General features: G+C 43.1%; 6 protein-coding genes and 1 non-coding gene across 7 annotated transcripts; 3 read left to right on the top strand and 4 right to left on the bottom strand.

Moving 5' to 3' along the window:
* Nucleotides 1-22,178: 22,178 nt before the first annotated feature.
* LOC126522731 (pyruvate dehydrogenase E1 component subunit alpha, mitochondrial-like) lies at nt 22,179-40,106 on the bottom strand. Its single transcript, XM_050171517.3, has 9 exons — nt 39,919-40,106; nt 39,513-39,572; nt 38,653-38,826; nt 34,829-34,955; nt 30,261-30,352; nt 28,505-28,753; nt 27,772-27,911; nt 26,621-26,729; nt 22,179-22,688 (listed from the first exon to the last, which is right to left on the bottom strand). Exons 1-9 carry the CDS (start codon nt 39,967-39,969, stop codon nt 22,500-22,502), a joined length of 1,191 nt encoding a protein of 396 aa, XP_050027474.1. The 5' UTR covers nt 39,970-40,106; the 3' UTR covers nt 22,179-22,499.
* A 91-nt stretch (nt 40,107-40,197) lies between these two features.
* Nucleotides 40,198-41,678, top strand: LOC126522733 (mitochondrial pyruvate carrier 2-like). Its single transcript, XM_050171519.3, has 5 exons — nt 40,198-40,351; nt 40,665-40,705; nt 40,788-40,872; nt 40,948-41,059; nt 41,315-41,678. The coding sequence occupies exons 1-5, from the start codon at nt 40,267-40,269 to the stop codon at nt 41,349-41,351; spliced, it is 360 nt and encodes a 119-aa protein (XP_050027476.1). The 5' UTR covers nt 40,198-40,266; the 3' UTR covers nt 41,352-41,678.
* A 93-nt stretch (nt 41,679-41,771) lies between these two features.
* LOC126522732 (EEF1A lysine methyltransferase 1) lies at nt 41,772-48,330 on the bottom strand. Its single transcript, XM_050171518.3, has 5 exons — nt 48,159-48,330; nt 47,782-47,905; nt 47,367-47,449; nt 43,632-43,906; nt 41,772-42,102 (listed from the first exon to the last, which is right to left on the bottom strand). Exons 1-5 carry the CDS (start codon nt 48,161-48,163, stop codon nt 41,969-41,971), a joined length of 621 nt encoding a protein of 206 aa, XP_050027475.1. The 5' UTR covers nt 48,164-48,330; the 3' UTR covers nt 41,772-41,968.
* A 4,173-nt stretch (nt 48,331-52,503) lies between these two features.
* On the bottom strand, nt 52,504-56,524 carry RpL13A (ribosomal protein L13A). Its single transcript, XM_050171520.3, has 6 exons — nt 56,419-56,524; nt 55,825-55,897; nt 55,575-55,640; nt 54,372-54,619; nt 53,426-53,548; nt 52,504-52,627 (listed from the first exon to the last, which is right to left on the bottom strand). Exons 1-6 carry the CDS (start codon nt 56,437-56,439, stop codon nt 52,541-52,543), a joined length of 618 nt encoding a protein of 205 aa, XP_050027477.1. The 5' UTR covers nt 56,440-56,524; the 3' UTR covers nt 52,504-52,540.
* Nucleotides 52,696-52,765, bottom strand: LOC126523123 (small nucleolar RNA SNORD34). The gene has a single exon (XR_007597598.1). It is a non-coding gene; the product is annotated as a small nucleolar RNA SNORD34 (small nucleolar RNA).
* Nucleotides 56,525-56,869: 345 nt separating the features above from the next.
* LOC126523035 (protein regulator of cytokinesis 1-like) lies at nt 56,870-85,777 on the top strand. The gene is made up of 11 exons (XM_050171864.3): nt 56,870-57,174; nt 61,766-62,021; nt 63,353-63,586; nt 65,955-66,122; nt 68,412-68,552; nt 71,103-71,241; nt 72,731-72,960; nt 74,172-74,318; nt 75,770-76,030; nt 83,198-83,311; nt 84,288-85,777. Exons 1-11 carry the CDS (start codon nt 57,137-57,139, stop codon nt 84,417-84,419), a joined length of 1,860 nt encoding a protein of 619 aa, XP_050027821.1. The 5' UTR covers nt 56,870-57,136; the 3' UTR covers nt 84,420-85,777.
* Nucleotides 85,778-87,882: 2,105 nt separating this feature from the next.
* Nucleotides 87,883-123,135, top strand: Orc3 (origin recognition complex subunit 3). The gene is made up of 19 exons (XM_050171521.3): nt 87,883-88,058; nt 88,300-88,425; nt 89,878-90,001; nt 93,484-93,632; nt 94,532-94,618; nt 94,682-94,815; nt 97,656-97,815; nt 102,747-102,860; nt 105,387-105,520; nt 105,654-105,696; nt 107,106-107,219; nt 107,330-107,409; nt 109,635-109,783; nt 110,783-110,874; nt 113,579-113,667; nt 116,440-116,578; nt 120,059-120,178; nt 120,267-120,328; nt 122,985-123,135. Exons 1-19 carry the CDS (start codon nt 88,032-88,034, stop codon nt 123,088-123,090), a joined length of 2,049 nt encoding a protein of 682 aa, XP_050027478.1. The 5' UTR covers nt 87,883-88,031; the 3' UTR covers nt 123,091-123,135.
* The last annotated feature ends 2,793 nt before the right edge of the window (nt 123,136-125,928 follow it).

Genomic DNA, 125,928 nt, shown 5'->3' with positions numbered 1-125,928 from the left:
GAAGCTACAAATTACACTTGGAAAACGTCCACGGCCGTATTTGCTCACTTAAGTGGTATAAAATAATTATTTGTTAACTTACTTCGAGTTCGATGTCACAAGCATGCTTTCTTTATTGCGACAAACGCTTCGCGACCTGCGGTGGTTGCTTAGTGGCTAGGGTGTTGGGCTGCTAAGCACGAGGTCGCGGGATCAAATCCCGGCCACGACGGCCGTATTTCGGTGAGGGCGAAAACACCCGTGTACTTAGATTTAGGTTCACGTTAAAGAACCCCAGGTGGTCCAAATTATTCCGGAGTGATCGAACTACGGCGCACCTCATAAACAGATCATGGTTCTGGCACCTTAAACCCCATAATTTATTTTAAGCACCTCGCTGTGATCCCCGTGCTGTTTACTTCTTTGACACGATATACATGGTTGTAGTCATAAATCTGACGTCCTTTCTCCAGTGTCGGTGGTCCAAAATGGGCCTCGATTGCTTTAAAACCGCAATTTAGAACTACCGACACGTTTCAAACGAGCGCCGCAAAAGCATTCCTCCGCAGCAATGGCCGTTTCGATACTTCTTTGACACGATATACATGGTTGTAGTCATAAATTTGACGTCCTTTCTTCAGTCTCGGTGGTCCAAAATGGGCCTCGATTGCTTTAAAACCGCAATTTAGAACGACCGATACGTTTCAAACGAGCGCCGCAAAAGCATGCCTCCGCAGCAATGGCCGCTTCGATGTTTCGCGGAACTGACACGGTGGCGCTGACGGCTGAGCCGATCTAAGCCGATCGCGTTGGTCGCGTTGGTGCGTGCGTCTATTTGTCGTACAAAAATCCCTCACGTGACCTGATCCTAGGTGCCTAGGGACAGCATCATTTAGGGATTTTTTAGAAGGCGCGATGCTGGCGCCGAGCGACGCCGTGGCGTGTTCGTCCTCGGCGTGATCGTTCTCTGGACCGCGCGTTGTTCAACATTGCTCATGTGATTGTTACGTGCGTTGCTTGTGTGTTGGTTGTAGGTTCTGTGTTACTTGGCGGAAAGCCGTGAGTAGTGGCGGTGCGGCAGTGCGGCTTTGGCCTCGGTGAGCTCTGGCAGTACAGAATCTGCCTTGTGTGACCCGTGCTTTCTTGAGAACCCGGCGGTGGTGACAATTGAAATAATTAAGTGGCCTAGCGCCTTGGCAGCGAACCGCGATGTGGCGTCGCCGTGTCCGACTTTGCTTAGCGGACATCCAGGGATGTGCTACTCGCTGCAAGTCATATAAATGCAACTGCGTCGACCGCCCACTGTTCAGCGCTGAATGTGTGTTTGGTGTGCTGTGCTTGAAACGAGTGGTGCAGCCGTGCAGAGGGGGTGGCGGAGTAGCAGAGTGGCTTAGGGGCTCCGTTTGCGAATTCACAGACATGTGCTCCCGTCTTGGTCTCATTAGCTGCTGTCGCGGGATTGTGGTGTGCTAGCTCCTTGCCTAGTATGAAGTGATGTGATAGCACAATTTTTATTAAGGGGACAAGATGTTGCCGAGATGGTTGCAGCACAGCGTTTTTTTTTTTCTTCCAGGCACCTTTTCTACTTGAAGCTTCCGTTGCAGTGTTTCGAGCCTCTTTGAACCAGCACGTAGTGTGTATAAAAATTGGACACTGATTGGGAACATCACCTAAGTTCATGCCTATATATAGTAAAAAGATGTAGCACGACCAGACACAATAAAAGAAGGGGGTGGGCTGCAGCAATACTAAGTGTTAAATGGTGCTTTATCCTTTCCCTAAGTTTTCTGTTTTTGTGCTTTTTATGGATCCTCCGCAGTAACCACGCGAGTGCCGAACTTGAGCTTATTGGTTTCAAGTCTCATGGTTGTTACTAACAGAACAGTGTGATAAACAAACAAGGGCTTCGAGGCATCCGTTCACCTTGCTTGCCTCATGGTGCTGCTTCATAAGCACCGTGAGCATCCAGGCCAACTAGGAAAGGAGCTTTGTTGCAATCGCTTCTGAACTGTATTGTCACCAAACCAACAGTGCTCTCAATGACAGCTTTTGGACAGTAGAATGCTTGCACCCAGCAAAATAGTAAGAAGGAAGCATTCAGGATGTGCAAAGTGGGCTTTTGAAGCTGGCAGCATTACTGAGGGGGCTTTGCCCATCTGCCCTCTTTATGGATGCACAAAAATGATTTCCTCTTTAAGAGAGATTGTTTCAGAGGTCGTTACATGCAACAGTGTTGGGTGTTTAGTACCTTGTCTTTGCCCACTGTTAATAATCTGTTCCTTCTCCAGTGCCCCTGTGAAGTGCCTACTTTTTGGACACAATGTGCTCTCCATGCATGCATGCATGTTTAGCTTGTAAAGACGTCTATTACCCCTTGCCTCAAGCTGGTCCGTGCTGATGTCACCCAAGAAGCCATTGGGGAGTATGGCAATGTACACTTACAAAACACTGTTGATACCAGTGAAACCAAATTAATGGAGCTGCTGTTCTTTTTTTGTCCACTCCATCCTTGTTAGTTACAATGAGCAATGTCCGAACAGAAGGCATATGTAGTTGGTCATGCATAGCCTGCGCACTAAGACTTGTTGGCATGTTATGGCCTTAGCACAGTGTTTGGATGTAAAAACCTTCTGACGTGTTGATGACTTCCTTCTCTTTATCATACTTTACCTGATGGAGCCAGCAAGTGGGTCAACCTGATGTTCAACAGGCTTCCCACTAGTTTTCCCAGAGTCTCCTTTACCAGGGTGCTGCTCATAGATATGTTTTCTTGACCTTGCACTGCACTTCAACCATGGCCACACCTGCTAAACCTATAGCATGCAATCAAAAAAGTGCTATAAATCATGTTCCTCCAAACTCGTGACATGTGCTACAAGGCCTTGAGGAACACCCTCATCATACTGTACGAAGCTTCGCATGATAAGTGCGACAATTAACATCTGCTGGTTTTTCAGTGTTATTCCTGTCCAGCTTGCTGAAAGCTATCCTGAGTGTTTCAAAAGCAAACGACCGCTGCTGGACAAGAAGTGCTTAAAACAAGGGTCGCTATAACCACATATGTCACACGAAATGAAGAAGGCCACTGAGTATATAGGTGGTTTACTTCATATCCAACAAGCTTGGTTTTACCTTTGCTAGTGAGTAAACTCAACTTGCCCCGAATACATGGCCTGTGACAAACTATGTGCCAGATGCTGTGTCCCCTGCAAAGCTGAAGATGTGTATGAGATCCTGACACCCTGCAGCGGCTTCTACACTGGGCAACCAGGCTACTATAAAAACGACTGCCTTTACTAATATGCTAATAACATGAAAACGGGCAGAAATATTGATATTAATTGGACCCAACTGCAGGTGCAAGCCACTCTTCCACCAGATGTGCGTTGTTCACAGAAACTGGAGCTCTATAAATGCAGATAAAAACAATGATGTTTGAAAGTAGCAGAGTTGAACTATATTCTGCACAAGCAGTGCTACCTGCAGTGCTGGTACCTTATAGCCACAATTCATGGCTGCATCACCATGAAAAGGCACTATTCTTGAATTATTAACTTCTATTATATTTATGGTGGCCATATATAGCAATTACATATCATCCACATTGTGTGCAATATGGTTAAATGTCAATTATGATAGCCATTCCTAATCTGAAATGCAACAAAAGAGCAAATATAGGCAACAAATTGCAATTCAAAGAGAGAACCAGTGCACAGGATAAGTGACAGACTTCCTTTTATTGAAAAAGAAATGTCACATGAGTCATGCCACCAGCAGTGGGTAGCAATCTTTCAAGCTTGGGTGACAGAGGCAAAACTTAGCAAAATGCTACAATCACGCTGTAAAACGGCCTTGGACACAAAAAAAAACGACATCATATTGTACAGAATGAAAGGGCAAGACTCCAGCTAAGAACAGTCTATGGCACCACATACTTGACATGGTGTAAAAAATGTTGACATGCCCTACCCATAAAGAAAAAGCAACAAACACAGAAAACACGCCTTAAATGCAATGTGCAGAGTCTGAAACCAAGAATAAACAACCCGAAAAAGGCTTCGTTAAGGCTTTCAGCGATTAAAATTGTCAAACTGTCTCATCACTTCTTAATGAATCTGCACAGGTGAAAATGAAGGAAGGAAAGCCCAATAGCAGGGCTGCAGAAAATGTCACCGAATAAATATACTTTGCTTACCGATGATACCTGTGGTTTAGTTGGGGTCTGACTTTGCACAATAATTGTGTATAAACTTTTCTTGTTTAGAATGGTTTAGCGGATAGGGAAAAAATGATCATAAAAGCACCAGGTGTATGCATAGTCTACGCACGAAAAGCCACTGCTTTCTTACTTTTTTTTCTCTCTACTACTATTCATGAGTATTTAAGTGCCTTAATAGCACTGCTAACATCCTACTGCAAAACGCAAAATTGGGCAAGTTGTGGCATAAAGAAAATTGCAGTTTCACTCATAATGTGAAACAATGATGCAGTAGCTGGTGAAATATGCACAGGAAGCTTACTTCATGCAGTGTTTGTTGAAGTGAACACTTGCCAATGCAAGTCGGTAATCTCCTTAAAAAAGTAAAATAAGTAAGAGTCATGTTTATTTGTGGGAGTTGTGTTGAAGTGGAAAGACTCGGCTTTTCTTCCTCCTCTTTCATATCCGGACTTAGCCACTGATCTACACCAAAACAACCCTTTAGCTTCTTACTGCTGAATTCATTTTGGTGTTCTCAAATATATATTTGGGCTACCCATTGCTAGGTCTCGTGCTTAAAGAATGAATCAATGAAATGAATCATTTCTCAAAGAGCATGTGCAGTCCAGCCAAAAGCAGGGGCAAGAATCCGCATTGTGCTCCTGCATTGAAGGTGAATAACACGTACCATAATGGCGAATGTGCTTTAGTAAGCTTCCCTGCAATATTAACTTGTAATGTACAAAGAATTGTCAATGAAGCTTACCACGAGCATAGATGCACTTGCAAATTATGTCACAACTGAAAATAATGAGCACAGTGTAAACCTATGTGCCCCTTCCACTCTTAGTATGCTTTACTGCATGATGCTTATTTACACCCCTGTACTGCGGTGTAGCAAGCTACAAAGGAAACGTTGCATAATTAGGCTTTTTACGATTATCTTTCTCGCAATACACTAATATTTCGCGGTGAAGCCTAAGCAATGTACTGCGGTGAAACATACTAAAAGTGAAAAGGGGCCACTGTCACTGGACATAATAAGAGTTCTGTAATTATACACTCGCGCACCCGCAGCCTCTGAGGTCGCCTAAGTGGACATACTATGCTGGCTGATAGCGGCCCCCTCCCACTTTTAGTATGCTTCACCGCGTAACTAAAATGTACTCCGGCGAAGAAGCCGTACATCTTTATTGAGTGAATAAACAAGTGGTTTTTACAACAGTACAGCAATAAAATCGCACCATGCATCAGTCTACCACACGGAAGAGCGTCGCAACATACGGTAGCTGATTCACACAGACACGTGTTTATGTTTACGTTCGCACTCCTTGCGTAATAAGACTCCCAGAACTTCCACAATGGAAAGTAATTTACAACACACAAACGCGAAGAACACAGACATATGTCTCGTTTTCAACTCGGCCGTCATGCAAATGACATATAGCGCGGAAAAACGTGAACATGCTGTGTGTTAGCGTCGTAAACTTCATACTAGGCAAGGAGCTAGCACACCACAATCCCGCGACAGCCGCTGAGACGAAGACGGGAGCACATGTCTGTGAACACGCAAACGGAGCCCCTAAGCCACTCTGCTCCTTCGCCACCCCCTCTGCACGGCTGCACCACTCGTTTCAAGCACAGCACACCAAACACGCACTCAGCGCTGAACAGTGGGCGGTCGACGCAGTTGCATTTACATGACTTGCAGCGAGCAGCACATCCCTCAATGTCCGTTAAGCAAAGTCGGACACGGCGACGCCACATCGCGGTTCGCAGAACTTCGCTGCCGAAGCGCTAGGCCACTTCGATATTTCAATTGTTACCACCGCCGGGTTCTCTAGAAAGCACGGGTCACACAACGCAGATTCTGTACTACCAGAGCTCACCGAGGCCAAAGCCGCACTGCCGCACCGCCACTACTCACGGCTTTCCGCCAAGTAACACAGAACCTACAACCAACACACAAGCAACGCACGTAAAATCACATGAGCAATGTTGAACAACGCGCGGTCCAGAGAACGAACACGCCGCGGCGTCGCTCGGCGCCAGCATCGCGCCTTCTCAAAAATCCCTAAACGATGCTTTCCCTAGGCACCTATGATCAGGTCACGTGAGGGATTTTTGTACGACAAATAGACGCACGCCGCGTTGGTCGGGGCAGTTTGCGTTGGTCGCCGTGGTGGTTGGTCGTGGCTCACGAACGCTCCTGTGGACGAGGCTTCAGCGACTTCGTTCGTAGCTAAGTACTCTTTTATCTTTATTAGCTAGTGTATTGAAGTGTTTTCTTTTGCATGGAGTAGGGGCGCAAATTTTGAATTTTTGGTAGGAGTAGGAAACGTACCGGCTTTGTCTAGGTCTAGTCTAGTCTTTGTCTTTGTCTAGTCTAGGTCTGGCGGCTCCCCCGTTAGGCCTAGGAGGTATTTCTTTCAGCTAGCTCTTCGGATTCTTACATGGAGTAGGGAGTGATAATTCTTTGTTTTTGTTTGGGATAGCGGTCGAGGTCGGGTTTGCGTGAGTGATTTGGCGAACTTGCTCGTTGGGCCTAGGGACGTAGGCCTAGCGATGAAATCGAAAAACGTGAAGGCCGCGGGTGACGGGGAGCAAGTGCAGTGCGACGAGTGCCTGCGCTGGTGCTTCCTCGACGAGACTAAATTCCAGAATTTAGCAGACGCGGTGGGGTCTAGCTTCACGTGCAGGTCGTGCGAGGGCGTCAGGGAAGCCGTCCAAAAACTGGAAAGGAATTGGGCGGCTAAGTTTGAAGAGCTTAAGGCAAACCTGAGGGAGGAGCAGGAGAAGCGGGTAGCACTGCAGGTGAAGGTTGAAAATTTCGTCAAGGTGGAGGCGGCCCAGGCCGCGCAGTTGGTGAGGACTGTGGCCGAGTTTGGGGAGGCGAAAGAAAGGAGCGCCGAACGGCAAAGGCGGCTCGACGCTCTTGAGACTCGGGCAGCGGATAATGTCGGGTCAGGACACCAAAGCGAGGGCGAAGTGGGAGGCAGGGAGCCAAAGCAAGCGGTCGCCAGCTCGCCGCCGGTGAATCGGCGTAGCTATAGCGAAGCAGCGCAACACGCCCCGAGTGAGGCGACGCTGCAGCCACAGGAAGCCGGGAAGCAGGGAGAGGTAGGAGAGAGTGAAAGGGTGATTATCGCTGGCGACTCAAACATGGCTGGGTGCTCAAAAGCAATTGTGGAGAGGGTGAAAGGCGACAAAAGAGTGGCGGTAGGGACATTTCCAGGGCAGACACTGGGTTCTGTCATGGAGCGAGCAAAAGAAAAGCTCACGGAAAATGCCCACGTGCGCAACCTTGTCGTAGTAGCAGATGGGCTAAATGACGTCCTGAACAGGAAAGGGCCAGGACTAGACCAGCGCTTGGCGAAGGGGGTGGACGACTTGCGCGAGCTATCCCCTCAGGTGCAGATCGTGGTTTGCACGGTGCCGGAGGTGCCTGTGCGTGACAGTCACGTACAAAGAGCCGTAATGGCTGCCAATGAGGCAATATGGAAAATGAGCCGAGAGAAAGGCTTTGAGGTTGTCGAAGTAAACAGGGAAGTGAGAAGTTGTGGTGGTTTTAAACGAGATGGGATCCACTTCAATTACAGGCTAGCACGAGAAGTGGGCTGGCGGCTTGGGGGTCGCGCTGTTGCTTTTTTAGGGGGCCCGCGGGCGCTCAGGAGGTCAGAGTAGGTAGTAATAAAGAAGGTCCCCTAGGGGAACATCAGAAGAGCATCGCCGTCGATAACAGAAAAAGGAGGAAAGCAAGAACAAGAGCTCGCCATGCAATAGGCTACATAAACATGCAGGGCGGCAGAAGAAAGGAAAAGTGGGCAGAGATTAAGGAGCAGTTACATAGAGAACAAATAGGGGTGTATGCGGTTACAGAAACGCACCTTAGAGACTCAGAAGAGCCGCCAGTTATTGAGAATTACGTATGGGAAGGGTGCAACAGAACTAAGTCGGAAAGAAAGGGAGGGGGAGTCGGAATGCTCATCCATCAGGGAGCCAAATGGAAAAGAGTAAATTCACAATGTCAAGAGCATCTTTGGTTATCAGGTACAATGAGTGGAAAAGAAACTTGGCTTGGAGTTACGTATTTGTGGACCGGAATAAATTGCACAGAGAAGAATAAAGAGTTAGTGGAATGCATAAGCGCTGATATTAGGGGTTTCGGGAATGGTGCTGAGATAGTCCTATTAGGTGACATGATTGCCCACATACAGGATTTAGATGGCTATACCGACAATAACGGGAAGTCAATGCTAGACCTTTGCGAGCAACATAACCTCGTGATCGTGAATACAGGGCCTAAGTGTGAAGGACAGATCACGTGGGAAGTGGGAAACCGGCAATCGACCATTGATTACTGTCTGATGACAGAAGGAATTCATGATAAGTTGAGAGAAATGGTCATCGATGAGGAAGGGTTTAGCAGCATAGGGAGTGACCATAAACGCATCATTTTGAAAATGGGATATGTAGTTGGGAAAGAGAGCAGCGAAAGCAAAATGGCCAGTCCAAATTTGAACGCTGAACAAATAGCAAATATAGTCACTAGAGTGGAGGAAGAAATTGGCAAGTCGCCAAGTAAGGGGTGGGAATATGGTGAGCTTCTAAGTGTAGTAACGACAGAAATATGGAAAGAGAAACAACATGTTCATTGGAAAGGAAAAAAGAAACCGAAAAGCTGGTGGAACAAGGAGATACGAGAAGCCATCGACGAACGACAGAAAGCATCTCGAGAGCACAGGCAGGCAAAGAAGGCGCAGTTGCCACAGGATGAAGTAACCAGTAAATGGGAAATATACCGGGAGAAAAAGTCGATGGTTCAAATACTGGTGCAAGCAAAATTAAAAGGTGAAAGTGAACGTTGGTTGTCAGAAATACGTGAGAAAAAGAAGGCCGCACCTAGAACATTTTGGAATCACATAAAATTGTTAGGCAGGAAGGCAACAACAATACAACAACATATCCTAGACGAAGATGAAAACAGACTGGAAGGAGAAGCAGCAATAAATTACATCCAAAAAGTAACAGCCGAATCTTTCCAAGGCAAGGACAAGGTTGTAGTTGAAGAAAAAAAGAGCATGAAAGAGACCCAAGGGGGAAAGGAGCTAGTGCTCACAAATTTAAACTGGAAGAAAGCGGAAGAGAAAATTCCTAAGCGCACAGCCACAGGGCTAGACGAGGTTCCCGTTAGGCTGATAAATGAACTGGGACCAAAAAGTAAGGAAGCTCTCGTGAAAGCAGTTGAAAAAACTTTTAAATATAGACGAATACCAGACAGTTGGCGACAAAGTAGAATGAATTTAATTTATAAAGGTAAGGGGGAGAAAGACAGAATTCACTCGTATAGACCGTTGACCATTACATCGGTAATATACAGGCTAGCAATGCAGGCAATCAAATTAAAGCTTCAAGCATGGGCAGAAAATAATGGCATTTTGGGAGAGCTTCAGAATGGCTTTAGAATAGGTAGGCGTTTGGATGATAACTTGTTTGTTCTTACTCAGTGTATTGAAATATCAAAAGCAGAAAGCAGACCGTTGTATGTGGCCTTTTTGGACATTACAGGAGCATACGACAACGTAGACCGCGGCATTTTGTGGGATATTCTGGAAGGGGAAGGCTTAGGTAACGATTGTCTACAGCTTTTGAGAGAGATTTACCTAGAAAATACTGTTTGCGTTGAATGGGAAGGGATGAGGAGCGCGGAGAAAGTTCATATCAACAAGGGACTGAGGCAGGGGTGCCCTTTATCCCCGCTGCTGTTTATGATGTACATGGTGAGGATGGAGAGGGCGCTAGAAGGAAGTAATATCGGGTTTAATCTCTCATACAAACAGGCAGATACAGTAATAGAGCAGCAACTCCCAGGTTTATTTTATGCGGACGACATTGTGTTGCTAGCTAACAAGCAAAGTGATTTGCAACGTCTGGCTAATATCTGTGGACAGGAAGGCAACAATTTAGGTATGCAATTTAGTGTTAGAAAATCAGGTGTTATTGTATTCAATGAAAACAGTGAACAGACAGTAGAGATACAGGGCCAAGAAATACCTCGGGTAACAGAATATAAATACCTTGGTATATGGATAAACGAAGGCAACGGATATATGGAAACACAGGAAAAAACCATAACAGTCAAGGGGAAGAGAAATGCAGCCATAATGAAGCACAGAGCGCTATGGGGATACAATAGGTACGAGGTCCTCCGAGGTATGTGGAAAGGGGTAATGGTTCCAGGACTTACTTTTGGAAATGCGGTTGTTTGCTTTAAATCAGGGGTACAATCAGGACTCGACGGGAACCAAAGGTCAGTGGGTCGCCTCGCATTGGGCGCTCACGGGAAGACTACAAATGAAGCTGTGCAAGGGGATATGGGCTGGACTAGTTTTGAAGTGAGGGAAGCTCGCAGTAAAATTGAGTATGAAGAACGGCTGAGGAATATGGAGGAAAGTGAATGGGCTGGGAGAGTGTTCAGGTATCTGTACAGGCAAAACATTGATTCACAGTGGAGGAAAAGAACTAGGAAGCTTACCAGCAAGTATGCGGCCTGTGGGGTGGGCAACACAGCAACAAAGAAGGTCAAGCGGAAAGTCAGAGAGGCTGAATTAATCTCATGGGTGGCGGCAATGGAAAAGAAACCTGCCATGAGTAACTACTTAAGGGGAAAAAACGAAATTAGGAAAGAAACCATTTATGATAACTCAAAGGGAAGCTCATTACTTTTCGAAGCGAGATCGGGATGCCTTAGAACACGCACCTATAAAGCGAGATATAAGAAGGAAGAAGAAGCATGTGCTTGCTGCGGTAAAGCTAGGGAAACGACGGAGCATATTTTATTAGAATGTGAAGACGTCTATCCAGCGGTCGATTTAGGCACTGGCTTCCTTGAAGCCCTTGGGTTCAGCGGGAGCAGTGGTAAAGCAAACAGGTCCGCAATAGACATCAGTAAGAGGCGATTGGAGGATTGGTGGAAGAAAAGTAGGGAAACGACAAAAAACGGAGGCGTACAAAAGCACAGTTCGCAATAGGGTATCAGAAAATTTGGACGTGGTAGTTCATAGTGGGGTTTTTTTTGTTTTTTCATGGGTTAACCTAGGTAGGATATTAGGCAGCAGAGTAGCAAGAGCTTGGTGGCGCAGGCCACCGCCCCGTTCCAAAGGGGACGCTCATAACATCCATCCATCCATCGGTGTCGCGTTGGTGTCGCTTTCGGCGAATGAACGGGCTTTTCGGGGCTCCGTGGCGACGACGAAATCATAAGTTTTTGTGCATGCTTTGAGCTTGCTTCTGTTTTTTATTGGCTGTTTATTTTTTGCATTTAAATAGTAATTGGGGGGTTTTCTCTTTCTTTTTCTTTCCTTTTGTTTTGTCTCTCGCATTTCGGGTGCGCGGGTGTGCTTCGTGTACATTTGTTTTGCAGGATGATTAGAGCGTCCTTTCGTGCCGCGTGTTCCAACACGTGCAGCCGGGTGGGACGTTGAGCGTTTGTAGTCTTTAAATGGTAGCTTGGAAGTGGCAAGACAAATAGCTATTAGTGGTTTTAGTGTGCCTGTTTGGTAGAAAAGTGAGAGCGTGGCCGCGTGGTTGAGCGCGTGCGAGAGCGTATCATACCTTCGGTCTCCGCGGCATTGATTGTTGAAACAGTGGTGAGAGTTGCTTTGCGGCATTTGAGGATTTGGATCCTGTGCGTATCGGTTTTTGCTAAAAGGCACGTGCTCTGCATTGATATAGTATTGTAGTATTTGCAAAAAGCCGTGCAATACATGGCTAGAAAGCCTGTAAAGCAGGCAGTACGGGGGGGGGGGGGGGGTCCCTCAAGGCAGATGAGGAGACGGATGAGAATGGAGAGGACGTCGAATCAACCGGCACACAATGTGATGTTGATACTAGGCTGCAGAAGATGGATGCTTTCCAGGAAGAGCTTCTCAAACAGGTGCAAGAGCTCAAAAATGAGCTAAACAGGGAGCGTGAGGTACAGAAGGTAGTTGAAAAGAGACTTGAAGCAGCCGAGGAAAAGCTGAACAGGGCCGCCATTGTGACCGATAATGTGTGCGTGACAATGGAACGCAAAGCCCCGACGCGACAGGCGAGGGAAGATCAGCGAAATAAGTGGAACAGGGTGATGAAGGGTTAGCTGGAAAGAGCAGCACCTACCTTGAGGCCGCTACGCGGAAAAAGCAGGAGCCCAGGGGACAATGCCCCTTGTCGTGTCCGAATCACGCGGAAAAGGACAAAGGGAAGCAGGGAGACGTAGGAGAGAGTCAAAGGGTGATTATCGCTGGCAACTCAAACCTGGCTGGGTGCTCAAAAGCAATTGTGGAGAGGGTGAAAGGCGACAAAAGAGTGGCGGTAGGGACATTTCCAGGGCGCACACTGGGTTCTGTCATGGAGCGAGCAAAAGAAAAGCTCGCGGAAAATGCCCACGTGCGCGACCTCGTCATAGTTGCAGGTGGGCTAAATGACGTCCTAAACAGGAAAGGGCCAGGACTAGCCCAGCGCTTGGCGAAGGGGGTGGATGACTTGCGTGAGCTATCCTCTCAGGTGCAGATCGTGGTGTGCACGGTGCCGGAGGTGCCTATGCGTGACAGTCACGTACAAAGAGCCGTAGTGGCTGCTAATGAGGCGATATGGAAAATGAGCCGAGAGAAAGGCTTCGAGGTTGTCGAAGTAAACAGGGAAGTAAGAAGTTACGGTGGTTTTAAACGAGACGGGATCCACTTCAATTACAGGCTAGCACGAGAAGTGGGCTGGCGACTTGGTGGTCGCGCTGTTGCTTTTTTAGGGGGCCCGCGGGCGTTCAGGAGGTCAGAGTAGATAGTAATAAAGGTCCCCTAGGGGAACATCAGAAGAGCATCGCTGTCGATAACAGAAAAAGGAGGAAAGCAAGAAAAAGAGCTCGCCATGCAATAGGCTACATAAACATGCAGGGCGGCAGAAGAAAGGAAAAGTGGGCAGAGATTGAGGAGCAGTTACACAGAGAACAAATAGGGGTGTATGCGGTTACAGAAACACACCTTAGAGACTCAGAAGAGCCGCCAGTTATTGAGAATTATGTTTGGGAAGGGTGCAACAGAACTAAGTCGGAAAGAAAGGGTGGGGGAGTCGGAACGCTCATCCATCAGGGAGCCAAATGGAAAAGAGTAAATTCACAATGTCAAGAGCATCTTTGGTTATCAGGTACAATGAGTGGGAAAGAAACTTGGCTGGGCGTTACGTATTTGTGGACCGGAAAAAATTGCACAGAGAAGAATAAAGAGTTAGTGGAGTGCATAAGCGCTGACATTAAGGGTTTCGGGAATGGTGCTGAAATTGTCCTATTAGGTGACATGAATGCCCACATACAGGATTTAGATGGTTATACCGACAATAACGGGAAGTCAATGCTGGACCTTTGTGAGCAACATAACCTCGTGATCGTGAATACAGGGCCTTAGTGTGAAGGACAGATCACGCGGGAAGTGGGAAACGGGCAATCGACCATTGATAACTGTCTGATGACAGAAGGAATTCACGATAAGTTGAGAGAAATGGTCATCGATGAGGAAGGGTTTAGCAGCATATGGAGTGACCATAAACGCATCATTTTGAAAATGGGATATGTAGTTGGGAAAGAGAGCAAGGAGAGCAAAATGGCCAGTCCAAATTTGAACGCTGAACAAATAGCAAATATAGTCACTAGAGTTGAGGAAGAACGTGGCAAATGGCCAAGTAAGGAGTGGGAATATGGTGAGCTTCTAAGTGTAATAACGACAGAAATACGGAAAGAAAAACAACATGTTCGTTGGAAAGGAAAAAAAGAAACCGCAAAGCTGCTGGAACAAGGAGATACGAGAAGCGATCGCCGAACGACAGAAAGCATCTCCAGAGCACAGGCAGGCAAAGAAGGCGCAGTTGCCACAGGATGAAGTAGCCAGTAAATGGGAAATATACCGGGAGAAAAAAATATGTATGGTTCAAATTCTGGTGCAAGCAAAGATAAAAGGTGAAAGTGAACGTTGGTTGTCAGAAATACGTGAGAAAAAGAAGGCCGCACCTAGAATATTTTGGAATCACATAAAATTATTAGGCAGGAAGCCAACAACAATACAACAACATATCCTAGACGAAGATGAAAACAGACTGGAAGGAGAAGCGGCAATAAATTACATCCAATAAGTAACAGCCGAATCTTTCCAAGGCAATGACGAGGTTGTATTTGAAGAAAAAAAGAGCATGAAAGAGACCCAAGTGAAAAAGGAGATGGTGCTGACAAATTTAAACTGGAAGAAAGCGGAAGAGAAAATTCCTAAGCGCACAGCCACAGGGCTAGACGAGGTTCCCGTTAGGCTGATAAATGAACTAGGGCCAAGAAGTAAGGAAGCTCTGGTGAAAGCAGTGGAAAGAACTTTAAAGGATAGACGAATACCAGACAGTTGGCGACAAAGTAGAATGAATTTAATTTATAAAGGTAAGGGGGAGAAAGACAGAATTCACTCGTCTAGACCCTTGACAATTACATCGGTAATATAGAGGCTAGCAATGCAGGCAATCTAATTAAAGCTTCAAGCATGGGCAGAGAATAATGGCATTTTGGGAGAGCTTCAGAATGGCTTCAGAATAGGTAGGCATTTCGATGAAACTTGTTTGTTCTTACTCAGTGTATTGAAATATCAAAAGCAGAAAGCAGACCGTTGTGTGTGACCTTTTTAGACATTACAGGAGCCTACGACAACGTAGACCGCAACATATTGTGGGATATTCTGGAAGGGGAAGGCTTAGGTAACGATTGTCTACAGCTTTTGAGAGAGATTTACCTAGAAAATACCGTTCGCGTTGAATGGGAAGGGATGAGGAGCGAGGAGAAAGTTCATATCAACAAGGGACTGAGGCAGGGGTGCTCTTTATCCCCGCTGCTGTTTATGATGTACATGGTGAGGATGGAGAGCGCGCTAGAAGGAAGTAATATCGGGTTTAGTCTCTCATACAAACAGGCGGGTACAGTAATAGAGCAGCAACTCCCAGGTTTATTTTATGCAGACGACATTGTGTTGCTAGCTAACAAGCAAAGTGATTTGCAACGTCTGGCTAATATCTGTGGACAGGAAGGCAACAATTTAGGTTTGAAATTTAGTGTTAGAAAGTCAGGTGTTATGGTATTCAATGAAAACAGTGAACAGACAGTGGAGATACAGGGCCAAGAAATACCTCGGGTAACAGAATATAAATACCTTGGTATATGGATAAACGAAGGCAACGGATATATAGAAACACAGAAAAAAACCATAACAGTAAAGGGGAAGAGAAATGCAGCCATAATGAAGCACAGAGCGCTATGTGGATACAATAGGTACGAGGTCCTCCGAGGTATGTGGAAAGGTGTAATGGTTTCAGGAGTTACTTTTGGAAATGCGTTTGTTTGCTATAAATCTGGGGTACAATCAGGACTCGACGGGAACCAAAGGTCAGTGGGTCGTCTCGCATTGGGCGCTCACGGGAAGATTACAAATGAAGCTGTGCAGGGTGATATGGGCTGGACTAGTTTTGAATTGAGGGAAGCTCGCAGTAAAATTGAGTATAAAGAACGGCTGAGGAATATGGAAGAAAGTGAATGGGCTGGAAGAGTGTTCAGGTATCTGTACAGGAAAAAACATTGATTCACAGTGGAGGAAAAGAACTAGAAAGCTTATACCAGCAAGTATGCAGCCTGTAGGGTGGGCAACACAGCAACAAAGAAGGTCAAGCGGAAAGTCAGAGAGGCTGAATTAATCTCATGGGTGGCGGCAATGGAAAAGAAACCTGCCATGAGTAACTACTTAAGAGGAAAAAACGAAATCAGGAAAGAAACCATTATTAACTCAAAGGGAAGCTCATTACTTTTCGAAGGGAGATCGGCATGCCTTAGAACACACACCTATAAAGCGAGATATAAGAAGGAAGAAGAAGCATGTGCCATGCTGCGGTAAAGCTAGGGAAGCTACGGAGCATGTTTTATTAGAATGTGAAGACGTCTACCCGGCGGTCGATTTAGGCACCACTGGCCTCCTTGAAGCCCTTGAGTTCAGAGGGAGCAGTGGTAAAGCAAACATGTCTGTAATAGACATTAGTAAGAGGCGATTGGAGGATTGGTGGAAGTAGGGAAACGACAAAAGACGGAGACGTACAAAAGCTCAATTCGCAATAGAGGATCAGAAAATTTGGGCGTGGTAGTTCATAGTGTATTTTTTTTGTTCTTTTTTTATTGTTTAACCTAGGTAGGATATTGGGAAGTATAGTAGCAAGAGCTTGGTGGCGCAACCCACCGCCCCGTTCCAAAGGGGACGCTCATAACATCCATCCATCCATCGCTGCGCCATGCACCGCTTGACCTTAGAAGGGAGCCCATACTTTTGTGGAAGCTTCACCACGTAACATGACGTAACAACACTGTATTGAGACGAAGCTGATATCGGGAATCTGCACTATGCAACGCGCCGTTCTTTCCTCAGCTTCGAAGCTAATCGCGAGTACCACAAAGGCGGAGTCGGTACCATTGCTGACAGCGAATTCTTTCATTGAAAAACACGGCACATCATGGCAAGGTTCAGTGAACGTCTAAGCAGCTAGGCCTAGCGTTGCCGCGTGCGAGCGCGTGTTCGAGGCGGCAAACGAGATGGCGGTGGTGGTGGTGGCTTTAATGCCGTTTCGGACCTGCGGTCACTGTAAAAAGTCCGGAAAATCGGACGGCGAAGGGTTCTCGCGTCCGAAATTTCAGACGTCCTTATACATTGACTCTATAGGGTGCGTGGGGATGCCGCCAAGCCATCCGAATTATCCGGTGTCCGAAAGGTCGGTCGTTGACTGCACACTGGCAACTCCTCCAGCGGACGACGCGGCGTCAAAGAGGGCTCGTTACAATTCCCCTCTGTTACTCGAGCCAGCCATTCCGCGAATTTCGTTCCCTTTCAACAAAATTACTGCTCACTTTCCCTGATAGAAGCACAAATTCCCCAAGTTTTCCCTGAGCATTTCCATACTATTCGAAACCCCTGAGGATTCCCAGTTGGTAGACACCCTGATTGTGGTATGCGTCTTTTATTTTCAGTCAACATATTTCTTAACATATTTGTCACCATGCATACAGCTCCGCTGGTCATCCACCTTCACGGAGTGGAGTGGCTCTGAATTTTTTTTCTTTTTCGATGCATTAGCATCCTTAGGGTACTTCACACACTTTCCGGGGGCTATCGATCTATGTATCTTTGTATGCATGTTTGTATCTAACCTTTTTCCACCTACCTGGATTAGTGGCTAGTCCGTGGTCGATAGTTAGCACATCAGGCTGCTCTGCTGAAGTAACAGGGTTCGAAAGCAACCATCGGATCAACTTGGGTCACTGAGTATCTTCCAATGTGTACATACGTGCCTATCTTCAACGAAGCTCTTTCACACCAACATGTGTCACTAGATACGGCACTGAGTAGGGACCCCTGTTCACAGAAACTATTTGACGCCGACTTGGAGCACTAGGTATGTACCATTTGATCTGTGCTGGTCTTCAATGAATCCATCGATGCCAACATAGGTCACAGGCTATGCGCCAATAGGTGAATGCCACTTTTCAATGACGAAAAAAGATCCTGAAATTTCTATGATGCTGAGCAGAATTGAACCCACGTCACAAGGGTTCCTCAAGCACCACAACCCGAAGCATTTACAGGCTGTGCCACAAATTCACTGGGTATGTCGCACATTTCAACGGATGCCTTTCCTACCAATATTTTAGCGAGCTGCACCATGAATGCACTGGGTATGTGACACTCTTTAATGAACGTCTCGCCAACTTGGGTCACTGAGTATGTGCCACTGAGTAGGCAGCAAATGAGGGAACTCTGCTCAGCATTCGCATGCACCGGAGTGCCACGCTTCTCATTTTGGAGCTCACACGCAGACGTCTCGGCAGTGCCATTAGACAGTGCCACTCCCATTAGTGGGAGTGCTTGACACACGTGTGTGCGCACACACACACACACACACGCACAGGTCACCTGTCTGAGAATATGAGATTTCACAAGACCTCATATTAGGAGACAGTTCAGTTTCACAGCCCGAGCCCTCTCGCATCACCAAGAATCTGGCATCTTTTGGTGGTGTAATCTTCCTTCGTGTACTTGTCGCATACTTGTCTATCACTAATACTGCTTCGCCATTCCGGCGAAACTGCAGCCTCTCTCTCTCTTTTTCTGCGAGTCCCAGTATAAGCACTCCTGCGCACGGCTGCTGTTGATTCTGATTTCGAGTGAATCCGGCTTGGCCTCATTTTGGTTACCCAGTGAATTATACAGGGTGCTCCAACTATCATGCACAAAGACTTAAAGAAAGAGCAGTAGCATTACTCCAGCCGCCAGTAATTGGTTTGTTGCTGATATTGATTTCGGTAATTGCAATTAATTATCTGACTCGAGAAGTACCGTCCTAATTATCAGTGTCAATAAGACATCTGTAGCCCCCCCCCCCCCCCCCCCCCGCGCAAATGACATCTAACTGTGGTGTTTTCAGCGATGTACTACTAAATGCATACAATTTTTCCCAACTGGCAAATAAACATAACGAAATATGAAAAATACAATGTAACTGCGCACCCACCCGCATTATAAAGCAGCGGCCTGAAATAAGCTGATTGAAAGCGACTGCATTGCCTGTTGCAAACCCGAAAAGACAGCTAGCGCATCACCTTGATAATGGTACGGAAGAAACATCAACGGCATGCTTCAAGTTTCGCAACTATTCCTTTCTTCTATTTCTACGGCACACCTATTATCAGTCTCTCAAGGCCGACTGATCACATTGATAACAAAAGCCTCATGACAATGCGGCTGAAGCGCCGCTCTGACCAAGCGCGAAACAGAAACGCAAGCAGCAATGGAATAGGCATAGAATGCTTCAAAATCCTGGCTCCGCTCGTACCACATTGAAAGAGTATGCGCGCAGCTATATTTGACGCCAGAAACTTGCTTCGAACCAAAGCCAAATTAAAGTGACGGTTTTATTTTTCATGAAAGTGTATACGTGCTGCAAAAACTGGTTCGTGGCAAAAAATAAAAGCGAAACAAACAGACCGAGAAGCGACCCACGTGTAGTGAAAAGGCAGAACCAATTCATTCAAGAAAGAAAATATACCACTTCTAAATGAGCCGAATGGGCAATCAGGATGCCTGCACAAAAAATACAAAAGGAAGAACATCAGATTTCAGTATGCCCTTATCATCTATGAATTCATAAGCTCCATTGAACACCAGCTGCTGCCCAGAGGATGCCTTCAAATAGGTCTCCTTCTGCAGCTACGCAGTACTGATTATCACATCTTCAGTGGCTTTCTTGATGACCGACGCTGGAATTCTAAGGCAGGCATCCGTTATCCTTGCCTTGAGCTAATCTGACGTCTGTTTTGACCATGTAAGCATGATCTTTCACATAACCCCAAAGAAAGAAATCAAATGGAGAGAGGTCAGGTGACCTAGCTGGCCAATATACAGGCCCATGCCTTCAAACCTATTACGCATGAAAAGTCACATCCAGCCAGTTTTGTGCTCGGCTGCTGCTGTGTGCAGGTGCTCCATCTTGCTGATGCCACAGAAGTGGAAGACGTGACAGTGGGACTTCGCTGAGAAACTCATCCACCACTCCTTCAAGGATTTCGTCCACATAATGTTGTCCAGTCAGTGTGCGTAAATTCAGTCAGTCCAGCGTGTGTAAATTCTGCACCACACACTGAACGAACAGTGAATGAACACTGGTACTGGTGCAGATTGCGCTTTACCCAATGTAGTGTGCATTATGCAAATTTACCTAGGCGTTTCTGTGAAAATTGGCTTCTCTATGCACATGATGTCGCTCAAAAAGTCCGGTGATGCATCAGATTTTATGAGGACTCAATTAGAGAAATCTAGGTGATTCTACATGTCCCTATCTTCCAAGCATTGGTGCTGGTTAAGGTGGTACGGGTGAAAAACTGTCATTTAGAATCCTCTAAACTGATGACTTGGAAATTGGTACCACGGTGGCCATGTCCCGCACGCTAGCGTGAGGGCTTGAGACCATAAATGGTAGAACATCCGTGCGTAGGCTAGGACTCAAAGATATGTTCCTCCGCCGCTGTTTCTTGAAGCTGCCGGTTTGTATCAGGTGTTCATAATTTCTGATGATAGTCGATGCGCTTGGTCTACCGCTACACTTCCATGACTGATATATATTTGCGGCCTTCCTCTTGTTGGCATTTGCAGCTCGCAAGACAAGAATCATGTTTTCCTTCTGCTCATTAGAGAAAGACATGACGACTGGAATTAAACAAAACACACCTTTAAACATTCGCACTGACGTCAATTTTCTTTTGTCGTGCTGGGTAATGTGGCAAAAAAAAAAAAAAAACATCCGTGCACTTTAACTATGCTAAGACAATAGCTATCACAGCTTTTTTTCCAACTAACACCAAACGCGACATGTTAATTCGGCCGTGATGCGGCAGATAAGGCACTAGCTTGATCACGATGTTTTTCTTTAATTTATTTCGTCCTGGCTAACTCAGAGGGAGCATGTTTGCGGGCACTGCTTTATGATGTGGGTGGGAGTGCAGTCACGTGGTATTCTCCATATTTTGCAAGGTTTATTTATGAAGCATAAAACATTTGCACGCAATTAGTACGTGGCTGAGATACCACAGTTAGATGTCCCTTGGCTGTGCCTATAAATGCCTTATTGACACTTTGGTAACTAGGATAGTATGTCTCAAGTTAGATAATTAATTGCAATGATCTAATTAAACCTTAGTAACAATATTACTGGCAGCTGCTTCCTTGTACTGGAAACTATATGCACTAGAGTTTTTTCGAGTAACGCATTGCTCTTTTTTAAATCTTGGTGAACGATAGTTCATTGGGCCACCTTGTGTACATTTATGACCTCTGCATGCAAGTGACGATGTTTCTACCCCTAATAAATGTAATAAATTATTAGAAATGCTTTATTTTTCATGTGTTGTTAGCATTGTTTACTGGAAAGAGAAGCACACTGAGACACGTATCATTCACGTGCATTTCACATGCTGTTGATAGACTCTGCCGAAGGGGTCACTGAAGTCTACAGGTTTCTTTTTTTTTTTTTTTTTTCAGGGTCAGAAAAGCACGCAAAGCAACTTGAAGCGAGGTAACTATACAACAACATATCCATTCTCTAGGCATAGGCTATCCATACCTTTAGAAATATTTGTTAATTGGCTACCTCCTTCTCTTTCAAAAATATAGTGAAATTTGTCCTGTGTATATATTTAAATATATTGCATATGTGTACAGTGTTTACATTGTAAAACAATGTTGAAGAGAGAAAATACGGATGAGGTAGCCGCCACTAGTGCTTCTAATGCGCTTGTCCTCCTATTGTCAGGATTTGCAGAAATAAAGCGAAAGTATGAATTAAAAGCCATGCACGTCAGTTCCAACAATGATGTAGTAAGCAATCAGCCACAATAAAATTTTAAGTAAAAAGGTTGAGGCAAGTCAAAAGAAGCCTTAAATGATGTGGGTGAAAAAGCTCTAAGAATGACATTTCAGGTGTGTGTGGGGAGAGAGGGGAGGAGTGGGCATCGCTGCCGCCCCCACTATGGAAAACTTCGGAGGGGGCTCGGGCCCTGGAGCCCCCCCGTAGTTGGCGCCTATGGTGCCAGGTGAACCCTTAAAAAGAATGACTGGTCATTCAGAGGCAAGAGCAAAGCCAGTGAAAAAAGAAAAAAGGACTAATCTTGGCCACTCATGCATTACATTTATTTACATTTTCATTTATGTTATTGAAGAAAGATCATGTATGAGCAAAGGTCTATGTAAAAAATTTTCTGGTTTGCCTGATGAAAAGAAAGGCAAATCTGTCACATTCGAGAATCAAACTCATGACCTTGTACTTAGTGACATGACAGCATAGCCACTGAGCCATCAAGGTACTAACATGAGCGAGATAAGTGGGTAGATAAGGCGCAATGAAACCACAGCAGGGGTGTAAGGGGACAGCCCATTTATTTTTACACCAACATTCGCAATTATTTATTTTGCCTGCCAATATAACCAATTAAAATATGTTCTGAGCCGATGCATGCTTTAGTGACTGCATAGAAAGCACTTCCTTCAAATGACCAGAAATGAAGAGAAGCGGTAAAGCATGACGCTAATGTGCAAATGTGTAAAGACAATAAATTTTTTTTAAAAGAAATGGAAAAAAATACACTTTCAGAAAGCGGGAAGTGAACATGGCAAGGGTTAAAGAAAAAGTCCGGGACAATAAATAGAACCCTAGAGAATCGTTATTACTCGTAGCATTGTCACTTGTAGTTGAACGGCTGGGTCAGCCGAAGGTGCTTGTGCTCCGTGAAGGGGGTCGTTCCACGAATGTTTGTGCGCAGCGGATTGAAATAGATGTCTGCAAACAGTTCTTCAAGCGGAACTTCCTTGCTGGACTTTGACAGTTCTGTGGCTGCCTCCACTTCAGCCTTTACCTCGGACTCAACTTTCTGCAAGTGAAGTAAAAAAAAGAAAAGAGAGAGAAAGAGCGGCCATTCTCAAAGCAAACTATCAAGCAAATGACAATTATTAAAATGATGAACATAATTGAAGAAGCTGAAATTTTATTGTCACTTAAAGGAGCAATGATGTGACATGATCAACTTGCAAACTTATTTTTTTCTTTAAATGAGGGACCAAGCTTCTTACATCTTAGAAAAAAATACTCGCGAATGTCAGAGTGCCCTAAATAATTTAGTATAATAGTACTTGTTTCTATGAACCAAATTTGGCGATGTCATAACATAATGGTACAATCGCTCATTCTATTTCTTCGATCACCACGACCGCCACACAAGTGCAGTCAGATGAAACGTGTCCAAGTCACCTCCTTTTTTTCTTTTCTGACAAACAATGTCACTATATTTAGGCTTATCACGTACATGAAATCAACATATTCTCTCTGTCGTGACATCACAATACTGTGAATAATGCCAGATCTTGCATTTCAAGACCAATTTCAGTGTGAAATAAAGACACCTTATAAATGTCTTCGTAGCTTTCTATACTTGCCAAGTGTAGTCCTTTCGTGAGCAAGAAGCATGTGGTAGAAGTACTATAAATTAGAAAATATATGGCAGTACAAATTCTATAAGTGCTCCGGTGTCGAAAATGCTGCACAGAAAGCTATTGTGAGTCCATATATGTTCATGATACATGATAAACACAAAACATTTCACAAAATATTTCAAGGCACTTTCTTCTACCATCTGACACATATGATGATACAGACATCTGTGAGCATAAGAATAACAAGGTAACAGCATTCATTTCATCAACCAAAACATTAGCTGGCAATTATTCACTAGAAAGGCAGACAAACAAATCCTATAGTAATCATAAAGCAAGCATATTTAAACTTGTCCCAACAGGCTGTACGTAACTATGTACCACTGTTTACATGTAAGCAATCATTGCAGTACCAATTCCTTACCTCAACAATCAGTACATTAGGTGGCATGTTCTCCACCATGGAAATGAAAAAACCGGGTAATGTTATTTGATAATTTCAAAATGCTGCAGCCTCTCAGAATGCTGAATTGCCTATAAACTGGTGCAGAAATCTCAAGGCGGTGTCGTCAGCCATCGTTAATTTTTACAACCATCTGGTTGTACTGTACTCTGCTTCATACCTAGCAGACAATGCTGTGGAAGCTACACATGCAGTGTACAGTCAATGATCGCTTATTCGAACACCGATAATTCAGACATTGCTTGATTATTTTGACAGCTCTGCAGCTCCGCCGCTACTCTCATAAACTTATTGTACAAGTACGACCGAAATTTCGGAAGCCTTACAGTGCACTCTGTGATAATTAAGACTCCGACTGCATGGCCACATGCACATTAATATGGCCACAAAGTCAAGCACAATGGCGATATGTTCATGTTGAGACATTGCCGGCATGGTCATCAGCCATGTTGCCGACACTCAGGAAACCAAAACTAGCGAAGACCTATCGATCTAGTAGTTGCCAACAAGAATTCGGTGCTGCATTCATTGTACTTTCGTCTATCTGTAGCGAGCGCATGAAATTGGTCGAGATAAGTGCCTTGATTTTGTTAGCGATGCTTTCCATTCAATTCTATGCCGCTGTTCCCTGTCCATGGACAGCCAGTCCCATTGCTAACCATGTGGAGAATCATTATGACAACTCACGAAGCAGAAAAAAGAATAGCATAAAAGGCATTGCTATAAAATTGCTGCCACGGAATGCCTAGGCCAAGGGCAAGCGATCTGCACACAGCAGCAGGGATTGAAAAACTTGGACCACATTCTTTTATAATCACTTTCAAAAGATACTTTCATTTTTGCATGAGTAGCACCGAAAACCTCTATGGGTGGCAACGTTTCCGCACTGTGATAAGATAGCATGCTTGGCATAGTGCCAAGAATGCCGTCGCTCACAGGCACCAATGTGTCTTGCACTAGCCACACAAAAGACAGTGTGCTTGACACTGTGCCTAGATACCGGTATGTCTTGCGCTAGAGCCGTGCGAAATTGGAGGTATCTCTTAAACTGACAACCCGAGAGCATAGCATACCTTTTTTTGGCCACTTGTGGAATAAAGTCAATTATTTTTGGGCGAATCTGGTATTTCGAACTGCCAATAATTAAATATTTGGCCGTCCCCACTGAGTCCGAATTGTCGGTCAGCGACTGTAGTCATAAAGGTCCCACTCCATACCACTTTTGCCGTGCTTGTCTTGATCTGCGACGCTCTCTATGGTATAACTATACTTCATATATCACATCTAAACCTTTTAGATGCAAGGTTATGTCAAATCACGCATTATTTGTGCACCTTTGTGCTTCGAGTGTGTGATGTATATACAAAGTATTGTTTGCAATCACAAACGGTGCACTGTGGCCATTGGTTGCAGAAATGTGTCACTCTACTCGTTAGGTGGTAAATAGGTTCATATCTGCAATGCATTTCATGTAATAAATCTCATAATTTGCAACATAAAAGTCGGAGACTTACACTTGCACCAAAGTACATTATGCATACCGTATCTACAAGATTGTAAGTCGACCTATTTTTTTTTAATTTGAAAATATGATTTGGGGGGGTTGACTTATAATCGAAACCAAAACATGGCACCGAAAAAAAAAAGCAAGACCAAAGGGATATCAGGGGAGCTACAATGTAGTTCCAATTTTATGTTTGCTCTACGGCCCCACCCGTAGCTTTCCGCTATCCCGCGCATTTGTTTGCTTTTCGGAAGAGTTTTTCAACATTTTTTACAGTTTTACAGTGCACACAGCACTCATGTGGGGAGTATAGATAGTTCATGGAAGAGCAGACACCATGCACGGCTCGAGTGTTTAGTTTCATGCGTTCGATTTGATTGCCGGCCACGTGCTACTTCCGTGCTTCCTCAGTCGTCATAGGTGCTCCGAGTCCACTAAACATTCAGCACTCGTTCACAGTGTGCGTTGAAGAGGGCTGCCATCCTTTACACTGAAGAAACAAATAACTGCGCAGCGGGCCACAAGTTTGATGTTTCTTGATGGGTGGTGTGAGAGTGGCGATGGCAGCAAAGCAAAATTTTCACATGTGACGGCAAGCAAAGAGGTTTCCACGGGCCGAAGTCAGGACGCTTTCCGGAGCTGAAGGCCAAGCTTGCTGCGTACGTCGCCAAAATGCGTGATCGGTCCCTGCCAGTGACGTGCGACATGGTGATAAGACAAGCCTGGATCTTCGCTTTTTAAGGACCTGCTCCACCGTGAGTACAAGTGGCTGTCGGCAGAAGACCGCAAACTCACGCCAACCAGACATGTCAAAAGAGCCTCCCTGATGGCTCTGTGTGGTTGGGTGCTTTCGGCATGGACTTATGTATGTATGCAAATGCACTTATGTATGCAAATGCAGAATTTTGCTGGACGGTGACGTGCTGTGGGACCGTAGCAGCAATGACGATGGCAGCACAAGTGAGGAGGAGTAGTCCAGTGACCATGCCAGCTACTAATAAATTTTCGTTACAGTATGCGCCTGCGGGTATGCTTGTCTTTTTTTTTCCCTGTCACACGCGATATGGGGGGGGACTTACATTCGAGTCGACTTACAATCATGTAAATACGATACCTATCTATATCTTGATTTTAAATACATTAGGCACTGTTTTTTCATTACAAACGTGACCTGTACGAGGCCTCCCTAGCCTTCATACCACTGCCCGATATTTATGAAACAGAGTACATAGGCCTGAACTGTTGATAAGAGTGATGTACTTAGCAAATGACATACTTACAATTCTGAAAAGAATAGTGCACTCAACTTAGCTAAGCCTGGTAGTTCTCCGGGCACTATGCGAAAAGGGGGAAAAGTGTCCTTGCTTCCACAGACTCTCCAGCAACACAGCTGTTACAAAACATACCTTTAACTCATCGCTTGTAACCAACTGTGAGTTGATGAGCTTGTCCTTGAAATGTGTGATCGGGTCCCTTGTTTGCCTCACTTCCTGCACTTCTTCTCGAGTACGATAACTGCAAACAACAGACATCAGAACGAGAAAAACAGAACAAGAATGAGTGGTTGCGCCAATAGGCACGGCAGAATACATCTGGCTTGAAAGCCAGATTGCTATAGAAGTCTCTGCAGGGGTCACTTGGGAGCAATTTATTGATAAACCTATTTGGCCGATCCCATGAGAGTGCAATGGAGTAAACAACAAAACAGTGGCATTATTCCCATTTGAAATACTTTCCTTGATTTGGCAAAACTTTTTTAAAAAATAAAAATAAAATATGCTATCAGTTACCGAGGCTTTCCTACATATGCTATATTCAGTAAAAGTCAATTCCCCTACAGATACATACTATACGCTATAAAAATCCATTGTAAAAGGCCAGACGCCGCAGCAAAGGGTCTGGGTTCACTTTGGCTGCCTAAGGATGAAGCAGCTACGTCAAAGTGCACATGCGTTTTTGCATCATTCAGTCCCCTCAAAATGCGGCCACCATGGCCAAGAATTGAGCTTGTGACTTCAACCCGAGCAGCACAACACCATAGTTACAAAGGTCACCACAGCAGGTATTTTTTAATATAAATTAACTTCAGAAAGGCTGGTGCACAATGGCACGAGGACAGGAATCCATTGCAAGCAGTTCACTCCACCTCTTCCTCTCCTTCCCCACCATCATGATCATCCTCACGTCTTTATTTACGCATCAAATCTGATGTTGTGGGGCACAGTAAAAAAAGCCAATATGTGGCTTGATGGGGAATATCGAATATCAGTACAGCAATAGTTATTGAAACAGAACAGCGTGGTTTTCACGGGGACAAGCAGGGAGAAACAACACGGACGAGCGCTGACTTGCAACGCGCATCCGTGTCATTTCTTCCTGCTTGTCCCCGTGAAAACCGCGCTGTTCTGTTTCAACTATGTCTTACCAACTCGCCCAAACATCTGTTTTTTTAAGTAGTTATTGCGCACATCAGTATCAGTGCTGGGCTTCCACTGAGTGGTTACTACGTGAAGCCCTCTGGTGCACAACCAACTTTCAAGAAAGACTCTTCCCATACCTTGTGCCAGGATCACTCATGCTGTGGCCGTAGTACCGGTAAGTTTCCACCTCCATGACCACGGGTCCCTTGCCCTTGCGGCACATGTCTACAGCAAACCGGGTGGCCTCCCGCACAGCTAGCACATCCATGCCATCCACCTGGGCGGAGAGCAAAGCAATATATCAGGCTGCGAGCACACCTAGGCTTGAATCTCTGTCTCGTCTCCGCTGAACAGAGGGCAGTGCCATCCCTGAACGGAAGTAGAAAAGTGCTCTTCAATAATGCTCCTCAGTGATTTCCGCAATGACGAACCAACTGAGAGACATCCTTCCACTTCATGAGTAGATGCTCAAAATGCCTGGTTGCCCAATTTTCACTCAGCAATCACCAAGGATCATTACTGAAGTACACTGACCACTTCAGTTTATAGGCAACACTGCCTTCTGCTCACCACAGCTAACAAACAGCTCCAAGTCAAGGCACACCTGCGAAGGCAAGAGAGTCGAGGCACTCTTCTGTGATCCCTGTCCCAAAGTGCTTGAGGATCACCTACCTCACACTTCAGTGTCTTCTGATTGGCATCAAAAAGTTTCAGGAATCACCACAAAGCATTAAAAAAGCACAATGGACCACTCTTGCTAATAGGATGTGCTCCCTTCTGCTCGCCACAGCCGAGTAAGAGCTTTGAGCCAAGGTGAATTTGTAAACACAGTGGCAAGCCAACAAACTGAGGCTACAACTGCACACTCACCCAGAGGCCTGGGATGTAGTCACCACGAGTGTAGTAGTCAGTAGAGGCAGCACCTCTTTGGGCACTAGTTCCCATGGCAAAGCCATTGTTCTCACAGATGAAAATGCAAGGCAAGTCCCATAGCTTAGCCATGTTGTAGGCTTCGAAGACCTGGCCCTGGTTGGCTGCACCATCCCCATACAACGCCAAGCAGACTCGGTCTGTGCCAAGGTACTTGTGGGCCAGAGCAATCCCAGCTCCCAGTGGGACCTTCAATGGCAGGAACAAAGTAATGCCCGCGTTGAACTGTTCAAATGATACATCTAAGTACACAACTGATCCCCTCAGATCTGTTTAATCTACACACTTAAATGCATTCATGCAAGCACCTGTGCCCTTTTATTTTTTTATGTACAAATGTGTAGTTGTGCTGCTACAATTGCCTCCAATCATTAATTGTCGGGAATTCAAGACAAAATGATCATTCTTCATGGTCAAGAATCATATAAAGGGTGGACATCAGAGATCGTGCAGTAGGTTAAGTACATGAACTATCCATGCTAAGATAGTTTACAATCAATAGCTAATTCACTTATAAGCTATCAATAGGTTAACTAAATTTTACCAAATAAATTTCCATTTGATAACTTTAACCTATACTATGATATTCTAGATTAGTTTTTTTATTGGCCTGGGTTGCCACCCAGATATTTCTGTTTTGTCAAGGGCCCAGACACATGAAAGATATGCTGTGTTTGCCTGGTTTTTCTACGCGTGTGTGACTTGCGAGTGAAAAATATGGGGAATGCACCGAGGTACTACAGAAGAGGACCCATTTTGCTCCAGTTGTCCCTAATGAGCTGCACTACTTGACCACAGACAAATACTTCAAAATAAGCTCTCTCATCGTTCGTCTTTCGTGGCCTAGCAGCCACAGCACTGTGCTCGTGATTGGGAGGATCATAGTTCAAATCATCTGTTCAAAAAGATTTTTATTATTATTTTTTTCTATTTCCATTATTATATAATTTCCCCTTTGACTTTGGCAGTAGTTGATCCTTACCTATGCTTCTCCACCAGGCCTGACACGGAGGGTTACCGAAAAGGGGGGAGAAGCGACCTAACGTGATGCATGGTGGTAGTAGGTAGATGCCACTTTAGTTACCACAGATCAATGAATAATGACACACTGTTACGGTGAATATGCTGTACTGTATGCTTCCTCATTACGGACTATGTATCAGCTGCTGTGATCCCATTCAGACGGAAGTTAAGCAGCGGTTCTTGCATAGTGTGCATTGCTAATGTCTAGGGACGTATAAAGCCAAGTGTATTCTTCTCAATAGTACCTAGGTGCAGTCCCAAAATTTTCCTTTCACAACTCACACATGCACATAAGTGTCAGGCAATGGCAGCGCAGTTCTCACATGTTACATCCTTGAGAAAAAACTAAAAACACTCACATGGCATGAATTTGGAACAAAATTACTACATATTAACATGGAGGCTAATTACATGATGTGTCTGTATATAAGCACTTATTATTCTTAATCATGTAAACATATATAACCACCCCAAAGATAGAAACAGAAAAGAAAGGAGATAAAGAAAAGAGAGCAGAAGATGAAGTCGCACCACAATACATCATATGCAGAGTAGTACAACCATTACAGAAAAGAATCTAGTCCCACGGCAGACGAGAATCCCAGCACAGCTTTGTGAGACACATATTGAGTTGAAACACTTATGCAGCCATCTACAAAATGCTACTCTGTACCTGTGCGCCAACAATGCCGTTCCCTCCATAAAAGTCGGGACAGTAAACGTGCATCGAGCCTCCCTTGCCTCTTGAGCAGCCAGGTTCTCGTCCTGCAAGAAAGTAGAACAGATTAATTTACCGGTACGTACTGTCCAGCTCTCCTCTGTGCAGTCAACAACATACACAATGTGAATTTGGCAATTCACATGTCATTGTAACAGTCGAAGACATTCACAATGAATTCCGTACAAAGCAGCCCTTAAGTTTCTTCAATTATTACTGTCAATGTCCAAGCAAAATCTAAATCAAACATACGTCACATTCGCTGCCAAGAATACAAGGCGCACATTAGCAACTGCACAATTCAAGAATTACTAAGCATAAAGAATGGCAGACAAAGGCAATGAATTAATATGAGTAAGATGAAAAAGAAAAGAAAAAGCTATCAGTTCATCCAAGGGATTTCCATTAACACATTCCATGTGACCCAAAAACAGAAGAGCTAGGAAAAAATTCTGATAACTTATTGGTAAATATTGCTTATATTTACATATATATGATATATGTCATACGTACTTTCTGTAAGCAAGCACATATGACAATGACAACGATGTTTATTTTTCACATCAGTACAGTGTAATGATACGAATGGGCGTGTGGAAAAAGCTGTCATTTCAACAGCTTGACAAAGTCGCAGACCCCCGCAATGGCATTCACTGCACTGACATAAACGCAATCAGCCTATAACTTTTGAGAAATCATAAAAAAATTGCGTAAATAACAAAGGAAAGTTGTATACAAGAAATACAAGCATATATAATTTTACAGGAATACACAATATACAATCACATATTCCTACAAAATGCAATCTTGTATAGAGACGAAAAAACAAAAAGCACAAGGTGTACATTATTATACAAACATATTTGTTTGATGCACAGCAAGAATGAAAACAAAGCAAACATACTGCTACATACCAAAAACAATTTCCTGCTCAGAAACAAAGAAAAAAAATTTAGAGAACTTTGTTTAGTTTTAAGTTAAAATAACTATGAATAGTTTTAAAAATAGTGTTCTCCAATTGAATCACTTTGCTGTTTAATCTATTTAGTAATCTTGGTACATTATTTTGAAGCATCTCTTGTCCATACGTTGTTCTTACTATTGGTACTTTCCAGCATTCGTTTTTATGTGTTGCATATACACTTACATCTCGTTATAATGAAATGGGATATAATGAAATAATGGATATAATGACGTAAATGAAATTTCCCTTGAAATACCCGTAGAGATTCATGTATTTAAACCCTCCTTCTAATGAAGTGAAATTGTCCTGCCAACGGATATAAAAAAGCTAGATTTGTTTCCGAAACCAAAAGTACCCGGCTGTTGTGTACAGAGTACATCACTTTCCATGAGGTTCTGCAGTCGTTCACTGCAGCCGTTTAAAACTCCCGCCTCCTTGTGTCGAATACACCATTGAGCAACACTAGCCTTTTTCACTGCTGCGCATAGCTGCGCACAAGCAGCTCACTATAGCACTTCTCCACTGACTTCTCTCCTTTGCACATGTCTCGCTATGCAAGCCACCCCACATTATGCGGTTACATGTGGTGGTGCGAAAGATTAGTGCATTCACTTACACTACATGCCTGCACAGCGTGCCAGACATGCAGGTGCAGCTGGGTGTGGCCTCCGAGATATTCCTGGCGCAATCTCAGGGGTCACATCGTGCCATCCTGCATGGCTATGCGCCATGGCCCAAAAAAATTTGCGCATTCACTTCTCACTTTCTCTGTGGCATGGCACGCAGGCAGCCACAGCTGGGCCTGGCCTCCGAGATCTCCCCAGCACAATCTCAACAGTCACACCCAGGCCGTGCCTGCACGAGCTGGACTGTTCCTTGCGGTAGCACAAACAATTTGTGCAGTCACTTCTACGTCTCCCTGCGGCGCACCGCGTGGGCTGGCAGCTGGGCATGGCCTCCGATATCACATTAGAACAGGTGCAATATCAGAATCCATGAGCCAGCCGAGCCAAGCCAGCGTGGTTAAGTTTGCTTGCTTCCTCGATCACACAGCGAAGAGCTGTGTTGTATGCCACGTGCAGCTCGACCGTAACAAGCCATGTGGAAAGTGGAAGTGAAAGACCATCACAATGGAACAGAAGGCAGCTATCTAAAAGCTGTCATGTCAGGTGCTAAGAAGTCGCGTGTCACACACGCCAAACTTTCTTTTGTTGCTTCATTCAAATTTCATTGCATGCGTGGCCATGTAGTGGTCCTGCGGGCTGCAAACCCATATTCTTATTCCCATGTTTACAAATGTACACCCTATTGTGAATATATTGCAGTAAATGGCAATAATGGATGTAACGAAGTAACAGACATAGCGAAGCAACTTCAGCTCCTCCTCCAACTTTGTTATAACAAGGCTAGAGTGCACAGTGGTATTGTTTTGTAACTTGGCAAGTTGCTTATGAAAACCTGATCCAGTTTTTAACTCTTGTTTATATGCTCTACACAGTCTGTAATCGTACATTGTTGCAACTGGCATCACCCCCTACCTTTACAAAATGAATTCATGCACATGAAAGTAACTAGGGACATCTTCAATTACATGTAGGAACCTCTTTTGCAAGACATGAATGTTGTACAGATTTTCTTGAGTAGTGGTAGCCCAAACTAAATGACAGTAATTAAGCAGAGATTGAAACAAACTGTTAAAGATAAGCATCAGAACTTTATGTGGCAGTATATGGCAACTCCGATAAACAATACCAATTACCTTTGACAGTTTTACTGCTAAACAATCGATACGTGTATACAGGATAAGGTATCTTGAAAGACGACATGCAACATTTTAAAGATGGCTATGATAACGATAGGCAAAGAATTTAGTAGAATGGTTTTATGACCAACATCTTTAGTTTTACAGTGAAATATCATAGGTTTTGTTTTGTTTGTATTTAACCTAAAACTATTCTGGCATGCTCATTCGTTTAATTTCTGTAGTGTTGAATTGGCTTCATCAATTAATTAATCAACTGAATTTCCTATTATATGCTGGTATCATTATCGTAAATTATATATTTTGCCACTGAGTTTATATTGATGATGCCAGTAACGTAAAGATTGAACAGAAAGGGGCCCAGGATGCTACCTTGTAGCACACCACAAGATATGGCAAGCAGACTGGAGAGATCCACTGTCTGGACACAGTACTGTAAATAGGATTTAATCAAGTGTGCAGCTTTGCCATGGTAGCCACAGCATAAAAATTTCTCAATTAAAAGAGAATGGTTTACATGGTCAAAGGCTTTGGTAAAGCCCACATAAATTCCCAAAACCAATTTTCCTGGTCAAATGTTTCCACTAAAGCACTTTAAATAGCTGTAATCATTAGCTATGCATGATCACAGCAAGCACATTTCTGAGCAAGCTACCCAAGTCAACAGAAAAAAAAGGCTAAAAGTTTAGAAGTCAGCACTAGTACAACATACACAATAAATTTTGTATCACACACAGAGCTACGCACCAGTCAGCATATAGTATTTCTTCCCACAAATCAAAGCCCTTAATTGTTAAATGTTGACACCTCAGAATCATCTCATCTGTTATTCCTTTTTATTGTGATAGCAATTATATGGTCACTCCAGGCGCATTTTTGCCATCGCTGTGATGTTCCTCATAAAGTTCAAGGGCAATACAACATCCGCGCGCCACATACTGCATGCGCGAGTGGAAGCATGCGAGCATGAGCCGACAATCGCAGCTCAATCTCATGCACTCAAGGGAGGAAAGTGGGGAGGAAGCGCACTGTTTTCCGTCACAGAACCAGGGGGAGGGAAGGTATAGGAGGCATTGTACTTCAGCAGCAAAACGCGGTCGCATGGGGTTTATCTAGAGAGCGATCTGCTTTTGAGGCAGATCGCTCTCTAGATAAACCTCTCTATGTGGGCCAATGGCTCACAGCTTTGCATGTGCTGTGTTCTCGTAGCTCAGTTTGCGTTGAAGCGATTGACAGAACTAAGGTCCCTTCGCTCGCTGCTGCTGCCACACTCCCTCATGCCGGCGTTTTGACAGCGAACGTCCGCAATCATCAGTGATATGTGCATGTTTCCGTGTGCATACTGACACCATGCTTGTTAATTAACAAGCAAGTGTTTACAAGCTTATATGTTCGATAAAACTACCATCCTTACTTTATATGGCTGTCTGCTAATTTGCTATCATAATCGATGCTTCGCCTTTAGGGCAAAACTGCAACTTTTTTTACTTCTCACAACTCTGCAACACAACAATACCGTCAAACCCCCTGAAATATATATATACACATATATATATACACACTACGCCTTCCTACGTAATAATATACTTAATACCCATGGTCAGTATCAACAAAATTAAAATGACACTAGCCAGTCGGGTGTACACTCAAGCTTCCATGCCCCATCCTGTGTCTATTTCAAAATAGTTATAGCAACTGATCAACAACAAACATGCTTGATAAATAACTACTACATGAACGAAAATGATCGCCCAGTAAGGCAAAAAACTGTCATTAGCATAAAAACTTGAAGCTCACCAGTTAGCTCACAGAGGACGCCAGGCATGCTCACACCTCGCAGGTAAGCCCAGCCATGTGCGCGGTATGCTGTTATGACACTGTCCCCCTTCTCGAGGACTGCCTCCATACCTACTGCACAGGCTTCCTGCACAACGACGCAAACATAGTCACGGAAGCACTCCGCACCAATTTTTTTGCAATAACACATAAAGGGCAAAAGAATCAAGAGCTACACATGTGTCAGTCTTTACAGAATCCCCCACGAGGAATAGCTGTTTTACCCACTGATTCAGTGCAATTATGTGTAATATCCTATGTAAAACCTGCCCAAACCTGTTCAGGGAGCGGCAAATGTAGTGCTCCAGTATGCTCTAATTAAATCTTTGCTGCTGCTCTGTCTGTGGTGGCAACCTTTATTTTGGACAAGGTCACCAAGCCACTGCACAAAACACTCCATCTTCAGGGAAAATTAGCTAACTGATCATGATGATGCTAATTATAATGATACCGTGCTCGTAATTCTGCCTTCTTTCATGTTTTCATTCTTCCTTGATGTCTTCCATATTATCTTGAAACTGCAGCTTTACGTTACAAATGCTTGCTAAAATTATGAACTTTCTTGCCAAGTATGTACCCAACATTGCTCTGTCTTCCCACATGGTTTCATCATAAATTTGCCGAACAATTTGGTGGCAGCATGCATCTCTAATCAAATATAATTCCGATCGTGTTCTCTCCTGCTAGCAGTGCACTGGTTCGATTCCACAAGCAGCGGCAACACACACATAGATAAAAAGAAAGGGTAATGATTTTTTCGTTAGTATTCATCGCCATCACATGTAACTTTTAGCCCACTTATACATGTTGCTGCTATTAACTACCACAATCTACATAGCCTAATAGGTAGAAAAGTGTAATGCAGTACCACTCATTAATAAGTGTAGTTAGTTCAATTACAGGATATTAGTACAGATACGACATTAAGGTGGAGTAGTGCTTGAAAGCAGCTGCGTGTCTAAAAAAGAACAATACCAAAAAGTGGTGTCAAAATATGATCTCACAAAGAATGCAAGTCGTCAGCACAAGAGGGACAGGCATAGTGCAAGCAGAAGGCCCACAGTGATGTAACTGAGCTCCAAACAACCCTTTTGTCAAGAATATCAATGACCAGCACACATTGCAAAAACAAGGTTTTCTACTTCTCGTACAGTCAATGTACTTCATACTGAAGCATAGGGGAATTTAGGTTGATGGTCGTACATTCCTTATTGCCATTTTATAATGCACATTTAACGCCAACAAATCCTATGATAACGCAACAACAATTGACAAGTATGCCCATATACACAAAAAAAAAACACCACAGCTGAGAAGTAGGGTTGGTAATATTGATGACTGATTAATCAATTAAATGTATCCCGCAACACGATTAATCTTCATCAATGTTCACCTTTCATTTAATCGACTTAGTCGATCAGGCCTCTTCAACTTCAATTATTCGTTTTCAACAGTTTGACAGGAGTGGTGCGAAAATTTTGGAATCGTACTGGAATGGCAGCGTGCAAGCAGCGACTACGCAGCTGTTTTTCCTAGTGATGCTGGGCCAAGCTCTTCCTCCACATGCCACTATGCTGCCCAAAGCTTGAAACGTCCTCACAATTCAAGGCATACTATAGCAACCCAGTGGTTGATCGTCGTGCCACCCCCACTCTACTAAAGACGTGGCATGGCATGGGCGCCGGTTCGGAGCATGTATCTGACATAGTGATGGAGTTCATGTTGATTCAAGCAAATCCATATTGTCCGAGCATCTATTCTAGCATGCTGGTGGTGTGGCCATTCAAAGAAGGTGCCAGTTTCACCCAAACATCCCAGCCAATTGACATTCCTTCACTCTGTAGAAAAGAGCATGTGGTTTAAAATCCTAAGCCAGTAATTTTCTTTTCCCCTGTGCATATTACAATTTCTTGCATATATAAGTTGGACGTCAGTTTCACTTTTGCCATTCTTCTTATTTCTTAACTGTACTGTACAGGGATTCACCAGTGTCACCTATCTTGTTTAATTCTGCCCTAAGTGCCATTTTGTAACATATTGTTTCTCTTTTGAAAAGCCACTAGTTCCAACTATGTTTAGTTGTTATAACAGGTTAAAGATTATCATTTATAAAATATTTATACACTTGTGCTTCATACTTAGTTCTACCTCTCAAACATTAAAATAGGGTCCTACAAAAGCAGATAACTGTGTTTCAAGCTTCTTAAAAGTGCCCAGCCAAAATTTCTATTAATCAATTAATCGACAAAAAACTGTGCATTGAAAGCAAATAATTGATTAAAGGCTAAAATTACGAATGATTAAGCATTAATCGAATAAAAAATTAATCAACCATCTGTACTGAGAAGGGTAACTTTGATCGAACTACATATTAAAATCTTAATGTCAATTTTTTTCCAACGAAAAATACATGCAAGCTTACACCATCATAATTTGCTTTGTATTGTTTTTACCTCAGGGCAATATTTGTGGGCTCAATACAATAAGCTGAAAGGGACACCTAGTTTTCTCACTGCTCATTCTTTACCTTGGAAAGAAAACTGCCTTGCATTTTATGGCAGCCTGTCAAACAGCTGAAGCGTGTCTTAATGTGAAGTCTTAATGTGAAAAAAACATAGGTGACATAAGAATTCAGCTTTTGCTTGCTTAAGCATCCCATTATAATTTATGAGTTCTTAAGCAGCATGTCATGAAATCGCAACAATGAGCTAGAAGAGATTAAGGGTTCTTTAGTGACCCTCTTTAGGCTTTCAAGCTATTCAGAGTGTATGTCTTAGGAATATTGCAATTCAGAACTAACTTGCTGTACTTACCATCAAACTAAGCTGCTAAAAGAACATTTGGGCTACTTTAGAAGCCTAGATAACATTTAATTTTTTTCTTCTTGCAATCCATCAAGAAAAATTTTATGTGAAATCAATTGAAAAGTCTACACTCTGCTAAATTACTATTTTGGCTACTAAACAAGCCAAAACTTTGGCAGACCTAAAGTAAAATATGATTCAATGTAACTATTGGTGCTTTTAAGACATGATAGAAGTGTCTTTATGATTTTAATATATCAAGAGAAAAATTCGACAGATATTTCAGGGCTAGCTAGAAACAGGGGGCCACTCTAGCATGTTTTACATTACAGACGGTAACCAAGCTTATTTGAGGCCTACAAATAAGCAAGACCATCCACCATCCAAGACCATGATAGAAGTGTCTTTATGATTTTAATATATCAAGAGAAAAATTCGACAGATATTTCAGGGCTAGCTAGAAACAGGGGGCCACTCTAGCATGTTTTACATTACAGACGGTAACCAAGCTTATTTGAGGCCTACAAATAAGCAAGACCATCCACGACTGTTTCACTCTGTAATCTATTTGTGAACATGGGTCTACACAGATATTTCATCCAATCCTACAAAATGAGATTAGGCCTTCGCAAGTTCAGGGCCCTGAAGATAAGGTGTTATTCAGCTCCAACAGCTGCTGCAGTAATAAGCCCCCAACTTTACAGACAGTCACATATTAATATGTAATGAGAAAAATCAAATCAGAATGAAAAAAAAGAGCTGGAATATCAGTGCAAGAGATAAGCTCGATAGATGAGACTATAATTTAATCTTCACTATGCAATGCAATGGCATTTTTATTGGATAGCATCATTAAAATTCTTTTTACTTATCGAGTTCATGCTTGAAATGTGACATCCTTGTTTCATTTGCCCCCGAGTGTACATGCAAAGGTCATTCAGAATGCCTGTCATATAAAGCCACATTTGTAAATGCTTTTACCTGGCCAGAATAAAGGTGGCAAAACCCTCTGATGATTTTTGATTTATACAAGCTGTTGGCTGCCGCTTCCAAGCGACGAATTGCAAACATCTGCTTGTAAAACTTCAGTCCATCTTCCCTTGTGCAGGTTACATCTGTTGATGGTCCTTTGTCCAACTTGTGTAGCTTGTATGGCTGTGAGGGGGAAGCAGAGACAGCGTGTACGCAACGAGCAAAGGCAAAGAGGAGGACATAGCTAATAAACAGAGTTAAGACCTTAGCTTCACAAAGCTTGAATTAACTCAACCTCCTGGTCATGGCCTTGTTATTGGCCAGAGATGCTGGGGTTAAAAGGCTACAGATAAGCTTTTTTGGCTTCAAAAAGTGCAAGGCAATGCCTTTTGGGAGGTGGTTAGGATTTCAGTTCCATAAAAGTACAATAAAGATTTGAGCAGAAATTATGAGAACTTCTGGCTTATGGGCAAACAAGGAGGCTATTAAGTCGGCTAATAGGACAATTACATACAATATGCCAAAGTGCACAGATTCCGTGCCTCAAGCAGAGGTTCAAACTGTTTGAAGTGCACTCCTCATTACCGATGTCCTCATGAAGCAGCTTTTCTCAATGTTGTGATGAAGCAACCACTAAGAGCGTTTACCTATATAATCCCTTCAGTTCAGCTTCTGGGGCTTTGATGTATAACCTAATCGTACTTTGCTGGGTCAGATGTCCCTATAAACCTTCAATCGAAGACCACTTCAATATGTTGAAGCTATGGAGCAGGAACACAAGAAACTTTGAACATGACATAGGGAATATATATATATATATATATATATATATATATATATATATATACATATATATGTTATGCTATTACCTTTGTTTGAAACGTCGCTTCTGAGGCATTTCGCTTGCTAATAACTGCGAAGATGCATCTCTGCAAGAGAAGATCAAAACAGATAAGTCATAAGGTGGTAATGTCCCAAACGCGACACTAGCGCAATATCCCCTTCGGCAGAAGAATTTGACAAAAATGACATAACCGAAGTGACCGATCAGACGGGGTTAATGACGGCAGTGCTTACACACCCACAATACGACATACACATTCACGCAAGCATATATATATTCACTGGTGTACAGAAATCTGGAATGACGTTGGGGTAACAAATTAGAAGGTATCATAGTTCCTCTCAATAAATCAGGCGCCGTACAAATATACAACACGCACACATAAACTGTGTTTTCGTAAAAGCCGGCTGTCCGGCTTGCATCACGTTTACCTTGTGTCCATTGAAGACATCGGAGACGATCCTCCCCACGGAAGAGTGCATGGCTGCAGGAACGGATTGCAGATCAACATACACACATCACCTATCCACAGAATTCCCTGATCGCCGAAGCTGCAGCAGCGCACCGATAAAGACCCGAGGACTTCGGTCCAGTAGCAACAGCGCTTTCGGCTGCTTCTAGCTGCTGCCCGCTGCGACAACCGTAGAAGTCGCAAGGTCGGTCATACGACCCTTCGCCGCCTGGTGGTATTTCCCATAGCCTCCGCGTAGTTTTGGTTTTCCTCGTCCCAAAGTCAAGCCGCTGCCGCACTTCAGCCGCAGCCCGTGTGCGACGAGACGATGGCTGCTGTTTATCGTGCCCTTGTGTCTACAGCAGACAAATTTGTTCCCGGAAAACTCCGCCCGCTGTGGGAGCATCCGGCAGGTGAGAAGAAAATATAGTTTCGTCCGAAATCTTTCACATGGCATCCGTGGCCCTGCTTCTCCCGCCGAGTCCCATTCAAACTACGGCGGTTGTTGTTGTTGTCCTATGTGGCCGTGGCATGGCGGTTCCTTGGCTGTGGAAAACAGCACGTAACGCGAAAGTTGTAGTGGGGATGTACCGTTTTATTGCGCGCGTAAAATGGTGCCATGTTTTGGACTCGACGCGCGCGCGCTAAAGTACCAGTGCGCGGCGATCGCGAGGCGAAACCAAATGCCTACGCCCACAACTATCTCGTTCTTCAATTTTTCCGCAGGCCCCAAGACTATCTTCTTCTGGGCACCTTCGTTCAAATGGGTCAGTGAGTTTTATACCGCACTTTTCTTTTTTAAGTGGTGCACTAATGTCTATTCCCTGCATTTCATACAACATCGTACAGGCTCTAGTGATCGCCGGAATCGGCGACTTGGCAAGGCCAGCCGAGAAGTTGAGCGCTTCGCAATCAACAGCGCTGGCTGCTACTGGTATGCGTTCCTGTGAACACAGGGTATACAAGCGACTCTCGATACACGCAGCTAAATCGCTTTTTCATTTTGCAGGAATCATCTGGTCACGATACTCTATGGTCATCATCCCCAAAAACTACAACTTGTTTAGCGTGAACATCTTTGTAGCCTTGACTGGGCTTTATCAGTTGCTCAGAATCTACAGGTATTGTGCATTTCAGTTGTTGCGCTGTTTGTGCACAATAAATGCAATTGTAGAGAGAGGTACAAGTTTGGGCTGCACCCTACAGCATGCACAAGTGAGGCATATTGAATAGTGCTGTGTGCGAGTATGACTATAAAGCAGAAGCCTGAGAAGGTTAGACTGCCAGCACACGTTATGTATTGCAGGAGTGAATTCATTTTATACAGCAGCCTGCTCAGCGAGCAAAGAGCTAAAGCCGTGCCTTTTCTATTTCAGATACAACCAGTCATTGAAAGTGGAGAACAAGAGCTAGGGCCTGTAGTGTCCTAGATTTATAACAATATCACATGGCCACTTAGCTCGCGATCGAGCCCGATCTAGATCAGAATTCTCGACCGCCATTGGCTCCCTCCTGCAGGTTATGCAAAGGAGCCAATTGCAACCGTGAAATTTTGCTTCGATCGCAATCAATACTGCGCTGTGTGAATTACGAAGGTACTGGGGAGATTAGCTCACATATAATGTGTCAGTACCTGTCACTCCTTAAAGATGCGATATATATGTAGAATTAATCAATTTCAATGCAAAGCAAGTTCAATATATTGAATAGGTAATAGAAAATAAATTCGGTAATTCCAGGCATGTGTTTTTGTCACTAACCTTTTCTGGCTGAAGGACTGCTCGTTTTTACGGTTGCTCTGTTGCAGTCAATATAGTAAGTCAGTATCCACAGTTTTGTTGTATTTGTTTTATTGCATGCATGTATATAAGTTTCCTCTGATAAAGAATACTGGAATTGTAAGGACTATTAAAATACTTTGATTAGTCAAAAACTACCAGGGATGGTTAGGACTAGGAAAACACTTTGATTAGTTGTAAAAACTACCGGGGATTGTTAGGACTAGAAAAACACTTTCATTCGACAACAACTCAGCAACAAAATTCATCCAAGTTGTAGTTGGCAAAGCATTTAAACTCATTGCCAAGCTTCCGCGTGTGTGTTGGCTCAAAATTGCATGGTCGAAGGCCGAGGAGCTGTTCTGCATAAGGCTCCATCACTGCACCTGAAAGTAAAAGAGACAAATCACATCAAGCGAGAAATGGTAGTCCAAAGCAGCAGTCACTAGCTCTGAAACATGGTGGTAAATTCTTGAGCACAGTCTGTACTTTTTATGTTCAAAACTTTATTGCTGGGCGCTTTGAGATTCATTTTCAGGTAGCTATGTGCTTAGCATTACACCAGCATTTGAATAATCTGTACAATGGTAGCAGCAGGTCTGATGCGAACTCTGTGGTCTTAAAGGGCTAGCATGTCCTGCTGTGTATTTTCTTCTCTCAAAGCAAAGCTAAACACGTTGGTTTTCAACCCACATTTGTCGCACAAGCCAATTTTGTAATGCCATCTTGTCACTGCTCGGTTAGCTTAAACATTCATGAGCTATTCTACTCTGTAAAGGTGGATGACCAGTGAAGCTGTTTATCACACGGCACAGAGATGACATAGAATTTCGAACAAAGGTACGAACATATTTACTGTCCTGATCGGTGGTCATCTTGACAATAGGTACGCACACACATTCTCATATCACGTGTTATTAAATGCCTCTGTCATGTAAGACAATGAATGGCTCATGCCCTTAAGCAATGGTTCATACCACTGTAAATAAAAAAAAATTAATGCAGCCTCCCCATTACACCGACAGAAGAGAAATGAAACTCTGTGCTGGAGTGATGAGCAGCAAACGAGCCAGCAGTGGAAGAAGACGACGATGACGACGACAATAGTATTCTCTTGCCAATGAATGGCTCACACCCCCTTAAGCAATGAGCAGCAATGGAGCCAGCTGTAGAAGGAGATGAGAACAAAAGCGTAAGCAGTGGCACGAGCGCACTAGCGCAGTTGCACCGAGGGGCACCAACGAGCTAGTTTGCGGGTTGCTCGTGGACAACTGATGTTCGAGGATGACGGAAATGCCCTAGCCATATACAGCTTCGCTATAAAGAGTAAAGGAAAACAAACATCCAAGTTGAACACTACAAGATAGGATTTTTCTGTACTTAATTCAGTTAGCACACCACACCACTCTCTGTCCGGCATCAAATGTAGCTACCCTGTCTGATATGGCACTATGATACAGACTTTTGTCTAGACAGAGTTGTATGGACCAATTATGGCCAAGGCCAGTCCATGCACGGTACTCTAGAAAGGTGTGCAGAGTAAAAGCTGTCTGAGACTGAACAAGCTCAACCTATACACAAAGACATCCTCAAAACTAGCATGCAGCGACATTCTTCCTACATGCTACCATGCTGAATTGTCATTTCTGCTCGAGTTGCTCTTCCATTCATCTCAAAAGGCCATTTCAGGTAATGCGAGGAATTTGCAGGACTGAGAAAGCATATTCTCATTATCTGCATGTGTCTTGTCATCTAGTTCTGCCAAGGTGAAGAACCAAAACCTACAATGCAGGATTTTTTGTTCTTAAGAAAATAACAATGTTCAGGTTTTCTGGAACTTGACTTTTGCCTACAGCAATGAAAACTGTGGTACAACTAGGAGAACATGGAGATGGCCGCAACCATTATTGCTCACCTGTGCACAGGATTATAAACGTGGGCCGCAGGAATTGTACCGTTTCTGCAGTTTTTGACAAACACTCCTCCGAGAGGAAGGGGGGATCGAGCACCACCACTGTGAACTTTCCCTGCCAGTCCTGAGGTATGTCGAGCGGGACGTTGTAGTCGTAGTGCACAAAGTCTTCCCCATGACATTCAAACCTCCGGTCGAACTCTAGGAGCTTGAGTGTGTTCTTGCAGCCCAGCTCTCGAAGCTTAGCATACAGAGTTGGGCATGAGATACAAGCAATCCTGCAATGACAATGTCATTAAAATGTACGTTAAGTTGCTCCTTCAACTGTTCTCAAGGGCTAAAGTATGCTTAGTGACAGAGTGAATGAGATGAAACTACAAATGCTGTTAATAAAGAAAAAGCACAAAGATCCAGCACAATGTCGGAAGAATCTAAATGACGGTAGGCTGCTGCAGCAGCGATCACATGCACACGGTCTCATCGCTTGTAGGCTCTATCACAAGGACAAAGCCAAGGCAAGTGGTGTTTGTCAAAGGAAGGATGGTGATGGAATGTGCATGCACAAAGAAGTACAACACACCTAACTAAACTGAAGGCATTCAGCTTTGCAAGGAAAGACTTCCTTTGGAAGACCTTTCAGAACAAAATATTAGGTTTTTCAGCCGCTTGGAAGAGAGCAGTACTGCATGAACAAGACACAGAAGTTGGACACAAGATTAAAATAAGGTGAGACGTGGAAGTAGTAACATATAGTAAAAAATGACCTTAACGCCCAGCAGTTGAGGCAGGATTGGGCAGACCAAATGAGCCAAGCTGGTGACAATCATCAGAAATTGGGACTAAAACCATAGACTCGGATACAACCTTCTAAATGTTAAAGTGCCTCAAAGGCACTGCGTTGTCAAGCTTGGAAAAATTTGTACTGTATAGCACTAAGAAGACACTATGATTTGGCACACAAAATGCCACATGACTCAATAGAGAGTTTTAGAATAGGGGCCCCAAACGTTTTGAGGCCCAAAGAAATAGCGTCGAAGCCACTGCACATGCGCGAGAAGCAAACTGCGTTTGGGTTTTGCGTTGCGCACGCTATTTCACTAATTTAGTGGGAGCCCCAAAAGCTGCCCAAAAAGATTTGCGTAAATAAACATGGCAGCACCCATCGAAGTGACGGCTCTAACCTAGCACCAAACTGGGTTTGACTCGTGGTAACGCGTGAAGTTTGCAAGCTAGGAGAAGTGACTGCAGTTATTGCTTTCTCTCAACTAGCGTGTGTTATGAAAACTGATTCAGTAGACTCCGCTGATTCCGAATTCGATTGTGGATTTTATGGCTAGTAGGCCTAACACAGCTTAGCTTGGCTGGTGAAGGCACGTAGGGTTGGTTACTCAAAACTAAAGGCTACTAATTGTTGCTTACACAATAATCTCTAGATAACCTCTAAATTGTAATTAAATGCAAATACATGAAAGTCTAAATTACTATTATCATAAAATGGTATATTTTATTTAATTATTTCTAATTGCTTTTCTTTGATGTTGTAGTGGCACTGTCAGCGCAAGATGCTATCCGCAAATGCAAAGCCTTATTCTAAACCTCTTCACTCCTGCGTGCCCCAACACTAACACCCGCAAAGCTCTTTGCCCCAAAATTATCAGGGCCCCTATTCTAAAACTCTAATGAAACTAAGGCTTTGATGACTGCTTAGATGCCAAGCAAAGGTGGCTTTAGTATGCATGTTGTGTGGCTATCTTGTCTACCAAGTCCATTAACACTACTGCTAGTTATACCATGGCAAAATTTCTGTTTTCATTCTGCCAGACACTCCTGAAACCCAAAGAAGCATAATCAATTTGCAAGATGGTTCTTATAAGTGAATGGTATGTTAAAAAAGTGAAAAAGGAAACAGCTGAAATTCCCAGTTACATGCCAGAAGCAGGACCTCCATGTACGTGAACAAAGAGATCATCTCCTGATGTTTGATATGGTAAAAACTTTTGCATAAATAGAGATGCAACACTGTGTGGTGGGCTGCCATGTTTACACTGCAGCCTGGATTTTCATTTAATTTTATGGTATTTGAAACACACTTCGTTGTTGCATTTTGTCATCTGGGCTGACACAACGGCCCACATCAAATTAGTGCCAATATTCTCGAAAGCTGGCAGCAAGACTATAACTAAACCATTTCTGTACACTTCCATAGACTTCATATTCGTTATGAATATTTTACGTAATCTTGTTCAAATTTAAGCGAAAAGTGCAGTTTAATGTACGAGGTGCCTCAAGTGAGATATGGCGGGACTTGAAGAAGCCAGAAAAAAAGATGAGCGGCATCAGATGCTATTTCTATTTATAAGATTCAGGTGAACAAAAAAGTGCCTTGTCCGTTTAAAGCAGAGGCTTGCATAGCTATATATTCAAATTGTCTGCTTTGAATGGCCAAGGCACTGCAGAGGTCAAGGCCATAAACTGCAAACAGGAGGTCAAATCATATAACAATATCCCGGAGCACACTTCTTTTTTTAGTGTACATTTGACTGAGGGTTACCAGAGCTGATACACAATCCACAGTCACAACGTGCTTGAACGTTGATTTGTTACAGGCGGCTGAAATCCATGCCTATATTGAAAATGCAAATGGTCAAAACACCACTGGTGAACATCAGGCGGCTATCAGTTGCTGGGACCACTTTCAGATGTTGCGAGAGATCAGACTGTTGAGGCTTTAAACTTTTTTCAAAGGCAAGATGTAAACATTGGTAAGGTTTCAGATTTCTTCCACTGTTTTGGCAGAGCAACACTCATCTTAAACAATGCTTATGTGAAAGAGAAAGCATGCTTACAACACACACACAATGCACCATTCCTTCTTCCCACGTATATCCTGCTGAGAAGGAATGCTATTGCCCTGGTGAAGACTAGTTTATACAGTGGTAGAAAGGGGCTCCCATTCTGTAACTCTTATAAAAGACCACTGGTTATATGCCCTATTGTCTTGCTCAACTCCATTTCATCCTAATCTCAGCTAAAATATTCTACGCCCATTTGCTCTTTAATACACACCACCTCAAAATTTCTGCCACATATGTTAGTACCGGTAAAATGCAATGATAGTAGACTTAAAAATTGCAATGTGCTACCCATCATGTCTTGTTATGCCTGCTCTACACGCTCCAACCCATTTCTATTCTTTTGTAGATTTGGTTCTCGTGATCCAGTTTCCATGCGACTCACTGGCCTTGATAAACATACTTTTGCACAGATTTTAGAGGCGTACTGTCTGTCACAAATTCTTGTTCTCTTGCTAGGCTACTCAACATTGCCTTGGTCTTCGCATATTAATGTTCAGACTTTGGCGGCTAAGGTCCTCAATCATTTGTTGCAAAGCCAAGCAAACAAATGCAGCCAAAAACGACAGAGAACTAGGTGGTGTGATAAAATGAAGAAATGTGCAGGTGATTGAACATCTCAGGGAGAGGCTTTCATCCTGCAGTGGACATAAAACAGGCTGATGAAGTTGAAGAAGAAAGGGCTAGGTTGCAGTAGAAGATCCTTTTCTCTTCTCGCACAAGCCTTGTCATCGCCTCGTTAGAGGCAGGTCCACATGTTGGGATAATTGACAACAGATTGGGTTTCAGACTCGCCCACCCTATTTGCTGCAGATCACTATCTCCCGTTGCCCCCACCATGCAAGGTAAGGGCCCAAAAGAAATAGGTGACAGGAAGTTAACTCACGCTCCTTCAGGCCCTGCTGCACGCAATGCTTCCTTGGCCAAAGCTGCTGCTGTCTCGTCACTGTACCAGAACTGGCTTAATTGCTTGGGTGAACAGAAGCATGCAAAGAAATAAACACTGTCATTGTCGCGCTGGTATCACAAAAATTACGCGGGACAAAGAGATCCGCACAGAATATGACTAATTGTTCTTTGAATGTAGTAGCTGTCGATAATATAGGGCTGATGCGACAATTGTAATACTGTCCACGTAGTCCACTGTTTAGGGTAACGTCGCACCTTAATATTAGCTTTTTTTTCTTGATATTTTTCCCTTGTGTTGTTTAGATATCTGCTATCGATCAGGCTAGCGGCATCGGCTTATCAAATGGCTATCACCATAAACCAAGCGTTTATGTCCGCAGAGATGAACGTACCCAGTCCTCCTGTGGTGCAGTTCCCTTTTCTTGCTCTTCTCTCTCGCGCAAGAACTCTTCCAGCGCGGCTTTCGCGTAGTCGGACAGCTCCGGCGGACCTTCGTCATCAGCTGATTCGCTAGACCTGCATAACGAAACATGCACTTTCGCATATGTATCAGAATGTGGGAAGATGGGGCGGGAGGGAACCCGGGAAGGCGCGATCTGCAGAAAAAAAAAAAACTGGTTTCGACCTCTGCTCTAGTTTATTAAAACCGAGCGATAAGTTCTCAACTCGCGCAACCGGTTTTAGGCGCTCAGCCTGCCGCGCCCTTTGCGCTTGTAGAAACCGGTTTTTCGAAGAGAGATCTCGTTCCGGGATAAAATAGAACTTTCACCTCATGTTCTGCCGATGACGTAGGGCACGAAATAGTGTTCCGGCTGGGCCAACTCCAACGTATTTTACGACTATTTAGTCGTATGGTTTAATGGTCACTTTTGTATGAATCTAACTGCAATCCAAACAAACTGGGCGCGGCCATGTTGCTGATATCGATGTCGTTGCTGTAAACCGCTACAACGACACGAGCAACGTTTACAAAGTACCATTTTGGGGGGCTTTGTGGGGATCAGTGCACGAACGTTAAAGTGCGCGAAAACCAAACCGTGTTGTATCACGCGCTGGGCGGAACTGGTGTTCATAGAATGATGTTAAGCATTCATAGAATGATGTTGATGATGATGATGAATGAAGATATTGCACGTGGCTGCGACATCAAGCTTCCTTGTCGCACGCTGCTTCTGAGGCGACCAAAAGTTTCGAATCGACCTCCTGCCTCCGCTCACCCCCCCCCCCCCCCCCCCCTCACTTCTTCCCTTTTGATAGACATAGGAGATGTCCACACTTTAGAATTCGCCGCAAGATTACAGCGCATTTAGACTCGGAAAAATTTGCAAGCGTTACAACCATTGGCTCCTCCTCAACAGATGTGTTCACTGCGCTTCATGAGCAAATTTTAGTTTAACGTAAGCGTAATAGCGGGGTTAAGGGAAATAGTACTAGTGTTACCGTTCCACACACGAACTGCTGTTTGAGTGTTGGGCAGAATTTATGGGTCCAAGGGAATGGTAGGTGGAGGTAGTCTGAATACAAGGCATAGGATAATCTCCAGAACCTAGGGCGGGGAAAGGACAAACTATGGGTCTACTTAGGGAAGCCTTTGCCAATGCGTTGGCACACTTTACCCCCATATTTACCTATCATCCTCTATTCAAAGTTCTTCCTTATTCTAGAATGTGTCTCCTCTCAGCACTCCACCTCGACCCAATAAAGTTGATGGCAACGCTGCCCCTTGATAGAAGTGTCGTGGCGCTTTACAGCGCTGCACTCAATTTGGTGGAGTGCAGGAAGAACTTGGGAGTCAAGGATAGCTCGACGATACGGGGGTAAAATGTTCCTACTTATTTGCAAAGGCTTCCCCAAGTGGCCCCATAGTTTTTCCTTTGCCACCCTAGATTTCGGTGATTGTATTATGCGTCATGTTCAGATTACCACCACCTATGCCCCTGGAACTATAAATTCTGCCCGATACTAGAGTGGCACTACATTTCAATTTGCACAGGTTTGGTTTTGAGATATCTCCTTTGTTGTTAACCAGAAACACTTCACCACTTTCTGCTTGCTTTCTTGTGATGTTTGTTAATAAGGTTTCTCAAGGTCCCTGTAAACCAACTTTCCTCTGGAGCTTCCACGTTAGGGTGCAGCCACCGGAATGCCATGAACGACTGCATTCTTGACTCGCATCGGCCAACTTCCTAAACAAAAGTTTTCTGAACAATTTTCTGTCCACTCCAGTATGATGAAGAGTCACGTCGTTGAACAGCACTGTTTTTTGCCGCAGGAAAGTTGTACATTCTAAACTTCCTTTACCCATTTTGTGCAAACTGCTCGATTCCCCATGGTGGGTATGTGCCACTTTTGCAGACGAAACTATGTGCACTGAAACCACCGGAGTTCACGCTGATGATGCGTGGTGTTTTGTGGCGCAAGGGCCAGGTTTGGCCAAAGAGCGCCATGACACGTGGTAATGTTGACGATGTATTATGGAAGATGTGACTTGGCTGTAAAGTGGCCTAAAATTAGTCGCTGTAAAGTGCGTAAAATCTACGTGCTACAAAATTATGGCGATGACTAATGACGAATACTATGAACATTAAAATCCATCGTAGAAGAATGATGCGAAATATAAAATTTATAAGATGGTAAAATTACTTGGAGCACTGCTGCCTCGCCAGAGCCCTTGAAACGCTGAGAGACATGTGCAATTCCAAACGGCACATGTAACGTGTACTTGCCTTAATTTGGAGAGAAAAATAAACACAGAGTATGTATGCTTGCATGCTAAAAAAATGTTCCCCATGGCCACAGCAAAGCTCCACTGGCAAAACTACACTACAGAACATCACACTGGTGAATGGAGGAACTTTATTTTTGAAAGACCCTTTGTCCAAGTCCAGCTGGGCTACCGATCTTAGTGCCATATCCTCCTGTCAGGACACAATGATGCTTTATGTGGGCCAACAGTAGCGTAGTGCAAGGCACAAATCTTGCAGTGGTCTCTTTCATGTGTATGGTTAAACTAGGGGGCGATGTTTGAGCATGTAAAAAGTGTGTAGAAGGGAATGCTTCAGAGCAATCCCGGTAGGTGGGAATTGTGTTGATTGATGATGAATTAGGTCTGTTGTCAATGTGGTACTTGATAGCATCATGTGATAATTCAAGTGTATTAACCTGGCAAGTTCGTACAATGCCCTCTCCAGAATGTCAAGGAGCCTTGTTTTTGGATTCCTCAAGCCAACTGCTGCCTTTATTAAGTTCGGCAATGTTGTGAAACCAATAATTGTCAGAAGATGGCTCTTGGTGAGAACATGTTAATAAAGCAGTTAGAAGCACAGGGCATGCCCTTGGTTTCTTGCAACTAAGTTTAAAGCGTGCAAGCATCAACATAAAAGCAGCAGCATATAAAACACGTTTTGCCAATTTCGAAATATGCCTGCCTTGTACGGGTCTTTTGTGGTGCGAGTATTGATATCAGAAAAAAAATCCAGTCCGGAACAGGAAGGTTTGTCCTGGGCAGGAGGCTGGGTCTATCTGAATGACGGCACAGAGCAGTTTTCCATAATCGTTTGGGAATCCGCTCATCCAGATATCTGACGCCCCTGCATTGTTTTATTGTATAAAGGCTAGGCCGTACCTTTCCAGGATGACTGTTTAAATGTTGTTTCACGAACCATTGTCACTTAGAATTCACAACCCAAGGGCAATGGGGGGAAGACGCCAGGCAGAAAACGAAGTGAACCTCACTTCAAGCCACGGCCAGACTCTACTCTCTCCGAGCAAGGAGGAGCAAGCCCAGCCGTGCTATGGCTTGGTTTAGAATTTGTCACCGCCGCCATCGAAATGCAACCGTGACTGACCCATAGGTGTACATTTCACTTTGCTTTACATATGGCATCCCACATCAGACTGTCGTCTCAGATTGAGCTGTCAAAAGGAAGCTAATCGGGCACCAAACTTCTTCCTTGCCACCCGTCGTGCATTGTTGGCCAAAGATATTTAGGCGGGAACTTTATATTCAATAATGAAATTTGGCAATAAAAATTTTTCTGGCATATTGCCTGTAGGCAACACTGACCAATAAAAGGTTAATGGTACCGAGTGTCCTGTAGGGATAAAAAATATCTGCACAACTTAATGCTTCGTGTCATGGGATATCATGCTAAGGCACAAGCTTCTTTATTGCCCACTATCCCCTGGTGACATGGGACACACTCCAGGAAGCCCTGCAACGTATGGCATTTGTGCGAGAGAACATTGGTCTGCATAGTGATTGTATACACAGGCAGTGAACATTATGCCAGTGGAGAGGTTGATTACATGGCCATAGACACAAGAGGCGAGGGCATTGGTTGTCCCATAGAGGTTTGATCCAACTGAAGGGTTGAACATAAACTGTCAACCAATTGGTAGACTAAATGTCTCCGCTCGCCTGCCAGATGCACCAAAGAAGGCTCGCAAATTCTACCAGCTACCTAAACATGCAACATCACCCTGCTCTTGCAACAGTGCCTCCACTAAAAAAAATCCAGGGCTTTGCTTCGGCTCAGTATAATTCTCCCATCAAGTGCCAAAAACTGACAAAATTGCCAAGGGACCTACTAAACAAGTTGGTCTTGCACAATCTACAGGGACTAAAATTTTGCACAAAGCAAAAAAATTCTGAGTAGCTGCTTAGTCTTGAAGGTCTAGTCCTAGCATACAGAACTCTCGCTTCTTGTAAAGCAGCTGGAGGTCTTTATAGCAATTTTACATATGCAAGATTTTCAGTGCACCGCCAGCATGTTACCTAAAGTTTAGGTGCTTGGGCCCTCCATTCAGCAACCACATACCCCTAAGCAACTTATGCAGAACCTGCAACAGTATGGAACCCTAGGTGCAAGATTTCTGGGGCACATTGATGTGCAAGGCTTTAAGGCCTAGGCTTGGGATTTGTGTCATCCAATAACCACCGGGTGTGTGTGCTTAAGAAAACTGGACAATTACCACCTGTGCAAACGTTGCTTCCGTAATATAAACTAATAATTTGCAACCAAACTAGCCAAAATGAAATCTCGGAGTTAGTTTTTAATGGAATAACTTAAATTGCTACAGCATTCTCAGCAATGCTCACAACAGTCGCCTCGCACGGCCCACTCTGTTTTTATTCTTGAACAAGTATTATCACACAGCGTAGCCATAGCTTTTGATGACCTTTGCCATCGGTTCCACCTGCTTGGCAGAGAGCTCCTTGGCCTGTGCGAGCAGTTTCTGCAAGGAAAGATGCAAAACATTAGATTACCTGCTCACAACAATCAAGCCAGAGGTTTCTGCTGCTCAGGATTCTCAGTTAAAGTTTTGATATCACAGATCATCAAACAATGTAGGTATAAGGCATCATGGAATCCAACAGTTTTAAAGCACCCGCTGCAAAAGCAGACCACCTCCCATCACTTGGGATATCTGAACAGTTTAGAGGATAAGGAAGGTTATACAAGTCCACTTACTGTATAAGTTAAACTGTTTAGCTGACAGCAAACAGTACTGTCACAAAGCACATGAAAAGTAATCTAGACACAGAAAACAAGCCGTCAGTCTAGTAATAATAAATTCAGACCTGACATGCAAGTACCTTTGTTTAATACCATTTTCAGTAACGGTGCACAAATTTGTGTACACACTGGTTTTGCCAATTCTGCCCAATGGTGGGAAGGTAGAAACTACACAAATTAAGCTTCAGGTAAATTGAACCCTTTGCATACACGATGTGACACCATTTCACTTGCGTGTCAATTGTTGCTACACATGGCCACTTTGCTGAAGGCACGACCAAGTCTAATGTGGTGTGCTGCATAAGCAATGTTTTTCTTTTCTCTTTATTGTGCCAGCAGCCAATTCATTCAAGTAGCTTGCATTCAGGGCTCGCTAGAACATGCAAAAAGCATCATCTAACACCCTTTTAAACAAAGCTGTCACAGCAATAACGAAGGCTTGGATGGTGGTGCTGTCTTGGAGAGAATGCATAATCGCCCACAGCCACGCACAAAGCAAAGATGTCCCCACACTCACCCTGTCCGTCTTCTTGGCCTTGTGATAGAGGGCAGCCTTGGCTTTCCTCTTCAGCTCAAGAGACTCGATGACGCTCTGGTACTTCCAGCCAACTTCATGGCCAAGACGTCCAAGAGTGCAGTACTGCAGGTGAAAGCCACACTACCAGTTTACCTCATGCCACAAATCTGACTGGTCTCACTAGTTACCTACACAAAATCAGCTTTCAAGATTGATTGCACTGCCCTCTGGGGGAGGGCTCAATGTAGGTAAGGAATAGAAGCTCATCACAACTGAAAATGATCCTCATGAGAGCTGAAGCCTGAAGCAGGGGAGGAAACACTGGGCAACTGAACCAGCTTTTCGCAATGTTTGTCAAAAGACAGCTTAGACTCCCTTTACTGATTATCCAATGGAAAGCTACATGATCTATAACACCTTAAATTGGTGCAGGAAGCAAGCATGCAACTTTTGCTGCCTTTCTGGTTTCTGCAATGATCACTGCTGATTGCTGCACATAAATACGAAGACAAGACCTGCACACATTTGCAGCAAAAGCACAACACTTCCAAGCCACAAACAAATGGAAAGCTGAGAAAGAATCCTTAAGGCAGTCAACAAATGCTTTCAAGTCTGATTGTCTCCACACAATCACATAGTAATTTCTGTACCATGACTTGTTTATATATCAATTTGAAGTGGAACACAATTGTCAAACTTGTGTTTAAACATTTCAGTTAATTTATACAAATTATATGGAAGTATATCTTTGGTCACCAGTGCTTTAGAAACAAAATCTGGAAAAGAAACCGGTCTTTATTGGCCATAGCCCACAAACCCCTTAATGTTTCAACTGTTGAGCAGTTGCAGCCCTGCTTGTTAACAGGTAAACATGAAATTCGAAGGGGCGAGTCACGTTCAACCAGACAGTATTGCATTCATCAAGCAAAGCAGAGATGTACCATACCCTGCGCCTGGGGTTGAGCCGGAGCACACGCAACGCTGATGGCACCACCATGCGCTTCATGCGGTGGTACGGAGGCGGCACACCCTCGAAGACCTTCAGACGGTCCAGTGCGAGGGAGCCACGCTTGGTCTTGTGCGGCAGCATGCCGCGCACCGTGCGCCACAAGATTTTGCTGGGTGCCCTGAAGTGGTAGGGCCCCCGCGCTGGGTTCACATTGCACCGCTTGCGCAGGAAGTCCAGGTACTTCACTGCACACGGAATGGGCGAAGGAGAGTGCAAATAAGTCACCAGTGATAGGATGAGCAAGTGGGTACAAACTACAATGAAAGCCTTTAAAATTATTGCAAGTCTCTCAACCAAGACTCTTGCCTTGCTATTTCAGCACCTACCTCACCCGCGCTCAAGCAAAAGTGACTACACTGCCAGACCTGTCACCTTTAATCGAGCAGCAGCTTGCTTCATGGGACTATGCTACCAAATGCCTCATAGCTGCGAGCAAGCTCAAATATATGGCACAGAACTGGCACCTCATGTTTGGCACCCAGCCTGCAACTTAAGATACATGGTCTGTTATCTTCCGACACATTTTGCTGAGAATTGTTGCTCACTGTATGGCATGTCCACGAGATAAAGGTGACTAAAATGCCTGCTGAGAGCATGCACCACGTGAGCCTGCAAAATCTCAGACATGGACAGCAGCACTAACATTGGTGAACAGTGTTTTATCCAACCATGTGTGAAGAAGTGCAACATCGCTGTTTTGTTAAAATATTTTTCATAAAGCTTATGTGGCAATGATGTTGCTGTTGACACTGCACTAGCAGCGTTGGCTCCTCAGGTTGAAATCTGGGCCCTTAGGTGACGGACGAGCTAACAAAATTTTATAGGTAATCATGCAGCTCCATAAATTCTTTCCTACTAAAGCCTCACCTACCACACAGATCTTGTTAGAAATTTATAGCAGCTTCACCCGCACCTCACCAAGTGACCCGTGTACTTTTGAGCAGATGCTACATTTTAACGTCTTCCAAACGCCTTTTCGGCGTCTTTAAAAGATCACGTTGACTCCAGTCCCAACTTAACGATACATCTCGGTTCTTGAAACGCACAGCTAGTTTTCCACACTTAAAGCGGCACGTTGCCTGTGGAACCGAGCACGTGCACTACACGGGAAATTTGACAAGTGCTAGAAAACCGACTTACGCTTATTCCTGAAGAAGCTTCCAGATATGCAGATGCCTTCGCATCGAACGACGACCACCCGCTGGCCTGGGCAGAGGGCAAACAGCAAATGAATGCAAAAGAACATCCGACGTCTCGGCAAACTTCACAACCGAGAAGGGACTCAGATGGTGATGCATGGTAAAGGTATAATCACATCGATTATCATACGTGTGGATGTGAAATTATCATCATGTCAACGCAGTGTGGGCATATTATGAAGGATACTTACCATGAAGCAGTGTTTTCGCTACTAATGCAGAGAGACGGCCAAGTAAGTGGCCTTGGCCGTCGATGATAATGGGCTGCAAGATGAGAGAAAAACACGACTGAGTCAGCGATATAGCACTCCGAAAACTTGCCACGATCAAATTCAGACTTCCGACTCGTATGTCCATAACATCAACGATTTATCACAGCGCACACCAAAACAAAAGCGTACGCGAATACAAGCGAAGGTTCGAACGCTCACGCCGACATACCGGCGTGAATAGGCCTAACACAACATGTGGCGACACTTCACACTGCCAATCAGTACATAACGATGAATTAAATTAAGGTTCAAGCTGCACTGACTAAAAACTAGGTCGGCTTTCTTAGTGGCGAACACGAATTAAGATATTAGCGCACGCCTGAAACGAGGGCACCAGTCAGTCTCGCCACGTGAAAGGAATCCAACAATAAATGGAGGCGTTTTAACTAAAGTCAAGCAAAATTACGCGTACTTTTGAAAACTTAGACATTAATGAATTATTAAAACGAATAAACGCTGCCACTGACAAAGATTTAAGACGTCTCGGAGCGAAAAGTACGGACCGCCACGAACCTTCCGTGAAAACCCAGTCATCTTGACCGGAGAAAAGACATGGAAAAGAGACTTCGACGGGGTTCTCCCAAAAGCCAACACGGCGCATTCATGGTGGCCAGACTAAATGTAGATTCACGGATTTCACAAAGTTTGCTCAAAGGAGAAAAAAAAGAAAGCTTGCTGTAATAAAATTTAACTCACCAGCCTAAACCAGACGTCCTGAATAAAATTATTACTATTACATTTCATATAGGTGAATCTATAGCTAAATTTATTGCGCAACATTGTACATTTGACGACGATTTCGCCTTTGGAATGTAAATGAAGTGCAGAGACATTACGCTAATAGGCAAGTCAGTGGCAATAACCATTTTATAACAACCAGGTTTTATTTAGTATATTGTATAATTTATAAATGATTGGTGAAGTCAGTAAATATCAAATGAAATCCCGTAATTTCACACATTTTGTCATTTGGCACACAGAAGCGGCGCAGGCATCGAGGCATCATACGTCCATGGGTGCACCTATATTTTCTGGCGAGATACCTGATTGGTTCCCACCCAGATGCCGCCGAATTTGTGCTGTGCACGGATATCTTTATTCTATGGCCTGGTGCCTATCTAAGGCCCCTAGATAAAATAACTTTGTCCAAATAGTTTCTGGTCCAACCGACCAACCTGTCCAACCACCAACAGTGTGCAACCTCCGTGCCTCCGTTTCGACTTGAGCAATCATGGAAGAACCGGAGGACCGCGCAATCAAAGAGATGTGGTGAGTGCGATGTTTTGTTTGGTGCCAACTTCTGTACTTACAACGTTTGCAAAGCAGCGATTTTGATACGATGTGACCGAACTGTCTGCAATGTCATGCCAAAGTTCATTGTTTCTGAACAGCGGGATTTGATGGCTTGAATGCATGCAGGTTGACCATTAGCTTTCTAGTTCACTTGCAGAAGAGGGCGGGGCGCGCAAACACTCGTTAACCGTACGAGCTTCCAGTCCATGATCAAAGACCACTGGGGCCGTACTATATAAAAATTTCCTTTTTGTGATCCTTTCTCTTCATGTTTGCTCATTAGCTCCGACGCACTGAGCCAGCTCGTCAGTATATATATAATACAATAATTTGCTATATTCATGGAAAAGTAGGCGTTTTTCTTGACATGCAATGCACAGAATTTGATGTTTGTTGCATTTTTAAAAACTCCCGACAGTAGCACATAGGTCATCAATTTGGAGCTTCTCTTTTTTTCCCCCGGGAGTGTTGCTTTGGCAGCAGTATCTTACTACAGCTTGAATATATATATATATATATATATATATATATATGTGCCGGCCGATCTTTTCTCAAAATTAAAGAAAATCTGGCACCATGTTTTCAACTCTGTAACTCTGCAATGGTAAACAATATTGCACTTATGTAAACTGCATGACCTATTTGGACATCCGATGTACGAGGGTTATTGAATAAGTAAGGGCCATTTGTACTTAAGATATATATATATATATATTCGTTAGTAAAAGCTTTTATTGGTGGGTTTAGTTTAGTACAAACCTGCTTCACTTTTCTACATAATTGCCGTTAACTTCTAAGCACTTTTCGTACTGCTGCCCCAGTTTCTTTGGTCCCTCTGCATAGAAGTTCACCGCCTGTAAATTGAACCAGTCGACAATGGCGGTCTTGAGTTTCTTGTTGTCTTCAAACCGTTATTCCCTAAGCCACTGTTTCAATTGCAAGAAGAGGAAATAGTCACTTGGTGCAAGGTTGGGACTGTAAGGTGGCTGAGCAAGAAGTTCCCAACCAAAATCTTGAATCTTCTTGGTTTGTGCGTTGAACAGCTTCCCGCGCCGTTCATTTTTGATCGCACGTCTCAGTTTTGTGAACATTTTGCAGCATACGTCAGCTGTGACTGTTCCCACGTTCCATGAGATCAACCAAAAGAGTGCCTTTTTTGCCCCAGAAAATGCTAGCCATCATTTTCCTTCCCAAGTAAGGAGACAGCTTGTTTTTTTTCGGTTTTGGCGAAATGGAACGGTGCCACTGCATTGATTGCTGTTTTGTTTCTGCAGTAGCGTAGGATATCCAAGTCTCACCGCCTGTAGCAATGTGCGAAAAGAACTTGTCTCCATCTTGTAGCGGTCCAAAAATACTCGTACACTTGACATTCTTTGCTGTTTGAGTTATGTGAGTAAGCATTTTGGTGCCCACTTTGCACACACTCTGCGATATCCTAGCTTTCAGTTACAATCATGTAAATCGTAGTACTTCCAACAGGAAGAAACTTATCAGCCCACTAACTGTCAGTCATCAATTTAATCTCAATTCCTAGTCCACTTGTTGAACAGTTTCATTGGTCTGGATGCTGGGCATACCACTCCGCTCTTCATCGTGCACATCTCTGAAGCCATTTTTGAACTCTTCGCACTACTTTATGGCCTTTCCTTCACTCGTCACTGTAGGCCCATAAACTATAGCACAACTCCCCATGAATTTCAAAAGCTGATGGTCCTTTTGCATGCAAAAATCAAATTACATGCCACACTTCACAACAGGCGGGAGCAATGATTTTCGCGGACATTGTCTGCATTCCCCAACAAGCAAACAACTATACTGGGCCAAAACAATAACTTCATTACCTTCGCAAAGAATTTTCAGATCGAGCTGCACAAATAGAGCTTTGTTCTGACATGTAAATATTTCAATATAAGCAAACGGCCCTTGCTTTTTGAATAACCCTCGTATTATACAGCGCTCTGATACACCACTTATTTGTGATTCTTTTGCAAAGCCTTAATAAGCATTGTAACAATTTCATGGAAGCTGTAAGCACATTTAGCAGTAACTGTCTACAGAACTAGTTGCCTTATGTTTTTCATGAAGCGTTGGATGCGTAAGCTATGTGCCTCAGTTTATTTTATATTTTCAGATTGTAATCAATTTTTCTAAAGAGCATTGAGGTCTCGAATCAAAATTTTCCTTCCTGCTGAGTATACCGGGTGTGGCAGGTATTTGAGAACAAAGCTACGCCCACACGCAAACAGACACATATGCTAGATGCATATAATTTATGACTATTTAACATTGTGTACAAGTGGCAATGCATGCAATGAATGTCATCATTCAATGAAACCGCCGAGAGCAGCAATCACAGACTCCACACGCTGCTGAAACCGACCACAGGCTGTGATGAGGTGTCTTCGAAACATTCGTCATTGCATCAACATTGCAGCTCCACTGAGAGCCTCAAGGGTGTGTGTGGGTGCCTGTTGGACTTCCTATCAACTATGCCTCATACGTAGTAGTCCATTGGGTTGAGATCTGGGGAACTAGGAAGCCACATGTGTGGAGTAACGTGGTCGTGGACGTTTTTGGCCATCCATTCTTGCGTAGTATGGGCTGTGTGGGATGGTGCAGAGACTTGCTGGGAAACGTACGGCCTCTCACGTGCTACAGCAGCAATCCAGGGCTTCACAACCATGTTCAATACCTCAGTGTAAGCAACAGCGTTAATTCTGGCACCTTGGAGAAAAAAATGTGAAGGCATCACATCTTCTTCACTGCTCATGACACCCAGGACCATCACTGATGCTGGAAATATTGTGCGCATGCCAGTTGGAACATCCTCAAGGCCTTTGCACAGCCATCTATCATTTTTTCAGTTCAGCTTCTGGTCCTGGATGAAGTTTTTTTCATCGAAGAAAAACTACAACATTCCACATGTCTGACAGAGGCCTCGTCAACCTCCAGCTCCTTGGCGATGGCTCTTATAGACTTGCTAAGGTGTTCATCAATGATACCTTGGACGTGACTAATGAATTCTGGTGTCCTAAGAGTGTCGAAACGCTGACAATGTCGTTTCCTTTGTGAAACAGTGTCCACATCAACCTTGGCAGCCTCAAGTTCTTTCCAAACTTTGAACACGAATGATCAGGCAACCTTCAACAATGTTGCGATCTCTGAATCAGAGTGTCCTGCAGCCAAGGACACAATAACTGCATGCCTCTTCATTTGCTGAGTTAACTGAAGTTCTGCCATGGTTACCTGCAGCAAAAAAGTATTTGCAGCTATTATGCACCTAGAGAATGGGGGTCACGAAATGTTTGTTCACAAATACCTGCCGCACCCTGTACACATGAACGAAAATTTTAAGCTCTAGCTTTCCCATCTTAAATGCATCATATTTAGGGTCCTCTATTTGCTTCTTTCTTAGCACGCTGCGCCATCTAGTGGTGCTGCCAAGAAGCCTGCAAGTGGCCTCTAAGACGAGATGCGTGATGCACCAGTGTGTGTGGTGAATGCTAATTGTTCTCACTGGCGACGTACCCAGTGGCATGTGCTCTGTTCATTCAAGAAGTTCATTGAGAGAGCAAATGATAAAGGAAAGGTAGGGAGGTTAACCAGGACTGAGCCCGGTTGGCTACCCTACACTGGGGAAAGGGAAAAGGGGACAGAAAGATTAAAAGAAAAAGAGAAAGTCTACTGGGTATATTGTTCGGTCACTCAGTTCGGATCACAGACGCTGACTCAATCCAGTTGCCTTCAAATATCGCAGCAGAGCTTTTGTGGCCTTTTGTAAAAGTTCATTGAAGTGTGACAAATACTTATTGCACTCATGGCGCAGCTCACTAAAGCGTTGCCATGAAAGACATTCATCAAAGAGCGGCACGCACCTATAGCATCTACACAATGACCCAAGTTGGGTATCAAATAGCTTCTTTGAAGAACGGTACATACCCAGTGACGTATAAGTAGTTCTGCATACCCAGTGACATATGTCAGCGTGAAAGAGGCTCGTGGAAGAGTGCCACATAGGTACCCAGTGCCACATACCTCTTGTTCAAAGCTGGTCTGCAGGTTGGTTTGAAGCTTTTCCCTTGGCATAGCTCAATGTACTACCCATTCCACCATGGACTACCAAGTTACCCAGGTTGTCAGGAAAATGGTTGAAGACACAGACGGACGGACGGACGGTCAGTAAGCCCCCCAGAAAGTGCGTGAAGTACCTCAACAATTTATTACAACCCATGTGTGTTGTAGCACACACATCAGTGGTATAATGCTCTGGTTATGTTATTTTCCAATACTTTCACTAGGTTCGGGGATTTTCAGAGACTGATGCAACATAAGGAGCTCCATTGCCACGCTTGTGGGGATTTTGGAGATCCTGCGCTGTGTTTTATATTTACATGCTCAGTTTTGCAATCGTCATAGTGCAGTTAAACTGCTCATGACATTAATTTACTGTGAACTCGTTTGGCTAGTGTCTTTCATACAGTAACAAGCTTTGTATTTTGCTTTTGAAGCGGGGTAAGCATTGAAAGCAGAGCATACTGAAGCCTCTGCTTTTGTTTTCCAAATGCAGTACAGCCACGACGCGTGACATCTGTGACGTTGTTGGGGACAATGTACGTGCACTGGCAGAATTGTGGCATGACCTTGGAATTGACCAGGAGGCAATGCGAAGTCGCCTTGGAAGAACTAAGAGGCACGTTGTGAAACTTTTCATGGCTATGAGAGAAGATCAGCAGGAGATGAAGGAGAGAATACTAGCACGCATCAGCTCTTACACTAGTGAAGTGGAGCGTCTGGCCTCGGAGCTTGGCATGCCTGTCACCTTGGTGAGTCTCAAATGCGTTGTACATTTGGAATGATCAGCTTTAAAGCATCCCCCCTCACCTCTTCTACTGAATCTTGTATATATATTTTTTTTCTGTACATAATGGGATCACGGTAAAGCGACTTCAATTAATTGATTGATTTTTACGAGTTTCACCAAGTCTATTGTAACTATTGTTATTGAATACAAGGTCTGTGGTGTCAGAAATACAGATGTTTTCTTTGCTGTTTTTCTTGTTTTTTTCTGTAAGCAGTTTTAGGGGCCAACTGCAAACTAACTTCACTTTGCATCAAAGCATATGCTACTCATTTGTAACCAATTTATCCAATCTTGTCAAAACTACAGTGCTTTTTAAATGTCTGCTTTTCTGTGGCCCCAAAAGCCCTTTGTCTAGGAATATGCACTGATGAGCATTCAGATGCATCTGCTGAAGTCTGCATTCACTGTGCTGGTTAAGATAACTTTTCTTTTGCCCTTGATTTACTATGTATTTTTATTTGAACCGAATGTCCTAAGCCTAATTTCAGGCTTGCATTGCCACTGAGCATTCATCAATAATTGTGTAGCATGTTCTTAATGGTATGGTATGGTTCTTAATGGTAAGAAAGAGGGCCCTCTTTCTTTACGTCTGTCCTTGAGTGCGTGCTATTGCATTAAAAGAAAAAAAAGCCTTGGTTAAAGTCCATCAGAAAACAATGCTTACTATGGCATATTCCCACTCTCTTGTGCTATTTGTAATGTGCAAACTGCTAGTATTTTCATAATTAAAACACTATTTTTGTGCATGCCCCTCCTGCTATAACCCCTGCAGGTGTCAATTATGGTCGGCTGTCTGTAAATGAGCACAGTTTACCCGACTTTATTCTGAGACACTTGACCCTCCTCCCCCCATTATATATATAAAAGACTGTGGTAGCATGTTGCTTTGTGCATTTCCTGATGATTCATTGTAATTAGACAGTAATTAAATATTGCCTTATTGCGCTGTCAGCAATGCTTCACTTTGCATACAAGTTCAATCACAGGCTTGAAGCACATGCACTTCTTAATTGACTGCCTGCATTGCGAGAAAGCAGAAATTCTGAATAGAGCATGAAGGCAATAATTCTATACGGGATTGGCAGCGTGTGACATATGTTCGGAAGGACAAGTCATTGCCAATGACTAACGTAAAATGTTTGAAACCTCTACATGAGACAATAGTGCTCTTAAGCAGAAGTTGGCATAACCTGCTAGCAAGCTGTGCCCAAAGTGCATTTGCAGCTGGACCTCTGTCATTTTTCTGTGAACCAGCTGATCCTGATGTCTTCTTTGGTCCTCTTCCCAACACAGCCCGAAGGCCGTACAGTAGTGCAGCAAGAAGACGAGATGCGAGCACTTGCGCAGAAGCTGCGAGAAATAAGGTCTTCCCGCAAGCGAGAGCTTCGCATGTTGAGAAGCGAGGAGGCAGACCTCTGCCACAGGTTGCAAGAGCCTGCATTTGCTTTTGGCAATGGTGGTGCAATACCGTCGCAGGAGGAGCTGCATGAGCTGCGGGAACATCTCCACACTCTCGAACAGGAAAAGGTGTGCATCTAGTCCTTGTTTCTCCTTGTTCATGCATTTCCGTCCATTCAATTTATCAAATATTCCCCTTGGTCATGAATCATGTAGTGTTGATAAATGAATCAAAGGTTCCATAATTTGATTTTAAGGTGGTGGAGATTCCATTGAAAAAAAGTTAATGTGGTAGAGGAATACTTTTTTGCTAGTGAGTCTCCATAATTAGTCATTCTAGGTCGAGGTACTCTGCAGACATTCACGTCATGTCTTTTCATTAGAAGAATTGAATGGTGGACTTGAAGCACCTGAGTGAGTTATCGGCTGCAAGATATGAGAAGAGAGAAACAATTGTTTTGTCATTGGCAACAGACCGCGGCATAACGAACATTGTGTCATGTGCGGCAGTGCTTTTGTCAAAGTCTGTATCAATAGTCGGCACGTACTGGACTGAGTTTAGGACTGAGTGAAGCCGAGGGTTCATGTCACCTGCAGCTTCAAGTCCTAGGTGTCTGAAGGAATGAAATGCATAGCTGTAAATTGCAGGATGAAAAAAAAAAAAAAAGTATGTAGATATTGCATCTGGCTACAATTTTTTTTTTTCTATTAGCTACAAAGTGGCAGTTCATTTCCCTAATTTTAGTAAGGAAGTGTTTATGTTATTCTTGTGGTGAAATTCTGTGCATATTTCATTCGGCTGGTAGAATATATCCAAAATTTTAGCACCAAGAAATATTCTGTGATCTGGTGGGGTGCTCGCAGCACAGGTTTCATCATTACTTTGTGACGTTGCAAAAGGAGGTCCCAGAGCACACAGCTGCGTGGGGACCTCCTGTCAGGTAGTAGTATAAAAAGTTAAGTGAAATAAAACAGCAGCTCAGTGGCAAGAAAAACAATAAATTTCGAATTATCACGGGAAGTAACAGCAGAAACACACCAGAAAATAAAATATAAAGCAGATCATCAAATGCATGGTGAAGTGCAGATTATTAGATGTTGATAACAAAATATAGATTTTTTTTTTTTTTTCAGCTGGGTTAATGAACACATGCTTTATATGTGATTGTAGATTATTCCAAATTGACAGCAGTTATAATTAGTCTGTATACATACCAATCATAATAATTGGTGTATCTTTGGCAACCATAAATTTTTCTTACAAGAAAATCTAATTTGGTTTTTGTTTACCGTAGGAGTTTTCCCTTTGATGTCAGATGGAATTAGATCAGTTACAGTTCTGAAGAAAGAAAACCACAAGATTAAACTTTACCAATTTTTGTATTGATAGTAAGTTGTGGGTGCAAAGGTGTGACACATTGCCATGGTAAGCAGTGTAGGCAAGTATTAGAGTAGCTTGATTATGAATGTATTGTGGTGTCATTAGGTGGGTTGGATAAGTGTTTCCCCATGTTGAGATGCAATAAATGAAATGACTGTGAATGAAAGCAAAGCATAATTTCGTCAAAGTTGACTCGGTGAAATAATGCCGAGATTTGAGCAATATTCTTATGCCATAAATGGACTTCTGTCTTAGGAAAGCAGTGTGGGCTTCCTGCTTCAAGTTGGAATGTAATGTTACAATGAGAAATGAACATTGGGTTACTGCACGAATGGAATGATTGCTTAAGTTAAAGGGCTATTCATCAGGCCCTGTCAGGAATTTTGGTTCTACACTGCAAGTTAAGTGTACAAGTGATCTAGCTGCTAAAAGGTTTCAAATTAGCTCGTTATTGTGGGAGAAATTTGAATTTTGCATTGCATTGCTCCCAGGAGGGTGAGCTTCACTGCCAATGTTCTCTTCCTTTGCCCTAAATGGTGTCCTGACATTCCTTCCTTGCCTTCTCCCATCCCATGGCCAATAAAACAAAGCAGTATGTCACTTAAATTGAGGTGAATTCACAAGCAGCCTCAAAAGAAAGCATCCTTAATACTGCAAAATATTGTGCAATAAGTTATCTACTTGGTAGCCAAGGAACTTTGTGGAGCAATGCTTCCTGAAGCATAGCTTCTTGGGTATTGTGGCTGCAACAGTGGCTGAGCACTTAGAACTACCTTATGAATTTTTTTGTAGACTGTACAGCTCCTATAGATATTTAAAATTTCGCTATCAAATTATTGAATTGTATAGAAATTTCATAGGCTCTTCTATCCACATTCAATTATTGGGTACTTGCACACACCTAATTATTTGTTGGCATGGCGGCATTCGGCCTCGCATGAGCAACCTCCGTTTCCTGCAGCAGATTTCTCGTAATGCGTACACTTTTTCTCTTCCCAGATAATTGGCTAAGTTGCAGAAACGCTGCAGCAAGCATGCTGCAGTTTTTTTGTTGCCAGTCTGCTCTGGCAGACATCCAGCTCTTCCATCCCTGACCCGTGGCCCTGTTTGTTCCAGGTTCTGCGAACTTGCAAATTTGCGGCTCTTCAAAGGGAGGTAGTTGCGCAGCTACAAATGATTGGCGCTGAGCCGGAAACACAGTTCGAGAGACAAATTGTGGACAGCCCCGATGAAGTCATCTTGTCCTTGCAAAACCTTGAAAGTGCTGCCACCTATCTTCACAAGGCAAGTTATTTTTTACCAGCTTACATGCACAGATTTAGGGGCTCTCTCTCCCTTTGCTGTCCTTACTTTCTTACTGAAATTAAGGTTGAACTTTCATTTTCAATGATTTGTGTGCCATACCAAATGATGCTAGTGACAATGGTGGCATTTCAGCGTCTACGTCAATGACAAAGGTGGAAAAAATAACAAAAATAGCCCCTGGTGTTCGTTTCTTTTTGTAGAGCAGTGGATATATAAGAATGTTGATTACATCAAATAACTGCATACATGAAGCTGGGGACAAGTAGTAAAAGCTCTCAGAAATGGAAGCCTGACAAAGCCATGTGCCTCCATACATTGAATGCAATGCAACAGAAACATAACAGTGCATCTTCTTACAGTGAAATAAAAAAGTTATGACAGGAAGACACTAGCAGTGCAAAAAAAAAACTTCCCTCGTGTGACATGCGTGTTCATGCAATAAATAATTTAACAGTACAACCAAGCAGAGTAAACATTATGCTAACAAGATACCAAATTGTGGTATTTGTGATAATTGTGATACGATTGGGGCAAATCGAATTCAACATTAACAAATTTACACTTAGAGTATCCCGCACTAACGACAATCTGCCTGTGTATTACCTGAATAGTGTTGCTTTCGAAACAACTTCATATAAGCACTTAGACGTGCATATAACATCTAAATTAACATGGAATCCTCATGTTGAATATATAACTAACCGAGCCAACCACTTGCTGGCATACTTATGCCGTAACTATTCTTGTGTTCCACCTCCTTTAAAATTACTACTGTATAAAATCCTGTTACGGCCACAATTAGAATATGCTGCAGCTATAAGGGATCCCTTTCACGAAAACCTAATACATTTCCTTGAACTCATCCAAAACAATGCAACTCATTTGTGCAAGTCCAGAGGAAAGCTAGATAGAATGGTAGAGAGGAAGTAGAGAGAAGGCAGAGAATGGGGGGGAGGGTAGAACCGATGCAGTCGCGAAACAAGTGAATAATACTTTGCTCGCAGTTCTCATACAATGTGGAGGGGAGGGGGGAGGTGACGTGGGAAGGCAAGGAAACACTACTTCTGTGGACACGACAGCAGTTGCGCACAAATGGGATAAATTCAAGTTGAAGGTACGGTACGTTTCTGATATTTATGGAAAAATAAACACCACGCAGATTTGTCAAGCTGACAACTTACGCAGGGCCACATTAAAGGGTACTGTAGGGTCTAGACGACACTACGGAATCGGTCACATGTCAGATCAGCACTTATGTGCCTGCCACGGTAGCATTGCGACTATGGCATTGTTCGAAGTCGCGGGTTTAATCTCTGCCTCTGCAGCCGCATTTCGACGGGGTCGAAATAAAGAACGCTTGTGCGCTTAGATTTAGGGACACGTTAAAGAACGCCACGGTGTCAAAATTAATCCAGAGGCCGCCACTACGGCGTGACTCATAATCCGATTGCGATTTTGGCATGTACAGCTCCATAATTCAATTAAAGTTTAATGCTTGTGCCACGATGCAATGCGCTGTGTGAGACAATGAATATGCTTAACCCTCCCGGAGGTTGTGAAGTATGGTGCACAACAATACCTCTCGCTGTTTGTTATGTGTACTTCTCGGACAACCAGCAGTGGTGCCTGTAAGGTAACATTTAACATCAACTTGCCACTTGCATGTTGAACTAAACATTGAACAAATTAAACATTTGCTGTCAACATCACCCTAATTATCGTCAAACAAAGCAAACAGCACAGAAAGTTTCGCTTACATCGATTCCCACAGTGCGTGGGATCTGCATATTTCTTTCCTACGTGAAATGCAGAGAAATGCCATGCATTTAAGAGCATGCTGCATTTAGTAATAAGTGCAGAACTACAATCAAGGTACAGTGCCCAAACTGTTTCAGCCTTGGAAGTCCCTTCGGCAGTGTTTCTAAACTGCATTTGTTGTCTAACTTTTCATAGTTCTGTTCTACATGTCATATAATTTGTAATGTTTCTTTGTAAATTATCTAAGTGTTATAGGAAAGTAAATGTTTGTATTTTCTGTTGTAGATATTTTACAAGGAACATAATGAAGTGTGTTGTAGATAATACATTATATTTGATGAACAGGCTGCATTGTAAACATGCCATTTTGCTGTTTCTGAGCAGGCCTCATAAGGGATAATCTTGTTGCCTGTGGTCAGAGTTTACATTTGTTTCCAGTGCTTTCGAGTTGCAGTAACCAGTCCTCTTATATGGGCCCCACTGTTTCTGTCTTTGCACATGTGTCCACAGTTGAAGGAGCTCGAGAAAGCCCGCCGTGAAGAAATTTCTGCCCTTATAGAGCAGGTTAACCTCTACTGGGAGCGACTCAACGTGCCCGAAGAGCAACAGTTCAGGCATGCCACTGGCCTCATCCCAGAAGCAATTGCCAAAGTAAGTTCCACTCGCACACACTGCATGCCCTCGGCCTGCAACTCTTTTTGTCATTCGATGTTCAACCTGCTGTGAGCGTGTTTTCACTTAGTCCCACCGTGGTCACTCGATGGCTATGGTGCTGAGCATAAGACTGCAGGTTCCGTTCACGCCTGTGGCGACCACATTCCAGTAGGCCTGCAATGCGCATATGCTCGTGTGCCGTGCTTTGGGTCCACGTTGAACTAGAGGTGGTCACAATTAATCTGGAACCCTCCGCTAGGCCATCCTTCATAGCCCCCTGTGCAACTTCGGGATGTTGAAACTCTGCAATTTTTCATATGCACCAGCATGTATATACTAGTTGTTGCATGCCAGCTGTTCTGCAGTATGTCAGTATGTCTGAAACCAGGGCCCTTGTATTCAAATCTGTAATTTATGGAACCTTCATTTGTTGTGGCTTCTGACATATGCAACAGCATTTTACCACTTGTCCTTTACTGGCTCGCTGATGGTCCTGAGTCCTCGCCTAGTGCTCAGTTACTATGAAGCCTCTGCTGAGGCATCACATAGTGCTGTGGTTGTTGCCTTTCGAGCTTTCATGATTGCTGTCCTAAAATGTACTGAAGCCGGCCACAAATGGAGGTTGTAAGGTAAGTGGTGGCTGAACATAGCTGTACAAGCAATTCATAAGACACACATACTCTGTCATTGACTTATAAGTTGGTGTGCACAGCACATGGTATTCTTTTTATTGGGGCTTTGCTCCATTTGTGTGCATTGCAGAGTCTAGATGATTAGCTTAACTTTTCTCTCGGATACTCTACACATAAGCTCGCACGTAAGTCTTCACACATTTAAATCACTTTTATTAAATCTCAATTTCAGCTTCCAACTTCTTTTTTAGACAAAATGACAGAGGTGCACTCAACTGCCATTTATAATAGTACTGTGAACTTTTCAATAAGACAATGGCATGTTGATTGTACACACTTGCACTGTAAATGTGTTTGTATATCTTATCTTGGTATTTTATTGAGCCTTTTATATACTCAGTGGTATGGATTTCTGGAATCCATACATGCAACATTGCATCGTGGATGGACAGCACCCTTGAGGAAGTCTTGGCAGGCTTGCTGTTGTGCAGTGCGTGTAATAATTTGCTGGATAGTTGTGGGAAATTTTACACTTACTTTGATTCAATTGGCTAATGCTGTCCCATTTAGCTTTCAGTGATTTCTTTATACATACTGCAACCAAATGTTTAGGGCATTAGTAGGAATGAGAAACAGTAGATAAGTGACACCAGCAAAAGGAAAACCAGACAAGCACAAGCAAATACAAATATAATACACTTGAAGTGAATTATATGCAAAACTACTTGTATATGGCAACTAAAAAGGTCTAATGGCAACGAATGAACAGTGCCAGATATTGAATTCCAGTGTCCTATTATTTGTGGAAAAAATAATCTATTTGAATCAGAAAAAAGGAATTATGTTCAAAGTGTGAAATTGAGTACAGCCATCTTTAGAAAGGGCTATGACTGTATCCGCAAAAGATGTAGTTAATGATAACACACAGCCATATTTGGAGATTGTGTGATAATGCGACAGGAGTAGTTGGAAGTTCAGTGACTGTAATGGCTGTTGAGGGGGACAAGCTGCGACCATAATTTTCAAATTAAATAAATTTTTTTGGTGCATACTTCAGTGCACATATTCTGCACTGTTTGTACGAGTAGCGAACCAAAGGCATATTTGAGAAATAAGCTTTTATATAAAAGTAGCTTAGTATTGCATGGGATCTTGGATGCTAAGTGCTGTACAAGTGGCCTGCTCTGTTATTTACACAGTGTTGGGAAAGCACGAAGTGCTGTCTGACATAGTGTATTATAATTAACTACAAGGAAAAGCGGTGCTGGTGGGCAATAGGGATTGCCAGGAAGTGTTGACTTTATATTGGATGCTTCATTGGAGATCGAGCACACCTTGATAATGCATTCCGGTAAACAGTTTCATTAATCACTGTGGTCAAGTCTCTCTTATATTGTTCAAAATGCACATTTTTCTGTATTATGACATAATAAATTACGATTTTTCATAATCAAACTTTAACAGCAATGGCAATACACTGAAAGTTAAAACTGAGGCTGAGCGTCGCTTTTAACTATGTGTTTTTGTTTCCATCGCTTATTTTTCCAGTATATGTGACTGAACTTGATTCAAGGATCCAGTACGGGTAAACCAAAACTTTTTACAGGGATTCCATTGTAAGAAAGCTTCATTACTGCAGACGTTGCACCGTTTTGGGCCGAGCCACTTTTGCAACGAGCCTAGCACACCCATAACTTGCATTCCCATTGCCGTTGTGAATAGTGCTTGTTAAGGAAAAAATTGCATAGGCAGTGGTACCAGATTTCCGTCTGTTGCAAGCAGCTTTATGGTGTCTGGCATATCCTGAATGTAAGAGGTGTTGCTGCTGCTGCTGATGTTTCTGTTGCTGAGCTTGTGCCGTGATCAATTCTGTTAATTTGCTCCTCTTGCTGCTCTTTTGCCTCTGTCCTGGCAGCTGAAACAGGAGCTGGCGAGGTTGAAGGACCTGAAAAGGCAGAGGTTGCGGGAGTTTGTGGAACGCACAAATGACGAGTTGCTTGCATGGCGTCGGAAGTGCTGCGTGCCACAGACGCTTGAACAGGACGACCCTGAAGGTTTGTGGCATCTTGAACTTCTGCATTGTGCAGTGTTGCTTACTGTTAAAGGGTACATGCAGTTAGCATTCTCCCGTCAATTCTCGTTGAGATACGAGATAAAAGCTCAAATGTCATTTTAGTCTATTTTCTGAAGTGAGTGGTAGGGGCTAGGCTGTTGCTGGAGAGAGGCACCACTTGCTGAGTGAACACGATCAGTCACTAACTCCTGCTAATTTACAGTTGTTAAATGAGGTTGTGTAACCTTTATTCAGTCTAAAAGTTACGCTTCTAATTTAGATAAAGCAATTTATTGTTTTGGACAATTTCTCGGTGTTTCATCACTGTTGTGGTATGCTAGATACTCTTGTCTCCAGTTGTTTCTTTGTTTTAGTTGTCAATGGCATTACATACATTAACTAGCGTAGATAACACTTCTTTTTGTTCATCATCACATTCACTCCTTAAAATTTTTTTTTTATTAAAGAATGAGAAAATATTACTCGATGGATTCTATATCACAAGCATGTCTTTCTTTTTTTTTGAATACTTATTCGATTCATTAGGGAATCTTGCTATTTAAATACTTAGGTGCCCCCTTCAATAGCAAGACTGTACTGTTGTGTATGAGTACCTCTGTACAGATGTCTTTTGAATTTCAAAGCTCCCTTTTAAAGAAACAGTAAAGAGGTATGCTACATCTGTTCATATGAGTAAAGTGTAACTATTTGCATTTCTTAGACAAATTCTTTTTCTATCAGTGTGAGAACCGAAGCTTGTGCTTTGCACTTCATGTTTTGCACCCCTATGGCAGTTTGTGCTATGACCTATGACCCCTATGACGTTTGTGCTTGTCACTAATGTCCTCAAGCAGAAAAATTGTTTGGTAATTATAGGAGTGAGTCCTTGCATACTCTGAAATGCAAGATATATTTATTAGGACTCGCAGTGCCAGTGTGGCATTGGTCGGGGACCTCACAGACCTACTTCAATGGATCAAAAAGAACATATAACAGCAAAATAGTGCATTTCAAGGTTTTAAGGATCCTAACACTTTATGGCTTACTGTGCAATTCACTTAGGATAATTTATGACTTAGTACTTTTACACACAATCTAGAGGACAAAAACGTGAAGACATGGACAGAACTGCAAATTGAATTCGTCAGTGCGCTGAATTAAGTTTATATCTGGACATGACATGCTGTACATTCGAGTAAGCTTGCCTAATCGGATGTGCATCATCTTGTGTCTGTATGTAAACTCCACCCAGCCCACTATTAAAAGTTTGAAAGAGGAACTTTTTTCTTGCTTTATTCTGGACAACCTTGAGTGTAATTTTTCATCTGTTTTGTCGCATCATGCCTAAACAAGGAAAAAAAAAAGCTTGTTTTAACTCCAGGGTTACAGCAGACTACTCCAGATTGCAGCAGCAGCATGCCTGGTAGTGCATAAATGGTGCATAGATACAAAGCTTCGCTGTCTTACTGCTTTTGTTTCCGTCTTTCCAGATGTCTCGGAAGAGCATCTAGAGCAAATGGAGCAAGAACTGAAGATGTACAAAGATCTCTACGCTGAGAATAAAACCATCTTCGCCAAAGTTGAGCGCCGTGAAGCTCTCTGGGCCAAATTCCTGGAGATGGAAAAAAAATCAAATGACCCTTCTCGCTTGAACAACAGAGGCGGGCAGCTCCTGCTCGAAACAAAGGAACGCAGCAGACTACAAGCAGAACTGCCCAGAGTATGTCTGCACTATAGGGCTTGCTGAAAGCCTTGTGCTAACAGCCCAACCAGACCCTTGACTGGTTAACATCCCTGTCTTCCTATATTCCTCTCTCTCTCTCTCTTGTGCTAACAGAGCCAGAGTTCTGTCCGCAGCTCTTGAGCAATGTGCCGAGGGGTACAGAAAGCCTTCTGGCCTTCTGTGGATTCACACTTGCTTCAAACAAAATTCCAGATAATTCAAACAAATCTCTAAGCTTTGACAGGGTTTGCTACATTTTCAAACCAAGCCGCTTCAAAATGCATTGAAGTGAACTCCTAAACTGAATACTTCAAACATTCTCGCATCCCAGTGAGGCAGAGAGAGATGCAATCAAGAATGCTGCTCGATTGACGCTGACGTACGGTAGAAACAGTCTAGTAGACTTTTGTGAGATTGTAGGAATAACACCTACTAGCCAGGAAACATGTTACGTGAACAAGCTAACATTGCACTAACTAAGCTTCAGCAGCAGTTTTGTGAGCTCTACTCATTATTTTATCTTCGACTTGGGTAGTCGCTATTCATAAATGCTCATATTTTAAGTTTCACATTCTTCAAACTGGCAACTGTGCATTCTATACCGACGGCCAAGCTGACATAGAACAAGAGTAGTTGCATAGTGGAACATGCTATAGTATGTTGCTCAGGGAGCCAGACTTCGTTATCTAAATAGCTATAATTCGAGCTTGCCGATGAGTCCTTAGTAGGCAAATAAATTGCTTGTTTTCTTCTAATGCTCAGTTATTGCTTTTAATAAACGTTCGATAACGGGCAGTGTAATGACAAACTTGATAACTTTGTGAATATACGAGAACGTAAACGTTGGTGGTGAGAACAAAAGTTAATTATTCAAAAACTATTCGAAATTGGATTTGCTTCTCGTACAACTTGTGTTTGATTTGGTCTCAAAATTAACTTTTCGCACACCCCTGCCTCCAGGTTATCATAGGTCTACCGATTCTTTTCAATTCTTTAGATATAAAGCTTTGCAATCTGATTTATGCCTTGTTCCAGAAAAATTTCAGTGAAATCTGTTACTTTTGAGAGCGGTTTGCGCCTTTTCCACTTTCAAGTTTAGTTTAAGCTGCAACATTGCTCCAAGAACATTCCGATGCTGCAGTGCATGTGTTGCCTGTTTGTTGCGCATCATTCTTGTGTGTTGAGCTTGCGATATGTTTTCCCCTCAGCTGGAGCAGGAAATTCGCTCCTACATTAAAAACTACCGTGGCAGCAAGCAGGAGGTCTTCAACAAGTGGGGAGACAAGTTCTTGGGCCATATCGCTGCGCAGAATGAAGCCTACAGCTTGCAAAAGGAGCAAGAGCGACTGGAAAGGGTGAGATCAACCATGGCCTTTTGCTTTAACAATTTTTCTTCACAGCATCATCTGGCACAATGTTAGTTTCATTCCGATGGCTAGGGGGGATTTGCGACAATTTGGCAGCTTCTGTGTGTCTTGCTTTGAGTGGGTTAAGAACTCCGTGTTGTTGAAATTATACAAGAGCATCCATTTGTGAAGTCTCTTATAGCTGGCCAGTTGGTTGAGATTTGCATCTAATGTTGGCTGGCCAGATAGATAATGCAGATCTAGATACAATTTGGACTATGCTACTAGTCCACACTTCGCCCCTCTCTTATTTTGCCTCTCCCCCGCCCTTGTTCTGCTTACAATGGTAAAGGACATCATTATCTTGGCAGAAATACTTCATGTAAACTATGTCCGTCGCAACCTGTACAGGTGCCTCGGTCATTGTATGCTTTAAGCAGTAATGGTATGCTACTTTCCGCTTGTCACTTTCTTGCTTTAAATCAAATCCAAACCCTCTAAAACACTGGCAAAAAAGAATGGTAGCATTTCTTTCTAGGGTTTTTTTTTTCTAGAGTTAAAGCATTAGAGTGTCTTAAATGATTTGATTATTATGGTGTAATGTGACATGAAATGAAGTGACGGCCAGGGCAGAAAAGAACATCACTTGCACCTCTGCTGAAAAGACTGGCCTGCATTCTCACAAAGTTTCATGCAACCATGTTTAGAAAATTTCAGCCCCATATTTCTTTTTTTATGTTGCACTGTACTTAATGTCCAAACATTTGTGTACCAAATGTCTTAATTCCGGCCAAATTTTGAATTCTACACTTTCTACTCATCTATGTTCTCAGTTATCGTTTGATTTAAGATTTTCTGCTTTGGACAATCAAGCTAAGAGATGGTGATTTTTCAGCTTATGTACAATTAGTTGTCCATAAAAATGCAATATATGCTGTTCTGCAACACTTTCTTATGTCTGGTATGAAGCCAGAACCTGGAACAGGATGCCCTATTTTTCCCATTCCCATCAGATAGTGAGAAACAAATTATATTCGAAATAGAATACACTCTATATTGTAAACTCATCCATTTAGCTTTATCAATGAAGATGGATGTCAGAGGCACTTCTCAGCAAATCCACACAACGGAACTAATCCATGTTTTTCGTGCCGCAGGGCGTGTGATGTAGCTACATGTCACAGATCGCTTTCACCTGTGAGAAGCATGTGGTAGTTCCTAGAACTTCGAAAATATTGATCAGTACTAGAGCATACTAGGCTATGGTCTAATCGGTAGACTCCTTTAAGGGTTTTGCGCTACACACAGAGTAGTCTTCGTAACCCTGCTGTTGTAAGCATTGTTGAGGCGAAAGATGAAACCATGCAAAAGAGTCAAACCAACAAATGTCTGGAACATTGCCCAAATCGCAAAGCAGTTACAGCTCGTGCAACTACAAATTAGTTTTACTTTACATACAGGAAAGCCGTCGTAAGGCAGCTAGACCACCCTCTCGAGGCTGCCTAAAGGAAGGCTGTCCTGTTACGCCATCCCGCACCACATCTACCAAGATGTCCAGGCTGGTTGCGAGCAGCAGCAGTTGCAGCAGCTTGGTCACTCCTGGGCGAGCCACTCTGACCAAACAGTTTCCAACCAGACAAACACCGCGTCGCGCTGGTGGTGCCAGTACTTCTGCCCGGAACATTGCCATCCGGCGTCGATCCCTAAAGCGGTCGGCACAGGTACGTATTGCAGTTGTTGCCATTTGTGTAGTAGTGAAACTAAATTTCTGCCGCTACTGATGCAAAATAGAGCGTTTACACCTTGCTGAAATTAAAGTCCTTAATTCTGTCATTTATCGTTTCCATCCCATTCAGGGCAAAAACAATTTTGGAAAGACATAAATGTAGGCAAATCTTGATTTCACCAACTATGATGTGTAACAAACAATTCTCTTTTTTTAATTTCTTGATATTAGTTGCATTCAGAACTACAATTAGCTCTGCAGAAGTCCATGCACACAACATCATCATCATCAGCCTGGTTACGCCCACTGCAGGGCAAAGGCCTCTCCCATACTTCTCCAACAATCCCGGTCATGTACTAATTGCGGCCATGTCGTTCCTGCGAACTTCTTAATCTCATCCGCCCACCTAACTTTCTGCCGCCCCCTGCTACGCTTCCCTTCCCTTGGAATCCAGTCGGTAACCCTTATTGACCATCGGTTATCTTCCCTCCTCATTACATGTCCTGCCCATGCCCATTTCTTTTTCTTGATTTCAACTAAGATGTCATCAACTCGTGTTTGTTCCCTCACCCAATCTACCCTTTTCTTATCCCTTAACGTTACACCCATCATTCTTCTTTCCATAGCTCGTTGCGTCGTCCTTAATTTAAGTAGAACCCTTTTCGTAAGCCTCCAAGTTTCTGCCCCGTAGGTGAGTACTGGTAAGACACAGCTATTGTACACTTTTCTCTTGAGGGATAATGGCAACCTGCTGTTCATGATCTGAGAATGCCTGCCAAAAGCACCCCAGCCCATTCTTATTCTTCTGATTATTTCCGTCTCATGATCCGGATCCGCCGTCACTACCTGCCCTAAGTAGATGTATTCCCTTACCACTTCCAGTGCCCCGCTACCTATTGTAAGTTGCTGTTCTCTTCCGAGACTGTTAAACATTACTTTAGTTTTCTGCAGATTAATCTTTAGACCCACTCTTCTGCTTTGCCTCTCCAGGTCAGTGAGCATGCATTGCAATTGTTCCCCTGAGTTACTAAGCAAGGCAATATCATCAGCGAATCGCAAGTTACTAAGGTATTCTCCATTAACTTTTATCCCCAATTCTTCCCAATCCAGGTCTCTGAATACCTCCTGTAAACACGCTGTGAAGAGCATTGGAGAGATCGTATCTCCCTGCCTGACACCTTTCTTTATTGGGATTTTGTTGCTTTCTTTATGGAGGACTACGGTCGCTGTGAAGCCGCTATAGATATCTTTCATTTTTACATACGGCTCGTCTACACCCTGATTCCATAATGCCTCCATGACTGCTGAGGTTTCGACTAAATGAAACGCCTTCTCATAATCAATGAAAGCTATATATAAGGGTTGGTTATATTCCGCACATTTCTCTATCACCTGATTGATAGTGTGAATATGGTCTATTGTTGAGTAGCCTTTACGGAATCCTGCCTGGTCTTTTGCTTGACAGAAGTCTAAGGTGTTCCTGATTCTATTTGCGATTAACTTAGTAAATAGTTTGTAGGCAACTGACAGTAAGCTGATCGGTCTATAATTTTTCAAGTCTTTGGCGTCCCCTTTCTTATGGATTAGGATTATGTTAGCGTTCTTCCAAGATTCCGGTACGCTCGAGGTCATGAGGCATTGTGTATACAGGGTATACGCAATGCCTCATGATGAAAGAGGCCAGAAAGGCAACATGGCAGCATGAACACTACTTTAGTTGTCGCCCTCTCTTTCTACCCCAATCTACTAATGGACAGTCACATGTGTACTCGCAATCTTGGTGACCAGCTCAACACCCGCCGTGATTGCTTAGTGGCTGTGGTGTTCGGCTGCTATGCATGAGGTCGCGGGATTGAATGCCAGCCATGGTGGCCGCATTTTGATGGGGGCAAAACGCGAAAACACCTGTGTACGCAGATTCAGGTGCACATTAAAGAATCCCAGGTGGTCCAAATTATTCCGGAGTCCCCCACTACGGCATGCCTCATAATCGGATTGTAGTTTTACCACGTAAAACCCCATAATTAAATTTTTAACTAGCTCAACATTGAGCTAAATATTTGAGTTTTGAGCGCACAAATGCTACATCCGAAGGTAACAAATAAAATTTTCAGCCTTCTTTGGCATCTTCATATACTGTATGTATAATTATTTTCTTTCATATTTAAAGGACAACTCCGGTGATTTTTCGAGGTCAGCAGATCTGAAGGAAGCATGCAGCACGCAATCAGCAAATTTCAGTAATTTTCTTGAAAACATCAGTCTTGAGAGTTCTCTTTTCCCTCGAACCACTTGCCTTGCCTGCTCCTCAGCTACTGGCCACATTTGTTATGGTGTAAAAGGTGGTATATGCAGAGCATGCTGGGAATGAATGGCAAACAACACAGCCGAGTGAGCAAGTCATTGGTGTAGCCCGGGGGAGGTGGGGTGGGGCTATGGGGGGGTTGAACCTCCCCCCTCTCAGTTCTCTGACCAACACCTCCCCCCCCCTACCTTCCATCCTTTGCCACAGAACAAAGTTTCAGGAGGTGGGCTCCGAAAGAGCAACATGGATAAAAGGGAAAACATGAATGTGAAAGCAAGGTGAGGGATAGTGGCAGTCCGAAGGGTGGGGCGAGGTGTCTGGAGGTGATCCCCTCTCCCATGCACGGAATATTGCGGCCCCACTCATGGCGCCCCTCTACCTGATTCTGGATCGTGTTAACCATAACTGGTGAGGGGGCATCAGTGCTAAAAAGTCTAGATACAGATAAAGATGGGACGAGCGCTAGCATAAAACTTGGGGCATTGTTGCACCCCACCAGGCCTTCGTGTCGTCGAAGAGCTTCTCATTTCTGGTACCTGACTGAATCGTTGATCACTGTGCGCAGAAGAAAAGCATTCCGAAAATAATGCGACTTCCTCGTCTAGGATACGCAGCATAAGCACCCCGCCTGTAAAGAAATTATGAGACTTTCATCGCACAAACCACATGTATGAAAACTACCGAAAACCAAACTACATACGCACAGAAAGTTAAGACACATTACATGACACACATACTAAGCTAGAAGAACTAAGGTTGTTGTAAGTCCAAGAAACAAACAGTTCAAAGTGGCTTGCGGTAGGGTGGACAGGAGACGAGAGGTTTCCGGAGGGAGGTTGCCAGTGTGAGGGGTGATAACGTAGAAGCCGCCTTGATGTCGGACAGTGAGGAAAACATGGCACTTGACCACCGGGGACGACCACTCGGCAGTCAACCTGCATCCGAGCTGCAGTGCACGTTGCAGGAATTGTCAGCCTGACCTGCAGACGACTTGCATGCGAGCCCCAGTACTCAGCGCATATGCGGCCATTAACCAGGTTACAAACGGTGCTCCTCTGAACAGCTGACTGAAGAGACGCCTTGCCCGCGATCCGCAATGCTCGCAGCAAGGGGTTGCACAGCAGGCTCGGCCATGCTCAGAGCTGCAGTACTCGTGCTGGCAAACGCCTTGGCCAAGGGCAATGGTCGGGCAGCAGTTCCACAAATGGCCGCTTTCCCTGGAGCCTTGATCGCCCGCATCCAGCACTTCGGCCTGCTGCATTTTCCGTCAGCTGTTTTCCGTCACCTAGTGTCTTGCCATACGTGGCCCAATCGTGGCATAACGCATTTTCGGAATAACACAGGGCCATCGCTGATTTAGTGAGATCACTCGCATGTGGTGTCCAATGGTGAAAGCACCTGTGTGCACTTCGCCGGCGTTGGCCTCATTTTCTTTCACTCGTCGCACTGCCTCTTCTTTTCTTCTTCTTTTTCTGTCCCTTGTCTCTGGCTTCCATTATGTTAATAAACTTAAGAAGCACTTGCCGTTAGGCTAGCTTATACGTGCTGTTGAAAATGAAAACAGGGCAAAAAATGGGACACAACAGAAAGACCTACAGAATGCTTATTTGCACACAGCAAAACATATCAAGGACAGGGGTGCTGGGCCAGGGAAGCTAAGAAACTACCACAACAAACAAGTGGGAGGGCAGGTAGATGAATGGCCTCGAAGTCCATGCAGAAACAGAAATGTAGGAAAGTCGGCAGCTGCCGTGCAGTTCATCAACCCAGTGAATGTTGAAGAGTGTGACAGTGACTAAAGGAAAATAATGTTAAGAAGAGGAGTGGGGAGTGATAGATACGAGGAGGGGGGGGGGGGACATGCATAAAAGGTGTCAAGAACAAAGTTCGTGGAATATTATGGACATAGGGAGAGCGCCTCATCACTGCCTTATCGCTCAACACCAGACGGCCGTGGCCAGTCGCCTAGCTGAGGCTTTCCTACCCTGTCATAACACTTGCTTCTAGCTGCGGATAGCCCATCCTAACTAAATGTCACAGAAAGTTTCAGAATAGATGGGTGTTAGGAGACACCTTATGTTACTGTGAACTAAAGATGCCGTAATTTTTGCAAAGGCTTCTAAACAGGAAGCAGCCCTGCGGACCCTGCTTCGGACTGTCTGCCTCGTCAATTCCTGAGTGTGATCAAATAACAATGTGCATCGCATGATGACTGCAGTACCATGATCACTAGTTACTTAACACCTCTCCAAACAGGTTGGACAGCAGGTTACCAGAAGTGAGTGAAACTTGCATCATATGATACTATCGAAGTCCTAGCATCAAGCTTCATTCCTGTATATTTAAACCTAGAATAATATTGCACGCCCACAACGCTGAAAACTTGAGCGAGTGATAGGCGACTTGCAAAATAGTGCCCGCCCTCTTCAGTACGTAGCCATGGCTGTAGCTCTCCATAGATGATCTGGCTGTAAAACAACGGTTATCTCCACTGTTACTTCGACCTCAACAAGTCTGACCTGTAAGCAGCACACGCAATGGTGTGTGTCTACATAATGCCAGTCTATCATCATTAAAAGCAGGATTCGGCCTAACAACCCTGGCTTGTTGGCATCGTATCGCTACTATGTACTTATTCCATAGGTTCTTTTACAGCTCACTTCATCATCCACTCTACATCAGTCCTCCTGCATGCATTTCACTCTGCATTGGTCATCCCCTTCAAGTCGCCCGGCCACGTGTGCACACTACCACTCTTGCCTCGTCATTCTTTCCACGCTCAGCCTCGGACTGGAACGGCCTCCGACACCACATGACATTGCCGCTATCATCTGCCTGTCCACGTTTTTGAACTGTATAATTAACATACAGTATTTAACAGCGAGCAAAGTTGTAGCTAAACATCTTTTCCTTGTGTATTTAATTTCTTTTATTTGCTACCCACCCCAATCCTGAGGGCCTTTAAGGTAATAAAGTGAAGTGCTCTGTCTTGTTTTTGTTTGACCTCACTTTTAGTGCTGTTCCGTTTTTCCAAGTCATATACCAGCTAGGTCATCAACACACTATATAAATGCATGAATTCCTAAACAAAATTTCAGTATTTAATATCATCATTTTGAAAATAGCATAGGGATGATAGCATAATTTCATGCAAAGTGGCTGCATGTCTTAGCAATGAAAACTTTTGTCAAAGTTAAGCAAAGTATTGTTTCAGCAATGCAAAAACGTGCATTGTCGTTGTTAAAGCATTCATGTCTGGGAGTGCTAGGAGATTTTCTTTGTGTGGTGTCCTATCTCTCTCTCTGTGTGTGCGTGTGTGTGTGTTGCACTGGCTAACGCTCGCAGGGGTTAGTTCTAGTAGTAATGCATAAATACCCCCAGAAAGTGGATGGGAAAACGGCGCCGTGGTAGCTCAATTGGGAGAGCATCGCTCCCCACCTGCGCCAAGTTGTTTATTTCATCCACTTTCATTTCCATTACGTTATCATTTCTTTAATCCAATTATTAAGTTCAATTAATTTCCCCTGTGTTCTTCGTGACCTTGTTTGTTGGCTTCTTATGATACGATTAATAAAAAACGGGCCCCTTGCTTAACCCCCTTTTTTCTCGTTCATTACATAACGAAGGCGTCGAATCCGGCAACATTGATGCCTTCAGGTAGCATTTGTGGGTTTATTGACCAGTTGCCTTCAAAAAAAAAGGAAAAAAATTGCTACTCATCATGCCTGCGGCAGAAAGATGTTCCACATCCGCCGCCAAGGTTTGTGAGTGGTGGCGGTGACCAATACTCCCAGGGTTCGTTCCAGAAGTAACACAAATACCCCACAAAGTGGATGGGAAAACGGCGCTGCAGTAGCTCATTTGGTAGAGCATCGCACACATAATGCGAAGACTTGGGATCGTTTCCCACCTGCGGCAAGTTGTTTTTTCATCCACTTGTACTTATTCATTGAATTAAAGAAATGATAAATTAGTGGAAATTAATTTCCCCTTTGTTGTTTTTGGTGTCTGTTTGTTGGCTTCTTATGATTGATGTGTGCATGTGCAAAAGAGTGCTAGGAGTGGTAGTCCCCCCTCCCCCTTCCCAAGATAAATTTCTGGCTACACCACTGGCCTGTGAAGCAGAAGAGAGGCTCAGCCTTTCTGTACAGATGTGGGAGCGGCCTGCTACATGCTGACCCGTGTTCCAAAGGACCAGAATAAAGATTTACCGTACCATACACCACTGGAGCTAGTGATCATGAGCTAGTCTTTGGATTGAGAAGTTGCTGTCATGAAAAGTTACATTCTGTGTGCACGGGCAAGAGATGGGCGGAAAGGGGTGTTGTGTTGTTGGTTCCATGAACTTCAGCCCTCGCCAACAGCACGCACACAGTTTGAGCTGACGTTGACAGCGTTCAGCCGAGCTTAAGCCTATCGCAGTCATAGAGTCCATGCGTCTTCTACTAGCGGACCTGAGCAAATGATCCGAGGTTAATTTAAGCCATTACGATGAAGAAGAATGCTTTCGTATTTCAGTTCTGCCCATACAGAGTTGAAATAAACTCTTGTTCATTTCGTACAGCGTACACACAAAAAGCTAGAAGCAACGACACTGTGCGCTATCATTGGTGCGCTGCTGTTCTCAAAGGCTGCCACTCGCGCTCACTGGCACTTCCCTAAATGAAATGCAATTACTGCATGGGCATATTTTTTTCTTTACGTATTAATGCAATAGCGCTAAGGGTAGTCTAGAGGGACTGTACTATACTTCCACAGTGTGGAAGTATAGTTAAAGTTCACTTGGTTGAAGGGAAGCGCATATAATTGCAATCCTGAAAGCCCACCTCTTTTTTCTTTTTTTTTTCATTCCTCTAGAAAAAAGCCGCCGCTAGTCGCCAACTACTGCAGACAGAACCGGGTCCTTCATCTGGCCAACATTGCCCGACTGTTGCCTTGGCGTCTGGCTCGAGCTCAATGGACAGCTTCACGGTGAGTGTCTGAAGCGTGAAAATTTTCACTGACCCAGAAAATTATGAATAATACTCTCGGTGGCCTTGTATAATGTACTTTTGTGGTCTGTTAATTTATATAAATATCAAACCTCTGTGCGTCGGTGTGCATAGAGTGCATGTGCCCGGATTCATTGCAGTGTGTTAGTCATGTGCATCTTAAGTTCTTTGAACATCTTAGAATCCACACTTTTAAGAACATTCATTTGCACTCGCCTTTTCATGTTAAAAATTTTGGACAAGCTTTGCAATGCCCACCACTGCGAATGATGTGTTACCAAAAATATGGTCTTATTCTCTTCTGGTCACTGTGTTTGAGAATTCCTGGATGCCTTTCCTAAAGCATTAGGTGCACCAGCAGCGTAAATTGAAATGCAGACAGAACAAATGATTGTCACACTTGTACGTATTATGTCAGAAAGTTATGTGCGAGCACTCCGTAGCCAGTTTCTGAGCATAGTGCAGTTTGTGAATGTACAGATGGAGGACAAAACTTTGCATTCTGGCATGTGCTTGCAAATGCTGCATTCTTGCTCTTTCTGACAAAGAAATTTCCTGATATTGCATATGAACAAACACAAGAGCAATAAAAATACTCATGTGCAAAATCGAGTCTTGACAACAGACACTTGCTTCGTCAGAGAGTGCAAGAATGTATTTTCGGCAAGCACTCCTAGGTCCTACAAATCTTTATTAACGATAGTGTGCTTCTGAGTCTGAATTGTTATAAGTGCAGCTGAAACTAGAAACGGGGCAAGGCATACAAGGCGTTTTTGATTTGTTCACTTTTTAATTTGTGCTAAGAGAACCATGTAAAACAGCGGTACCCTTTATCCTCTGCTCGTGTTTTGCTCCTGTTAATTGGTCATACGTTCTGCTGCAAAGCAGCAGCATAAATGATATGAAGTTCCGCCTCATTCTTTGTTCTCGTGATATTACTTTTGCTTGCCTTCCAGGCATTCCTGGCGAGTGCTTCCAACAAGCCAATCACAAGCACTGTCCTTGCTGAGACGCCGAAATCGACGCCGCAAGGACCTGCACAACAGCTCGACTGCACAGATCTTGCACCTTTAGAAGAGAAACAATGATTGACGTCATGATTTGACGGGCAGTTGTATCTAAAGTTTTTAATATGAATTATGTGAAAAAGCTGTAGATGCGTGTAAAATTTATGTGCATATTTGTGAACATGAGATGCATTTTTGTATATCTTGTGCAGGTCTAATTTTATGCTCTCTGTTTTTGTTATTATATTGTGGAATAACTTAAGTCATTTTGATAAGAGTATCATTGGCTTCTGTGCAATTTAAGAAAGCTAATATGACCAAAATGTTAATGTTCCATTGTACCCTAGGACAAGATTTGCAAAACTTCGAAGTGGATGCACAGAAGTGTTTCTTCTGGAAGTCTAGCAAGTCACATTCAACATCTTCAGGATATTTTAATGCAACATACTTTCATAAATTTTTATCCTAGGACCCATTATGCTTTGCCTTTTTATTTTTTCCACTGGCAGTATGTTTTTTTTAATGTACAGTATACTACTACACAAAATAAAACCAATAATGTTGTGATCAATATTATGCAGCCTGGAATATATTGCAGAATTCATGATTAACATTGTACTGACAACTACATGCAGTGTACTGCCAAGCACAAATTTTAGAGCATGGGATCTACAAAAAAAAAAAAAAAATTAATTGAAAAATTATGCAGTCAATCCATCCACCCTGCAATTCAAAGCTGGACTGCATACTTCCCTGTGCCTCAAATAATGCATCCCTTATTCCAGGCTGTGTTTTAAAAAAACATTGCTTTTGTGATTACCATGCAGTGCAAGCTTTTTCCATCCAGTGTACAACGGCAGGACACTACATAGTGATGGAAGTAACTCTCATGCTTTAACCAAGCCTTTTCTCCCAGTAAGAGTAACTGTTCTGGCATTGTAGAATGGTAATTTATTATTTTGCTCTAGTTAACTGTATTTAGTAAATTTACTCTATTTTTTTCATCAGTCTTCCTTTAATAGGCAAAAGTGTGCTCTTGATGTTTTAGTAATTTATGCTTGCCACTCGTATATGCTGACTATGCTAAGGAGCCTATCTATTTGATGTGACATCACATTTGCCTGATTCCTGTACATATTTGTATTTGTGCATTTCTCTCCCATGTACCATATTACCCTTGGATGCTGTCTTCTCCCAGTCAAAACCAAATTTGGAAAAATAGGTTTGGCAAACTTCTTTTTTCCCCTCTCTTCAGTTTAAGATGAATGCAACACTACCGGCTAAAACGCGGATAAGCTGTTCTTCAAAAGCAGACATGCTGAGATTTTCCACATCTGGTCTGCTTCATACAGATTAAAGTCGTCACTCAAAATTGCTGTCAGAGGACTTCTGTACGAAATGATTGATCTGAAAATAATAAAAAGAAAAATTCATTTTCATTGTTTATGCTGTTGTCTCTAGATGCATACATAGTAGCAACTTTAAACAGCCTGTAAAGCACTACAGAACAGTTGTATAAAAATTGAGAAAAAAAATAACATTCCGTGAGCTCGTGAACAGTTCAGTGGATCGGTAGTCTCAATGAGCAGCACTGTAGGTAATCGGAAAGTCTTGATAAGCACACCTATGCCCTATGGTAGAGTGCGAGCACATATGAAAGCTTCCTAAGGTAATGCCTTTCATCTTCATTTCACATATTGCTGTTTGCTTTTTTTATCATATAGTTAGAATAATAAGGGGAGATAAAAAAAAAACTCATAAATAGTTCAACTAGCTTGTATCCCTAGAAAAAAAAAAGGCCTCCATTTTCTTTTAATGTGTAAGCATTACAGGGCTACTTCACTTGGACATCGGTCTGTAATGCATGACGCGATGTGCTCCATAAGTATCCGTGGGATCCTATGGGGTATATATATATATATATATATATATATATATATACATACATATATATGAAATATGACAGGGGGTGCTGATGCAGAAGCAAAAAAAAATTCCTTTAATCAACTGACGTTTCTGACGAAGGCTGGGCCCGCGGCCGATATGTCAGATTATTAAAAACATGATTTTCTCTTCTGTGTCAACACCCCTTTTCGTACTTCCAGGATCCGGCGACATCTTGCCTTCGAATATATATATACACACATACACACGACCGCATGCATTCAGGTACTTCAGAGACGTGTGTGTGCTAGATGAGCGACTGGAAAGAATGCTTATGGACTATCTGATATCTCCCACTAGGAAATTTCCGCAGTAATTTTAGAGTGAAGCTCTTAATAGCTCGTTTCTGTGTCGAGCGTCGGCGGCTTAACCGGGAGAACGAGCGCGGCGAAGAATGAAAGTGAACACAGAGCGCAGCGGTAGATGACAAAGGCCACAGCAAAGGGAGGAGGAGGAAAGCGTAGGAGCAGAGGAGGGTGCAGTGGAACCGTGAGGCAGCAAGTGGAGGCAGCAAGTCGCGGGGCGCGGTAGTGGTGAACTTAGCGTTACAAGTTGGCGGTTGGACGTAATTACATTTATTCAATCGTGTTTTTACTGGTTGTAACAACGTGTCATTATTTCGCATTATTGGCGGCGCCTCCAGGACACCAAAACAGCAACGGGGACCTGAAAGCTAGAACCCAGACTGGTCCCTTGATTGGGGCTCGCTGTCCGCTGTCGCGGGCAGCCAATATTCTTTTTTTTTTTTTTTTTTTTTTTTTTTTTTTTGCGTACACTCTCTGGCACGCTTCGGCCTCCGCGGCCCCAACCCACGGGCCGCCGTGCTTCCTGCTTTGATCCCCCCCGCTGCCCCTTGGGTGCCCTGGAGATCCTGCGCCGCCTGCTTTATTATAACCTCAGGTGCTCCCCCGAGGCCTCCGTTGCCGGTTACACGTGCCCTCCAGGAGCAGTGCTTGTGAAAAAATCTGATCTATCGTCGCGACGAAAAAAAGCGACCCGCGACTTATACAACACCAATAAGAACCTTGCCCCTTCAGACACAGCGATCACCAAATGGGGCGTCCGTGCACAGTGTCTCACAGCGCGGGCGGCTAGCGGCGGAGCGTAAACAAACTCGACCGCACTCCGCAATGCCGGCATGACTACATAAAATAACGCGTACAACACGTTTTTTCTCTCACGCCCGCTCTTACTCGCGCCTGCGCACAAACGGCTGGCGATCCCACAAGTGAACGTCTTGTCATAAATACCACTATGTCTTTGAGTGTATGGGTCACCTCGATAGACGATCCGCGCTTATCAGTTGAAGCACGTGGTGCAAGGTTGCGTGGTGCCAGCTGGCCAACGAGTGGCTCACGTTCTGTCGGCAGCACGCACAGAATAAAAGTATGTTTCGGCCAAGCTTCGGCCCTGACTGATGTATATCTTTAGCCCTGCAGCAAGTAATGGGTAGAAATGCTCGCAACAGTGCTGCCAATGTTGTAGAAATTAAAGTCACAGATGGTTAAGTCCCTATGTATACAGCTACAATACAGCTGCTTTTAAATGACCCGCTGCCATACTTTCCCGTCATGCTCATGACTGTTTTCAGAATCGCAGCCGATCCAAGCCAAGCTTACCAACCGAGCCCGCACGTTTTGGAACTGGCGCGCTTTATTTCAGGCGCACTCCGGGAACATGTCATTTGCCTGAGTCTTTCTTTCTTCCGTGGTTTACTTTACAGTATAGCCTGACATAACTGTACTTGCAATGGAGGAGCTGAAGAGCATATCGCAAGTAAGATTGTGATCGGAATTGACTTGTTCTTCCGCGCTTGTCTTTCGTGTTTAGGATCCCCGCTCTCGCTTCTCTATCAGCCTCTTTTCCTTGCTGTCCTGTTTCATACCGTAGTGTTGCTCAGGTGTCCGCTTCATGGCGAGACAGCCTCGACACATGCGCTAACTTCTTGCATTCTTCCTTTTTTTTTTTGACTGCCAAACCAAACCGATACCTAAATTCTTATATGTTGGACTTACAGGCGTGTTTTGTTTCGTTGCCTCGGAAAACAAAACCAAACAAGCTTGTGCGATCTACGGAACAGGAAATTGGTCGCAGGTACACAATATTCCGGGAGACCTGGGCATTCTTGGAAAGTGAAGTGCTGGTAAGAGCGACAATCTGTTCAGTCTTGTCCGTACCTCTCTCTTTTATTTCAAGTTTAATAATTGTTGCTGTGGCTTTGAACGCCCAAATCAGCTGAAAGGCTGTTGTGCTGCCTTTCAATTGCACTTTAATGATAATTTTAGTGGAAGCTTCTAAAAGAAACAAGCCAGTTTTCATCAGGGCTGTTGAAAAAGAACTTGCGCAACGCAATGCTCATTCTCCACAGTTAGTCAAAACACTAACAACGTAGGATGTCCTAAGTGGGATGGCCTCTCCTTAATGCTATACCGTGCTACCTGAGACCCGAACACACACGAGTAGCAGGTTAAAGATACAACTTCACTGATACACTGCGGATTAACTTCACCAGCAAACCTATTTGCTGGCTGTCAGCTTCTTGTCATGTGTAATCAAATATAAGGCTTGAATGATCTCACAGCATAGTTTTATTAACGCTCTGTCTACATAGTAAAAAAAAGTGCGAATTATTGATTAGAAATAAAAAGATTGAAGCATAAATAGTGTGACCAGTGACATGGTATGGGTATCACATTTTGTATCTTGCTGTTTCTGTGTTTTTGTAAATGTTAGTATGTGCATGTGGGGACAAACTGTTGCACCCACTGGCGATGCAAGCACCTAGTGTCGAGACACGACATTGCGCATGGGCCTGTAAATACAGCCATTTTTTGCCAGCGCGTAATCAGAAACGTTATGATAGCAGAAGGTTATGCTAGAAAAGTGGTGTATGTTTCAGTTAGTAGAGGGCGCAGTGCATTCTCGCGCATCACACCAGTTGAAACAGACACTGCTTTCATATAAGCTACTGCTATCATAGCGTTCCGACAGCACGCTGTCATAAAAATGGCTGTATTGGCAGGCACGTGAGCATTGAAAGTATGCGCATGCAGAACGCCATGCCGCGACACCTGGCGTTTGCTATGTAAGAAAGCACAAGAATGCAATTTGACATGTGCTCACAGATCCTATGCTATTTAGTCCTTGCCTGAACATTGCTCCCTGGTTTCGTGCCAAATACAGATGTTCTTGTCTGATCACCTCAGTTAAGCAGCACCAGGCTCGGTTGGTTTTTGTGGGGGACTCCACATAGAAGCACCTAGCATCTGACAGCTTCTGTTCTGCCATAGAATCTGCCTTGAGTATGTCAGTTGCAGTATCCATTGGAGCACATTCTTTAGTGACCAGATCATGATTTAACAAAAGGGAAGGAAAGGCCAAAATCTGAGATTAGCTGTAAATATTTACTGTCATTCCTCACTGTGAAAGTCCAAAGCAGAACCATATAGCATGTGAATATTAAACAAACTAAAAAGAAAACAATTGGGCAAGCCTGATTCTGAGGACTGCTAGTCTTGGTTTGAAGTTAGTTTTCTGTGCTTTTCTTCCATTGAGCTGAGCACGCTGGTAACACTGCCCATCATCTTTTTCACAGAGGTGCCAGGCAGAGGCACACACTGATGTTCTCAACAATGTAATGTCATTTGTTCAGTCGCATAATCCTGCCTTGACTGAGGCATCGCAGAGACTGGATATACCTGTTGCAGCCCTCATGATGGGTATGTGCTTTTTGTGATAATAATACTTTACATCAGTAATACTACCACCTTATTTGCATAAATTGTTGTCATCCATGCTTACAAAGGCTGCAGAAGGCGTCACTTACACCTTTACAGCTTGCAGGCTCAACACGAGGTCTAGTACATCTGTCAAAGCACTTCCCACTGCCTGTCTCTTTCAGTTGCCAATCGTCAGCTGAAAGTTCTATCCACTTGTAATTATATTAATCACAAAATTCGAAAATTTCCTAGTAATAACTTTTTATTTCAACCAGATTGATTTTTATAGAAGTTGAATGTTCCGTATAGTCCATAAAAAGAAAAGCAAAAAAAATATTAACATTGCTCTACCTGTTCAGCATTATAACTTATGATAAATGGACAGTACAGTATACCATTTGGAGAAATAATGCTTATGCTTGCACGAGATACGTGGCAACCAGAAATTGCGACTGCCAGTGATTGTCAGCAGTAGTAATAGAACTCCTTGAAAGAAAATGGATGGTAGCAAAAGAAATGGCTTGCAAGGTTTTTTCATCGTACCGGCGATTGATAGAAGTAAATTTTTAATACCAGGATGACCTTTCACATTCACGTGGCATCTTACTTTAATTGACCACTTATATGAGAGGGTACATGCTAACAGTGGATGTTAAATTTTTCTCTTGTCTGACAACTTGCTTGAAATTTCGCATAGCATGCCTGTGATATATATTACCTTCTCTGGAATGGCCCGACTTTCTTGCTAAGTGTTCCGCATTACACTGAATTCCAAATAAATAAATTCCTTTTCTTGTATTACTGTCTTTCTGCTTTCTGTCCTTTTAATATATTTTGTTCTGTAATTCTGGTCAGAACAGCCTGTCATACTTTATCGGCATCAGCTGCATTCAATACGCTGAGAGTCCACTGCAATTAAAGTTTCACATGCTAAAGATTAAAAAAAAGAACTTTTTTCTCTGATATATATTTTGTCCTTTATTGTTGACCACTAAGTTTTGATTGTTACAGTCCATTACAAATTGGTTGTAAAGCTACACATGACAAAAAAAAAAAACTTTATTGTGTTTTTTTGTGAAAAATTGATTGCCTGCATTTTGAGCTATCAGTTGCCTGTGTATTTGCTAGCGTTAAACAGGTTATATACTGCCATAGGCATGCATAGCATTTTGTTTGTTGTTGGTGCTGAATAGCTCCACTTTTGACTCTGTTCATTGGATGGTGCTCACTGTTGTCTATGTGTTGAACTGTTGTCTGATGTTCTGTGCAAGTACGCATTTGTGCTTATTGTTTCTCATTCTTTCATCCCTTATCATGCATTAAATCTGCAGTGCCATGCCAAGCCTCTTGCTTGGCTAACCTCTCCAGTTATTATAAAACATTATTTCATTGGCATGTGCATATTGTCATACTTACTGTTTGATTACGTTGTCCTCCTGATATGTGTTTGGAATATGCATGTTGTGTGTACAATGGGTAGGCTACATAGTGCAAATAATAGGACAAGAAGTGTTCAAGAGGATATTGTCGGAGGCTAGTGGACTGGCATAACGCAGTGCCTACTTTCTGAGCAGTTTCGCTCAAAAGACCCGATATGCAAAATAGCTTATCTTTTTGTACCCTGCTGTATAGTTCAACACAATCAAAGTTCTGCATGCTCATGTGATGCTAAGCTCTGAAGTGGTCATAAACTTTGTGTACTTGCACCATGGCATTATGTAGCTCTATGGCAATCGTCATTGATGGTTTTTGTTGTGGTTTTTGTTTAAAGTGCTTGTGTTGACCAATAGCAATGTTAGATGGGCAAATGCATAAGAGCTCTTGTTCATACATAACAATGCATTATCGGTTAATGCGGCACGAGCTCTTGTGCGTGGCACAAGACTTCAGAAGTTTCTAACTCTTGCTTTCTTTTACCTTGTTGTTTGGTAGATATTTACCTATGCATGATGTGATATCTACCAAAGGGCACCTCGCCAGGCCCTATTGCAAATTTTACTTCTACCCTGGAAGTTCTAAAACATGGTCTAGAGATGTTTTACTGAAATAGTTTTCTTGATCGCTTCGTTATTGGAGGAGATCAAAGAAATTGAAAGGCACGTTACTAACCGCCATGAGGTGAGCGTGGTTTACAACAGAGACACACTCTCTCTCTGCCTCCAGTAGTGTCCGCAAGCGACGTTCCTTCCCCTACTTCTCCCATACCAGAGCCGAGGGACCACATTAGGTTCATAAGATGAGCCCTGCTACCTTGTTCTTTTTCTTCACATTCAGCACATTGTTGGGCACAATTGTCCAATTTCTGGAGTAACTTGCCATGGTGAGTGACATTGCTAGGACTGGTTTTAGAAGCACCACGGCATTTGTGCGTGTTACTTTGACTCTCTTACTGGGAACGTGCCTTTCTTGAGAGGGAGGACACACCACATATGGTTTGAAATTTCAGCTGTTCTCCTGGGTGCACACAGCACTGTAATGCTTTGCAGATACGATCATTAGTGCGTGAAGTAAGCTACGCACGTCCATTCAAAATGGCCAAACCTTGTGAAGGGCCCTTTAAGTTCATAAAGCCCAAACACCACATCACACACACAAAAAAATTGCGACAGCTTCTTCACCTTTTCCTTCTTTGGTCATAGAGTGTAAATTTGAACAAAAAGAAGATTGCATGGCACTGAAATAAATATAATTATTCGAATAATTAGTACCGTTATTACTATTTCATTTGCAGAACTGTCCATGACTGAAAAATTATATAGACGTTTCATTTCATGAACTCTGATTATGTGCAAGCATATGGGTGTTGTTCTGGCTTTGCAATCTTGCCCGACAGACCTGCACTGTTGCAAGCCACCTAGCATTTTCTTCAGGAGTCTCCTGGGCGCACCTAGCCCACGTCTTTTGGTAGTCTTGTTCGACTCGCGCTCGGCCTGGCGCCGCTTGCGTTGCTGCTTCGTTCTTATGGCTCAGCGCTTGGCCTCTCAATCACCAGACGAACCCAGTACATCCAAGGCGCACACTGAGTTCATAGCAACTGATAGAGGAGGTGAACTCAGTGCACCTCGTTCTATCCTCTTACTCTGCGATGCTCTGCCTCCTTCCTCCTCTGCCGTACGCTCCTCCATAAGTTCCCTGGCGCATGCTCCTTCTCTCTACCTCCAGGCACCCTCCTTCTCCAACGTTCACTTCCCTCTCCCAGCTCGGCAGCCTCTGGCTTAATCTCGCCAATTTCACAGACTGGGCATGTACACTTGTGCATAAATCACTCCACCTTATGAAAAATGCTATAATGGGCTTTCTGTTAAGTTATTCTTGCCTAAGTCAGAATTTTGATATATCAAAGTCAGCATAGCAAAAAGATACGTTGGGCTTTGGGGGGTAGCTAATGAATTTTCATCTTCCATTTTGGGATTTGGAACCCTTTGTACATCTTTGTGATTATCAATGACAAGACAAGCACTCCAACTCTCTCACAAATCCAGGTGTCAACATGTCTGACCACAATGCTGTCTTCGATCTTCTGGCGACGAAGCTGCACACATCTGTTACTCAGATGGTTGCTAGGCTACATGCAAAGGATTGCAATTCCATTGCTGCTATGATACAGAAAGTCGTCATGGACATTATGCAGGTAGTTTGACTGACTTGAAGCATTAGTTCAACTTCTCATTGCTCAGAATGCACTACAGTAAAGCTTCACTTGACAAAGCGCGACATTAGAGTGCTTTAATTTGTCTGTAAACATACTGCACTTCACAGAATGCTGAGTTATCCAGAACATTTGCAGGAGTGGCCATGTTGGCACCATCTTGTGACCATAGAGGACACAGTGCTATCATTGAAGGGAGCAACCATATTCTAGTTAGCTGCTGGCATAAACAGTCAGAAGGGACATAATGATGTCCCTTTCTTATAATATTTCCTTCAACGAGAACACCCATGTAAGAAAATATCTTGTAACATGTTGGGGTTGGACATAGCATCACAAGAGACCACTACCAGCATTGCTGCTGCCATCCATGACACTGGCAACATGGTATTCCCTAACTGTAATATGTTTACAGACAAGCTAAAACCATCTATTAAAGGAACATTCATACTGACTGCAAGTAATAGACTTTTGTGTGTTGCAGTGTTAAAGAGTTGATGCTTAGGAGCGACATGCCGTGTACAATAAGAATCATTATACAAGGGCTCATTACGTGCATTCAATATGTAATCGTTGTTTTTTCATTGAAATCAAGAAAGCATGAGGGGATAATCTGATAAAAGAGCTACTGGGCAAGTATTTGAGTGAAATATGAGGTGACATATTGGAAGTAATTGTTGCTTGTGTACAAATTAGGTGTTCTCTTTCATATTGATGCGACCTGTACTTGTAGGTAGCATGCACTTGTAATATGTTGCATTTAAATTGACATCAGCAGAGAAAAATAGTGTTCTTCTGTCATTGATTTTTGTACACATCAACATGGTGTTACTTGCAAGGGATCATGCCACCAAGTAAGGCATAATGTTTGTTGTACTCAGAGATCTGGATCTGAAGATGCCGAAGTCAAGAGAAATGCATGTACGATGTCCATGCTGGCAGAATGGCATGAATCAGCAGTGGTTAAGGTAAGTTGCTGAGTGAGGTGTATTGTGTAGATGGATTCCTTGAAAAACCGGTCCCACTGTCAGATTCCAGGCTCACCATCCAAGCGACAGAAGAAAAGCGTCTGTGGAATTCGCAAGGAAGACCCTATTATTGTCATACTAGAAGACTTAGAAGGATTTAAGGTTTCGGCCTTGCAAGATTTCATACTGATTTGCAGGTAATGTTTCTTGCATTCACTAGGAGGGATGGGGCCATTTGTCGGGTAGTGTGCTTGAGGAAACCGTGGGACGGGGGTTCCATTCCATGCAGCACCGAATAAATTTTTTATGCAAAAGACCCAAATGGCTCATTGAGCAAAACATCTGGCGTCACGCGTCTGTAGCAGTGAAATAACACCTAAATTCCCATTGGCTACAACGCTACAGCACGAGCGTGCCTTAACGGAGCAGAGTGGGTGAAAGGGAATACTTGCTGTGGCAGTAGCATGCCAGGTGTTGCGTGAGGGGCAAGGGCATTGCCACAACACCAAGTCACTCTTGCGTTCGGAAGCCTGTGTTATCCGCGCATTCCTTGTTCGTGCAAGCTCTCACCCACGTTCTAACTGTGCCTTGGTAAAGCCAAATCAAAATGTGCCAAGCGTCTCAATGCACTCGCTTGCCCACGAGTTCCTAACTCAGACCCCTCAGCAGCGTTCAATTGGGCATTAATGCTTTCGCATTCGCAACTTGTAAGAAATGCTTAGGTGTCCTTGGATTTTTCTTTTTATACCTAGGAGGGAGCGTCACATGACTGTGTGGAAGCCCAGTCATATAATTTACAGGATGGTTAATGTTAAAAGAAACCTCACCACACGATAGGTAAGCAGCAACATCTAGCCACCTCGCATGTTGCTGTAGGGGACCGAGACCATGGCACGATACGATCATGATGCAAGCATCCCTGATCGCTATCACAAAAACAAGTACTGCCAGGTGCAGGGCCCTTTAGCCTAGAGTCAGCGTGCCACCGATCCCTCGAAGGAAAGGGAGAAAAGGGGATGGGCACTGTCAGTAGAGGTTGGCTTGCCAAGGCTAGCTTTATGATGTCATGCTTCCTAATAATGTTTTTCTTACTCTGTGTCTCAATTTCTCTCTATACTGCCTAGAATGAGTTCTCTGGTGTTCTGTCACCTTGTAAGCAGAAAATGCATCTCCTAAATGTCTGTCTCTAGTTGCCAGAAGAGCACTGCAAGAGTTATGTTGCTTGTGAAAACCCAACTGCAGAGGAGTGTTTTAGGTGCAGTATAGTGGGAATGTAGATTGCTGTGTGTTGTTAGGAAAGTTAGAGACAGCAATGGCAAACATTGCATTAATTTGTTCCAAATGGGCCAGTTTGTCAGGACTTGCAAACGGCACCAAAGAATTCTAAAGACAAACAGGAAGACATCAACATGCCTTATGTTCGACACAAAGGAAATCAAGGCATATTGAAAAAGGACACTAAGAGAAAAATGATTTCACCTGGATTAGTAAATTACCAAACAGTAACCACAATACAATAACCAGAAATGTCACTATTATCATGAGAAGACACTTGGTAAGCCAGAAAAGGTGCAAAAATGAAAGATGAGCGGCACCGCCGCGTTAAGTTCTCACGCCAGCTCACCGCGATGTCATGGATTTTGATGACGTCTGCTAGGGCCTAGTTATTTCTTTATCTGTAAAAATGGACTACATTGCATTTACAAAGAACAAAGGGCGAAGCATGGCAGGTTTCTGGAAATTTTACTGTGTCAATGCGGACGAAATACGGAAAAATACTTGTGAAATCCGTGTTGTCACACTGACCTACTGGCATAGGGTTATGGTGCAAAATTTAGTAGAAAATGGAAATTTGATATTAATTTTCTTTTGTCATTTCTCATTGTGAGCGATGTTGTGAGCTTGGTTCTACTGAATGTACACTTTATGGCTGGCTCATAGAAGGTGCCACACTTATACAAATAAACATGACAGGGGGACAGGAAGACTTGGCAGGAAAGAGTTCTTCTGTAGAAAAATCAAATCAATTTAGTCAAATTGAATTTTCTATCATGGTGAAATGCGGCCTAATTAACTTTTTACTTTCACTGATTAACTGCAACCTACCAATTATAGGCAGGACACATTATGTCATGGGAGCTGGTACTGAATTCTCACTGTAGTGCAAATCCTGTTCTACATCTATGTAATCTTCTTGTTTGGAAACCTGTGTTCATAGTAGAAGTGACACTGTGGACATTTTTGGTACACTTTAGCTTCACTTAATTCTATTTGCTTTTAGTAGCTCTTTAATATGTGTGCAACATACTGAACTCATCCCTGTTTTTGTAAACTGTGTCTTCATTGTTTTCTTTCTGGTGCCATTTAATACAATTTGTTGAAAATTTAGTTTTTGCATATGTCTTGCATTGCACAGCAGCAATACAATCAGACAGCAGTGTCTCATTTCTCAGTGAGTTTTTTTTTGTGTATGCATGTGTGGAATATGTGAAAGCTCTGAGAAATAACATGGTTATCGGAACAAACTTCACTTATTTAATGTGCACTGTACTTGGAAAGCACTCAACCATTTTAGATATCTGCATGTTGTAAATCATTGCTGCCAAACGCAACAAAGGGCTAACATGTTACACGACCACACGGTGAACCCACCAGCTAGCCAGATGTTTGTCTTCCAATACTTTTTTCTTGCATACTGCACGCACTAACTGATATTGCAGCACAAGTCTGATGATAAATGAGTTAAGATATTTGCAGGATATTTCAAAACGTCATTATTTTTGTTAATGCTTGTGATTCTGAAGCATTACCTTGGCATGCGTATTTGTAGCAGCAGTTCTTGAACTTTCTTCCCCCCATTGTTACAGCTGACCCGTATGTTGTTTTCCGTGCAGAGATGTATTTTTTTTTTTTTTTGTACATTGCGATGCACTAGTGGCATTATTCATCTTACTGTGTGACCAAATGGCTGTTGAGTGCTGCAAGTATCTGTGAAGCCTGAAACTGTCTTGCTTGTTGCATGCCCCTTTTCTTTCAGCAAATATCTGGAGAAGCTGCCTATAGTTCTAATCTTTGGTGTTTCAACAACTGTAATGGCAATACACAACATGATCCCACAGAGTGCCTCATCATGCCTGGCCATTGAGACATTTTTTCCCATGCCTGTCACGGAGTACTTGAGTCAAGTTTTCGAGAAGGTAAAGTGGCTGCATTCAGCTTACCACTCTTTCTTTTGTATTTTGGTTTTCTTAATCGGCAGTGGTTAGACTAATGCTAGGTTCACATTCATGACAATTTGGTCTTGTTTGGCATGCCATTTCTCAGAGGAAGACCTTTGCGCGAGTAAATGGGTGAAAAAAAAAAAAAAGGTGTTCTGTCTCTATCTCTCTTTTTCTTCTTACCCGTAACTGTGCTACAATCGTCCTTTTAGAAAAAAGTGCATGATTCTTTACAGTGGCTTGCATGTCAATTTCAACAACGTACAAAATATATTTTGCCTGCCAGATACTATATCTAGAGGAGTGCTAGCTTGTTGGTGTTACGATTTTGCACCAAGATTGCATTTTTGTTGTCTCATTTAGCAGTTAAGCATGTGATGTTAGCATTTGCCAGATTTACTCGTGAATGGTAGAAAAATATGTGTGCACATTTTAATCTCAATAAAGGGGACTCTGACACAATTGAACTCAATGTCATGGCCTGTTTGAATGTTTGTGCTGCTGCTGCTGCTCTGAGGGTTACTTATTTTGTATATGTGATTGCAGATGGGAACACTATTCCACTTCGCTGGTTCAGCTTGCATTGTTGACAGCTATGTGCTAGATGCACTGATGGCAGATGTTTTTCACTTTATGGTGACATTACAGTAAGAGCTGCTATGGGCTCTTGACTTACTTGGATGTGTCCAGAGTCATTGGAGGTGGCAAGGTGTTTCATAACAAGTTCAGGATGTACATGTTTGCGCTGGCACACATAATGCATACTGGAGAACTACCACTGCTGGGTAGCAGTGCACATTTATGTGTGCCTTATGCATCAAGAAATTAATTACCCCAGAGCCATTAAAGCCACCTGCTGCTTGTGTGTAGCTTCACGTGGTTGTGATTAACAAAATTATTGGGCCCCTTGGTTCCCGTTCTTTTCGTAGCAAATGCATGTGATTTACAATGCTGGCATTGACCGTAGGACTAGCGTCCGCATGGACCATTGGTCTATGTTGCACGATCTGGCCGCTCACCACAGAATCATTAGATTGTATCCTTAACAGGCCTTGAAAGTGAACAACACACTAGAATGAGTGCAATGCCTTTCTAAGGACTCCGTATTAACGCGTGTAAGACCCGCACTTCTTTTTTTCGCGATTGTATGCAAGGTGCAAGCCTTACATGAGGCAGGCTTATGAGTGCTTACTGAAGCCTCACACTGTGCTCAGACTGCTATTCAGAATAGTGCAACCACTCGTGGCTGGCTATAAACACCTTTAATCAATCATCCTCATGGATTCTGCTGCCCTCGTCATTTGATAAGCTGTCGTCATCAGCATTCTCCGAAGCTGGTTGTCCCCTGTACTGTCCAGTTCTGTTTGAGATTGCTGTCACCTTGAAGCTCTTGATGACGGCATGAAACAAAATCACACATGCCATGTGTTCTACATCCATGGGCACACCTTTTGCAGCAACGCCCTCTTCGTGCACCTGAAAGCACAATGCAGCTAATAACAAACTGCAGCACAGCTGATGCTGTTAAAGCGTGCTTAACCTGTATCACATGATCCGGTGTAGTACTTAAAATGATGCTAATGTGGGCAGGACAGTAACTTGTGCCATCTAGTAGCAGCATCAGTTAGACGCAAGCACTGTGCGAGGCTTAACAAAACTTTCTTTCCGAAAAATTTGCGCTCCAAAGCGAGAGCCTTACATGAGGGCGGCACCTTACGCTGTTAAATATGATATATCCCTGAATAATCTTTTTTGAAAGAACCCATTCTGCAAGTACAAATATATTGGTACAGTGTTAGCTTTCCCTGTTCCCCCACAACTCATCCCCTTGGCTCAGGTGGCACCAATAACAATGCCCTGTCTCTATTTCTCCTTCCTCCCTTCATTCCACGGTGCACTCATAGTAACCCTTCAAAACTGTTGTCTGGCAAAGGTGCCTGAGGGCAACGAAGGAGCAGTGACAAGACTGATGGGACACATTAAAAACTGCAGCATTTTCATTCTCAAAGAGAGAGAGAGAGAAATGTGGGAAAGGGCACGCATTTACCCAGTGGGTAGTCTCCATGGGCCATAATGCTTTATATAATGTCATCACTGCTCTTCCCTAAGGTGGAAAAAGCGTAGTTTAAAAAATCTGCAGGAAAGAGCAAGGGATTTGTAGCATGAGGTTGTAGGTATTCCTTGCTGCACGCAGTGTTTGGGGGTGGAAGTACTGCGCCAATTGCACCGTCACGCATCAAACCATTGAGCAGTGCCAACCGGCGGCAAAACATTAATTTCGTATGAAGTTGCCAAATTTAGCAGGATATGTGTGTTCAATGGCAACCGCAAAGCCATACACATGCCTTGGCTATCGTCTAGTCCTGCAATCCAAGCCTAAGTAATCTGTTTCAGCGTCGTCTTTGGAGTGTGGATGTGTTTGGTGGCATAATTGTAACTAGGCGGCAAGAAAATGAAAACTGTTTTGTGCTATGCAACGCGTTACAAATGTTTTATATAAGTGTTATGTGTTTGCGTATACGCGGACCAGCTAAATACAATTTGAACTGGCACTCATTTCGTGGGGCAGTCAGCAAGGAAAGTGTTGCTGAATGACTAGGTTCATACAGTTTGCGCAGCGTGTAGCTCATCAGGTTCACTATACATTTTGGCACTTGCTTTTGCACTCTATTGGTACATCTACGTCAATTAATGGTTGAACACCATGCATGTGACATTCTAGATCTATTTCGCATGTGCACCACATCTGGTTACTGAGATGATAGTGCGGCATGCCGACAAATGACCTGCTTGCTTTCGTGAAACTTGTTGGTCAGAAAAATCCAATGGCAATCGCAATATTCACTCAAATTTGTACTCGGGCTATACTATTTCCTGCCCAGCCACACCACACAAAATCAGGCTCTTGCTGCCACAGAACGCAAGCCAAGGATGTAAAGTTTCGTATGTAGTCAACGTTAGCAGCCGAATTGTGGTCTAATTAAACATTCGCCGAAACCACAAGCTTCCGAAATTGTGTTGGCAGCAATGATGTTCACGACGCAACTTGCACAGGTTGAGTACAAAAATTTTTTAAATCCATTATTCAGCACACGAAACATTGGTTACCGTTTTTCATTGGCTTTGTGGCGCCTGTGGTGGAACCACGCGTAAGCCTGAATAATCGAGATTATTCAAAATACTGGTGGACGATGCAGACCGGAAAGTCAGCGCATATTTTTATCCCTTTATTGTTTTCAAAATATCTTGGAGCTTTTTATCGGTAAGTGATTTGAAATACTGGCAAACGTGCAATGACCAGTATATCACTTCACATTTATTGTGCAGTATTCTGCTATCTTAACCGAAGGTCGCCAAGAATTAAAAATTACGAGAGGGCACTATGTGAGTGGCGTTCACTGTACCTTGATGGGTGTTGTTCATGGTGGCCACTGTGAATATTTCTCGTTCATTGTGCACAAGTATGTTTAATAAGCTAAATTTATAAATTTACATAATCGAGATGTCAATGAAAAAGTTATGGATGATGTTGACAAAGGACCAATAACAGTATTTAGAAAAATGAAAAATTCGTGATGACGAGTTTTTAACGAGTTTTTAATGAGAAAGAAAGCCTGTAAAACAAAATAAATTTTAGAAGGAGGCGCTGTGACTGCTGCAACACTTTTGCACACCAAAGATTGCATCAATCTTTATGCAAACCTCTTGTCCCCTGGGAACAAGCTGCCGCGCATTTTTCTCGCCGTGTCAGAAAGTTTTGGCGCGCATCTTTGGTGCCTATCAAACGCGAAGTAGCGGGATCTTATAACGATTCACTTTCTGAACCGTTACGAGCCTGCGATCTAGGTTCGCATGTTTCTAATATACACACTGTACTAGCTGATGAACCTACATCTGAGACCACTTATATTACTGGTGCTGGTAGACATTGTCGTGAGGATGTAAAAAACAAAACAAAAAGAAAACATTGCAGGCTTTCTTTTTTTTTTTTCTCTTTTTTTCTTTTAAAGAAAGAACCACATAAGACCTAGGTCGCTAATATGCAGTTGTCAGTAATTTCTCGACGTATTCCAGAACCTTTGCATTGCCTCTTTATTGAATAAGTAAGGTAATAAATGTTAGTTCATTAAAATTAAATACTAGTTTCTTGTTTATTAAAAAAGATGACTCAACTTGCATTAACACAAGTCAAGTGGGTGCTTTCATGGAATGCCCTCGGTTATTTTTTTCTTGGACGCGTTCAGTTGGCACATCCGGTATGTAACTTAATGGTGGTTTTTGAGAAACCCGTAGGGGTTTCCTTTGCAGCTTCATGGTGGATGTCAGGTGGATGACATTTTTTTTCCTGTCATGAATTTTTCTTGCCTTTCGGGCTTCCGCTGAACTGATCTGTTGTAACCTAATAGTGTTCTACAAAGTCAAATAAGGAGCACATTTTCTTCATATGCGTGTATTTCACTCATGTTGACCTTTACCAAGCTGCTCCAAAATGCCTATTTACTGCTCCAAAACAGGCAATTCGTGCTCCAAACGTGCTCCAAAGTGCCAGATTTGCTGCTCCCAGAGCTGCTCCAAAACTTCCTTGGCCGCTTCCATCCCTGAGTGTTAATAGCATAGCATGGTGGCATCGTCTACAGATAAACGTTTTTTTACCGTGGACAAGAAATGTTTTAGTGCCACTTTAAGTTGCAGCGAGTGAGAAGCATAAGTATCCTTTTTATTTACAACCACATGGAAGTCAATGAAGTCCAGGAAATCAACTGCCTTTTTTAATTAAAGAATTGGTTCTATGCAGTGCAACTTATTGTTTATGGTGCCGATATCTCTCACCACAAACAACTTTGGTGCATTATGGTAGCCACCTGTGTTGTGCATATATACTACTGTGCTCAAGCATGATGCTTTTATAGGTCCTTTTAGAGCCGTCCATCTCCTTCAAGCTAGGCCATGCTGTCTTCCAGTTTATTGTGGACGTCGTGCTGTTTCACGACTTTTCCCTAACAAACCTGCTTCAGATGTTGAAGGCAAGTTCTCTCTTTTTGTCACAATGTGTTCAGAATCACTTGTGTGATTATAACTGCAATGCACACACTTAAATATTTTGCTCTTTTACAGCAAATAGCGCTTAGGTGCCCATTATGGACTGTTTCCTCTGTGCATAGCTAACTAGTGTAACCAGTGTGGGGATTGGCCCTGGTCCTCACGATTGGACAGTAATAGTAGATTACATATGCATGTTGAAAGTGAAATGAATTGCCAGTTTTCTCGCACTCATAGTCTAAGTTTGATAATTTAAAAGTATTTTGGCAAGGGCATGCAAAAAGGTTGAGCTGCAAGCACAACTTTTATTATAGCATCCCAGTCTATACATATTTATATGGCTCCCTAAACATGATTGCACAGTATTGGAGTCCAAAATAACTGCTTACTGTGCATGACTCTGTAAGCACTGATGTTTGTATAGATCTGTTCTTTATTTCTTTATAATGTGCTCTTGCCTAATGACGACAGTCATTATCTGTCTGGTAGGACAGATACATTCTTGGTGCTTTCCTGTCGGGAATGCTATGGAATTGTTTGATGTACAGCAGCCTTGGCAGTAAAGCAGCAGGAATAGACATTTGAAAGAAGATGCCCACAAGAATGATGTTCATCCTTGTGTGACGAGAGTAAATTTGAGTAGCTGTAACATTTTCAACATTGCAGCACACCTTCAGAAGTAAGCAGTCTAGTATAAACTGGCAAATACCCCACTCTTATGTTGAAAGGATTAAATGTTTCAGTTAGAGGTAGGCGAATATAAATTTTTTTTTAAATACGAATAAGTATTGAATATTGAGTAGTCAAGCACCAACATATATTTACAGCTGGAATACATATTTCAGTATAACTAGGTACCACACCTTTACTGAATAGTGTAAAAAAAAAGGCAGCTAACTATCAGGAACAAATGATCTGTTTTATACACAAGATCACTAATTGTCATTAAAAAAACTGCACGAATAGCTCCTCAACGTATTTAGAGCACGGTTACAAACAAGCTTTTCAAGGATGAATGGCCACTGTATGACTAGCTTTTGAACAATGTTAAAGAAGTGGTCGCCGAAAAAAGACCAAAAGTTGTGAAAAATTACAAAAAAAAAGCTGCTGATGTACTTGTGTGCCGTAAATGCATGTAAATGGACCCATTGTGAGGAAAACATCGCTGGTCTTAACGTAAAAGGCAAAACTGCTACACGGCTAACTTCCAAAAAGACAAAAACAAAAGCTACATACAAAAATCACTGTTGTCGTGCAGGCTTCTGCCACGAAGCTGAAAACAAAGCTTGCATTACCCATTTTGTATGTGCATTGCTTTGAAATGTTTTGTTGTTCTTTCATTTCTGATAATTTACAATACTTTGTTTAGCAGACAGAATACAGTAGCAAGGCTTTAATAGTAAGTTGTTGTGCAATACTTTGTTAGTTTCCAGTATTTGAATACCTAATAGTTTCATTTTGAATACAAATAGGCAGTGTGTAATATTATATTCATATTTTAATATTTGCCCACCCCTAGTTTCAATATTGAGACTACTTTTGAAACTTTCACCGGCTACTATGCTACAGAATAACCTTAATTTCTTGAGCATCAAGCTCTCTTGGGCATTATGTCCTTAGCTCTAAATGAAGTGTTTTGCCCTAGTGTTTTGGAAATAGATTGGGGGTTTAATAAAGTGGCACAGTCAACAGGAGGAAGTTGCTGGTGGTTGTGTTGAAGACAGTGACCTAGCCAGAAACATTTTTTTTTTTTTTTTTTTTTCAGGGAAGTGGGGTCTTGCAGTTGTCTGGGGGATAAGGGTGGATGCATGTGGGTGTAGCATATTGTTTTATACCAGGTACAGTTTAAAAAATATTTAGTGCGGAGGGCACATGCCTGATGTGTGCCCCATCCCTGGTTGAATGTTGTTTATTAGCTGCAGTACGTCATATAAAAGGCATGCATATAAAGGCACAAAAGTTGACACATTTGTACAGGGCCACATGGGAATACATGTGCTAATTCTTACTATTTACTGTCACTAGTATGTTGTCATCCACCCGAGTGCAGCATTAAGCTACAGAGGAAATCTGTGTGGATTTTTCCGAAGGAAATTTCGCAGTTGAAGAAATATTTTTCCTATTTGTGAAACTTTCCTCGCCTTGTGAATTTCTGCAGAATTAATTTTTTATGTTCAGTGTTCGTGCACTGTAGGCAGTCTATTAATTTGGCTTCACTCTGTGTTGTGCTAGCCTCCTGGTTTGTTCGGATCGTAGATCAACCACCCCAGAAAGCTGTCGGTCCCAGGTTCTACTCCCAGAACGGGAGGAATTTTTCTACAACTTCAAAGCTTTCTCATAAATTTGTATGTGTTTCCTTTTATAGCTTTACGATACTCTTAGCTAGACCACATGTTTTTCTATTTTGTAGAACTTGCTCAGCCTTGCAGTTTCCTGGAGAACTGTAACATTGCCGTAATTGTATTGCAGCAATATGGATTCGCAATAGGCTTTTCCTAACTGTTTTTCAGATGTGCATGTTTGAGCATTTTTATCATAATCCTGCTTCCCACCTCTGCTGCTGCCAAGAAGAGCTGAAAGATGTCCTTCAGGGCATGTCGCAGATGGAAATGAATGATGTCCTTGGCCAGCCATCATACCAGAGGTACTGCACGACACCACTTCAGTCATTTCATGTGCAGTTGACTGTGGAATTGACACTCAAGATGTGCACTTCGTGTGCTTGGCACTGATTCATAGATTATTATACATGTTTGTGAGCATTTTCTTTATTGCAGGTACTTGATGAACAACAAGGTTTCATCAGAAGTAGCATCCAAGGCAAGTGACATTTTGCTGACTCTGTACCTTGCATTCAATAATACGAAAGGGTATTCTAGCATATTCTCTTTGTGGCAAAAGTTATGAGGGTAGTAATGAGCTGCGAAGATTCGCGAAAAAAAGGCCTTACTAGGCAGACTTGCCCCTGGTCAATAGCAATGAAATTTTTGGACACGTCCATGTGATAGTGTAGGCACACAGAGCAGTCTCCACGCAAAATGTTGTGTTTGATAAACGAGTCGCTGAATCACGAAAGAATTACAGAAACGGGTGTTTCTGACACCAAAACTGACTTGGAAAAAAGAAAGAAAGAAAGAAAGAAAGACACCATTGCCGCTTGCTGGATGTGATGCATTTCTCAGACCACGCAACTTCTTGGCATGACCTTTGAGATTAAGCAACGTCTGCAGCTGCCTGCAAACACAGCGAAAAATCTCAGAGGCAACATGCTGTGACTTGCATCATCGCTGCTAACCACTAGGTGCACGCATTTTCTGCTTAGGCGCTATTAAAGAGCTGCTGATAGGAAAATTACACAATTACCTGCCCAGCAGCCTTGCCAAGATTGCTTCGGTAGTATGTGCTACTCATTTATTACCAATTTAGCCAAAGTGAAATTTCACTGCACTTGGCCTTTAAAGGGGCCCTGAACCACCCCTTGGGCTTGGTGAAATAACATAGTCTGCAGGTAGCACGCGCTGCTGCGAACACTTCAGCCAAGTTTTGCTGTCGTACACGGTGCATGGAACTCTCAAGCGGAGCGCGAAGTCACCCTTCTCTCAAATGCTCTCTTTTCAAGAGAAGCCTTCTCCTCATTCTCTCCTGAATACTTTATTTATAATAAAGTGGATTCCCATACGTGGCTGCTATAGGTAGCTGTGGTTTGATACATAGTATTAGTACTGCGGCCACTGCGAGGTGCCGCCACAGGTTCACTGGTTAAGTGCACTGCGGCTCGCTGAGGACAACCACGTTTGGCTTATATTTAGTGCGTCGTAGGCACCAAAATGTTAACATACAAAATTAAATTTGAACTGCACGCCATGGTGACATCTAGAAAGTGGAGCGTTGTGGGCACGCCCCACTTCGCCGTAGCCTTCGCAGGGCAAGGCATTGAAGAAGGAGCATTGTAGGCACACCCCACTCACCCATTGCTTTCGCAGTGCAAGGCATTGAAGGAACAGGAGCACAGCGAAGGCCATGTTTGATTGCCAATAACTCCGCTTCTGTGTAACGCATTGAAGTACTTTTTGTGTGCAAAGTATTTCTGAAATAGCCTATTTTCACTTCAAATACCTTTCTCCACTTCGATTAAAGCGGTTCAGGGTCCCTTTAATATAATCAATATCTTGAGAAAATATTTTATCTCACTCTGCACCTGACAGGTTTGTGTCCTTTTGGTTTCTCAGAGAATTTGTAGAATGGTGAAGGATTTGCACAGCCACCACAAGAACAGTCTGCTGTTACTTCATGTGTTGTATGAGTTTGCCAAAAAGCTCCCTGGCTGCTCCCTTGGAAATCATGTAAGCTGTTCAGAGTCTGTGAATTCCAATCAAGAACTGTTTGCTCTGATAAACTTCACTTGTGAGCTGCTTGTTTTTTCTTTTCTTCTCTTTTTTTTGTATTGTTTCAGCTTCGGGAAGTCTACATGACATTTCTTCAGGCACCTGTGTGCGAGACTGAAGAGTTTAGCAAGTTGGTCAAGCTGATTCGGTAATTTTTTTTTCTTGATTCATTGTCATGAAGTAGATAGATGATTGTATGAGGCTGTGCTTTGCATTAATTTACGCACAATTCTACAATGCTGCTGTGTGAAGAATCTCATTTGTGTTTTTGTGGTGTTTGCATTTTAAAACCAATATGTAGCCTCCACATCCAATACCACATGATGATATGGGATCCTACACATTCTACATCAATTAAAATAAAGAAACACATCTGGCAATTGGCACGACCACCTTTTCAGGTGAATTACTTGAACAGGCAGACATTACAAACATGAAAAATAGTGAATCTTTATAAACTTAATCAACAGAGTATTGCTAGCCAACATTTTAACTATTCATTGAAACGACTGAGTCAGGTATGAAAATGAAATGTCTCACTAGAATGTGCCACTTTGATGTTTTCAGGCGCAAGTGCCCATTTTAGGGAACGCTTACTAGCTAGGTTTGAGGTAATGATAGAAAGACATAAGTTTTAATGCACGAAAGTAAACCTGAATATTTACAATTTATGTGCACAAATGTGCACATACATAGTACTCCAGTGGCTGCTAGGTAAATTATGGAGAGCAAGGAACGAATTATGGTTCTTTGTTTTTGTTGTACTTTTTTGCATTAGTAGTGGGAAAGTGCCTTTATTTCATCTTACTGATGTGGCAGAGTTGTCTGTGGTCAGTGACTTGTGCTGACTTTTCTTCAAACTGCCACAACTTAACTGTGCTGTTGTCATTAAAATGCTAACGATGCCACTGGGATTGGTACAGTTATCTTGTGAAGATTAAGAAACAGGCGAAACTCTGACTTTGCGAGTCTTTGTTTTTTGTTGTTTAAGTACCTAGACACACAATGTGCATAATTGTGTGCTGAGTGTTTCAAGTGCTGATAAGCTACTGAGGATAAACACCGTGACATTTTAGTATAAGAGAGAATGAAGACCAACTTTCGACCCTCTAGGGTTGGACAAGTGGCTGAGGCATTGTGTTGCACAGTGTTATGTTGTGGTTTTGATTGAAATGGTTGCTTACCTTTGGGTGAACGCAAAATTGGTTGTGTACCATGTTTTTAGTGCACATTGAAGAACCACAGGTAGCTGAAATTAATGTGGAGCTCTCCACTGCTGTTTCTCTCATCGCTCCTGTGATGCTTTAGATCCGTGATGTTGATTAGCCCTTGGGCTAAACTTTGGGACATCTTACCACATCGCATCACATCACCCACAAGATTTAATTTGCATAAGCAGCTTGTTCATTTTCACTTATTTAGCTTATAAAAGGAACTCCTATGCTAGTGTAGAATGTTTTTTTTTTGCACATGTTTGTTAATCTATTCTGTCCTGCCATTTCCTGCCTATATGAACATAGGTTGTTATATACCATAAAGAAACAATAGAGATTGATTGGTTTATTGAACAAGAAACAGCTACACAGTAGTTAGAGCACTCATAAGAGTGTTCGTGCCATCTCTAACACATGACACATTACCAATGACGACGGCTCGGACGGAGAGCTGTTTGTAAAATAAAATTCATCCCTCTCTTGTCGCAGCTGTGCAACTACGACACCTACTTCTGCCATTGAAGGAGCATCATGCACGCAAGCCTAGCATTAGGCGACACGATAGTCTTGCAGAGAAGGCAAATGTCAGGGGATGAGAGAGTCTAGTGTCTTCTAAGGTAGCACATTGGGCTAGTGTCTTCACAATTGTTTCAGGTCAATCATTCTATCAATCAATACATCTAGAACTTCTCTTTATGAATTCTCTGCCCATACTACTGTGCCCCATGATATCATAGTGACTGCTGATTTCATATTTAGTTATGCAGTTTCGCTCATTCTTGCACTAGGAAAGGCGGTAAACTGTAAAACTGAACTTTCATTACTTTATAATAGTGTTCTCTGACAAAAAAGAAAGAAAAATCGATCATCTAGCCTCGGGCAGTCGATGCCAAAATCTACGACATCATGGGTAGCGGTTGGTGCAGAAATTTTGCACTAGGGCTATTGCCTGTTCTTTGTTTAGACTTTTTAAAAACATTTTTAGCATAATGAACCTCTGTTTACAGAAAGAATAATGTTTGCAACTTCGTAACTGTAATTTACTGATCTAGCATTACTTAGCATTTTTATGTAGTGTGATTGTGTTTGTTTAACATTCCAATTCACGCAGTGTCCTCGCAGTTTTCATATGGGTGATGTACATACTTTATATTTACAGTGTAATGTCCATTGACGAGTTACAGAAGAGGATTGGTGATGCTTTGTCGATTCTTGAGTCTCATAAAGACCTCTCACAGGCTCCTACAAGCATTGCTGAGCTGAAAACCCACCTTGTGGAATATATCAAAAAATTCACAGCTTTGACTGGTATGTGTTTGTGTGTGACTGGCACAACTGAGCGTTTTGTGTATGTTTCTGAATTGAATTTTTTGAAGTGAAACTTTCTTTGTGAAGCCAGACGGGTTTTGATGCTGTTATGGTTGGGCTGTGGAGAAGTGAGGTGGAAAAGAAGTTGCCTGGGGTGCGGCAGGTGAGAGGAGGGTAATGTGAAGAGAATCGGGGTATGTGTAGGCTGTGGCGCTGATTGGTTGGTTGCACCAATAATGTCGCCATCTCTGCTGTGGCAGATGCACATCTGTGCTCATTCGTGGCAGGAAGGAAAAGTCTCAAGTGGCATGTGTTATACCGATGCTCTGATTTGATGCCTGTGTAACACTACAATGATGGCACCAAATGTAGTGGCTTACCAATGAAAAGTGATGCAGCATCGGAAGCTGATTTAAGCAAAAGACAAAAAGGCAGCTAGTGGCGAGAGGCAGCAGTTATGTACAGGTTTTCGAAAACCAGCCCCAGTTTGTACCCTATTGGAGGTGCTTTGGATACCTCAACAAGCTTCCTCAGTATTTCTACAGTGTCTGTGCAGTTTTATTCTTGGGCATTGTGCATGTTATGCATGTTATGGTTTTATGCAAGGTGTTGTTTCTTTACTTAAGCAGTACTGCATTCTCCCAAACACTTCATTGAGCATTTTGAACTGTCAGGCTAGATGGCTCACGAAATAAAAGAAAGCCCTAATTGAGATGAGGACAATATACTGTACATATCTTGGTCATTTTTTCTTGAATATGTCCAGTGCTACCATAAAATATGAATGTGGCTCATTTATTTTTGCTTGTTTGTGGTTATGAATACAATTGATGTCAGTTTACTTTGAAGCCTTCATTAACCTGCTGTCATGCATGTAATGTGCACTTATGCATACAGAAATATAACGCAGACGTACATCTTTTGGTCTTCCAGACTTGAATACTTCGGAAATTATGTTCCCGATATGCATGTTTTATTGTTTCGTTTTTGTTCTCCAAGGTGACATTTCTGAAGCACAGGATGCGAGTGAAACAGCAGAGCCAGTTGTCTTGGAATGGGGGAAGCTGAGGAGCAGGTCACAGTTTCAAGAGGTTAGGGCTTCTCATGGCATGACGATAGCTGTCTGCTGTCTCGTTACAATATATTTATTTAATATTGAATGGCGATAGCCATTCTATGTATTACAAGAACACCTTTTCCTTAGAGCTTCCATTTGGTCATCACAAAGTGCTGCTGAGCAGAAAAAAAGCTATAATCTTTGGGCCGAGTTTAATCTCATTACTTTTTGGTTATGAGAAATGCACTTTAACCATTATTTAACCTTTAACTACTGGAGGTGACAGAATAGTAGTACATAGCATGTTATGCAGCTTGAACCACATACGACAAGGCAATTAGGTGCACCACTTTGTATGAGGACTAGAGCACAGTGTGCAAGCCTTGAAAGGCTATGCACTGCAGTGAAAAGTCAGCTCTGAATAAATGTTCCACTCTGCTCCTACTTCGCAGAGGATTAGCCCAGTCGTGTGTGCAACAAGATTTGTTGCATGCATAATAATAAACGTGAAGCACTTGTCACAGGGAATGTCAGTGGGTGGGCAGTCCCTAGGCATCATGATGTGGTGTCAACACATTGTAATGACATAAATGCTTTGCAAAGTGCTTGTGAAAACAAAGAAATGGTGGTTTCCTTTGGTTGCTGTTTCCCCTTGTTTGTGCTTGTAAGCAAAGGGTCTCCTAGCTTTTCTAGCTTTCTGCTTGTACTACAGTAGACTTCCGTTAATTCTACTCAGGTAATTTGGTTTTTCAGTTGATTTGATCCCGATTGAAGATCTTGGCTGCCGTCCATACATTTCTATGTGAACAAATTTTAATTTAGATCCTGAAATTAGCCTTCACTGGATAATTCGAACTTGGCCAGTCATTACACAGGTGCCCGACACCAGTGGGGACTGTAGCGGTGACTCCATTAGCGGCAGCGGCAGTCTTGGCAGAACTTAGGGTTTAGTGAATATGTTGAAGACATGTCATCTCCCATATTTTTGACCTGCTCCAATAAGATTTTAAAGTGCAAATGCTTTTAGTTCGCAATGAATTATTACAGTATTACCCATTTCTAGCAAGCACGTTCTTTTTCTCATTAAAATTCATCCAAAAATTGCTTGAGAGGTGCAATCCAGTATGAAGTTAAAACCAAAACCACATTTATGGCGTGTGTAGCAACCTACCGTCGGTGCCAACATAGGTTTTGGGATTGTTGCAGAGTCATTTGATAAATGCAGATTATAAAATGCGCTGTGGAACATATGGAGGACGGCATGTTGAGGTTCTACATAAACAGCGATTAAGTACTGTCTGAGAGGGTGAAGACGGACATTAAATAAGTTTTAATTGTGCGAAGGTAAAATTCGTTGCTTTCATCTTTGTCTTAGTGCCAGAATAAAGTGTGCTACGTTCTTATTGAAAAAAAGAAAAATGGGTGCACGTTTGATTTTTTTTTGTTTTTGTTTAGGAGTGCTATTGTCATGTTTACGTTAGTTTCTAATTTGAATCCATAGAAAGGGAATGCACATTCGATTTGTGGACAAGTTAGAATTGGGGCAAATACTGCCAAATGAATCAACGGTGTGTTTTGGTGTTTTTTCTGCCTTTCGTTTAATCGACCAACTTTTCTGTCATGCCTAAGTCAACTTAATGAATGTGTACTGTATCATGCTCATTATGAGTTACATTACAGTAGCCCATCGCCCACGGAGCTCCGAGGCTGTACGGCATTGCAAACATCAGAAAATTTGGTGAACTAAATGGCATTGCGATTGATAGTAACAGCCCCATTTACAAGAATAATGGCAGGTAGCTTGCATTTTTCCTAGTGAAAGAAAAATGGCAGGTGTATACCGTGTTACAACTCCTATCGAGCACGATAGAACATGTCTGAAATGAAATACTAAGACTCGAATGAAATAATCAAAACCTTTTTTTAGTAACATGTTTCTAGAGTTCTCAACTGTATGCTCAAGCTAAAGTTATAAATTCCATTCATGGTAGTCATGTAAGGGTGTACTTAATGTATGAAACGACCCTGGATTTAACATACTTTACATTTGTGCATGTAACACAGCTCTGCATATAACTGTGCTTCAAATTACAGCCTATCAGGTAAGGGGGAAAATAAGTCTGCTAGTGTAACTTACTGAAATAAGCACCGTTCTGGTCATTATGAAAACCACCTCGCGTGCCTATTAGCTTAAAGCAGATGTCCAGAAACATTATTGCTTTGCATGTTTCATCTCATCTTGGCTTATGTCTTTTCAAGCTGATTAATCATGTGTTATCACCAATCGCCCACTATTGTGTTTCCGCCATCACCACTTTTGCTGCTGCTGTCTATTGAAGTGCAGAGTGGCTTCACGGCAGTGCATGCTGTACTGCTGTGTAGTTGCATTGCAAGTGGAATTGTGCGTGCAACTTGCACTCCTACTTGATACTTAAACCTCTCAAACTTTATGTTGGTTTCATGCACCATAATATACCGCACAAGGAAATCAACTTTCTAACTTCAAATGGCGCTCTAACTTCTTTTTGATTGTGTTTCTGCTTGGAAATTAATAAACAGAGTGCATGTTTTGTGATGATTAAACATAAAAATACAACTTTCCTTGCTGAAGAAATGGCACACGCTGGAGGTGCTCTGGCCAGTGTGAAATTTGACTCGGTTGCAGCACAATGCGTGTGGCTTGTGGGAAACAGAACATTTTTACAGAGCTTTTGTATACCTGGCTTCTTTGTTAACAGAAACTGAAAAGTCTTACGAAGACAAAGCGAGTGTCTCCCTTTGAAGCATTGAGAGACGAATTTTCAAGCTTCTTTTCTGAAGCATTTAGGTAAGATCGTTTGAAGAAAATAGTACTGTTTGGTGCCTTACTTGTCTTTTACTGCAAAATAGAGTGCATGGTCCAGGAGATTCTTTAGGCCTTCATGGCTTGCTTGAATTTATATGGTGTGACATTTGACTTTCATTCATTCTATTGTAACAGGCATATGAAACTGATTTTTAATTGTGGGAAGTTTGAATGAAAGAAATATTAAGAAAGCATGGGCTCTTCGCGAGTCTCTTGATTGTGGTTCAATAAAAAGGAAGATTGAATTAACTTATACCAAATTAACCGAAGTTGACAGTACCATGAACAAAGTGCTATGTCTTCACAGCCATCACAGAATTTTCTTTTACTCAATGGTTTAAATACTGTAAAGAGAGGAAAGTTTATGGTTAGTGATATTTTGAGAAGGTTGCAAACATGGCATGGGAGTCCGTTTCAATCTGCCATTGAGATTTGTACCAGGCATGCCATAAACTCCTGCACATAATACAGGGTTTTCTTTTTTTCTAAATATCAGCGCTTCAAATTTGCTTTTCATGCTATGGTCAGGTACCAATGTTTCTTTAGTTGCTTTTTAAGTGTTTCATCTTTTGGTATTACGAAACAATGTTTTATGGCCATAGTGTCCGTGTCTAAAATGACCAGATTATTTCAGCACTTCTTTTTGGTTTGTGTGTGTGTGTGTGTGTGTGTGTGTGTGTGTGTGAGAGAGAGAGAGAGAGAGACCAAGAAACTGTCTTTTGACACATTATGCAAGGATATGCATATTTTCTTTTTTTCCTTTTTGTGGCTCAAGAACTGCCCCTTGTATTATTATTAGAATTGGATTACAAATGAGGGTTTATTGTATATGCATGTCTGAGCTTCAGAGCCATTTCTGACGTGGCTGTGGCGATTTAAGCTCCTTGTTTTGGCGCTATGGTCGTGCCCCTTTAGAGGACACGAACATAGCGGAATTAAGGGCAGAGAGCAAGGTACAAACTCGGACAATGTGCCACTTGGTTGCCCCTAAAGGGGCTGTTACAGAGAAAAAAAAAAAAGAGTGAAAGATAGAAAAAATGGCAGTGGTGATGCCTACAATGTCATCAAGTGGGATGCCTCCGTAAAATAGCATAGAGAAGTTGTAGGTATGAATCATGGCGTCATTTGGAACTGTTACTCAAAAGCCACCAGCATTTGCAACATTCACTCTCAAATACTTGCTCGGCCCAGTCAAGCCAATAGCAGACTATACATCACAATAGTGTCACAATACCATGCTATGATTGGGCTCGCGCTTTCCAGCCTTTGTTTTCTTCCTTGCTAATTTGTGGGAGAAAGTGTTTAAAGGAGAGATGTTTTCAGTTTCCACACATGTTGATTTTCATACGTTCCACCTCATGGGCCATGTTCTGGCTGATTCTAATGAAGAGGAGCAGTTCATTCATTCCCTAGGACTTGCTCCAGTTTCGTATACTGTCTGGCCCTAGTGTCGCAGCACTTCTGCAGGCCATCTAGCGGCCTTAGAATACTGGGGCATACGCAGAGACCTTGGGTTCAGTCCAGACCTTCCTAACTGCGATGGGGATGTAGTGGCATTCTAAAGGAAGGCAGTCAAGGGTGGGAGAACTTAGTTTTACTGCAACACCTGCTACAAGCAGCTTTTGCAGCTACACGGAACTTCAGCTCTCCAAGTTCAGGAGGCTGCAACTGGTGACAGCTTTCTCTTTTTTTTTTTCATATAGGGACAGGTTATGGTTACAATTTAGTACTGTATGTGAAATCGTATTGTATGAGAAATTTGTATGATAGTCGTTTGTGCGAATTTTGAAGGAGGAGGTCCGCTGCATCACCTATTACAGGGCCGAAGGCTTCCATGCTAACTATATAAAGGAGCTCATGGACAAAGATGCAGATTCCACGATGCCTAAACAGAGGCGCACAGAGTGGTGCAACTTCGTTCACAAAGTTCTTAGTGATGAAATCCAGGCGCGGCCTCCCATAGGCGTACATGGTGTCATTATCCAGGTCAACAAGCGCCTCACGCATGAAAAAGAGGAAAGATAACCAGCGCCACCTTCTGGCAGGAGACAATGCATTCCTAGCCAACAAAACTACAACAGAGATGCATACAGGGGGCTGTGGTTGTTCACCATGATGTATGGCTGCTCCAAAGTGCTCAGAAATTTGTATTTCTCTGCTCCCAAAAAATTGCTCCAAACTTCACTTTGTCAGTGGAAGCCCTGCATGTGTACTTAGTATGTATGCTGCAATATTAAGTTGGGGAAAGGCAGGTCTAAGTCTTCTAGACACTGCAGCAGCAGGTTATATAGTATCTCCAACCTCATAAGCCTCAGACAATTCGGTAAAATTAAACATACCATAGAATTGGAGCGAAGACCACTGACGCATCTTGGCTAGTGCCTCGTAGCCAAACATGGTTGGGATGTGCCCAAATCTAATACTGAACATCTTCCACGAGACATGCCGGGGATGGGAGCGACAACGATCAGCTGGTTTTATGAAGCTACATGTGAAAGTGAATTGATGTGAATGTGCTGTAGGTGCTTAGCATTAGCGGTCTGTACACGAACGTTGCCTAAACCTTGCTCGGTTTTGGACTGGTGCTTCCCACGACTGTGAATATGCAGTGCTTGCCACTACGCTCGTCTCATAGCCTAGCACTTGGCTTTAGAGTGTCTCTACAGTTATGAAATAGGGATACAACTGCTTTTTAGTTAATACAGCACATCAACATTAAACTTTTATTTTTGGGGGGATATTACTTTTGTTTAGCGATCTGAAGCCACCGGCAAGCATGCCTCTTCATGAAGTACTCTACTATAATGACGCAGCGGCACTGAAGCAGTACTTCACACCATCTCCGAGGACAGTCCTACATGCTGCATTGGCTAGGCCTCAAACAATACTTAAGGTAAGATTTTAATTTGGTCAATTAACCCGTTACCCATTACTACACTCACCAGCACAACAACGCTGTAAGTTCTGGACTGTGATGGCCGTAGACTATCTAACACGCTGCGCGTAGACAGCCTGTCTACCATCGAGGACTGCTGCTGAAGTCGTCGATTTCTTTCTATGCAACATTTTCTTACACCACGGCGCTCCGCACGTTCTCCTAAGTGACTGCAGCAAAGGCTTCTTCTCTTCTATGCTTATCGAAGTTCTGTGCTCCTCAAACACAATTCACAAAACAACTTCCATTTACCATCTGCAGACCAACAGCTTGACGGAGTGGTTTCATTGTACCCTCTCCGACATGATTGCAACATACATCTGCCCCGACCGCACGAACTGAGATGCAAGTCTGCTGTTCGTGACATTTGCCTATAACACGGCTATGCGACGTACCACCGACTTCTCACCTTTTTCCTTGTCTGTGGCTGCTCATCAAGTTTCCTTCTTGACATATCATTCCTTTAGACTCCTGTAACCCCAGCAGCTCCTTTCTCGGAGCAGTTTCTGTCTTGCCTCGCGGACTGCCGTCACCTTACCCGCCTTAACACCGGTATCTCCCAGGGTGCCCGCAAGTCACGTTAGGACTCGACTCACCATGCTGTGACTTTTTCTCCAGGCAACAAAGTTCTTCTTGGGACTCCTGTGTGCGTTCCCGGCTTATGTAAAAAATTGTTCACGCGTTTTATTCGATCTTACACAGTCATTGAGCAGGCATCACCTGTCAATTACTGTGTCTCGCCCCTTAGAACGCCGTCCGATCCCCATTGCTGTGGGACAGAGATAGTGCATGTCTCTTGTTTAAAACCATATACAGTGAAACCTCGTTAAACTGTAGTTGTCTGGAGCTCGGAAAAAGTATGTACTAAACGGCAGTACTGTTTAACCGAAATAGCACGAGATTGCCCACTTACCTGTCGAAAACGGAACATGGAACTCGGAGAGAGTGCGATGAAAGGGGAAAAAAGCATGCAGTATTTATTCAATTTGCACGACAAAAGTGTTAATTTCGTTTGATGCCACAGCGGCCTAGCATGACAACAGCGGCCTCAAACTGACTGAAGCTGCTTGCCAGCTTTTCAGCCAGCCCCCTCTTCTCGGCAAACACTTGCATGGCAGATTCCTCGTTGGCATTACGTATTCTCCGTGCACGCGCGCGGTAGTACTGCAGAAGTCCCGGGGTGCCTTTTTCATTGCCGGGTGATTGCATCCATGAGGCTGACGTAACGCGCAGCTTCTGCTACTGTCAGGCCTGAATCGCCTATACTGTCAATTTCCGTGTCCTCGTCACTGTCGCTAGTCGACACTTTGGCAACAACAGAGGCAACGATGGTGAAAAGCCAAACCTCGTAGCCGACATCTCTTTGCGGTCGCAGCTGTGCTGCCAAGCAACTTCTTCGCATTCCAAATGCCACACACCAAAGTCAACAGCAGATCCCTGTTGCGTGCCAGCGCCGACTTCTTCGTGTCACGTTCGATAGTACAAACAATGTCTAATTTTTCTTCTATGCTGAGCACCTGACGTCTTTCTTATTCGAGCTTCGGCATGACGCCACAACGCTCTCTGGCACAGCGCTGAAATGATGATGTTGACGTGGCCTCACGTGCAAACACACAGGGCGCTTGGAGGCTGTTGTTCCAATCCCTGAGGCTTGTTGTTCTGCCGGGCCGCCCAATGGAGACGACGCACCAGCATGTTAGTGTGGCGAAAAGTGGAAACAGTATGTGTTAACCGACACGTACACAATACGCTGGAACGGTTTATGGGGATACAAAACACATTATGCTCAATGGCCGCTGAGTTGGGGATTTGACTTTACTACTTTAAAACGAAACTACTGTTTAAGCGGGTACGGTTTAACAAGGTTTTACTGTAGTAGATTCATTTCATAATACTTCCACGCGGCCAGGTGGCCGCTTCCACAGCGAGAGGGAATTAGTGTGAGTGCAACACATGCCTGGCTTTCAACTTCATCATCTCCACATATCATCTTCCATTGTACATCTTGTTCTGTGTATATCATCACCAGCTTCACAGCTTGATCCTCGTGGTGGCTACACGAGCTCGGCTGGAATGAAGCGGTTCCTTGCAATGTACACAGTAACACTCAGAAGAAGTGCACTGATCCAAACACCCTTCTTGATTGATGTCATCTATCAGCCAGTTGCAGCCATCTATAGGAATCTTGCATATAACGAGATATGGAAGTCGCCGGCAGCTTCGAGACGGGTGAAGAGAAGGCCTCGTTTGAAAAGAAGGTGTTTGAGAAAAAGTAGACTTAATGCTCCGCTTGTGAGCTCCAAGCGCTGTGCACAACTGCACATTATTTGCTGAGATGTTTACAGAAGCGCTTGCTATCCGTGGACTCTTTTTTCACCAAGTCTGAAAGGTGGTTCAGGACCCTTTTAAGCTTTCCATGAATGAGTGCATAATGCTTATCGAACCTGGAGAACTCATGACAATTGACGAAGCATGACAGTAAAACGTGCAGTCAAGTCAAGCACGTCAAAAAAAGACCCAAACAGAAATGCGTGAGTGGTGTCTGCTCTTCTGTCAACTACATGTATTGATAGTCCCCGAACCGCCACCATTCCGAGTGACAGTGCCGTCATGATTTTGACAGCGGCCCTTCCATCAACTACTGAAAACTCCCATGTTCTCCGTGTGTGCAGTAAAAGTTAAAAAGAAAATCAAGAAATTGTTTCAAATAAGCGTGCAGCATAGTCGAATGCTACGGGTAGAGCTATAGAGCAAACAAAATTGTAACCATGTTGTAGCAACCTTGATGTCCCATTTCTCTTGCCTTTATTTCAGTTTCATGCTTTGGTTTCAATTGTAAGCTGAACCCTCCACTTCGAATTTTCAAATTAGCAAACATAGGTTGCCTTGAAATCATGTAAATATGGTAATGTGTCGTTGCAGTTGTACAATGAAAATAGCACTGCTGCCATTTCTAGTGCGACTTGCCAAGGTCATGTTGTATTTGTGTGATATGTGCCCAGCCTGTGAGAATGGAAAGTACTAGCTAATGTAAAGTACTAGCTAATGTAATAGCACTAGTTGAGCATATATACCTTTCTTCTTCCTGGTGGCTTCTGTTTCCAGTTTCAAATCTGCATTCAAGCTTTCAGCAGTACAGTCGTGAGGATGAGTGTGTCTAAAACACTAGGCTGACTAGTACATGTGTCATTGGTTCGGGATACCATGTGATTACTACCCATGATTTCTGTGATGTCACATGCCGCATGAAGCCATGCTGCACTTGGTGCATGTTTGGTTTAGTTGATTGAAAGGACGGTGTAATTACTTTTAAAGAAAAAAAATTCTCATTTGAGCACCCCTTTAACGGAGATTAACTGTTCTGGGCTGCACATATTTCTTTGTAAATATCTCGCTTTCATTTCTGTTTTCTTTTTCCTTCTTTTTGCATACTGTCAGTGCGAATGCTGCAGAAACACGAGCAGTTGTAACATCTCTGCATCACTTCCTGACCTGAGCATCAGCTACAAGTTGCACTTGGAGGGTGGAAAACTGATAAACTTGTATGACATGATGCAGGTGCGTTAACGTGGAATCAAAGCCCCAACTTTCAGCTGACGTATAATGAGCTGCTCCTCTGCGTGCTGCTTTTTTTTTTTTTTTGCAGTCTTTCAAATCTGTTAAATCTGGAGAAAAGAAGCTGTCAGCACAAGAGGAAAAAATCACCGAGTATCCTTTCGTGTCCACGTGTTCGCAAACTGTCGCCAAACATGATGACATTGAACTGGTGTTGAATTTAAACTGGCAAGTGGTTAGCCCTTGTTAACAAGCCCAAAACAAGCAGAATATTTCATGTGAATATTATTGAACCTGTTGTGCTTACTTGATTTAAAACGGCAATTCTTCAATTGCATTGTCACACATGTATTGGGGATGGGTGTAATTGCTAAAAGAATTATGGGAAAATTGATCATATACTGGAATTAACATTGCCACATTGCATTAAGCAGTGACGCTGATGTCACATGTGTCTCTCTTCGTGTTTCTAGCAAGGTTTGCAGATTTTAATGAACACTTCAATTGAGGCCATCTGAATTCTTTATTTGTGTGAGTATTGTGCAAGCTGGCTTGTCCATAATTTACGCAATTTACTTTCCTAGTGGTTCTTTCTGAAAGCTTTTAAAGGCATTGTTCTGCAAGTAACTCAGAGTGAATGTCTAACTATTACTCTGGAAGTAAATAAAGGACATAAGGGGGCAGGAAATTCAAGTACGGTTCCTCTTGCATGACCCATTGAGCACAATAAAACCTGTTAGTACGAAATGAAAGCACTTCTAACAGACAAGACAAAATTATAATGGGCTACTAGTCACAAACTTGGTGTCACTGTTCATAGCTGTATCTGTTTACTAGGTTATGTTTTAAAATATTCGTTCTAGGTGTGTTGTTACAAATTATCACTGGGATTGCCTTGTTGCTACGGTAACCTTATAAGTAGAGACTGGATTACAGGCAAATGCCTATTTGTTCTCATGTGCTCAGACCCCACGTTATTGGTAATTGAGCATAAATTATAGGTTGAGAAGTGCTTTTATGCTGTGTTATTTTGCCTATAAATGCCTATTTCCATCCTTTGTGCTATTTTTTGCTTTTAGCACCTGAAAATTTTTTGGGGGGGGTCAGACTTCTCGTTTTGAAAACACATTCGGTTACTTCTTTCCACACGACTTGGCAGCATTGGCAGATACTGTTACTAATGGCAATGCGCCTTGCAATGTGGCCTAGCAAATAAGCGTTTGTGCTGTCAACCTTAAATGAGCCTTTGAGGACCCCTCACCATCTGACACTGGTTAGAAATGCCAGAGGAAAAGATTACTAGAAGCCTCCTTTTTCGTCAGTGGACACACAACTCTATGTTGCACTGCAGGCGGGGATTTGGGAGAAAAAGGCACAGCATTTTCAAAAGGTTGTACTGTACACTGTTGAATATAGATTGCGCAGTGCGCTTGTTAGGCAGAAGGCTGTAAAGTCTGTTGGAAGTGCCATGGACTGTTGCTACGTGGTCCCCTTTTTTGATACCTCTATTCCGTCGGTTGTTGTACAAACAAACCAGCCAATGGCGCCTCATCTAAACGCTGCCTCTCGCCAGCTCTTTTTATTTAAATAAGTGTATGTAAGGAGGTACATGCTCTTGTGCTCCAAAGTATGATGAAAAAGAGAAACATTTTGCAAAGCATAAGGACATAGCTATTATAAAAAAACCATTCAAGAAGAGTTCTTGCGAAAAATTAACGAATTGTGACACTGCTAGGGCAACATAACACAAGTATAATGCATCCCATGTGTGCCACAGCAGCTGTCGCAAAAGCTTGTGCAATGTTGCAGTCTGTCTAAAACATTGGCTTTTTTTCCTGTTCAGTTAAATTCCAGAGGTACACACAAGCAAACGCTAAAGAGTCGCAGAGAGCATGAAGCGAACATACATATGGAAATTCAGCACTATTTAACACTTCTTTTCGTACGAGAAGGTTTGTTGACTTCAATCTATTAGGCATAGATTTTAGCATTTCTCATTAATGGTTTGGCACCTTTCCTGGTCTGTTTTGTGTTTTCCATGCTTGTGGCCACTGGATGCGCCAGTGTAAGCAGGAGAGTTTGTCTATTAAATATACACCACCTGCTGATAGTCTCAGAACAAATGTATTAAGTCTGTGAACTGCAGTACATGGATTGATAAAAAGTGGTTTCTCACATGACCAAAAAAGCTTCATGAAGCAATGTGTTGCAAAATATGGTTGCTGCATTTCAGACCTCATAAACAAGCCAAAGGCAGAAGTTGGCATGTTTCAAGCATGTCTATCTTGCCACAATGCCCCAAGTTCCAGAAAATACTTTGAAATCCGTGTCGTCACACTCAAGTACTGGATGACATTAGCGTAGCGTGAAGGCACAATCACAAAGAAGACTCACTTCACAGGCGCTTGTGGCATGTGTCTTTGTAATTGTGCCTTTGCGCTACAATATGTTATTCAGTAAATGCCAACTATAGTCCAACAAGTCCTCCTGAGGTACTGGAGTTAAGGTTTCAACATGAGATTCAATAAGTGTACACTTAGCCTCTGTTTTCTCTTCTAGTAATTAGCTTCTTATCATGGCATTAGCAAAAACAGAATTTTGAGAAAATACTTTATCAGTCTAATTGAATTTAGTGCATCTCTTTAGTGTCCTTTTAAGGGTGGCCGTGAAGTGCTTGGTTTAGTATGATTTCTGTGATTGCATTTGTGGCAATGTTTTGTACACTCGAGTTCACAAATAAGTGTTTGCCCTTGCTGACAATGTGGTGTATGCCCTTGCTTTTAGTTGACACCTTGACAGTTTGCTGCAGAGCCCAATTTTTTCGATCAATAGCTGAACTTCAGTTCTTGGGCCTTGTGAAGCCAACCCTAAGGAAGACAGACCACGTGCAACGTATGACGTGGGGATTCTGCTGATGTTATGTGCCAAGGTTGTTGTTGATAAACATTTGTATTATATTACACCATCTCTCTTATATGTTATGCCTCTTTATATCCTGTTTATATTGTGCCATACTTCTTGTTTTGTCATAATTAATTGTTTGTCATTTGATGCTCCGTAACCTCTCACAGTTTATACTGTGTCTATGAGCATGGAAATTACCCGCTGCACTAGCTTCTGATACAACGATGGCTGCGCACACTTCGACCCTGTGCACATTTGCTGCTTAGTACCTTGCACGTTGACAAGGCAGCGCGGCCTTCTACAGCGGTACAGTCATTATAGCGACACTAAAGGTTACTAAGGCGACGTGGACTGTTTGAATACCATTCTGGAAACTTTGCAGTGCTTCTTTTGTGCAAATACTTAGCTTACTAGAAAATTTGATCTGAAGGATCCGAATAGCTTTATCACAACACAAAAACACATGGCCATGGAGGAACCGAGCCAAGACAGATTCGCCGCTGAAGCTGTTTTTGGTCAAGTGACATAGGCCGTTCTGGCATCCCGCGACATCAGATGCTCGAGGAATTCTCTGCTACTTGCAGTTTGTGCGAATTTCGCGAGCCAGCAAAACTAGCGCAGCACTACGCAATAACGAAACTACTGAAACATGAAAACGCGAGCGGCGCGCAGTCGAGCGAAAACGAAACCTTTCGACCGCCCGCGTCGTTGTCAAGGGTAATCTCACTTTCTTCTTTCTAAAGATGAAATAGAACTAGACAAGTAGCACTTTATTTCGTCTTATAATGCAATACAATGATGATTTTTTTTATAACGAGTGGTTGAGTACTAATGACAGTTTAAATGAAGAGTGCCTTCGTCATCGGGCACGTACTTGAATGTCCCGGGGGCAGCGGGGTGTGGCACTTGCGGAGGCGCTGTACGTTTGCGCGCATGCGCGAGTAAGAGCGGGTGTGAGAGAGAAAATGTGGCGGCATTTCCTCCTTGAATATATGACTGCCTAGGCACTACAGAGGAGTTTCTTAGCGCGTGTTCTATGCGTTTCTCCCTAGGCGTGCTGCCATTGCTGAGTGGGGATGAGTTTGTTTACGCTTCGACGCTGGCTGCCGACGTGGTGGCACAGGTGATAACATCGCAGATGTTTCCGTGGGAGCAGTAGGGAGCATGGAAGAGGCCAGCCCGTATATATTGAAAACCTAGAAAACAGCGCCTTAGCAACCGCGATTGAACGCAAGTGGCTGAAAAGGCGCCGGTGGTGCTCGACGCCCCTGCAACCGCTATGAGAATACGCCGCCTCCCCCTAACGCGTTTTACGCTAACCTAACCTAATGGTAACGTAACGAGGCAAAGAGACAATGATGATCACAACGTAACTATTGCGAATACGCCGCGCCACCCTGACAGCTTTTACGCTAACCTAACCTAATGTAACGTCAACCTAACCTAACGTGGCCTAGCGGCAAAGACAATCCGCACGGCCTAACCGCTGTGAGAATACGCCGCGCCACCCTAACGCCTTTTACGCTAACCTAACGTAATCTAAGCTAACGTAAACCTAACCTAAACATAAGCTAACCTAGCCTAACGTGGACGAGACGAAAAGCCAATAATCTTCGCGGCGTGACATCAGACAATCGCTTCTAAATGTGGTTGCTAAGACGCTGTGCGTTTATTTCACTCAAAGGGGATCACTCGAACATGCTCCTGAAAAGTCCAGGGTAGCAGGCCCGGCCTCTGCTATGGCCCCTATCGCTCCCCGGGAAAATCGGTGTCTTTTGTTCTCATTTTTTTTAAAGGTAGAGTGCCGTAAGGCGCAACAGTTATAATTCGGCATGACTGACTCTGCACCAGCGCCGCATGCGCGAGAAACTCTGTCCGACGTACCTTTAGACACAGCGATTCCCAAATGGGGTGTCAGTGGGTGCTGGTTCACCTGTTTCATTGCGCCGGCAGCCAGCGTCCGAACGTAAACTCGACCCCACTCTGCAATGCTGGCACACCTAGGGACATACGCATACAACACGCGCAAAGAATCTTCTCCACCGTAGTGCTTAGGCAGAGACAGGTATTCAAGGAGCAAAGGCCCCCAGATTTTCTCTCTCGCACCCGCTCTCAGTTGCGCCTGCGCAGAAACGCCCCGCTGTGCCTACTAGCAATTGTAAAAATGGATCCCGCGAGAGTCTAATCGTGCCCTGCAGTTACCTAAATTTCTTTACTACGGCTCTGTTCGCTATAATACTGACGTCTTAAATATTCTCGAGTTCTAATCTATCACTTGAGCTTGTCTTAATATTTGCCTTTAGTGTCCCTTTAACATATGGCAGGGCTTACTGTGCACTAAAGAATGGTGTGACAAACGACTGTTTGTTTTCTAATATTTATTTTTTGACCTAGTATTCTTTGTATAAACCACTTATGCTGTACGTTGTCTGCTTCAGGGTAGTGCTGGTAATGAATTCAGGCGTACGTCAACATGTGATACAGGAAATATCAAACATTGCGTAACGTACCTACCAGTACCGTATTTTGTATGCAGAAATTTCAAACGTACGCCAAGAGATAACGCTCTACTCAAAATTTACTCGCCCCATTTTGCGGCCCTCTGGACCCCGTGCTGCCCTGTCTTGTCGAAAGATTTAATTGAGCACCAAAGTGTTAGACACGGCGTACTTCCTTGCTTTGAGGCTACAATTAGCGTAGTCGCAAATACCTCCTCGAACACGTCATCGCTATTTGTACTACAGATATTTAATGTCACATTAATTTGCTCGTAAGAATGGCGTTTTCGTGATGGCCATCGCGATAAGTCCAGAGAAGGGAGTCGTGTTTCATTTGGTTGAAGCATGGCA

This window comes from Dermacentor andersoni, chromosome 6 (genome assembly GCF_023375885.2).
Source record: "Dermacentor andersoni chromosome 6, qqDerAnde1_hic_scaffold, whole genome shotgun sequence".
Classification (NCBI taxonomy): domain Eukaryota; kingdom Metazoa; phylum Arthropoda; class Arachnida; order Ixodida; family Ixodidae; genus Dermacentor; species Dermacentor andersoni.
This window is presented reverse-complemented; position numbering and strand designations above follow the sequence as displayed.

Excerpts from the sequence above, each read along its gene's own strand:
- LOC126522732 (XM_050171518.3), bottom strand. Across the intron at positions 47,450-47,781 it reads CTGCACCACAGGAGGACTGG|CAATTAAGCCAGTTCTGGTA; the intron begins GTACGTTCATCT and ends TGTTCACCCAAG. Across the intron at positions 43,907-47,366 it reads GCAGCAGGGCCTGAAGGAGC|GATTGCTTGTATCTCATGCC; the intron begins GTGAGTTAACTT and ends TTGTCATTGCAG.
- LOC126522731 (XM_050171517.3), bottom strand. The coding sequence starts at position 39,969 with ATGCACTCTTCCGTGGGGAGGATCGTCTCCGATGTCTTCAATGGACAC. Across the intron at positions 39,573-39,918 it reads ATGTCTTCAATGGACACAAG|AGATGCATCTTCGCAGTTAT; the intron begins GTAAACGTGATG and ends CTTCTCTTGCAG. Across the intron at positions 26,730-27,771 it reads ATGAGTGATCCTGGCACAAG|TTATCGTACTCGAGAAGAAG; the intron begins GTATGGGAAGAG and ends TGTTGTTTGCAG.
- LOC126523035 (XM_050171864.3), top strand. The coding sequence starts at position 57,137 with ATGGAAGAACCGGAGGACCGCGCAATCAAAGAGATGTG. Across the intron at positions 62,022-63,352 it reads TTGGCATGCCTGTCACCTTG|CCCGAAGGCCGTACAGTAGT; the intron begins GTGAGTCTCAAA and ends TTCCCAACACAG. Across the intron at positions 68,553-71,102 it reads TCCCAGAAGCAATTGCCAAA|CTGAAACAGGAGCTGGCGAG; the intron begins GTAAGTTCCACT and ends CTGTCCTGGCAG.
- Orc3 (XM_050171521.3), top strand. The coding sequence starts at position 88,032 with ATGGAGGAGCTGAAGAGCATATCGCAA. Across the intron at positions 107,220-107,329 it reads GCTGCTCCCTTGGAAATCAT|CTTCGGGAAGTCTACATGAC; the intron begins GTAAGCTGTTCA and ends GTATTGTTTCAG. Across the intron at positions 120,179-120,266 it reads ACTTGTATGACATGATGCAG|TCTTTCAAATCTGTTAAATC; the intron begins GTGCGTTAACGT and ends TTTTTTTTGCAG.
- RpL13A (XM_050171520.3), bottom strand. The coding sequence starts at position 56,439 with ATGACTGGGTTTTCACGGAAG. Across the intron at positions 55,641-55,824 it reads AGCGAAAACACTGCTTCATG|GCCAGCGGGTGGTCGTCGTT; the intron begins GTAAGTATCCTT and ends CCCTCTGCCCAG. Across the intron at positions 53,549-54,371 it reads GGCTCAACCCCAGGCGCAGG|TACTGCACTCTTGGACGTCT; the intron begins GTATGGTACATC and ends TTTCACCTGCAG.
- LOC126522733 (XM_050171519.3), top strand. The coding sequence starts at position 40,267 with ATGGCTGCTGTTTATCGTGCCCTTGTGTCTACAGCAGACAAATTTGTT. Across the intron at positions 40,352-40,664 it reads GCTGTGGGAGCATCCGGCAG|GCCCCAAGACTATCTTCTTC; the intron begins GTGAGAAGAAAA and ends ATTTTTCCGCAG. Across the intron at positions 41,060-41,314 it reads CAGTTGCTCAGAATCTACAG|ATACAACCAGTCATTGAAAG; the intron begins GTATTGTGCATT and ends TTTCTATTTCAG.